General features: G+C 35.4%; 6 protein-coding genes across 9 annotated transcripts; 4 read left to right on the top strand and 2 right to left on the bottom strand.

Annotated features, from left to right (window-relative positions):
- The first annotated feature begins 3,421 nt into the window (after nt 1-3,421).
- On the top strand, nt 3,422-36,899 carry LOC138333863 (serine/threonine-protein phosphatase 6 regulatory ankyrin repeat subunit C-like). Of its 2 annotated transcripts, XM_069282501.1 has the most exons (12): nt 3,422-4,140; nt 20,768-20,886; nt 23,604-23,846; nt 23,973-24,193; nt 24,952-25,383; nt 26,244-26,444; nt 26,809-26,913; nt 27,537-27,680; nt 29,821-29,982; nt 30,443-30,580; nt 31,490-31,503; nt 33,459-36,899. In XM_069282501.1, exons 1-12 carry the CDS (start codon nt 3,830-3,832, stop codon nt 33,460-33,462), a joined length of 2,094 nt encoding a protein of 697 aa, XP_069138602.1. In that variant the 5' UTR covers nt 3,422-3,829; the 3' UTR covers nt 33,463-36,899. The 2 variants fall into 2 exon arrangements, with proteins under 2 accessions (XP_069138602.1, XP_069138601.1); XM_069282500.1 differs by lacking the exon at nt 31,490-31,503 and having other exon boundaries at nt 3,426-4,140.
- A 1,102-nt stretch (nt 36,900-38,001) lies between these two features.
- Nucleotides 38,002-43,715, bottom strand: LOC138332702 (uncharacterized; the record flags this gene model as incomplete). Its single annotated transcript, XM_069280693.1, has 5 exons — nt 38,002-39,328; nt 40,331-42,121; nt 42,411-42,571; nt 42,807-42,918; nt 43,528-43,715. Coding segments are annotated over 5 exons (2,370 nt in total), but the record flags the coding sequence as incomplete, so codon positions are not given.
- A 23,040-nt stretch (nt 43,716-66,755) lies between these two features.
- On the top strand, nt 66,756-72,871 carry LOC138332830 (putative amine oxidase [copper-containing]). Its single transcript, XM_069280788.1, has 2 exons — nt 66,756-68,843; nt 71,395-72,871. Exons 1-2 carry the CDS (start codon nt 66,843-66,845, stop codon nt 71,695-71,697), a joined length of 2,304 nt encoding a protein of 767 aa, XP_069136889.1. The 5' UTR covers nt 66,756-66,842; the 3' UTR covers nt 71,698-72,871.
- Nucleotides 72,872-73,826: 955 nt separating this feature from the next.
- Nucleotides 73,827-90,596, bottom strand: LOC138333864 (ATP-dependent Clp protease ATP-binding subunit ClpX-like). 3 transcript variants are annotated; one of them, XM_069282503.1, is made up of 11 exons: nt 90,444-90,580; nt 89,244-89,362; nt 86,645-86,926; nt 85,759-85,820; nt 84,626-84,815; nt 83,397-83,552; nt 81,326-81,490; nt 79,205-79,452; nt 76,930-77,151; nt 75,907-75,999; nt 73,827-74,013 (listed from the first exon to the last, which is right to left on the bottom strand). In XM_069282503.1, the coding sequence occupies exons 3-11, from the start codon at nt 86,853-86,855 to the stop codon at nt 73,897-73,899; spliced, it is 1,464 nt and encodes a 487-aa protein (XP_069138604.1). In that variant the 5' UTR covers nt 86,856-86,926; nt 89,244-89,362; nt 90,444-90,580; the 3' UTR covers nt 73,827-73,896. The 3 variants fall into 3 exon arrangements, with proteins under 3 accessions (XP_069138604.1, XP_069138603.1, XP_069138605.1); XM_069282502.1 differs by lacking the exon at nt 89,244-89,362 and having other exon boundaries at nt 86,645-86,916; nt 90,444-90,596; XM_069282504.1 differs by lacking the exons at nt 73,827-74,013; nt 75,907-75,999; nt 89,244-89,362 and adding an exon at nt 76,135-76,351 and having other exon boundaries at nt 86,645-86,916; nt 90,444-90,596.
- Nucleotides 90,597-97,402: 6,806 nt separating this feature from the next.
- LOC138333865 (stabilizer of axonemal microtubules 1-like) lies at nt 97,403-120,858 on the top strand. Its single transcript, XM_069282505.1, has 5 exons — nt 97,403-97,567; nt 106,663-106,836; nt 112,605-112,717; nt 116,715-116,801; nt 117,854-120,858. Exons 1-5 carry the CDS (start codon nt 97,530-97,532, stop codon nt 118,849-118,851), a joined length of 1,410 nt encoding a protein of 469 aa, XP_069138606.1. The 5' UTR covers nt 97,403-97,529; the 3' UTR covers nt 118,852-120,858.
- Nucleotides 120,859-132,834: 11,976 nt separating this feature from the next.
- On the top strand, nt 132,835-140,583 carry LOC138333866 (putative amine oxidase [copper-containing]). The gene is made up of 3 exons (XM_069282506.1): nt 132,835-133,222; nt 135,261-137,381; nt 140,249-140,583. The coding sequence occupies exons 2-3, from the start codon at nt 135,270-135,272 to the stop codon at nt 140,549-140,551; spliced, it is 2,415 nt and encodes an 804-aa protein (XP_069138607.1). The 5' UTR covers nt 132,835-133,222; nt 135,261-135,269; the 3' UTR covers nt 140,552-140,583.
- The last annotated feature ends 3,596 nt before the right edge of the window (nt 140,584-144,179 follow it).

Below are 144,179 nucleotides of genomic sequence, written 5' to 3' on the forward strand. Positions count from 1 at the left end.
ATCCCCAGCCGGCTATCAAGTGCGGTATAACGTTTCTTTCCTTTGTATCAAAATCGCGATCATTGACTTCTATGATTTGCAGGTAAACGGTTTTGGCGACAACGCGGACGGTCTATAGGTCATTTTATAGAACACACACCAAAAGGCTCAGGCTATATATTCAGTACTACCTGACATCGTTTCTGTTTGATATCCAATCAATGATATCTATTTGCTTTGAAACTATATTTTTTTCTAATTTTCATAATTTTACATAAACATAACGATCACCTATTTTATTCTTAACATAACGTACATGTATTACTATTGTGGAATCAGCATTGCAATCTAAGCATGTTACACAACTATGGTATCACTGAATGATGTCAAACCTTCGAAAACTTCTAAACGTGAGCAATATGCCGCTGTTATGAGCTTAATTACATATGCTTTATAATTGATATGTTGAATAGGTGAATAATGTTTAAATAGCATTTTAACGAGAACGCATCACTGATATGTAAAAGTTTGTTTTACAAGTGCTATTATTCGCGTGAGTTTTAATTTTGTTGATTTCGAGAGTTGTCCCTAACTGACGAAACTTAAACTTCGCGAAATTGTTCAAAACTCGTGGTTTTATATATTATTTCATATCACCTGAATGAAGCATTCAAATGTTTCAATAGTAATTAAAGAAAACAAGCCACTGCGAACACGCTGCAAGCAATATATCGCGAAAGTTTACGCCCGCCAAATTTGAAAAATATACAGTAACAACGAAATAAAATTTGTGTACTACACATATGATGTTATATTTATTGAATGTTTAGGCCAAATGTAATAATGTAAAAGATATGCTTAAATTATCTAAATATATTGAAAATGTATTTAAAAGGTATCAAAATATCGCCTTTTCATTTCTTATTCCATTTATTTAGTGCTATCAATTTTATTACACAAAAGCTGACAATGAATATTATGCATTTCTCAACCAAAACAATAAAAAATGGATACTGTATTGTTCAAGAGAAACACATGTGACTGAGGCTCAATTGAGCAAATATTATTAAAACCGGAAAATGTTTCTTTGATCTTCTTATGTGTTTTGTATGGACATGTTAAGATATTTTATATGATGTGCAATATGATATATCAAAGTAATATTTATTTCGACGTAACTATTAAAGGTGCTCCACCGCTGAAGAATAGAATTTGTTTCTCTATCAAAAATAGGAGCATACGATTAAGTGGTTTTTTCAGTTGCAAAAGTTACTTACTTTACATTATTATCGTCTTTGGAAAATCTGAGCTTCTTATTTACTTCAAGATAAAAATATCAAATAAATTTAGCTGCTTCCCGAAAAAATTCCATGGCATTATGTCCTATATGGAATGAATTACTTATTGCGCACGCACCAAAAACAAAATCCATTATTTTGTTAAATTAGACATACATAAACGATTAAACATCACTTATGGGACGACTGGTTCGCCCGTTGTCAGTTTAATGTGACCGGGTGGGGTGTGTTGCTTGGTGTCTTTGGCGGCATGCTTCAGTGATATAGCACTACAAAAAGGGTAACAGTTTCACTATACAAGAAGACACAACATGAATATACCGCAGTCTCCCCAAAACACGCACCCCGCACAACATACATGCAACACACCGCATACATGGGAGGCCGTCCTTACATGACCATAGCTGTTAATAGGACGTAAATTAATCAAACAAACAAACAAACAATTGTTTAAATGATGAGTATCATTAATTTATGCTCTGTCGGCGGTGGACCATCTTTAATGTAATATACCACTTACTACTATTTTGTTGTCAACATTGATTAACGGTCTTGAAGTATTTCAATTTGTAAAAAGAACTATCACGTTATCATCACAAATTGAAAATTTAAAAAAAATTGGCGTCGTTCTCTGTGATGTTGCCTCTGATGGCTGATACAACGACAAAATAATTTCCCAGATTAAAAAAAAATCATGTAAGAAATATCCACGGATATAGATTTAATCAGAAGGATTAATTAGACTATACGTTGACTCTTGTGTTGAATGTCAAGTTCGTCCTTTAAGTATAAAACTACATATATGCCAATCACCACAGAAGGAAGAAAACTTTGTTTTGGCTTATTATGACGTCATTCTAACCTACTTGGCTATAGTGCATGGCTGACTGCATTAAGTCACGCTTCAATGGTCATCAGTGTAAGGCGTAATACACAGTGATATATAGCGATAACATTCACACTCATAACCAAATATTCATATCTCTCTTTTTTCTTTCTTTTTTTTTTATTCTTAAATACCATACATTTCCTTCTTTCTTGTTCAAATCGTACTTTCCCATCCAGTTGACGAGCAATTACAATGACCAACGCTACTCTTGCTCCAAAGAGATGAAGCTAAAATTTAAATGAATTGGAACAGATGCTTTTAGATTTACGTCCTATTAACAGAAACAACTAATTGTTCTGCTCTTGTTTTAATAGATAAAAATTACCCTTTTTTGCGGTGTTCGAATGGAGCGTCTTTACATGACCCCCTTTATAAAATGTAATAATGATAGCAATTTAATGATTTTGATCATAACATGTACTTACAATGCGAAAATAACTATTGCGTTCGAGGACGACAAATATTAAAGGAAAATATGAAAACTGCTCTGTAAATATTTCTTATATGATACTATATATAAAATGCAGTTTGGTCTAGAAAACTTTTACAGCCAAACAGGGTTGAAAAATTATCTATCGGCGATACAAAAGACAGACACATTGAGCTGTTTCTATGCCTATATTAAAGGTCCACTACTTTCCAAAACGACAGTAACACGAGATTGATAATTTGTAGAGTCGCAAAAGTGTTTAGCTTACTGTTAATACTATACTTATCATCACCTTTGAAAAGAAATTTAAAAAGAAAAAAATAAATAAAATGTTAATTTTCATTATGCGGGTCGCATTACGCTTCCTGTTGTCGTCCTAAATATTACTGCTAATTGGCTATCACTGCACGTGCTAGACAGCAAAACACGAAATGAATTTTAACATATTTACATTGGTGGCGCAAGAAATTTTGCAATGTTTAGCGTTGTAACCTCATGTTAAATATATTATTAAGAAAATTGTATTTTTTATTTCGGAAAGATAGCGGGCCTTTAAAAGTAATATTAAGCGAATAATAATCATGCTGAAATTAACACTGAACGGAAAAAAAGGAACAAAAACAAAACTGTTATATGAAACAAAAACAAACATTTTATACCAGGCGCAAATATTACGGGCGAGTGTTTACCTGTATTACTAATCACTCAGGTAACATTAAGGCTAGGTTAGCAGATATAGAGTCTCAATACCGTTATATCCTTATATTGCCATATAGACAGCGTATACAATAACGTCTGTGTTTCTGTGTAGGGCAGGCCTTATAAAAGTGTATAAAGAAACGCCTCACGCGGAACAAAAGAACACGATTTAAGCTCCCTCTCTCAACGTAACGAAGGTTGTCACAAGGTATTTACCGAAGCTACGGTTGGGTGGGCAGGATTTTCACCTACAGTCAGTCAATTCGCTAGAACGCTATTAAAGCTTCTATCACCTGTAAGACTACCAGTATATCAAAACAACCGTGTGCAGGCATTGATCGGCTGGCGGAGAGGCTGTCATTTTACCGAGTCAATCTGATGTCGTCTGCTCACCGCACAACAACGCAGAACACAACTCATATCGCCTTCCTAGTTTTTCCTTCAACAGACAGCCTTTAAGGGTTGTCGAACGGTGATTCCTTCACCGTTTTCAACGGCAATTTCACTGGACGTGAAAGAAAACTCGCTGCCATAATGAATTTCAAAAAGTCGAAATTGTACAAGACCATTGTAAATGGTACCCCAGAGGTAGTGATGAAGGCGCTCTGGGACTACCTCAAAAGCGGAAAGGATGTCAATCTAAAGGATGAAACGACAGGAGAATCCTTACTTCATCTTCTTGTGAGGCACGGAGAGAGGTTCTGTACGCCAGAAACCATTCAAGCCATCTATATGTTGGTATGTAAGGATGTAGATATAGATGCCCAGGACCATGCTGGGGAAACTGCTCTCCATATTGTCATGAGAAAGAAAGGAACCTACAGAATTATGATGGCCATCGTCAGGTAAGTCATATAATACAACTAACGAGCTTTAATGCATTTTATTTATAAACATCAAATATGGCGGACTAAGAGTAACGAGTGTTTTCTCCGGTTCTGTTCCGTGTGTATTTCGTGTGGTTGTGTATATATACGCTCAGGTAAAGGGAAGCACAGGTGAAAATATGGATCGCCCAGATAAGCTGATGTACACAGAGAGAAAAAGGAAATGATCGTATACGGTGTCGTCCATGAATAAAACAATTGACATTTACGAACTATTGAGTGAGTGATCAGACATACACATATAATTAAGGCTAGTGTTGTCTCGTTCATATCTCTCGTCTAGAGACAGTTTTCAACAGACGATAACATAAATAACAGCGAAACCGGTCATCCATGACACCTTCGCCATACTTACAATCAGTGAACACAAATAATGTGAGGCTTGATTATGACCTCGGTTTGAAAATTCACTGTGTATTGTGAAATCTAGTCCACATTTATTCCTTTTCCATCCACGAAATCTTTCATTTTGATGAGAGCTGATTTGACATTGGCTTTGAGCTGCCCCTTGCATTAAATAAAATCCGTGGTATGGAGGATTATATGTGACTGGTTGAGGGATGTTTAGTTCTAATATCATACGTATACTGTCTAGTAAACTACGTTTTCAGAATTTTGAAATTAGTTTTACTGCAAGTCTTATCTAGGACTCCTAATTGGTAATCAATTTTTAGATGGTGGAAATTTTGGAGCTGATGAATACCGCTCACTCGTTTGAATTACCCAATTCACGATTCTTTCCATCCTCATCATATCATTATTTAAGCATTACTCTCAATATATTTTTGGATTTATGAAGTCATAGACATAAAAGGAAGGACATTCTTCATAGACGCGAAGTAACATTTAAAAATTCTTTTTGTTTGCACTTTTACATCCACTAACAACGATAGATAGCAAATTACAAAGATAACATTACATGTATACACAATAATAATAAAACATTAACAACTTATGCATTCAGCAAGCCCACTTTCTTAATACAATTCTTTTGGTCTACGGGGAAAAAAAACCTCAAAGATATAAAAAAAATGGAAATGAGTGTAAAATATGAATTGAAATTAATGCAACAAAGCAAAAAACACCCCGACCCCTCTCAGATATAAAAACTCATATATTGATAACATATGCGTCTAAACAATCAGACGAAGGAAATGCATATTTTCGTGATTTCGTATAAAGTTTATGGCTAAGATGAATGGATCACAATGTAAATGTGTCAAAGATGCTGATAATAGTTCCTTATTCTGGTTGGAAACATTGCAGTTGACTCTAATTAAATCCGCACATTACATAGTATTCCCCATTATCACCAAACAGTTAAGTACACTTGTTTTTGCAACTATCATACGATGACAAAATTCCGACATCATACATTCCACGCTTTTCCAAACTACAATGTATAGAATGAAATATAAAAAGTCAAATACTGCAACACAACGGCATTCATTGAGACGCTCGAGTCAGTTATATAGAAAATGTATGGGAAATTAACAAGACTTCCAGTAGACCCCTGAGAGTATACTTTTGACCCCCGAAATCAGATTTCACTCTTGAGAATCACGTGTCTATTTGTCATAGGCTTTGACTCTTCAGATTTCTGAGAAATGATTATATGACTTCTTAATCTGCTCAAAGTCAACTGGATGCCATGTGAATACCAACTGATTATAATGAAATTTTAATCGTTTCCCTATTACCACTTCATCAGTACACCCGTAAATTAACCCACATCAATCTCAACAACCAGCACATGATCTTCTATTCACCATCGTAATTTTCATTTCTACGTCTTCCTGAAACATAATTTGCCATAATATGCCTCTGTGACCCACATTCGTTTGATTAGCACGCCTTTGCCACACAGTTAATCGTTTGTACTTCCGTTTTCGTGTTCATCCCAGTATTCATAACATGAAATTAATTTTGGACCTATTTTCGGTATCATCAGTTTATAAAGCTACTGGTTACGTCATCGACAGAACTATACGGAAATAAAACGAAGCATTAGATAGGTTATTAAAATAATGTTTTTACCTTTTGATTTAAGAGAAATGCATCTCATTGATCGGATTACAAGTCAATGGAAAAGAAACATTGATGCTATCTCTTATATATAGCCATTGTCTAGCGATCACACATGACAATATTGCCTGATATATTAACGCTTTCTAGCCATAAACAACCTTGTATCTTTTCCGTATGGCGACGAAAGGCGTTAACGTAATTCCCGTAATCATAAAATATATTTTACACGATGCATTTTGAATTAATTGGCCACGGATGAGCGATTATATAATGCATGTGGGTACATTTGTACATATAAACCGTCACAGGTGTGCCTGATGGTATAACAATGTCTCGGTTCACGCAACAAAGTATGTTAATTAGTTAACAGAGGTATTCTTTGTTACGCCCTGTTATCCTATACAGATACACTGTACATCAAGGTACCAAGTGTTTGTAGCCAGCCGTCGTTATATCGAAATAACTTACATGCTATAGTACAGGTATAGTACGCGATTTCGCTATCAATATGGTCTAAAGAACTCTAATGGATGGTTTTCTATCTGGTAACAGTGGTTAATGATATTTGCCTTGATTATATTATGTATTATATATATATCAAAATCCTTATCAATAGATGTTTATTTTATTTTTTTTCTTATTTTGATTGGCAATGTAAACCAGGATTCCCAGATATAGACAATCGCCCCCACGGTTTATATTACGGTATGGAACTCACATCGAAAATTGGGGGGGGGGGGGGGGGTATTTATAAAATCAAGATTTTAACCGGTATTCTTTTCAATATCACCATCCGCTGAAGCCAAAGAGAAATCTGATGGCTCTCTACATTATAATAATATGCAAATTAATTGATGATGTAATGTTGTTTTACGCTATCTGATGCGCATTATCGTTGCGCAGGGTAATACATTCTAATAAAGTAACAATTTGAATCGAAAAAACAACTCGTCACAATACAAAAATCAGACAAAAAATGAAAATAACTTTTCGTCTTTAGCATTTTATTTTATTTTAAGTGTACCTTTTAGGGTAGTTAATACATGTAAGCATTGAATTTAGTGGAATGTATTTCTGAAAAAAATACAATCTGTTAATGATTAAAGATGCTCCACCGCCGGTGGTGTTTAATCGTGTATAATATTTATGATTAACACAAACAATAAGATAAAAAAAAATGTGCAAGCGAAACCAGTACTGCATTCCATATACATATAGGACGTAGTGTTCACGGAATTTTTTCGGGATGCAATTAATTATTTTTTAGGTTTTTATCTCACGTAAAATTAGAAGCTGAAACTTTTCAATGGTGGTAATGGTGTAAAGTAAGTAACTTTTGTAACTGAAGAAAAATACTAATTCGTCTGCTTCTGTTTTGCATTGAGAAAAAATGTCATCAGTGGAGCATCTTTAAAGATAGACCATCACATTTACAATGAAACTTATAAGTACCATAAGAAACCAAACAATCAAAAAGATGGCAAATGAGTACTTACATTATGTTAACTTAAACAAAATGTCCTGCTCTGTGCCATCCGATACTGATAATACGTCGAAATTTCTCCAACACAAAGCCATGCTAAAGGTTCTTTCTATATAAAATTATCAAGTATATTACGTAAATATTAATGTTTTCCATTAGCCCAAACTCCAGTTTTAATGTCAACTAAGTTTAAAGTGTAGGTGGGTAATTGTACTACTTTGTAATGACTTCCGGTTTTTATAATCTACTTTGATATGCCTTTTTATACTTACAATAGTAAATTGATATGTGCAGTTATCAAGAAGAGCTTTTGATATATTATTTACCACCATATCTTACCCATATTTTGAGAATTACAATACTTTCAATGCAAAGGACAGGATTTAAAGCGACAAGTACAAATAAGAACTGAAAATGATTTTTGGCAATACAGCAAAAAATAATAATAGTCAGATCATGAAGCCGAGTTGTGGTCTACATTTTATTTTTTTTTGTACATTTTTACGTTATTTAATAATAGTAATTATAAAGTGGTTTCTGCAGGTATGTTTCCATCTAAATATACAAAAAGGCCTAGAGAGCAAGATGTGTACAGTGCACAAATTCAGTGTTGTAACTAATGTTTAAAAGGCATCATACATGTTTGTCTGTCAATTTCAATGATTTTCACCGCGTACATGTAATTCATTTGACCTTATGGTTTTCAATAGATTACTGAAACAAAAATAACATATCAAAAATTTTCCCAAGTTAAAACACATATAACTTCATATGTTCATATAAGAATCCATAATGTGCCACTGTATTTTACTTTCCGGTTTGAGGTTGGTGGTTGATAAGTGGATTTAGCTTAATATCCTTTCAACAACTAATGTCATCTAAGGACATTTCCCAGTATATAGGAGACTGCAATGTATCCGTGCTGTGTCTCCTTGTGATATTGGGACGTTTACCCTTTATATAGTGATATCTCACTGAAACACACTGTCAAAGACATCGACCAACGCATCCCACCCGGTCAAATTATTCTCTTCCAACTGGCAAACTAGTCGTCCCACTCCTTAATACAGCTACTTTTATAGACTATGGTGTGTCGCAATAAGACACAACCCATGCTTACTTCGCATTGTGTGTTAGAAGTAAGAAGTTCAAATTTATCATTTGATCATTCATTTCCCCTATTTAGTCAATTTAATTTTGGATAACATTTTTATATTGGGATGATATTTTATCATCAAATGAAAACGTTATATTACTTACGTTGTATCTTTTATAAAAGGGTTCTTCATCGGGACACATTTTTTACTATTAGTCGATACTGTGTTTAAATTGTTACATAATCCATTGATAGTGTAACGTTTAGATTTCAAATCGCAAGGACTTTTGTATCTAGGGCAAATATATTTTAAAGTTATATGTGTCATAATTTGGCGAAAATTTTGTCTTGTTTTTTTTTCTTCATTAATGTATTGAAAACCATAAAGAAAGGTTTAAAGAATGAAGTTGTGAAAATCATTCGAATGGACAGACAAACATGTGTGATGTCTTATAAACGTTAGTTACAACACAGAAATTATTTACATATGTAAAGTAACATTGTTGTTTTTATGCATTTTGTATGTTAAGATGGAACAATTTCGGCAGAAATCACTTTACAATTACTATTAACACTGTGAAAATGTGAATTGAAATTATAGACTACAAGTTAGCTTCATGATCCGACTGTTATACTCATTTGACTGCGCTGTAGATGTGAATATGATAATATTTACCAAAAATCATTTTCAGCTCTTAGTTGTACTTGTAAAATTAAAACCTTTGCATTGAACGTGTTGTTATTATCAAAATGTTGGTAACTTCAGTGGCGAATTACTAATTAAAAGCTCTTCTTGATTTATGAGTATGAAACATACGGCATATATAGCTTCAACAATGTGTATTCCATAATAGCAACAGCGAGGACACTTTTCAAAAGGACGTTGGTTGTAATGAAATAGTATCGAATACCTTAACGGATCAGTAAAGGGACCTTTGATCGATTTTTGAACAGGTGGACTAAAAACCAACAAGTGATCTCAACTACGCCTCCTTGACATATTTTGTATATGATTTTCTTTAATAGTATGTAAAGGGTCCTTTTGAGATCACTATGGTAAAATCGTACACTTTCTTTACACCCCCCCCCCCCCGACTACCCCCCCCCCCCCCACCGACTACTTGTTTTTTTTTTAAATACATTATAAAAATGTATTTTGTAAATATTTTAATGTAATATCTCTTTTGTATTATTGTTTTGATAAACTTCTATCAAGGATTTATAAGTGGGATCTGCATCCTTGCTTTTACTAAGTTCAAAAATGTTTCCATATTTGGCAAATTCTCCAAAGAAATAATATAGCCCTGTTACATTTCAAACCAGACCAGGTCGGGCGTAGTATACATTGTTATCTCACAGTGTATTTGTCATCGGAGTGGTCTTTGCTTTGATCATGCCTGATCACTCTGTCCAACCGGTAGGTGTATTATGCGCATGAGTGGACAACAATAAATGTCTTCTCCTTCAGCTTCGATTCTTTGATTGAAATGCTTTTTTCCATTCGTTCCCTCTCTATAGGTTATCACAATTGAAGCGAAATGCCCATTGTTACAACAGGTTTTCCGTTTTCCTTTGCCTGACCAACTTCGAGAAACTAATGTGCCGGTAAATGAGGGATGAGTCTGCCCAATATACCATGCCAGTTACACGGGCCTTGTTCGACCTAGAATCTCGCTGTTTACTCCCAAAGGGAATACTTTTCTTGTGTAATATGCGTCATGATGTTCACCCAGTCTTGTGGATTAAAAGGTTTTAGGTCCACTCGTTTTGCTTGCTAGAGTTCACATCTCGAAAATAGTTTACTGCAACGAAAAAAACTATTATTATAGCTATTTCTTTCACTACAGTTATTACTGTATGAATCGACGGTCTATATAGATATAAATGTTTTTGGTCATGTATGTCTGTTGTTCAACATTTTATTGTTTTTACATGTTTGTTTGGTAAGGATGCGGTTCTAAATTTTTGGATATTTGCCATCTCATCTACAAATAATTTGACAAAGCTGAGACAACACACGCATTAGTAAAACCAAAAAAGACATTTGTATATTAAAAAAAGAAACATTATTGCCGACCATTTAAGTCCAGCTCTTCGGAAAATAATAAGAAAACTCATATTAATCATATTACACAGATGCACAGGCCTGCACATTGGGTTTACTTGAAATCATTAATATTTGTTTGATGACTACTTTACCCATATATTCGTAAGCATATGCATATGATGCATTCCATGGCTTATACAATACGGGCACATCTGTTGTCAATGGCATGAAATACAATATAACTTAAACCATACATACATGTAATTAGCAATTGTACCACCAACGGAATTTTCATTGAAACTAAACGGAAATCTATAATCTTGAGGTCATGAAAAGGTAAATGTTGCGACCATGTCTCTCCGTTAGGTATGTAGTGTTTTGCATTAAACATATGACACTTTCTCATAGAATGTAACGTTATAGGACTAGGCAGTGAGCTTAAAATAGGCCGAGGTACAGAGTCTTTAGAATATTAAATCGAGCGATGATTAAGCAAACTTTACACAGAAATTGCAAGTCACAAACCTGCGTTCAACTTGCATCAGATTTCAATGGCGACATTAGGTCAATATACTATTATACAATTTAACGTAAACTGTTTTTTATAAGGCTTTTAATAATAGTTGAAATATTTATCAAATATGAATTGAACAACATTAATTAACCGGTTTTGTATACTTGATGGAAAATATAATGTTAAGGCCAAGTATTGGGCTGTCCTAAATAGCATGTTTAAAAGCCTTGCAAGAAAGAATTGTTGCGATATTACTGGTTTTATATTTAGACAGTGTATATAGCCAACAAACGCCAATACACGAGGAAACAAAATTGCAGAATTGCACCATGTATCATTTCTAAATAACTAGGCCTATTAGAATTAATTGAACAAAACATGTCAAATAACATTTACCATATACACTGTAACCTGATGGACCCCCTCCCACAAATCAACACGTTTACCATATACCCAGGTGAACCTCATCCCGCAAATCAACACATTAACCATAAACCTAGGTAAACCTCCTCCCAGAAATAAACACATTTACCATATACCCAGGTGAACCTCATCCCGCAAATCAACACGTTAACCAAAAACCTAGATGAACCTCCTCCCAGAAATAAACACGTTTACCATATACCTTGGTGAACCTCCTCCCAGAAATCAACACGTTTACGATATTACCTGGTGAACCTTTTCCCACAAATCAACACGTTTACCATATAACCAACCATTCAAGAAAGTGTCATTTCAAATGAACATATATTGCATATCACAGAGTTAGTTCTCTTGTGGGTGGGTATCAATTGTTACGTCATTATTTTGTAAGCGCAATTCATGTCGTTTTCTCCGAAAAAGTATGACGTTACACTCGCAAACATATGACGTCATAATCAATACCAACACGCAAGGGCAGATAACATTGTAATATGCAAATACAAAATACTATAAGTCATATATTTTTTTCCTTTTCCCTTTGAACAATATTCTTTTGACGTATCTCTGTATTAAGGCTTGTCGGTCGGATTGTTGTTTTAACAACTTATTTATGCTCTGGTGATGTACATTTCAACAAATTTGCTTTCGATGTTGGTGTGATTCATATACATGTATATATCAACGGTGTAATCACACCTTTTATTACTCCGGTAAGACTTGGCACCGGTTAACCTACATAACATAGTGCCATCAGTATCATTTGTAAATATATCTGATTTAGCCGTTACCACTGACACCGTACCATGACACCGCCCATAATAGTACGTACCTGCCTGGGGTTCCAAATAGATCTACTATCTATCTCAACTACACGGTACGACCACTCAGCGACGTAATACTATCTCTCGTCAGTTCAGTTTTACCCCGATCACAGCTATTATTTGTTTGAGGTATAAATACGTATGGCTAATCTTTAGTGTAGAAATACGTGGATTCCATTACTGGTTCTAAGCCGCCCTCTGGATATGGAAGTATATCAGAAGAAGAACCTGTTGCAAGCACAATGGTCAAGTAAATGAGCTGTGGACGAAGGTGTATTTGTATTAGTTAGTGATTTGCATAGGTTCAAAAACGTCAATGAACTCAATATCCGCAGCCAAATCATATTTCATATCAAGATACTTTCGCTGTATCCTTTAAAATCTTTGGAATAAAAATTAACGGACTATATCACATCAAAGTATATCTTAACCATGCATTTATTGGAACATAAAGTAATAAAAACTTGACCTATAGTTTTCAATTTTTCATAGCAATTCAGAAATTGATTTTCTTTCCTTTAAACAGGACATATAGATCATATTGTGTAAAAACAAAATATACAATGTGTGGGCTACACTATAGATAGCAATGATATGCAAGTGTAGTTGTTGTCACCTTCATCCATGGTGGCCCGTCTCCTCACCCACTGGCCAAGGAAACCACACTCCTGTGTCATACCTGGCAGTGTGTCATGATTGAACAATCTCTATATCAACATCAACAAATTATTGTCCCGCTGATCACACCGACATTCCCCTCCCCTGTCACGTGTCCCATCATATAGTATTTCCAAATATTTTCATCAACCCCTTTCCGTATAAAACATTGGAAGCCACTGTTGCTAAATAACTCCGAATCGACATCCTATCAAAAGCCCTACATTGAGATTACAACTTAATCTTAATCACCTATATTAGCAGTTGCTATGTGACAACTATTGATTGGTGATTTTGCTCCGAGAGCTCCATTTTTCAAACCACTATTCGTCCTTTCACATCCGAAAACGTTCGCAACTTTTTAAAATATTTCAAAAATATCACATGTAACAAAACCAATCAGAAAACCCCAAATAACCGAGGTTAATAGTTAGATCTGAATTACTCTATAGAGTGTTCATACTTATCAAACAATCCATTTGTATGTAAATCAAAATAATCTTCAATCCATTTATAAGACATTACGATTTCTTCTTCCAATAATGAAATATATTATTTGGATTGGGATGTTTTCTGGTGAAGCAGGATGTCCGATCTGGAACCTCACCCCGCCTATTCAACCATTCTCTAATGAGAGTATTATGGCTTCTCAGATTTCACAAGACTGTTGACTTGTACCAGTCGACACTATCGCCATTTGTCGAGTCCCCGGCGCTCAGTAGGATGTGATTTGTTCTTGTTTGGAAAAGTTTGATTTGTGTAATTTGTGCCATTTTAGATGTTTATCTTTTAAGCTAATTGTTCCCTTTAATAGTGCAGAAAACAAATGAAGAAAATATAACATTTTTACCTACTTTTTCATGTCATGTTTTTTTTTTAATGTTATTCATCATACAGCCTGAGTCTTTGAAAGAATCTGATAAACAATTTGACCTATAAATCATCATTTTTAAAGCTCACAAAAATAGTTTCAAACTTTCTTTTCATAATTAAAAAATAATCCCAATATGATCAGAGCCAGACTATCAATGTTATTAAACAAAAGATAGACTGTCTGTGCATTCTTGATTTGAAAGTATTATACACTGAATGCTTCACCGTCGACAAAGCATAAGCATAAATGCTACTCATCATATGAAGAATAATTTGTGATTAATCGTATATTTATGTCTAATTAACACAAATCATAATATAAAATAATTTATTTTACTCTTTGTGCATGCGCAAATCAGTACTTCATTCCACATAGATTACACTGACATAGATTTTTTCGGGATGCAATTAATTGCTTTAAATATTTTTGATTTGAAGTAAAATTATAAGCTCAAAGTTTTCAATGGTGTAAAGTAAGTAACCAAAGAAAAATACTAATTTGTCTTCTTTTTTTAATAGAGAAAAATAGCATTTATCAGTGATTTGATATCTTAACAATACATTTGTTTACTCATGATAACTAATTATCTGATACTTACAATAATTTACACTAAAATGGAGCGACAAATTGTGTTTACACTTGTACTATATATATAGTGTTGGACGGAAAGACCTTTCCAGTTGGTCTGTGCCTCACTGATCTACAAGCGATAACACATGACATAGCTGTGGTGCGACTGAGTGTCACCTGTACAGGTATCGCATATATACAGGTATGATACCTATAGAGTTACACCACTGTGAACATATGCACAAGGACATTAACCATGGCTTGCGCATTTGCTACTCTTTATGTACATATAGTAAAATAAAATTTGCATATTTATAAAAAAAATGAGTTTTTACGATGACGGAACTGCCTAAACACGGTTTTATTTTTTCATCAACGATAAAATAATATCTTGATTAGTAAGTGACAAAATAATATCTAGAAATCGAGATTGAAAAATAGATGTTTTTCACAATTAACATATTAATGTTGTTTGCTATTTTATTGTATGAGCAGACAGACATACGAACGGACGCAAGCTTATAACTGTATATCAAACATATATCTTATTGTCAAAAATCTGAAACTTAAAAGTCAATACTCAAGGACAGATGTTCCAGGGATGGAATGTTGTGATACCATTGTTTCCAGAGAGTGTCACATTAACATGAACGTCATACTCCCACCGTCAGATATATAGCAATTGTCAGCGTCAATAAATCATCTGTATGCATATCAGATATTTTATGGCATACTGTATTTGGTACTCTCAGAATAAAACGATGGGAAAGTGTCTATTTTTATCACATCCATCTACTCATCAAAAGAATTAATGTTTTCTATATTTGTACAGTTCTATTTCATTCTTTTGAATTTCAGCAGTTTTATTCAGATGGCATTAAACGTTTGTAATAAGCTATAAAAAAATCCTCGAAAGGAAATTTTGCCATTCAAAAAAACAATTATATTTCTAATACGTTTTATCGTGTATGTGAATAAACTGTTTCACCGGATGTGTATAGCGAGGTATTATTAGTATCTTTTTATGCTTTAATATGTTTCACGTTCTGTAAAATACTATTAAATGTATACAAATCATGTTAGAACATCAGGAAATATGTAACGCTTCTTTTAATCATAAGAATCTATGTGTAAGGCAATATCAGGTTTCTGATGGGCGTTTTATACATTTTTTCATATTTGTCATTTTTGCTAATTCAGCAACTTAGAATGTATTGAATCGTTTTTATCACCTGAATAATTCTAACCGGAAGTAACCAGATCTTCGATAGCTGGTATTGTGATATTGAGGCAACTATGGGATAAAGATCAGTCATTTTGAAAGCAAACTGTTTACAGCATAGACAGTGTATTATTTGTTATCAGATCTTGACATTACCCTTTGGTAGCTTGTAGATCCAGTGATTGTACACTATACACAGTATTTGTCATAACTTGTTCGTTCAAAAGCCCTACACAGAACGTTTTGTTGATTTGCCTTGGTTTTTTTCGTATCTATAAATCACATTAAATTTTTTAAACATTAAGGAAATCAAGAGAAAGTCAGACTTGTGTGTATATAAATCAACTGATAAATTTAAAATCACGGAGTATCAGACCATCGGAACACAAGTTCTCTGAAGCTTTGATACCTAATGCATTTTAAACAACAAATGAAGGAAGTTCAAGGAACGCCTCCGTCGCACATTACTCTACCCCAACATGCATATCATTTATTTTGCATGTCCTTAATTTTGTAAGCAGTCAAGATCTTCCTGTATTTTGTTAGCAGTCAAGATCTTCCTGTATTTTGTTAGCAGTCAAGATCTTCCTGTATTTTGTTAGCAGTCAAGATCTTCCTGTATTTTGTTAGCAGTCAAGATCTTCCTGTATTTTGTTAGCAGTCCAGATTTTCTTTTATTTTGTTAACAGTCTGGATTTCCTTTATTTTGTAAACAGTCCCGATATCGTTTATCTTGTGATCAGTCCGGATTGTGCTTTATTTTGTTAGCAGTCTAGATTGTGCTTTATTTTGTTAGCAGTCTAGATTGTCTTTTATTTTGTTAGCAGTCCGGATTGACCTTTATTTTATTAACAGTCCAGAGTGTCCTTTATTTTGTTAGCTAGCCGGATTTTTCTTTATTTTGTTAGCATTCCTGATTTCTTTTATCTTGTTAGCAGTCAAGATATTCCTTTATTTTGTTAGCATTCCAGGTTGTCCTTTATTTTGTTAGCAGTCCATGTTTTCCTTTATTTTGTTAGCAGTTCATGTTTTCCTTTATTTTGTTAGCAGTCCGTGTTTTCCTTTATTTTATTAGCAGTCCGTGTTTTCCTTTACTTTGTTAGCAGTCCGGATTAAGTGAAGCTAAATATACTATCCTGTTTACAAGAGAGCAAGAAAGCAATTAAAATGCATCATCGTTTCGTCAAGAAAAAAACATAAACAGTTTTCTCGTATACACTAATAGGAGAGTCTACTTTACATACAGGTATTCCTTCATTTACACATGGCCGGTGAGGCGTAACTGAGGTTAGAAGCTAGGACAGTCTTACATGAACAAGGTATACATTGATGTTGGAGGCTGTCTGTTTTTATTGACAGCAAACAGCGCCATTGGTTATATAGTCTCTATACACACTCAATATTTCTTTAACCGGATGTCATTAAATCCAATATGTCTGAAGGCTAAAATGGAGGACGCTTTTTTTTGGTAATCTAAATCTCCCATGTAGATGAACTGTACTGCATTAACCTTTATGTGTGATAGAAGAAGGAAGCTGATTATTATGTGTGGGTAGAACCCACATAATAAAGTGTCTTAAACTATATTGAGGGACCTATTGTCCTGTTTACAAGAGAGCAAGAATGTATATAAAGTTACATAATTACTTGGTTAGAACCAGTAGCAAACATTGGGAAAGGAAGGTATCAGAGACTTAAGGTGTAATATGAAAGGGATTAAAATCATCCCCAGTCATAACTGTACATAAGCACCAAACCAGCCGCATTTAATCACAAAAATGAACAAAACAAACAAAAATTAAAAAAAAAAAACACCCCATCCCCACCCCCCAAAAAAACAACAAACAAACAAACAAGAAACAAAACAAACCACAGACAAAAAAAAAGTTTTTTTATTTAATTTGGCCCAAATTTGACCTTTGACCTATGATGGTTATCATCGATTAATCAACTACTAGTTCTATTCTCTGTACAAATTCATTAGCATTTGGAAGTGTCGCCGTACAAATTCATTAACATTTGCAAGTATCTCCGTACAAATTTATTAACATTTGGGAGTGTCTCCGTACAAATAAATTAACATTTGGGAGTGTCTGTGTACATAGTCATTAACATTGCAATTTAATAAGATACTTCGGGTTAAATTGTTCATTGTGTTCGTTTCCGTTTTTGCGCAAACTCCTGCTGATTGTTAAAATAACATTTAATTGGTTTTTTTTCTTCATTTAACTACATTTCAGTTCTAGAGGAACTGGACAGAGGAGAGCATAACAATCTTTGTAAATCGCATTTATTTGCTCCTATACTTCAATTATAAAATTAACAGACATTTTGTTGGTATTACATAACACCTATTTGAAACAGACAAGCCGGTAGATTTTAACACTAATTTTAACATATGTTATTACTGGGCCCAGTTTTATAATTATTCTTTAACTTTAAAGAATTCCTTGACTTAAAATTCTCCATAGGAAAGCATTGCAGAAGCTAAGGAAAATCTTAAATTAATGAGCCTTCCTTAAAATCCGTAACACTTTCCTATTTGAGAATTATTTAAAAGATTCCTTAGATTTAAGGAATGTTCATGAAACTGGGCCCAGAAAGACATCGGCTGCATGATATGATTTTTTGTTATAATTTTTTTTTCTTTTTTTTTGTGCTCAGATATTTGCTTATTACACCTGTATCTAATCTCATTCATATAGTCTCAGGCGTATATAAAACAAGTATTATATTTTCCGTTTTGACTCTTGGATTTTACACATTCATTTTCAATACAATTCTTATACATACATCCCAGCATGCTCTCAACTTATCTCTCTCCTCTCATCCCAACTAACATCTCGTATATGTACATGTATCAACCACCATCTCACCATTTCATTTTAGTCATCCCGTCTCAGCCGCCATATCACTCCACCATCTCGTCTCAACCGCTATCTCACTTCTACCACCATCTCGTCTCTACCGCTATCTCACTTCTACCGCCATCTCACTTCTACCACCATCTCGTCTCAACAGCCTCTCACTTCTACCCTCATATTGGTATTATTCTTATGATCAAAATCGGGTGGTGGGGAGCCGGTGTGAAATCTACCTTAAAAGATATCGGGTAACGCACTCGAATAAATGTGTTTTCTCCGTTTACTCCGGTTTCTCGGTTTCTTCTCATATAATGCCTTGTGATGCTATCCGGACCAACAAGAATTAGGTGCATATAGTAAAATTATAAAAAATAAATGCAATTGACGAAGCTATATATATTAAAACAAAATAAAGAATTGATAATCAAAATTGTTTTTTTTTTCCAAAAACCAAAAACTGGACGTACACAACTATACCCTCTCACAGGAGGGGATCCATTCGACGCACCTCATTCATACCAGGAATTACTGTTATTATCAGTTATATAAAAATCACTACATACACTTTCATACATAACTTATTACACACATTGTCATCATGCATGCATGCTTTCATGTGGCATCATCAGCTTTATTATCAAGCTTAGATGATCTAACCTACTCACCCTCTTCATCATGATTGAACCATACTATAAATATCATTTATTTTAATTAAATACATCTTTTTAATACGTGTATTAATATTAACACATGTATTCTTATTTTATAGAATTAAAACTAATATATAATAATTAAAAGTATAAAATAACACAAGATGTTAGCAATGGCTATATAAGGCGTACCACCAATGCAAGTTCAATATCACAAACATCAATAGCTATGCAAAAGTGTAGTTAGATGTCGTTATACTTCTTCAACTTTACAAGTAGCTCGGCCTGGCTGACAGAGAGAACACAGTCTAAAGTTCACCAATAGTCGTGGCACTTAGTGTAAACTGGTGACGCATTTTTTAAGTGACATGCTGCAAACATCTGATTTTATTATTCATTGCTGCATCATTTATATCTGTCCTGGACACCGCGGGCGTGGTCAATATGCGGTTAGTTGTTTTAGAGAGGTCACTAGTAATACTTTTCCTAATGATCTTAAAAAAACCTTTGTCTGGAATATTGGAATGTCTGAATCTGTTCACGTGATTAGATGTACGAAGGTCAGTCTTGGTGTACGTGACAAAAGAAAGTGCTTCGTCAAACTCTTTCACGCGTGAATCCAATGGTCAGTTGACCATGTGTGGCGGTGGTCAGTAAATGGACATCACATACCTCCACGGACAATGGTCAATTTGAAGTAAAACGTTATTAATACCCAGGTGAATAATGATATATTTCGATCCGATATAATTACTATTTGCCGATAAAGAATGGAATTTAAACAATTTGAAATTGTTTTAATAAGTAAAAGTCACACCATGCCTCAACACAATACACACTACAACTAAAATTGTACATAAATGTTATCACTTAAACCGATTATTATCTTTGACATTATAATATTTATCTATTATGGCCCGGTTGTGAGGGCACCATTGCCTCACACTATTGTCGAGGGCATTATCACATCACGAGACAATACTATTAGGCAATAATGCCCTCTCAACCAGGCCATATCGGGGTTAGTATATAATAACCGTTATCTGTGCATTGGCTCTTTTCATTTGAACAGAAATACTTCAAAGGAAACCGCGCAACGTTATCTCCATTTTCACAACATGTTGTAAAACGTTGTTACATTATATACATTTTCGCATTCATTCTTATTCATAAACGAGACTCAGTTCCATGAAGATCAAAAGTAGGGCCATATAGAACTAATGAAATATCTTCTGCTGAAAAAAAAACCAACCAAGTTTGCTTCCCCGTTCACCCCCGTACACCACAGTCTATCGCGCCAAAAGAAGTATATAAAGAATATCCGTTTATGTTGCAGATGTGGAATAGACACAGCTATCACAAACAATGATGGGAAAACAGCAGAGGAAGTGCTCCTTACAGAGAAACCTGATGGCTGGCAGGAGATGCTACACTGGTACAACAAATACAAGCCAGGTACATTTGTGTGTTTGTCAATGTCGTTAGACTGACTAAAACACAAACGATAACGCCATTTTTTTCATTATCGGCCGATAAAGAAATTTTTTTAACCAATGAAAATGCTCGTTACAAGCGAAATTGAAATATTGAACAATAGCAATGATGGAATTAATCGTAACTATACAATGCAATCTATATCTATGTCATTATGCCATATGTTATTCCGAATATGCATATTACAGAGTTATCTGCACTTGCGGGTACGTATTGATTGTGACGTTATGTGTTTGTGAGCGTAACGTCATACGTTTCGGAGAAAACGACGTGAATTGCGCTCACAAAATAATGACGTAACAATCGATACCTACCCGCAAGGGAGCTAACTCTGTAATATGCAAAGACGAAATAAGGTGTCTGGGTTAAATAAGGAAACACTAGGCCTATGGAAGCTATGGAGAATATAAACATATGAAGCAAATATATCCTAAGAAGAAATCAAACGCCCACACACACATGACAAATAAAATTTAAAAACAAATCAAACGTCCAAATAAATCAAGATAATTTGGTCCTAGTTCTTAATTTTCGAGTATAAATGGAAAACTTCTTATAACAGACTATTAAATATTACAACACTCTTACATTTTTTAAACATTGAATTATTGAAATAATTACATAAGTTAACAAATAATAATTTGGTTATTAAAATAATTAGGTCAGTTAAATGTTAATTAGGGACAATTTTATGGATATTTAAATGTTGATATGTAAAAGGGTTACACGTAAACTAGGACATTCAAGGTAAATATGATCGACACAATGGTTCATTAAAAAGAAATAAAGAAGGTAATCAATCTACAAAGACATTGTATAACGATAGAAATCACTAAAATCCATTTCATTTGTCATGTGAAGCAAAATCAGGAAGATCAAAATACTAATAAACATTTTCTATATTTTCACACTTTATGCGATGTTAATTAATTTTGAATTTCATGACGACCTAAATACTCAAGAATATGTATCATTATGTATGTATCATTCGTACATGTATGTGCAAAGATATTCTTCCGAGCAAAAGGCGAAAAAAAAAGAAAAAAAGTCGCTTCCATCCAATAGACATTATATTTGCTTTAAATAAATCACGGAATTAATTCTATAGACAAAACAGCTAAATTAACTTGATAGCAATGATATATCTCTGTTGTTTATCATGTTTATCAAACTGGATTTAGTTAAGTTCCAAATTTTGAAAAGACGCGAGCTTAAGCGGGTGTCTTTTACAATTTTTTAAAATCAACTAACGAGAGTTTAGATAAATATGATAAACAACGGTCACGCGTTGAAATATAGTGCCTAAATAGAGAGCCAATATTCTGTTATTTTAAAATTCTTTAAATAAGCAACTATCTGGTATACAGTAATTTTAAAAGAAAATGTGCTATGAAAAGTAGTCCGAATTTGAAAGGCAATCGGAATCAAGGGATGTTGGAGTTGACCAATCAGAGACGCGGTGGATGTTTACACACAAGGATATGAAAACATTTATCGTAAAACATGCATATTTATGGAATAAATGATGTTCTCTTTTAAAGCTGCTTTCATCTGAGGACTCGGGTGATTCAAGCGTTTCATCAACAAACAAATGGATTGTTTTCACAGTAAACAACTCCAGCCATTTTACTGACATCAGCGGAATGAGTTTTGGGTGTACAAAAATTATAGTAAAGATTTAAACAAAGGGTGCTCTGTTAGGGCCAGACCAGAGCTGAGACGAGAATGATAGTACAAGTCGCTGGGTAATTTACTCAGTATCCATTTGGGGCTTTATCTGGTAATCTGACATGTGTATCTACCGTAAATCCACGCCTTGATATCCACCCCAGTATACCATACTATAAACGCTTCATTGTAAATTCGGTCTGATGCAAAAGAAAGTATAGGGTATTTGGATTCCATATTAGATAGTATAGGGTAGCGTGTATAAATGATTAAGATTTTACGGAGCTGTGATAAAACACATCTTACCATTGTGTCTGTTATTTAGTCGGAACATCTAATCAGTTAACACAGTATCCATGTTTACTGTCTACAAGTTTTCTATAGTCTTCATTATAATTCGACATCGTCATTAGCATAAGTCAGCATAGCATATTATCATCATTATAAGTCGAAATCGTCCTCAGTGATGGCAGGGCTACATATATGTATATGAATTCTGAAGTACCTTTGCATTTTTGTTTTGTTCCTTTTATCAACATTCAAAGATGCTCCACCGCCGACAAGGCATAAATGATATTCATCACTTGAACAATAATTGGTGTTTAATTGTGTATAAATATGTCTAATAAACACAAAAAATAATATAAAATAATTCATTTCGCCTTTGATGCATGCGCAATCAGTACTTCATTCCATATAGGATTTAGTGCCACGGATTTTTTTCGGGGATGCAACTTATTATTTTCCATATCTTTAACTTCAAGCAAAATTAGAAGTTCAATGGTGGTTTTGGTGTATAATAAGTAACTTTTGTAACTGAAGAAAAATACTAAATCGTCTGCTCCTGTTTTTGATGGTGAAAAAATACCATGTGGCAGCGGTGGAGCATCTTTAACCTAGAGGTTTTTTTTGTTAGTTTTAAATTTTGGGCTTCCCTTTCCTTCGATATGAAATACCTTCTGAATGAAACAGCTGAAACGGTATAAAGTTGCAGTATACTATTGTTATAGGTCTCTGGAGAGCGCTGTCGGTGGAAGAGCCTGATCGAAAACTGGTTGAAAAACTTCTCAAAAACTGGTGTCGACTTACCTGTATAAAAGACGGCAAAGTGACCAGCATCAAGTCTCTTGTAAAGGAGGATGTACGCAAAATCGACCTTCTGCACATGATTGAAGAGTATGAAAACGCCAACGAAATGGCCCTGGCTTTGAACGCTGGCTTTGGATTCATCGTTAAATCATGGATAAAGCAAGGTATTCTAAATAATTACTATGAAATAAAGTGTTTATTTTTACTGCTTTTATCTATGAAAATATTATATACACGAATAAGGAACGTTAAAATCCATTCATTAATCACTCTTTATTTTTGATTGACAGGTACCGACTTAGTGAAATCTGTTGACCCGAACACTTCCGACTACTCATACCAATATAACTACCCAGACTCACCGGAAGTGCCACGCCCTTTGTTGGCGGCAGCATGGGAGACAAACAGCTATGACACTGTCGACGTTCTCATGGATATGAACCCTAACACTAGAGCGTTATACTCGAACGAACCAGATACCGTCAATCCCCCTAAACCGCTCTTCTTTCAGGTGAGAATATGACGTCCATTTCCGTAATCTAACATGTCTCAATGATCATTTTGCACATTTAAAGCCGAAAATAACATCATTTTTTATATAATATTTCTAGTTATGTAATGGGTGTATTTAAGGATTAACTGGAACAGATTATATATGTTATGGTGATTTAAGACAAAAGAGCGCACTCTAAATAAACCGCTGATTATGGTGAAAGTAACCTCAGATATTTGTGTTATATCAAACAAATATTTTCGATAGTTTTTTTAATAAAACGTATATTAAACTTCTGTTTTCTGTATACAACAATTTATTACAAGGTTAAAATATGTACATGATATGATCTGCAATTTGCATAACCATTAAAAAGTAGCAATGACAATGTCGTTGTGGCGAGAATAACTTTTTTGAAATATCAAGCCAAAACTTATGGTGGTAAAAAAACTGCTGCTAAAGCTGTTTCGGGTGAAAAAAATAAACCTTATATTTCACTCTGAAGAAATGTAATGAAATATGACATATCATTATCATATATGTATCAATGCTACAGAACAGAAGTTAAAAAAACGAAATAAATAGCTTAATGAAGTCAAATGAATTTCTAATTACTTAAACATACTTTTTCATTTTTAAACTGTGTTGCAAATGTCCTCAACGTATTGGAGGAGTTAAAACGAAATAAATATTTTGATGCTGTCAAATAAATTCTTGATAACTTAAACATACTTGTTCATTTTTCAATGTTGCAAATGTCTTCTACGTATTGGCAGCTTGTGTGTGGAAATTCCATTCCCGCCGACGACAGAATTCTCCTGAGGATATTCCGAGGATCCGACCTACAAGCCAGAGACAGAGACGGACAAACGATTCTCCACAAAGTTATCGAACATCAAAAACCAGAGAACACTTTCCGTATTTTAATGACTTATGGGGCTGATATCGCGGCACGTGATCGTCAAGGTCGGACGGCACGTGATTTGGCTTTGAAATTGAACCGACCGGAATATAGCACGTGTGTTGATGAACACATAATTAAACTTGTGAAAGACAAAAAATTTGATGATATTGAGAGACTTATTCTGCAAAGTTATGACCAACTTTTGAACGTCACTGATAGTGCAAAACGAACAATGGTAGAAATTGCCAAGAAGTACGGAAATCGTCAAATCTATGAAGTTATTAAATTGTCAGCAGCCATTCAGGTAAGTACAAGTGTAACTCATCATAATTATGTTTGGTAGCAACAACCGGACTTTGTGCGGCCTAAGTAGGATAAGGGGAGGTAACTCTATTTTTAAGCTGAATTCTGTCTAACAGAACCCATCCTCAATACTCCAAGGGTTACTATAACTGACGTTGTATTCATACCTGGACTATCCCATACTGAAACTGCAGGCAGCTCAGGAGAAAAAAATCTGAACTAATTATAGGCCTGCAGATACTTTCTTTGAAAACTACAGAGAGAGCGACGCCCAACTTCAAAGATACACAGTCAACCACAGTGTACCGTTCTACGACTCTTTTGATGTACATCAAAGGACTGAATTACATGTTCTGTTGCCTCCAGATTTACTATGAGATAGTGTCTACGTCAGTAGTAGTAACCCCTGGAGTATCAAGGATGACTAAAAACTAAAATATATCGATTGCCGTTGAAGTAACAATCCGTAATCTGTTTTTAAAGTATTGATCCTGTTGTTCATACACATAAAATTGTTTCTGCTTAAACTTATTTTTTCCTTATTTCTACATAATATAACAAATTTGTTGAATTTGTACTCATAATATTGGGATTATACTGATATGGATTCTACGTTCTAGTAGGGCCATTAAAAATTGTGAATTATTGGAAAAGATCCCGATCATACTGCGACATCATGTATCTAGAAAAACAAAAATTTAATAAAGACAGTTGAAAAATAAAACAAATAATACTCGATGAAAGCGACTTCGATTAAGTCACGGAGTACAACGGAAATATTCACATTTATGAAAATATCTGATGTTTTGGCATAACGATGTTTGTGTTGAAAGATGTGAACGTGATGGAATTTTATCATAGGCATATGTCAGGCGAGTGTTCCAAGCAGTAGCAGAGGACCAAATGGAGGACCTCAAGAAACTGCTATCTTGTAAAAAATATCACAACGTCCGAGACAAGTGTGGAAGGACGCTGCTACATAAAGCAGTTATGAAGAAGAGGTATACGATGGTGAAATTTCTCATTGAGGAATTCCCACAAAACCTCAACGTTGGCGACACGGTAAGAAGGCAGTGTATTTATACAAAAAATCGTATAAATAAATGCTACTTCTTAAAAAAGCAATAGAAACCATTATAACAACGAATTTTCATTCACACAGTTTACGCGGTAAAAGAGAATGGCAAAATTCAAACCTAAATGGTTCGGAAGTGAATGCGTCCCTACTATAATAATATCCCATTTTCTATTGAGAGTATTGGGGCCAGCTCCTGATACTTTAATTGAAACCATATTCTATATCATTTTAAGTATACAAATAATATGTTATAAAGTAAGGATTCAGAAAGAAGTATAAAATACCTGTATTAACCTGTCTCTGTTATTTGACATGTGAAGGATTTTTTACTATCCATTTCACTGACAGATGGACCGTACACCTCTCCACTACGCCTACCTGTTCTGCGACGAAAGCGAGGACACAATCACCGTGATGGTCAACAATGGTGCTAATGCTGAATTCTGCGATGCTGTAAGTTACTGTTGTTGGCTAATTTTGGTCTTTTAGCAGAAGAATTGATATAAACTTGTTTTCCCATCCTAGCTGTACCTATTTGTTTGTGTATGTATATCTCCATTATCTATTTGAATAGAACATTGTAGAACTAATTTTGGTCCAGCCAATTAAGGGAGATTTAAAATAATATATTTTTGAAATAATAATGATTCATAAAAGAAAAAGTTTCCTCTTATTATATTAATTATTTATACTAGAAAAATAAAATCTAAGAAAAATACTTTTTAAATATATAGAACTGTACTTTCAGTTTATTATATTTATTAACAATACTTGAAATACGTTTTAAAATCGTACACTGTTCATTCCTCTTATTATATTAATTAATAATACTAGAGATACATAATCTAAGAAAATACAATGTACTATTTTGCAATAACATACTGTGTTGCTCGAGACCCAGTTGTTTCTGCGTTTTCGTTTCTTTTCCTAAATTACAAACCAAAGTATTTTCAGTATTTTGTATTGAAAGGCTTGTCTATAGACCAAAGTTAGTCTAAATCGCAAATAATCGTAAACATTCGTTAGATTTACGAACATAAGTTGATTCAGATTATAACATGATATGTACTTTACAGTTCGGGATGCGGCCGTCGGATATGACAGCTGCAAAGTGTGGTAGTCAGAAACTCGCTCAGATACAAAAGGACGTGACTGATCTCGAGTTCAACATCTACCTGTCTGAGAAAGACTTCTTAGCGTCATTTTCATCAGCTATCCAGGTGAGTATTGTCGGGGAAACTGATTCTTAATCTCATTCTCATCAGCTATCAAGGTTAGTATTGTCGGGGAGAAAGACTTCTTAACCTTATTCTCATCAGCTATCAAGGATAGCATGGTCGGTGAGATAGACCTCCTAATCTCTTTCTCCTCAGCTATCAAGGTTGGTATTGTCGGGGAGAAAGACTTCATGACGTCATTCTCATTTGCTATCTAGGTTAGTATTATCGGGAGAAAAGACTTGTTAATCTCATTCTCCTCAGCTATCAAGGTTGGTATTGTCGGGGAGAAAGACTTCATGACGTCATTCTCATTTGCTATCTAGGTTAGTATTATCGGGAGAAAAGACTTGTTAGCCTCATTCTCATCAGCTATCAAGGTTAGTGTTGTCGGTGAGATAGACCTCCTAATCTCATTCTCATCAGATATCTAGATTAATATTGTTAGGGAGAAAGATTCTTAGCCTCATTCTCATCAGCTATCAAGGTTAGTGTTGTCGGTGAGATAGACCTCCTAATCTCATTCTCATCAGATATCTAGATTAATATTGTTAGGGAGAAAGATTCTTAGCCTCATTCTCATCAGCTATCAAGGTTAGTGTTGTCGGTGAGATAGACCTCCTAATCTCATTCTCATCAGATATCTAGGTTAATATTGTTAGGAAGAAAGATTCTTAGCCTCATTCTCATCAGCTATCAAGGTTAGTGTTGTCGGTGAGATAGACCTCCTAATCTCATTCTCATCAGATATCTAGGTTAATATTGTTAGGGAGAAAGATTCTTAGCCTCATTCTCATCAGCTATCAAGGCTAGTGTTGTCGGTGAGATAGACCTCCTAATCTCATTCTCAATAGCTGTCTGGGTTAATATTGTTAGGGAGAAAGATTCGTAGCGTCATTCTCATCAGCTATCAAGGTTAGTGTTGTCGGTGAGATAGACCTCCTAATCTCATTCTCAATAGCTGTCTGGGTTAATATTGTTAGGGAAAAAGATTCGTAGCGTCATTCTCATCAGCTATCAAGGTTAGTGTTGTCGGTGAAAAAGACCTCCTAATCTCATTCTCATCAGCTGTCTAGGTTAATATTGTTAGGGAGAAAGATTCTTAGCCTCATTCTCATCAGCTATCAAGGTTAGTGTTGTCGGTGAGATAGACCTCCTAATCTCATTCCCATCAGATATCTAGGTTAATATTGTTAGGGAGAAAGATTCTTAGCGTCATACTCATCAGCTATCAAGGTTAGTGTTGTCGGTGAGATAGACCTCCTAATCTCATTCTCATCAGCTGTCTAGGTTAAAATTGTTAGGGAGAAAGATTCTTAGCCTCATTCTCATCAGCTATCAAGGCTAGTGTTGTCGGTGAGATAGACCTCCTAATCTCATTCTCAATAGCTGTCTGGGTTAATATTGTTAGGGAGAAAGATTCTTAGCCTCATTCTCATCAGCTATCAAGGCTAGTGTTGTCGGTGAGATAGACCTCCTAATCTCATTCTCAATAGCTGTCTGGGTTAATATTGTTAGGGAGAAAGATTCTTAGCCTCATTCTCATCAGCTATCAAGGTTAGTGTTGTCGGTGAGATAGACCTCCTAATCTCATTCTCATCAGCTGTCTGGGTTAATATTGTTAGGGAGAAAGATTCGTAGCGTCATACTCACTATCTTTCTATGTTAGTACTGTCCTTTCTACTAATTGCTCATCACCTCGGGGATATACAGGTGTCCTTAAAAACATGTCCCGAGTTTGACGCTTTATAAAAATGTTTTGATAGACTGAGAAATTTGATCTATTTACCATTAGAAAGTCGGGACATGTTTTTTGGAACACTCTGCATTTTCCGTTCGTAACTCATTCACCCATGAAAATTCATTATGGACTGGCCTAGTCTTTGATTAAGAACAGCCTCAATGTTTATTCGTGGGTGAATGAGTTTTATGACCTTATCTGTATTTAGAGGAATTTGTAATTTTGTGAATAATTACATTTTATTTCATACATTTTATTAAAGAAATCCGTAGAATAACATTGTTATGAAATTTATGTCAGAAATCCATAAAATGATAATGTTCAGAGAAAGAGCATGTAGCAGAATCTAAAGTTTCACTTTTCATAAACATTGAATCTTCACATGTATTTTCCATTCAACAGAAAGGTGACCTGGAGACAGTGAAAAGTCTGGTTTCAGGTCTCCGGGCTTTCGGGGACATGTCGCAGTTCAGCAAGTCTCTGTTCGAATGTATCGACCATAACCAAATAGAAATCGCAAAATTTCTCATCATGGCCGGCTTCAAAACTGACATATATAAACAGGTAATGGGCGACTTCAATTGTAAAGTCTGTCAATCAATATCCTCAACTTCAAATTGTAAATTACTGTAATTATACGTACAAATGAAAATCACTATCAAAATAGCAGTCAGAATGTGTTTAGCTAAAGTTTTTTCATTCATGTTCAATTTCTTAAGCTCATGGATTTCATTGAAGTTAATACTGTTTCTGATAGGTATCGTATTCAGGACACCGATATCTCGAATCAAAAGTGCAGACTAAAGTTAAAACTTAAGTTTTTCTTCATATATATTGTGTGTGCAAAATTTTGATGTAGGTTTGTTTTCAGAAATCGGGGCCAGTATTACTAGTCTGACGCTCAAATGATCGAGCTAAAGAGAAGTACTCTCTAGCTGAGTGGTGCATAACGACTAGTATCAAGAGAGTTACTCTTAGAATTACAGATTTTTTTCCAATCTGTCAAAATGTATTGCTATTTCAGTACACCTCCTGTGACCCCGATGACCCCATGTGTGCAATGATGGAGTGTGGTCATTCGATGACGTCATTGAAAGAGAGGGCAACAGAGAAAAAGTGTGATGACATTGTAACCCTTATCGAAGGCATTTCAAATGGGAAGGTAATTATCATCACTGTAATGTTTTTAGATTCTCTCTGTTTTTCTTAAGGTTGGTTGAGTGCTTATTGACATCTGCTTCTAATTATTGTATTATCCTTCGGTATTTGGTAGGTCTATATATTAAACCTTATATTTCAATATGTGATGAATTGAAGTTTGTTTTTTGATTATCCTGTCTCTGTTCTCTGTTTTATGTTATAGAGATGAACTTTTTAGGAATACTTTTATGATCCCTTATGAGGATTCTTCTAGAGATACATGTATCATTATTTATTTGTATATTTCAAACAACTTTCAAAGACACAAGTATATTGATGTAAAAATAGTCTTCAAGTGTTTTCTTTTGACCGACAAGTTTATTTTTATATATATTATTAATAAATCAAATATTTAATAATATAAACATTTGTATATATGATCTTAAATGAGTGCTCACTATATATGGGATTTTCTGAAACGAGACTAAACGAGAAGTTTTTGTTTAAGTTTAAACTGCGTTAGACCATACAAAGGTTGGTTCACCTAAAACTGTCCAATTAGTTACCTGTAGCTGTCAAATAAGTTCTCAATAAGGATTCCACTTATTGGACATGTGCTAACAAGAAAGTTACAGGTATAACCCAAAGGACAAGTGTGGGTGAGGATTTTCCTCCACAGACTCTATTAACTTATTCCATGTCTTATCATTATTATCGCCAAACTTGTCAAAATTGACAAAATTGTAAGTGATTATGATAGAAATAGTGAAATTTTGAATACATAACATATGGATGATAGGGTCCACATTGTTTTGATCTTGACCCAGTGTCAAGTTGTTTAATATTGGGTTTGATATAGACCAAATATTTTCTCCCTGTTTCAATGTAGCTGCATTTGGACAGCGTTCTACATTTTATTTCTTACATCTAGATTCACCTCCGAGTGTAAGAACTTTTGACCTTCTGTAGATAGCCACGTCACGAATCACCGCCATACTATATACTCGACAGTCACCTTATCACCTTTCTAACAACAATAGTCATCTGTTGCCTGCATCATGTATCGTATATTGTAGTGTTCTTCATCAATGTTCATTCGAGCCTGAGTAGTCACGGAGAAGGGTCTAATAGTAATAGTAGCAATTTAGCGGAAATACATTGACTTATAGCATATCCATTCTAAGATTTCCAATGCATCAAGAAACAAATTTTAACATTTTCCATCATAATAGTGTGGTTAAATTTTGGTGAGTTTAAATTTGATATTTTCCTGTGTTTTATAATTGGCGTTTGAACGAAATGTAAAAAATAAATCTAAAGATGATTTTGTTTCATTGGCCCATTTGCCGCATAGATCCATCAACATTGAAAAACTGACATTATTTGAACAGAAGCCATATTGATACTTCGACATCTCTTTGAAATCTTGGTCTTCAATAGAAGTGATTGATAATCTCTTACATTTATTTATACGTGTTTCCACAAAATAAGTAAATACTTGCACAGTTACCGTTATTGCTTTTCTTCGATACTCCAGGTGTTACTATAACTTTCGTTATATCCACCCCTGAACTATCTCATTGTAAAACTGAAGGCTGTTTTGGAAAAAAAATTTTAAACACCAATCACAGGTCTGCAAAGACTTCCTTTGAGCATTACAGAGAGAGCGACGCCTAACATCAAAGCCACAAAGTCAATCACAGTTTACGGCTCTTTTGATATACATCATAGCATCAATTTACCTGTGTATTCTTCTGTCTTCACTTTCACAATGAGATAGTCCAGGGGTGGACATTACGTCAGTGATAGTAACGCCTGGACTATCGAAGATGACCCGAGAGTAAATGGTTACAAAAGTGATCAACGACCCTTACAGTGTAACATTGTCATTCAATGAAACAAATCTGCATGAGAAGACAACTAAGCCAGTTTCAACTACGTAAAGTTGCTGTCACTATAGCAACCATTGACGCCATACAAATCTTTGTGTGCATGACCATTGGAATTCTGTTCACGTTATTTGAATAATGTATACTTAAACCAAATTTATTATGAATAGCTGATAAAGACATGGAAATATGATAGGTCAATATTCACTTAAATGTTTGAACTGGAATTAAAACGTTTATAGTTTTCGGTGTAACAAAATCGTTAATCATCATGAAATGGATAATGATATCTTTATTATTACATTTTTCAGAGTGAAATATAAAGTTTAATGGTGAAAATATATGTAGTATTTTCACTCAATATTGACCTATCAGAACACAGCATTTACAGTAAAAATATTGTTTTGGCAGGAATGCCATTTTTTAAATATCAAACCAAATGACATCGCGTATCTTTCCTATTATTTTTACGTTTTTAATTACTGAAGAATAAATATGTTGTCATCTTGTCACATTTTCCCTCAAAATCTGTGTCCAATATATAGAACTCATTTCCATTAGTAAGCGGGAGAATTGCGGCCTATTGAAATACATGTACTCGTATCAGTTGCCATAGTTTAGACCTACATTAGAATAGAGACGTGTAAGAAATTTAACAAATAGAATATTCCTTGTGGTTTGATAATTAACAGTTATATTTCATCTCGTTAGGTGGAAACTTTTATATTTTTCAACAGTGCGGACCGATATCAGTTACTCTGTTAAATCTAACAATAGAGATGTAAAAATATAACATATAGGCTATTCATTGTTTGTTGATGATGAACAGTCATAATACATCGAGTGGGGGTAGTTTTGATATTTTTCACAAGTGCAAGTTATATTTCATTTCGTGAGGTTGAACGTTTTATATTTTTCACGAATGCTTTGCACTACAATGTAGATACCACCCCACTCGATAACATATAAATGTCATAAAAGCAATAATATCCTCTATATATCTTTTTGCAGGTAAAATTAGCCCGAGCAGAACCACAAAATGGACTTGGAGAATATGGAATATAAGCGGATGTGACATATGTATTAGAGCGGATATGACGTAAGCTGTTGTACTAACGGTCGGATATGACGTAAGCTGTTGTACTAACGGTCGGTATGACGTAAGCTGTTGTACTAACGGTCGGATATGACGTAAGCTGTTGTACTAACGGTCTATATTCCATGGAGAGTACAGTCAGTGAGAGTGTTGAATCTCAAATCGTGGTTTGTATTGAATACATTCGATGTGGATGACGAAGGACGATGGCATTTGTGACCCAATGATGACAATTTAGATAGCATGCAGCATTCATTGTAAATATTAACACATATCACTGTAATGTCAGCGATGGTATGCCTCTGTGTTCATGTAATGTACGTCGTCATGTGAGTGAAGTAGATGAACTTGTATGTTTAAATATTAAAAAATCAAATTCATCATTATTAAATTGTAATTACACAATGTTCTAGATCCCATGCTATTGTATTTTAATTACAGTCGCAATATATTTTCTTGGATTATTTTATTGTTTTCTTTTTATGTGATCTTTCTTGAAGATCAAAGCATGAAGGCCTTAATATTTTCTTACGCAAGTTGTGATATCACTTTTATAACTGTAATAAAAATTATGTCATGAATAAAGTTATAAATAGCAATTCCTGCTGTTAAATTAGTTACAATGTTAAAATACTCAATGTCTCATCAACGTAATCAAATTATTACTCGTGTTAACTTTGGTGTATAAGTTTTGAATCTCGTCATTTGTTTCCGTTACATTTATCATATACACAGACTCAAACAATGTTGTGAATATTCAAAGTATCAACATTTTCAGGTAAAACTGCCCTATCGAACCAAAATGTGTTCAGCATATTGTTTTAATTATTTCTATTCACAAAACAATGTATGCACCCATTTAATGAAAACACACTTCTTTTTATACTTACATGTAAATCAACACAAAGTAATACAAATTGACTCCATACAGCAATGCAAAGTGACTCAATATTGTAATATAAAGTGACTCAATACAGCAGTACAGAGTGACTCAATATTGTAATACAAAGTGACTCAATACAGCAGTGCAGAGTGACTCAATACAAGTATAAAGTGACTCAATACAGTAGTACAAATGACCCAATACAGAAATAAAAAGTGACTCAATACAGTAATACAAAATGACTCAATACAGCAGTACAGAGTGACTCAATACATTAGTACAAAGTGACTCAATACAGTAATACAAAGTGACTCAATACAGCAGTATAAAGTGACTCAATACAGAAATGCAAAGTGACCCATTCAGTAGTACAAAGTGACTCAATACCGTAGTACAAAATGACTCAATACAGAAATAAAAAGTGACTCAATACAGTACTACAAAGTGGCTCAATACAGAAATATAAAATGACTTTATCAGTAGTAAAAGGTGACTCAATACAGTAGTACAAAGTGACTCAATACAGACATACAAAGTGACTCAATACAGAAATACAAAGTGACTCAATACAGAAATACAAAGTGACTCAATACATTAGTACAAAGTGACTCAATTCAGTAATACAAAATGACTCAATACAGTAGATACAGTAGTGCGAAGTTACTAAATACCAATTGATATCAATTGAGTAAAATAATCTGAGATACCGTATAGTCAGTATTTTTCGACAAGGTCATGACTTCCAGTTTGAACGACAAAATGAACACTATAGAGAAGAAAGTGTTCCAGTCTCACAAATTGATCTACCAGTCTTTTTTCAGTATGTACGTTAGAATTTATTCTATGGAAGGCTGGTAGAATGGTTGCATGTTAAGATATTTATGGGATAAGTCATCTTGTAATATGTTTCTTCTATTTGAAAGCTTGTAGTTCTTTGCAGTATTTATCGTGTAAATATAAACATTGCGTGGTATAGAAAAAAGGTTGTGATATGAATTCATTCATGTTACAATGCCAATGACTGAATCTTTTCAAAAGACATAACAGATATTGGCCTACGTGGTAATTAGTAAAACAATGTACTCCATTTAACACGAATAGAGTTGGTTATGGTGCATTTTTAGCAATGTCGTGATAGCTGTAATTAAGCGATGTAAAGATACTCCTTACCTTGTAACCTTGTATATGTGTAGTATATTGCATTGCGGTGTCGTGTGTCGTGTGAAGAGAGGTGCTACAGATAGTGTTCAGGTGCAAGATAAATAGAATCTTACATGGGTCTGTCAAGTGGACAGGGGATGTCTCAAGCCAAGTGAAAAAATTCGTCTGGTCACCCCAAGCCATGACAAGTGTTGGCGGCCAAAATCTTTTACGAAGGGTGAGATATCCCTGTTCACTCGACAGACCCATGTGTGATTATTTTTCTCCCATATTGTAAAGAGAAAAAATCATTTATTTAGAATTATTTTATAGTGTCGACATCACAGAGACGTCGCAATACAAAAAATCTCCACATGTGTCAATGACGTGTTTGTCAAGCGCGTGTGAGCTGTCTTTTCCCTACTCCTTTCCCTAGCAACGGCGGGATAACCCTGTCAACAAGTATGTGGGAAAAGGACGTTAAGAAAAATCGCAAGATAATAATAGTATCTGCATATTGAATAAAAATGCTTTCATTTCTCTGCTCATTGAATATTCGTCAAATGATTTATGATTTATGTTTGATAGAGGTATTATTGGTAAACTCGAATACTGGTGATATTTTTCTGTATTCGGTTGTAAAGAACGATTCGTAGTTGTAGACATCAACTGTAGATATACAATGGACATTTTTATTGATGGCAAACTGGCCAGCAGATGTCAGTTTAGGGATAGTTGTTATTTGTTTATCAGTGCATCCAGTTGACCCTTGACTTTAAGCAGATTCAGGAGTAAAATCAAAATTTCTCAGAAATCTGAAATGTCAAAACGTATAATAGTCAGACGTGTGCTTAAAAATCAAGAGTCAAATCTGATTTTTGGGAGTCAAAAAGATGCTCTCAGAGGTCTACTGGATGCCTTGTTTAAGATGTTAATGCAATGAGGGATTTCGGGGAATGCTACCAGATACAGACGATGGCATAACTCAGCGGAGATCAACCTTAAGTCTATGCTTGTGTTAACACGTATAGACCCTTATGCTCCTTTTGGGCTAAATAGATCAGTATGACATATATATCTTTAATGAATTGCTTTTTTATTTGTTGTATACAAATATGATTGTTTCACCAGATACATGTTTAATCAAATGTGTTTCATGATGCTCTTAACAAAAATAGAATATACATTATAGTGATATAATGAGAGGATGATGTTGATGTACGAGGGATAGTGTTTATAGCGTATATCTCTGTTACAGTTAATTGTTCATTCAATAGTTTGTCATGAATGAAAAAGACATCATCATATGATCCATTAAAGTCTTCGCCTTAAACTGGATTTTTGTTGTTCATACAGATCGTAATGTCAAACATACCTTTTCTAACATATAAAAACATAAATAGACCTAAATTATAGAGTATATTTTCGAAATTTGGCAGGCCTTTGCTTTGATTACGATAGTTGGTCTGCGAAAAAAAAGCCAGATTGCGAAATCTTAATTCGTTTAAACATTTCCTTTTTTAAGTGGAAAAAAGACATTTTAGCTCCCTTGGGGGTAGGTATCCCTTGTGACGTCATAATTTTGTCGGCACAATTTTCGCCTTTTTTTTCTCCGGAAAGAATGACATTGTGATCGCATACACATGACGTCATAATAAATACCAGGTTGAAAAAATTATGTATAACATAAATTAAGCGTTTGAAAATGCTTACGAAAAGCTCTAAATCAAATGTCATTCACAGCAGAGTAAGCGATCGTCATCTAGGTCAATATACAATCCATATTGGCCAACAAGGAGTACATTTTCTATTGTTTAATTATCACAAATCATGAAAATATTTTACAAAACACATACTCACAATAAAGTTATTAACCAGCATGGTTACGGATATACGAAACGATAGATATAGATGTCTATTTTGTAAAAGCGTTAAGTTACATGTGTTCACAAGTTGTATATGTTTACCGTCAACTAAACATTTATTTAACAAACCATCGTTACCATTACCATGTGATTAACTACGTTTAAGGTTATCAATAGCTGTTGCAATTTCTTTTCTAGTAATAATTGAATCTAACTCATCACATATTACATGATCATTTAAGGATTAACTTGAATAGATTTTTTATGTTATGGAGATATAACACAAAAATCTGAGTGTACTCTCATCATAAACCGCTTCGGTTATCTCCATAACATAAAAAATCTATTCAAATTAATCCTTATAATTCATCTTACTAAAGATAATCTCTTCAACATTTAAAATTCATTTTGGGACTCTTTTGTCTATGAAATTATTACGCCGTCATCTCAGCCAATCAGAAGCGACGTTACAAACGGCGACGCCATTTTTTCCTTTATGGGCTGATAAAGTAAATTTTTAAGCCAATGGAAATGCTCGTAACAAGCAAAATTGAATTATCATTGTCTAACATCATCATCAATATGATTAGCTGTGCAGTCAGTCAACTATTAGCATGGTTAGAGTCACCTTTGTATCGAACATTTTACTGATCGAGCTTAACGGATTTTAGAACATTTCATTTCAATTGATATAATAAATTTGGTCTTTGAAAAACATATGTCATTATATTACACATATAGTTATTGTAAAAACCTACAGAAATCTTCCCGTGTGTTTTTCATTTCTTTCCAACCAGTATCTCACCAGTCCAACATCAATAGAAAGCCTACCGGCTTGTTAAGATATATATTATAAGATTCTTTCATATGTGGATATGAAGGATAGAGATATTCTACCCGAGGGTCACAAAATGTAGTAAAACCCGAGGCTTGCCGAGGCTTTTGCAACATTATGTGTTCCCGAGGGTAGAATATCCCTATCCTTCATATCCACTTATGAAAGAGTATTTTTCTTTCATACCTCGACGTTTTATTGCAATTTTACAACTATAATATCCCGCCATTTTGAAATAAATTCGAAGAAATCAACGACTGGAAGTCAATTTTCCATACATGAAAAATTACGTGATATTTTCAACACAAATTCTGTTGTTTGCATCTTTTATAGTAAAACCAGTTAAATTTGTGATTTTTTTTTAAAATTTTACCGGGGAAATAAGAGATTTTGTTGACGCCGTGACGTCACTAGGCTTAATTGCAGCCATGCAATACAGCCTCAGGCGACATGAGTGTATTGCCCTAGACCAGCCAGTATTACACCCGTAGGTATGAAAGAATACTATTTACATTGATGGTTAAAAAATACAATGTGTGATTGCATATAAAAAGTTACTGGTACCTCACAGGTATATACACTATTTGTAGCTGTCCTAGTATAGGTAGAGATTTCCTGACTTGGTTCTTCCAGTCATATCAACCACGATCGCTGTCGCACACGAATTGTTCTAATCGGCGGCACGAACCAACTGCTCACATCACATGTAAATCGTGCAGACTTCGTGCGCACACCTCATGTCATTTTACGTTGCGCGATGGTACAACAGCACATTGTCCAGCGTTTAACCAAAATTTTACATCATTCTGACGTAAAAAGAGCATTCAGTTAACACATTTTGCCCCACGGCTGTCACACATGTACATATCTGTACAATAACGTATGTACATGATTCCCGAAACGTGATTGTTTTTGCACGGGGAACTCCGTGTAATGTGTTCACACTATATCTGTTCCGTTTCTAAGGTTACGTCCGACTTTTCTGTGGTGTCGCTTGCTAGCGGGGATTTTAAAGTCCAGCGTTTTGGATTAACGTTATAAATTTCTTGTCTTCGAAAGGCCCTAGGAAGGGAAAGAACGCATACAACACTTCATTACAAATCATATCGATTAGAATGATAGTAACCTTTCTACTGTTTGTTTTATACTTAAGCATCGATGTCACCAAATTGTTTTATCACTTCGAGGTATAAAAACAATTTGTTTGCAAACTGTGAGAATATGCTACGCGGATGTTTTCATCACCATATGAAATTAAAAGATAGTGACATCAATGCCTCTTATTATATTAAGACTATTTATTAAAAACAAAATACGGTTTAATGAGCGATTCCAATGGTTTTTCAAATCGATACGTAACGTCAATATTTCTATTGTGACGTCACGATAACGTTTGATTTTCGCGCCATTTTCGATTTTTTGTCATAGTACAAAAAAAATAAATAAAATGAAAGCCAGATTTAATAATAAAACAAAGAAAAATTAATTACAGGTCGATGGAACAAAATATAATATTGGTATAGCATTTTCTAATACTCAGTCAGGAAAGGAGTAAAACAAAGGTAATACTGATTGACCAAGTGCACGCTTTCGCACAGATAAAGTTCTAATCTAGATACACTACTACGAGTAATATTCTATGAAAGAAAAGTATAAGAGACTTGCCAGAAGATTTATATATCTACACATATTGATAGACAAATCTTAAAGAGAAGGTTACCATCTGGACTCATAGGAAAATATTAACAATATAACATTACAAATTGCATATAGGGCTTATCACTAACTTGTGTTCGCCATACTAAGGCAGCTGAACGTAAATAAGGTCAGGGTGACCTAATTTTGCCAGTTCAGCATGACATGTTCTAGATAGCCAATATATCTTCAGGTCAATTTGACCTGAAATTCTTGATCTGAATTTACCTAAAGACTTTATGCCTGTGTATACAGACGGAATTTACAATTGTCCTTCTACGATATGTTAGAAGTAAGTCAGTGAATTCAACATATTAAACAACTAAGAAAACGAAATGAAAGTATTAGTGGTAAACTCAAGTGACTTACTTTTGCTTTCTATAGTAGAGTATGAAGGCTATGATCGCCATCAGGACCAAAGCTCCCAGCACCCCACCTACTATTGCAGGCCAATACTCCATTGGATCTTGAGATACGGTAGGGTCCAGTCCTGCTGTAGTTGTTGAGGGTTTTGTAGGCTCCAATAAAGGTGTTACATATCTAATATCAACCCCATCGTTACTGTTCGTACTCTGTTCTGTGGTTTTCGTACTTTGTTCTGTGGTTTTTGTTCCAGCCCCATCGTTACTGTTCGTACTCTGTTCTGTGGTTTTCGTACTTTGTTCTGTGGTTTTTGTTCCAGCCCCATTGTTACTGTTCGTACTTTGTTCTGTGGTCTGTGTTCCAGCCTCATTGTTACTGTTCGTACTCTGTTCTGTGGTCTGTGTTCCAGCCCCATTGTTACTGTTCGTACTCTGTTCTGTGGTCTGTGTTCCAGCCTCATTGTTACTGTTCGTACTTTGTTCTGTGGTCTTTGTTCCAGCCTCATTGTTACTGTACGTATTTTGCTCTGTGGTCCGTGTTCCAGCCTCATTGTTACTGTTCGTACTTTGTTCTATGGTCTGTGTTCCAACTTCATTGTTACTGTTCGTACTTTTTTCTATGATCTGTATTCCAGCCCCATTGTTACTGTTCGTACTTTGTTCTGTGGTCTGTGTTCCAGCCCCAATGTGACTGTTCGTACTTTGTTCTGTGTTTTTTGTTCCAGCCTCATTGTTGCTGTTCGTACTTAATTCTGTGGTCTTTGTTCCAGCCTCATTGTTACTGTTCGTACTTTGTTCTGTGGTCTGTGTTCCAGCCTCATTGTTACTGTTCGTACTTTGTTCTGTGGTCTGTGTTCCAGCCTCATTGTTACTGTTCGTACTTTGTTCTGTGGTCTGTGTTCCAGCCTCATTGTTACTGTTCGTACTTTGTTCTGTGGTCTGTGTTCTACCCCCAATGTGATTGTTCGTAGTTTGCTCTGTGGTCTGTGTTCCAGCCTCATTGTTGCTGTTCGTATTTTGTTCTGTGGTCTTCGTTCCAGCCCAAATGTTACTGTTTGTACTTAGTTCTGTAGCCTTAATTTGGTTCTTGCTAGAACTTGGGTTTGTGTTGGTAGTATGTATACCATTCCCTGTATTATCAACAACATAGACAACTGTGCTGGAGTCTATTCCTATTGTATCAGTATTCTGTTGTGTAGAACTAATTTCTGTAATTTCAGTAGAAATGAGTTTTGTTTGTGACATTACTTTGGTGGTTGTTTCTTGAAAATCTACGTCTGTTGTTGACTTTTCTGGGTTCGATGTTGTTTTCATTGTGATTGCCGATAACTCCCCCGGCATTGTAGTGAATGGTGGTTGGGGTGGTTGTGTGATGGTATCACTGGTTGTAAAGAACATACTCTGAGTACCGAATACATCCACGACTGAATTGGTGGCATGGAGTGAAGCCCCGTTTGACATAGTTGGAGTGACAGTATCTTGACCTTGTGGTGTATTTCCATCTGTCACACCTGTATTATTACTATTTACCACAGTATCATTTCCACACAGATCGACTGGACTTCTGCTGCTATTTTCGTTTCCAGAAGTTAGATGTTTCCGAGTAAATCCGCAGCGCTTTTCCGTCGTTGCTCTCATAGGTGTTGTGGCTTGTAACAGCCAGTCTGTGACTCCGGTAAGCACAGGAGTAGTTGGGCTGTCAGGACAGTGTTGGCTATCCGGGTAAGTCAAACAGTCTATAGCGCAGTTCTGTCCGTAATATGACGGATCACAGCCATACCGGAACACCATCCGCAGTCTGTAAAATAGTTCTTTATACACAATACCTACGTTTGCATGTATATTTATCTATGTGACAACTCGTATTTTTAACATTGCAAAAGTAGTAGAGAATATCACAGCTCTAACGCACAAATATGTTACAGTTTAGAAATTTAAAACTTGTGAAAAATGTTATTTGTGTCTTTCATGGAAAGCATTAAATACAAATTATACTCTGATCGTCGGGATGTATAGTGTATATACTGGGGTGATAGAGAGGTATTATTGGAATAACTGGAATTTTAGGGAGGTATCAGTATACTTACTCTGATGGATCATGTGATCGCATTCCCATTTCATGCATGTAGATAAAATCAAGAGACGGTCCCTCATGCTCGAAGTTAAACAGGAACATGTCGATAAGTGTCAATGAAGAACCATTGTTATCATCGATATCGTACACGTCAACTGTTATATTGACCTGTCCCTGAAATATAATAATATCGTATACATCAACTGTTATATTAACCTGTCCCTAAAATATGTTAATATCGTAAACGTCAATTTTTATATTAACCTGTTCCTAAAATATGTCAATAACGTACAAGCCAAATGTTATATTGACCTCGCTTTAAATTTATATTAATATCGTGCACATCAACTGTCAAATTAATCCGTTTGCGGACGACGTCCATATGCACGTGATACAAATATTTACTTACCGGCCATCTGCGGAAAGTAAAGGTCAAAGGATTGGTCACTCCTTCCAATGACGTCGGAAAGAAAACGGCTTTAGCGTTATCTATGGGATGTTCTGATGGTCTGCTGGGGACACTGTAACAACATAAAAACATAAGTAATTTACATGTCTATTCAAATTAAGATACAGAAGTTAAGGCAAAAAATCTTAAGTTAAGGAGCCTTCTAACGTCGAGGTCGGGAGCCTTCCTAAAGCTTTCTTATAGAGAATTTTAAGTTAAGGAATTCCTAAAATTCAAGGAATGTTCGTGAGACTGGGACCTGGCGTCAAGAAACTTATGAACTTGCAAGACACTGCATACACGACACGAGAGGCCGTCCATAGGACGTAAATATGATAACCAAACCAACCATTTTAAAGCATTTTTCCCAATATATATTTTGGGTCGATGAAGTCTCAAAAATCGGAAGGATATTCTTCATTGACGCGAAGTGGGTATTTATTACGCATACATGTTTGTGCATTTACTTATTTTTACGTTAATATTCAGTTGCCTAAGTTAAATTTGGCCAAAGACTGTGCCGGTTTCTAAAAGTCCCCGTGAAAATGTTTCTCGTGTATGACGTCATAATATTCGACATACAATTCTTTAACACAATGGAAAATAACCTCAAACTTCTCACCAATGAAAATGAGTGTAACAAAATAAATCAAATGATTATGTTGCACAAGGTATCACTCACCTGTCTATGCCTTTCAGCGAAACTTCAAATATCAAATCACAGGAATCCAGACATCCCGTCTCTGTCCGAGGGCCATCACAACATTGGCCGGTGAAATTTAGGTTCTGGGGATTGATGAATCCCAAAAAGCCGACATAAAACTGCCCTTTAGGTGATGCTAGATGTACCTGAAAGATTTCAATCGGTGAACATTAGGCGAGACTAGATAACCCTAAAGATTGTAATCGATGAACATAGGCGAAAAAAGCTCAGCTCTCTTGGGAATCACGAGCTCGTCTGTCTTTCTAGTCTGGTTTCAAATAAACTGGCTAAAAGCACTGATTACATTATATATGAGGTCGCCACTACTTACTCCATGTGTTTGTATTGTTATTTTTGTTTGTTTATTATTTTGTTTGCTTGTTTTGTTTGTTTCTTTTTTTGTAATATCCCATTGTAGAACTCTTCACAGTTGGAGGTACAATTTTAAAAGCAGCTCGTTCATGTCGTACTCAAAGCATGACGCGTTGTTTATTTCATGTCACACAAACACAAACAGAATATATAATGGATGATCTCATAAAGCAGAAATATCACCCGGCAAAGCCCTGATACCCATTAAAACCACTCTAGAATGACCTCTCACCGTCAGGAGATGTTTTAGTCAGCTCGGCGTTACTAAGGCTGATCAGGGACGTGGTACCTTATCATGCCCGCTCCCACCGGGCACTCCCGTATAATTCGGTCCAAACCAATCACAGGAATGGGACTCATCAATGATAGGACTTTACACCACGATTCTACACAACCAGGGTAGGTGACATAGTGGATTGAGGAATGTCAAAAATGCACTGACTCAGTTTGAAATTCAGAAAGAATATTCGCTGTTACTTTTTGTTTATACATATATATTGTTTTGTAAATGCAAAAAAAAAAAAAAAAAAAAAAAAATCCGGTCTGGCCAAGACACGATCTCTTGTCTAAAAACAATATTTCTTAGGTCTTCTACTCCGTATGTCCGCTGTTATATCATGCAAACAGTTTGGAAAATGATTCTGTGTACGTTCGGTAGTCGGTGTTCCTGTTTGGCGGTTTTCCATTTTTTAATCTGATTAAAATACAGATCCTTATTATCACTACGTTGATAAGAGGATCTGACAACATCCCATTAGGAGTCACGTTCTGGTGACCTTTGGAAATGGCCAATCAAATTGCTGCTGCAAGAATTTTGACTCGGGACGAAGTAGTTTGAGAAAGCTGTCAGAATTATATTCGTGTATATAGTCATCTCGCCAAAACAGCACAACAAAGCTAAATGTATATGTATACTGGGACGAAAATAAGTTATCAATTGACATAACATTGTGTAGAAAATGCCTTTGATCTGAAGCACACGTTGGAAAAAGGTCATCCGAACATGACCCCTTATGGGATGTTGTCAGATGCTCTATTGAACGGAGTGGTTATAAGGATCTGAATTTTAATCAGATTGTACATTTTTCTGCTTTTTTTTCAATTCTGTCTCTAACGTGATATTTTGCTCGGAAAGTCATGTCATGTCCTTTTCGCATGTAGAACAGAACACTTGTTTGTCGTGTTAATTTGTTAATTGACAATGCGCGTTCGTTCCAATGATATAAGCTGCCGAATGTTAACGGGCGTTTTTCCTAAATTAACCCTGTTTTTGTTTGATAAATTCAAACATTTTTTGTTCATCTTTTTTTTTCTCTAGATTTTGGTTTCAGATCTAATCTGCAATATTTATTTACTACTTCTTTTCAAGTGTCCATTTTATGAAACCAGCACTGGAAAACTACATTTTGAACACATGGCGTTTCGTGCTTGCCAAACGACGAAGTGGTTGTTTCGTCGATGAAGATTCCCTATTTGCTTTATTTCTCTAGGGTGAATCTACCATATTCGTGAATTAAATATTTTATATCACACACATTCTTCAGCAATGCCAAGATGCCGGTGGCTTTTGCCTGCCTGATGGTTGCTGTCACTACTGTTGAACTCCAAAATTAAACATTATATTCCTTTTACACATTTTTGTCGACGATAACTGGACACTGTTTTTTCATTAATGTTGTTGTTGTTGTAGAATTCACTGGTAAAAGAGTCATTAGATCAGGTGTCGAATTAACGAGCGTTGCGTCCCTTAGCTCACATTTCCAGAGAACAAAAGTTTCAGTTACCAACCAAAAAACCCGAAAGCACCGATTGTAATAATTTTTAGGTCAAAAAAGTGATTTTGTATATTTAGAATTTATCATATCTGGTTGCAACGATCCAGTCTTTTTTACCGTAAATGCTACTGAGCTGTTTCTGAAACAAGCATGTTAATTGATGTGGAATATATATGTGGAAGTGACCTGCCAATAGCACTAACACAACTGACCTAACAATTCCATAACCATACACCAACCTACTCGTGTGTTTCAGTTTGTTTGTCAATATACGTGCTTGTTTCACAAAATGAACTACCTCTGCTGGTTTCAATTTGATAACACTTGATCATTTTCGGTATGATAAAACATGTGTCGATCATTGCAACCAGAAAAATATACGAAATCGCACTTTTTGTCCCCAAATTTGTCTGGGAGAAGTTAATACATTGCTCGGGATTTCAGTTGAAATTATGGCAACCAATTTAATCTGTATTGGTTTAATGTGTATTGATTTCATTAAACATTAAATATTTAGGCAAGCATTAGAAATGTTCACCATTTTTTCCAATCACTATTAAATATCTCTAAATTTGACTTCCCTCATAACATAAAATGAATCTTGCCAGCATCTACTTCTATAAATGAGGAATGTAGCGTTTAACAAAAAGTATAATTTCGTTTTCAATCCTGTTATATATTCATTTGTGGATGAACAATAAAAAAAAACATTGTTTCTTTATTGATAGAGAAATTTAATGTAACTGTATGAAATGAAATTTGTAATAAACCATCTACTCTAATACAAACAAATGTACTTACCAGACAAGTGAAATAAATCAGAACACAGCTCGAGTACTGTCCTAGTTTCAGCAGTTGCATTTTACGTTCCGTAAAAGAATAAATCCGTTAACAATAGATGTCTACTATGAATAAATCCGTAAAAATAGATGTGTTCTATTTATAAATCCGTAAACAATAGATGTCTACTATGTATAAATCCGTAAACAATAGATGTCTTCTACGTATGAATCTGTAATCAATAGATGTCTAGTATGTACTATGTATAAATCCGTAAAACAATAGATGTCTAGTATGTATAAATCCAAAAACAATAAATGTCCAACATATATAAATCCGTAAACAATAGATGTCTACTATTTATAAATCCGTAAACAATAGATGTCTTCTACGTATGAATCCGTAATCAATAGATGTCTAGTATGTACTATGTATAAATCCGTAAAACAATAGATGTCTGCTATGTATAAATCCGTAAACAATAGATGTCTTCTACGTATGAATCCGTAATCAATAGATGTCTAGTATGTACTATGTATAAATCCGTAAAACAATAGATGTCTAGTATGTATAGATCCAAAAACAATAGATGTCCAACATATATAAATCCGTAAACAATAGATGTCCAGTATAAGGTTGTTGTGACCAGGTCTACAGGGTTTAAGACCGATGAGGGATATTTTAGGGTAGGGGGGATCTTTATTACGAGGATAAACAAACTGACTGATAGCGAAACCTACCCGATAACTAGAGCGCTCTTGGCTCCTGGGAACAGCGGCATGTGCCCAAGCTAGCCTCGTATTCCTTTCCTGAAGTGTTCTAATTATAAAAGTGTGCTGTTTTCCCAAATTGTCCGGCTAATTATCCCATTGGTTGATATACGTAGTGTGTGAACGTATAAAAGGTAGTCAGACTTTTGTATTGGTTGGTGAGTAAGGCACTGGTTATTTTAGTTACAACAGTGAAATGCGTCTAGTTTTCAAGATTCAAGAGTCAAGAGTCAAGAAGTTTTATTTAGAGTCGCATACATGAGGAACATAATAACATTAGCACTGTAGTGCTATTCTTGCGACAAACATATGTAAAAATATCACAGTACAAACAGGTAATATATATATAGACAGACAACAATTCAACCATAACAAGCATGCAATAGATACATGATATTTAGTTGGAAACAGCTATCACAGTTTAGCAGAAATAAGAAAATTTAATTTAAAGGTAATAACTTAATAATTACACTTGTATGTCACACGAATGTTACACAAAATAGGTTAAGACACTGAAGTGTAATGTACATAAATGCTAATATAGCAAAGCGTAAAAATTTACAGGATATACACTAACATAGTGTGAATCAAAAATAGATATTGAAGTCATAGGTAGAAAACAATAAGCTAAAATAAGGTTTATAAAAGTAATGATCTTTGAAAAGGTTTGAAATATCACAGGTTGTATGGTATAATTTCAAGCAGGTAGATTCCAAAGGGGAACAACTCATCCTATATGGTGTGTACAGATGGTACAGGAGCAGATCTGTGTATGCAATTGTAGTTTTCAGCTAGCCGACATTCATTTGGCAGACTGTTCCACACCTGAGAAGCAGCGAAACGAAAAGATTGTCCTGTCTAAGATTATAAAAAACTTCTTTCTTCTCAACAAGATTTTGTAAAATATGAGGAGAAATATCATTTAAAATTTTAAAAACCTCAGAGGCCATATCTTTCATACGCTTTACATGTAAAAAACCAAGTTTGTGCCTCCTTACAATATCGAAGACTGGGGAAACATAGTCATTGTCAATAAAACGAAGTGCTCTCTCCTGGACTTTTTCCATTTCTATTAGTATTTGTCATTGTACAAAAGTGCCAGGCAAGTGGACAATAGTTAAAATTTGAAAGTATAAAAGACTTAAAAATGGTAATTTTCCTCTTCTTTGTAAGATTATTTCCAAGTCTTTTTAGAATAGCAAGTTGTTTGGCAGCATTTCTACAGAGTCGAGATATGTGTCCATCAATTTAAGAACAAAGTCAATATCTACACCTAAAAGTTTTACAGTATCTTCACACATAACCTCTAGGCCATCGATGTTAAAAAAATTTAATCGAATTTTTTGTCTTCTTTCCAAAACATATAGCCATATTCTTGTTCAGTAATGTATGTGTGGAGAATATCAGTAAACAGGACTTGTTCCGTGTGGAAATAATCACGAGACTTTAAAGATGCTACACCGCTGACAAAGAGTTATTTCCCATCTAAAAAAGAAGACGAGGTATTTTTCTTCGGTTGTAAAATTTACTTTCATTACACCATTACCACCATTTTAAAAAGGGAAAAATACCACGAAATCAATATGAATATTGATACAATAAAAATAAGCTTTGTTAGTATTTCACTGTTGTTTATAAGTGAAAATATTTATTTGCAGAGGTTTTTACCTTTCACAACTTCACAGAGGTTCAGCCGTGAAACTGTCCTGTTTTCTTTAATGCCTTGCATATGAATGTTGTTCAGTTGATTCGGCATCAATCCGAAGTGGTAAACATATCAAATTTAAATCTAAATTTGACAATAGATGAAAAGAATAGTTTCATTAAGAATGAAAACATCCAGAACCAATATCAATCAAATTAAGAAAAATTATTGATCTCTTTTTTACAATTTAACATGACGTTTTGACACAACATAATTCAACATAGTCGTTATTTTCAATGAAAAATGCTTACTTTTCATGATTTTCTTTCCATTGTCTTTCGTGTTGGCTCCTCAAATGAGCGACAGACTTTTGATCTGAAGTAAATAAGAAAATATTCTTTTATTTGAACATTGAAATCCAAAATAATGTAAATCGCCGTCAACCACATCGATAGTAAGGATTTATTGAATTGAACAATTTACCGGTAATAGGTTTTAATATCTAATCACAGGAATTATCTGAATAAATAATAACTGTATATGTAGTGAACATAATGAAGCTGCATTAAGATTTGAGTTATAGTGATCATGCGGTATCCACAAATGTGTAATTTCTATTATCACAATGTGATTGAAATACATATCCTTATTATCACTACGTTTGATAAGAGGAGGATCTGACAACATCCCATTAGGGGTCACATCCAGATGACCTTTGGAAATAGCCAATAAAATTGCTGTCTTTATAATCCTGAAAGTGAATTTCAGGGGACAAAACAGTTTCAAAAAGTTGTCAGAATCATTCCGTGTTGATAGTCATCTCGTCCAAAGAGCACAACAAAGCTAAATGTATATGTATACTGGGGCGAAATGTCGTTTACAGTTGATGTAGCAGCGTGTATAGAAAATACATTTGATCTGAAGTACAGGGTCCAGTTTCATGAACATTTCTTAACGTTACAAAATTCCTTAACTTAAAATTATCCATTACAGAAGTTAACGAAAACCCCTTAAGTTAAGGAACATTCCTTAAAATATGTAATGCTTACCTATGGAGCCAAGGAATTCCTTAAAGGTAAGGAATATTCATGAAACTGGGCCCAGGTAGTATAAAGGTCATATGAACATGACCCCTTATGGGATGTTGTCAGATCCACTATTGAACGGAGTGGTTATAAGGATCTGTTTTTTAATCAGATTTGTATAAAACAGACACTAGTGCTTGGATAAGGTTAGTCGTATTTTTGGTGGAAATTATATCACTTTCTGAAGTAGAAAGTATCAATACAAATTATCTTTCAATTCCATATCCTTAAATTTTGATTTATAAATTTCATTTTCCCAATTGGTTTCGTTGGCTGTCTGCTTTCAGTACTTCTTCAAGGGTATTTAGGTCCTCCATAAACTCAACTCTGCTGGGTTATTCCATTACTCCCATGGAGGTGCTCTACTTCCTACTGATGTAGGCTAGTATTTTCCTCATCCCGAGATTCAGTAACACAAACAAACACATGGATTTCTTCTGATATTCTAAATAAAGAAAAGTGACAGTTAATTACAATACACTTACTGTCAAAGTGTTTCTGGAAGCAAAAAAAAACAATTTCATTATAACATGTGTTCGCAGAAGAAAAAAAAGACATATTGGACCCATTGGTATTAATACATACAAGGAATATTTCGGTGAAATTATTACACATTTAGATATCATAAAACTTGAAATACATGAAATGTCTCATTTTCTTGTGATAAAGGGAATGGGTTTACCCTTGGATCATGAAGTCTACGCCTGATATTTGGAATGGACTGCCTTGCGGATGATCTATCAGATTGCGGTGATCTTGGAGATGGCGACCTTGATTTCTGTGTCCCACGCTGATGAGACCCTGGTCTTGGTGATTATCTTGGTATTCTCGTCATTTGTGGGATAGACGGCTTTTCTGATTTAGCGGAAGGTGATGTCCAGCTTAACAATTGAAAAATAGTCATAGCATTAACATTTTTCAACCGAAGTAGACAAATGAGGTATCAAAATGATCATAATATAACAAAAAATTCATATCGGGACCACTTAATTCAATATATGTAGTAATTTCTCCGCAGGAAATGAAAAAATAGGATTTTAAGCTCAAAAATGATAATTTTTTAGCAATTTCTTCATATTTGGCTTGACGCAGCTATAATTGTTTCCCAACAAGAAACTATTATTCGTAATCAGTTATTTGACCTCTTATCAATTAGTAAAACAATAAAATATATATAGAGATACAAAAAAGAATTATTGTTATACCATCATTAAAGTTTACAAAACATCACCGGGTGCGTATACTGGGTATATGCTATTTTTCTAACTCCAAACCGCTGACACTTCAGTTTCCTGGTGTATTATAAGTTCCTTAAATAAGTTTGACTACTGGCGATTTATAAGTAGGAAACATGAATGTAAAGTTGACAGAATATCTAGGGAGGACAAGTCACAGTTTCTTTTATTTCCTATGCATATTATAAGCAAAATGTTAGATGGTTACCACAATGTCACATATTTCTTTCACTGGTTCTCAATTATAACCATTATCATTGTGCGTGCTTTCCCACCTCACTGCACTATCCTCTGACGTGACTCGGCATGTCTGGTAGCTGGTACATGCAGTCCAAATCAGTGTAATCGAGATATCAGTATCCAATTCGTCGAAAGTCAGAGCGTCGTCTTCGATGTCGATGAGCTGAGGTGACACTACAATACCAGTGGTGATCTAGCCTGTCATCTTTCATGGCCCATTCATGTTAGTGAAATTCGAGATGGCGGCCATCTTGATGACGTCATAGCCGGAGCTTATACAATGTTAACATTGTTTGGTTTTTTTTTTTGTTGGTGTTGTTTTTACTGATTGATAACAGGTCAAATAACTGATAAGAAATAATAGTTTGCTGTTGGCATACATTTTTTGCTGCGTCAAGCCAAATATGAAAAATTTGCTAAAAAATTACCATTTTTGAGCTTAAAATCCGATTTTTTCATTTCCTACGTAGAAATAAACTACATATATTGGATTATATGGTCCTGATATGTATTTGTTGTTCTATTGTGGTCATTTTGATGCCTCATTTGTCTTCTTCGGTTGAAAAATGTCAATGTTATGACTATTTTTCAATCTTTAGTGAAATTCGAGATGGCGGCCATCTTGATGCCATCATATCCGGAAGTTCATCCCAGTTTATACAATGTTACATCTCAATTTCGTTATCAGTGGGTCATAAGGCTTCAGAAAAAAACATTGGTTCGTTGGTTCGTTAAGTTGTGTGTGTGTGTGGGGGGGGGGGGGGGGGGGGGTGCACGTAGATCCCGGCCTATATATTCTGGAGCTATTGTGTTACAATGTATCCGTAATCGTCTGTAACAGGAGAGGAGCGGCAGGACCTGGATTCGAACAAGTGACCTCCGAACACTACTGTAGCCTCAAAAAATGATTTTATTCAAGAATAGTCATTACATACATATTATACATGTAATACTTGCCGTCTACCCTACTGAAAGGCTATATGGTCAGCATTTGATTGATATTAATCCTAATTAATATGCATTTTGATATCATATTTCAGATCATGGCAATCAAAATTCCTGTACAAGACTATAGCGGGACATATTTGATATTTAAAAAAAAATTCAAACAGAAACATATAAACATATATATGTGTTTCTGATTCAAACACCAGACGAAAAACCGGAACAAATTACTCTTATGCAGTTAAAGGAAGAAAGCGGTTATACCCAGAAAGAGAGGCAGAGGTATAACTTTTATTTTGGATATCGGGAGCGCAACAGACGGACCCTCTAATTTGGTTAAAAATAAAACCCGACATAGTTAATTAATTATTTTACGTTTTTGTCAATAACTACATGTACTATTGGGGCCCTACCAGAAGTCATGAAGGATCAGTAGTCGTGGTTTGGGAAAATTTAATTGTTTTCATATCATGAAATACAATATTTCCACACAAACAAAACAACACCTTCATGAAGTATTCGTCAGCAGCTCCAGACATTAAATCTGGAGGCACAGTAGAATATGCACACAATCACGACTACTGTTCCGTCAAGACTACTGATTGGGTCCCAGTAAGGAATGGAATAATTAACGCAATTCTCTTTTTTTAGATAATTTTGTGTTTTAATCAAGTTATTCTATATCGATTGTCCTCCTTACCTGCATGCTACAGAACGGAAATTCACACAATTCGTTCTGTATTCAACTTTTTGTGGATATGTTTTTAAATGTGTGGAATGCTTCGATTTTTAACCGAGAATAAAGATAAAGTTTTAGGAGCGTATCAGTAAATAATGATTTCAATTATTTCAGAAGGTATAAGCCGTTTTCACCCACTGGTTTCTTCTTGCAAAATGAACAAAATACTCAGGTTATGTTAGAAATACAGGATAGAGGGGAATGTATTTGGAAATTTACGTGACACACGTCAATCATGTCATTTTACGCCGGATAGTTTGCAACATAAAGGTCAACGGAACGGATTAAAAGTACTGACGACGATTATCAACCTGAAATCTTCCGTTTGTCGTCCATAGTTACAACATCACAACCTATCCGACTGGAATAAGTCAGGAAGATTGCTGATATATATAACGAACAATACAGGCTAAAGTACTGATCCTTGGGTTACTCCTGATGTTACTTGTGTCTAGTTTCCACCCCGTATAACTTTTAGCGGATGCATTCAATTTGTTCTTTATGACTGCTTTTGATTTGATGTATAGTGAATTCTGAATACAATGCCACTATAATTTGCAATGCAAGTAAAAGGATTATTTTTCAGAGATTTTGTGTATAAACGTTTTCTGATTCAGTTTTAAAATGCAAATGATGTGGATGCACGGGAGTCTATGGTAGCTACGCGCCTGCGGTACCCTGGTGATCCAGCTAGGATTTCCTACGGGAAGAGCTCGGACTAAGATCCGGCTAGGATTTCCCACGGGAAGGGCTCGGGGGAGGTTCCGGCTAGGATTTTCCGCGGGAAGAGCTCGGGTAAGATCCGGCTAGGATTTCCCACAGGAAGGGCTCGGGTAAGATCCGGCTAGGATTTCCCACGGGAAGGGCTCAGGGAAGATCCGGCTAGAGTTTCCCACGGGAAGGACTCGGATAAGACCGGCTAGCATTCCCTACGGTAAAAGACACTTTTCATATCGACACAAGTCACTCAAAAATTCATTACAGAATAATCCTCGCGACACTGGCTCTAGTATCATGTCCTGATATCGGTTATTAGTTTAAAGATGAGCGGACGGATAACTGTTTAGTAGAGAGAAATGTATCAATAATTAGGTAGAAACACAGGCGAATATTATAATTGTAGTGCTTGTTTAATGAACTGGAAAGTTGGTGTCTATGCGAAGTGACAACCAAAACAGAATTGGTTCCCTGCCGTCAATTCACTATATAGCTAGATACTACAATAAATGGATTACATTTTGTTTAGGTAGCCAATGACAGTAGAGACTTTGCTGTGCTGTGTATTTTTACATCGTCAGAATAAATAAATTATATATATATATCAAGTTAATATACCAGTCATACATGTAAGGTGTTTTGATTATTTTAGTTTTTTGTTTTATCAAAAGCCAGTGTCATGTAAGGAAGTGCCAGGTTTGATGATGAAGGAAAACCGGATTACAAGGAGAAAAATCACCGACCAGCAATCTGCTGTGTGGATCTTCAATCGTGACTGGGGAGTCACAATGCCCTTTTTTTATCTGTTTTAAATGACTACGTAAGTATATAAGGAATTATAGGAATTAGTATTAACTCCTAGATGTCGATGGCTGTCAACGAAATCAACCGCACAGGACTGAATATTCGAGATAACATTCTTAATGTTTTGTTCTATAACTTGAGGGAATTTAGAGCGCAGAGAAGAGAAGTGTCATCAGCGAAAGGTTTAGAAGTTTATCTAAATTATCAGTTATATCGTTACTATATAGAATGAATAAGAGAGGACCTAGGACAGACCCCTGGGGCACCCCTGCCTTCGCAATTTTAATATTAGATTAAGCATTCCCCAGACATACTTGATGCGATCTATCATTTTAAATATAATTAGTTAACCATATCAATATTTCCCTCGATAAACCATAACTAGTTAATTTGGCTTCAAATCCACTGTGTCACTCTCTGTCGAACGCCTTCGAAATATCATAAAACACTAAACGGGCTGGTTGTCCTTTTTTTCCAAATTATCACATATATTTTGAAAAATCTTTATAAGTTGCAGTGTATAATTTCAGTATGGTAATATGTTATCTGCAATATTAGGACAGGTGTTTCATTGATTTATTGATGGGGCTTGATGAGGTTTGTCAGATTTTTTTCTCTTGAATATGTTTTTTTAACATAAATTCTCATCTTTAAGATGTGTTGTCACCATTTAAGAAAATGCCACCGGTTCTGAATGCTTTGAGAATATTCGACATGTCGCCGTCGCGCGAAAATAATTCTGGACCTTGACCACACGCTAAGATTGTGATCACAAGTAAAAGAAACTATAGTGTAGTGTAAAACGTACTACTATAGTATTACTGTGGTTTCGAGATTATTTCTCGTGAAGAGAAGAAAAGAATCGCGCTATTCGTTTTTGCTTTGTTTGAAAGTGGAAAGGGGATGCAACCCTTTAAAGAGGTGTCATTTTTTGTCTAAGAGAGAGAGAGAGAGAGAGAGAGAGAGATAGAGAGAGAGAGGGAGAGAGAACCGCGTAGAGATGTGCTTCTTCTCAGACTAATGGCGGATTATATAAAACCATTATCTACCTAGCACTTATCTTCAAGGCTTTCTGGTGTACTCTATAGTGACCATCCATGTGTAAATCAGCAAAACACGCCTCATTAATATAAAATGGTTAGTTATTAACTGTACAGGGAATACCTGATTATCGATAAAACCTGCAAGCCACGTACGTATTAATTGTGACGGAGAATGGTTATTGAGCTATCGATCGATGTAACTCGGAGAATCACCAAAACTTTCTGTCAATCATGTACCAAGTATTATCCCAATCTCGTCCAGCCTTTCCTGTGGTTGTTTGGTGACCATCTAGACGAGAGCGCTCTATGATAGACATCATATCAATCAAGTTCCATCGACCGGGTGTTCGGAAATACTTTGTTACACTACATATTCCTTAAGTATGGAAACAAGATCAGAAAGATCTTTCTTACACACCGGAGCGTTACCCTAATGTGAGTAATGAGATTTCGAATCCGATAAGAAGAGTCCGACTCGAAATAGCACAGCGTAAAAAATGATGCTTTTAAAATGTTTGTGGACTAGTGATATGGCGATGTGGGGTTCAATTACTGATTAACTACGGACAGATGGCTATAAATATAAACCAGACACAATGGCGTGTACCTGTTTCTAATGCATCAGATAGAGAAATGATGTAACCAGTCGAATTGGAACAAGCCTGTTATAAGGTTCTCATGATTACAACGAAGGGACTATGTTGTGAGAAAGTTCCAGGTGGGAAGATACTTGGTGGAGAATACAGTTATCAACAACACATACTGAGGTAAGACGTACTACAGACACAACACATACTGAGGTAAGACATACTACAGACACAACACATACTGAGGTAAGACGTACTACAGACACAACACATACTGAGGTAAGACGTACTACAGACAACACATACTGAGGTAAGACGTACTACAGACACAACACATACTGAGGTAAGACGTACTACAGACAACACATACTGAGGTAAGACGTACTACAGACACAACACATACTGAGGTAAGACGTACTACAGACACAACACATACTGAGGTAAGACGTACTACAGACACAACACATACTGAGGTAAGACGTACTACAGACACAACACATACTGAGGTAAGACGTACTACAGACACAACACATACTGAGGTAAGACGTACTACAGACACAACACATACTGAGGTAAGACGTACTACAGACACAACACATACTGAGGTAAGACGTACTACAGACAACACATACTGAGGTAAGACGTACTACAGACACAACACATACTGAGGTAAGACGTACTACAGACACAACACATACTGAGGTAAGACGTACTACAGACACAACACATACTGAGGTAAGACGTACTACAGACACAACACATACTGAGGTAAGACGTACTACAGACACAACACATACTGAGGTAAGACGTACTACAGACACAACACATACTGAGGTAAGACGTACTACAGACAACACATACTGAGGTAAGACGTACTACAGACAACACATACTGAGGTAAGACGTACTACAGACAACACATACTGAGGTAAGACGTACTACAGACACAACACATACTGAGGTAAGACGTACTACAGACAACACATACTGAGGTAAGACGTACTACAGACACAACACATACTGAGGTAAGACGTACTACAGACACAACACATACTGAGGTAAGACGTACTACAGACACAACACATACTGAGGTAAGACGTACTACAGACACAACACATACTGAGGTAAGACGTACTACAGACACAACACATACTGAGGTAAGACGTACTACAGACACAACACATACTGAGGTAAGACGTACTACAGACACAACACATACTGAGGTAAGACGTACTACAGACACAACACATACTGAGGTAAGACGTACTACAGACACAACACATACTGATGGTAAGACGTACTACAGACAACACATACTGAGGTAAGACGTACTACAGACAACACATACTGAGGTAAGACGTACTACAGACAACACATACTGAGGTAAGACGTACTACAGACACAACACATACTGAGGTAAGACGTACTACAGACAACACATACTGAGGTAAGACGTACTACAGACACAACACATACTGAGGTAAGACGTACTACAGACAACACATACTGAGGTAAGACGTACTACAGACACAACACATACTGAGGTAAGACGTACTACAGACAACACATACTGAGGTAAACGACGTACTACAGACAACACATACTGAGGTAAGACGTACTACAGACACAATACATACTGAGGTAAAGACACTACAGACACAACACATACTGAGGTAAGACGTACTACAGACACAACACATACTGAGGTAAGACGTACTACAGACAACACATACTGAGGTAAGACGTACTACAGACACAACACATACTGAGGTAAGACGTACTACAGACACAACACATACTGAGGTAAGACGTACTACAGACAACACATACTGAGGTAAGACGTACTACAGACACAACACATACTGAGGTAAGACGTACTACAGACAACACATACTGAGGTAAGACGTACTACAGACAACACATACTGAGGTAAGACGTACTACAGACAACACATACTGAGGTAAGACGTACTACAGACACAACACATACTGAGGTAAGACGTACTACAGACACAACACATACTGAGGTAAGACGTACTACAGAACTACAACAGACAACACATACTGAGGTAAGACGTACTACAGACAACACATACTGAGTAAGACTACTAGAGAAGACAACACAACTGAGGTAAGACGTACTACAGACAACACATACTGAGGTAAGACGTACTACAGACACAACACATACTGAGGTAAGACGTACTACAGACAACACATACTGAGGTAAGACGTACTACAGACACAACACATACTGAGGTAAGACGTACTACAAGACACAACACATACTGAGGTAAGACGTACTACAGACAACACATACTGAGGTAAGACGTACTACAGACACAACACATACTGAGGTAAGACGTACTACAGACACAACACATACTGAGGTAAGACGTACTACAGACAACACATACTGAGGTAAGACGTACTACAGACAACACATACTGAGGTAAGACGTACTACAGACACAACACATACTGAGGTAAGACGTACTACAGACACAACACATACTGAGGTAAGACGTACTACAGACACAACACATACTGAGGTAAGACGTACTACAGACACAACACATACTGAGGTAAGACGTACTACAGACAACACATACTGAGGTAAGACGTACTACAGACACAACACATACTGAGGTAAGACGTACTACAGACACAACACATACTGAGGTAAGACGTACTACAGACACAACACATACTGAGGTAAGACGTACTACAGACACAACACATACTGAGGTAAGACGTACTACAGACAACACATACTGAGGTAAGACGTACTACAGACAACACATACTGAGGTAAGACGTACTACAGACAACACATACTGAGGTAAAGACGTACTACAGACAACAACACATACTAGGTAAGACGTACTACAGACACAACACATACTGAGGTAAGACGTACTACAGACAACACATACTGAGGTAGAACGTACTACACAACAATACTGAGGTAAGACGTACTACAGACAACACATACTGAGGTAAGACGTACTACAGACAACACATACTGAGTAAGACGTACTACAGACACAACACATACTGAGGTAAGACGTACTACAGACAAACACATACTGAGGTAAGACGTACTACAGACACAACACATACTGAGGTAAGACGTACTACAGACACAACACATACTGAGGTAAGACGTACTACAGACAACACATACTGAGGTAAGACGTACTACAGACACAACACATACTGAGGTAAGACGTACTACAGACAACACATACTGAGGTAAGACGTACTACAGACAACACATACTGAGGTAAGACGTACTACAGACAACACATACTGAGGTAAGACGTACTACAGACAACACATACTGAGGTAAGACGTACTACAGACAAACACATACTAGTAAGACGTATACTGAGGTAAGACGTACTACAGACAACACATACTGAGGTAAGACGTACTACAGACACAACACATACTGAGGTAAGACGTACTACAGACACAACACATACTGAGGTAAGACGTACTACAGACACAACACATACTGAGGTAAGACGTACTACAGACACAACACATACTGAGGTAAGACGTACTACAGACACAACACATACTGAGGTAAGACGTACTACAGACACAACACATACTGAGGTAAGACGTACTACAGACACAACACATACTGAGGTAAGACGTACTACAGACAACACATACTGAGTAAGACGTACTACAGACAACACATACTGAGGTAAGACGTACTACAGACAACACATACTGAGGTAAGACGTACTACAGACACAACACATACTGAGGTAAGACGTACTACAGACACAACACATACTGAGGTAAGACGTACTACAGACACAACACATACTGAGGTAAGACGTACTACAGACACAACACATACTGAGGTAAGACGTACTACAGACAACACATACTGAGGTAAGACGTACTACAGACAACACATACTGAGGTAAGACGTACTACAGACAACACATACTGAGGTAAGACGTACTACAGACAACACATACTGAGGTAAGACGTACTACAGACAACATATACTGAGGTAAGACGTACTACAGACACAACACATACTGAGGTAAGACGTACTACAGACACAACACATACTGAGGTAAGACGTACTACAGACAACACATACTGATGTAAGACGTACTACAGACAACACATACTGAGGTAAGACGTACTACAGACAACACATACTGAGGTAAGACGTACTACAGACAACACATACTGAGGTAAGACGTACTACAGACACAACACATACTGAGGTAAGACGTACTACAGACACAACACATACTGAGGTAAGACGTACTACAGACACAACACATACTGAGGTAAGACGTACTACAGACAACACATACTGAGGTAAGACGTACTGAGTAAGAGTACTACAGACAACACATACTGAGGTAAGACGTACTACAGACAACACATACTGAGGTAAGACGTACTACAGACACAACACATACTGAGGTAAAGACGTACTACAGTAAGACACTACAGACAACACATACTGAGGTAAGACGTACTACAGACACAACACATACTGAGGTAAGACGTACTACAGACAACACATACTGAGGTAAGACGTACTACAGACACAACACATACTGAGTAAGACGTACTACAGACACAAACTACTAAGACATACACATACTGAGGTAAGACGTACTACAGACAACAACATACTGAGGTAAGACGACAACACATATGAGAAGACGTACTACAACAACACATACTGAGGTAAGAAGACGTACTAAGACAGACAACACATACTGAGGTAAGACGTACTACAGACAACACATACTGAGGTAGACGTACTACAGATACAACACATACTGAGGTAAGACGTACTACAGACAACACATACTGAGGTAAGACGTACTACAGACAACACATACTGAGTAACGTACTACAGACAACACATACTGAGGTAAGACGTACTACAGACTCAGACAACACATACTGAGGTAAGACGTACTACAGACACAACACATACTGAGGTATACAGAAACATACGAGTAAGACGTACTACAGACACAACATACTGAGGTAAGACGTACTACAGACAACACATACTGAGGTAAGACGTACTACAGACAACACATACTGAGGTAAGACGTACTACAGACACAACACATACTGAGGTAAGACGTACTACAGACAACACATACTGAGGTAAGACGTACTACAGACACAACACATACTGAGGTAAGACGTACTACAGACAACACATACTGATGTAAGACGTACTACAGACACAACACATACTGATGTAAGACGTACTACAGACAACACATACTGAGGTAAGACGTACTACAGACACAACACATACTGAGGTAAGAGACGTACTACAGACACACAACACATACTGAGGTAAGACGTACTACAGACAACACATACTGAGGTAAGACGTACTACAGACAACACATATACTGAGGTAAGACGTACTACAGACACAACACATACTGAGGTAAGACGTACTACAGACACAACACATACTGAGGTAAGACATACTACAGACACAACACATACTGAGGTAAGACGTACTACAGACAACACATACTGAGGTAAGACGTACTACAGACAACACATACTGAGGTAAGACGTACTACAGACACAACACATACTGAGGTAAGACGTACTACAGACACAACACATACTGAGGTAAGACGTACTACAGACACAACACATACTGAGGTAAGACGTACTACAGACACAACACATACTGAGGTAAGACGTACTACAGACACAACACATACATACTGAGGTAAGACGTACTACAGACAACACATACTGAGGTAAGACGTACTACAGACACAAACACATACTGAGGTAAGACGTACTACAGACACAACACATACTGAGGTAAGACGTACTACACACACAACACATACTGAGGTAAGACGTACTACAGACAACACATACTGAGGTAAGACGTACTACAGACAACACATACTGAGTAAGACGTACTACAGACACAACACATACTGAGGTAAGACGTACTACAGACAACACATACTGAGGTAAGACGTACTACAGACAACACATACTGAGGTAAGACGTACTACAGACACAACACATACTGAGGTAAGACGTACTACAGACAACACATACTGAGGTAAGACGTACTACAGACACAACACATACTGAGGTAAGACGTACTACAGACACAACACATACTGAGGTAAGACGTACTACAGACAACACATACTGATGTAAGACGTACTACAGACACAACACATACTGAGGTAAGACGTACTACAGACAACACATACTGAGGTAAGACGTACTACAGACACAACACATACTGAGGTAAGACGTACTACAGACAACACATACTGAGGTAAGACGTACTACAGACAACACATACTGAGGTAAGACGTACTACAGACAACACATACTGAGGTAAGACGTACTACAGACAACACATACTGAGGTAAGACATACTACAGACACAACACATACTGAGGTAAGACGTACTACAGACAACACATACTGAGGTAAGACGTACTACAGACAACACAATACTGAGGTAAGACGTACTACAGACAACACATACTGAGGTAAGACGTACTACAGACAACACATACTGAGGTAAGACGTACTACAGACAACACATACTGAGTAACAGTACTACAGACACACATACTGAGGTAAGACGTACTACAGAGACAACACATACTGAGGTAAGACGTACTACAGACTACAGACAACACATACTGAGGTAAGACGTACTACAGACACAACACATACTGAGGTAAGACGTACTACAGACACAACACATACTGAGGTAAGACGTACTACAGACACAACACATACTGAGGTAAGACGTACTACAGACACAACACATACTGAGGTAAGACGTACTACAGACACAACACATACTGAGGTAAGACGTACTACAGACAACACATACTAAGAGTACTACAGACAAAATACTGAGTAAGAGTACTACAGACACAACACATACTGAGGTAAGACGTACTACAGACAACACATACTGTAAGACGTACTACAGACAACACATACTGAGAGTACTACAGACAACATACTGAGGTAAAGACGTACTACAGACAATATATACTGAGGTAAGACTACTACAGACACAACACATACTGAGGTAAGACGTACTACAGGACAAACACATACTGAGGTAAGACGTACTACAGACAACACATACTGAGGTTAGATTTACTACAGACAACACATACTGAGGTAAGACGTACTACAGACACAACACATACTGAGGTTAGATTTACTACAGTCACAGAAATGGAAAAGATATGATATGTATACTTATTCAAACAGAGATAGAAGCAATATGATAATATATAAATTATAGAAATAGGGACAATGTAATTGTGTACTTAATATATATTTTAGAGACAGATAAAATATGATTGTATATTTATGTATAGATAGAGACGATATGTGTGTATATATCTATAGAATTAGAGTAAATGTCATGGTTACCTCATAACCCCAACAAAATAAAAAATATATTCCTTATATTTACAGTTTTTCACGTAAATGAATATTATTCATTCTCGCGACATTCGAAAATTTTCTATCAAAATACCCATATTTTGTTCTCTCCCGTGATCGTCAACACATTCGATGAAACAGCTGATTGAAATCAAGTCATTTATATGTTCCCACCAAAAGTGGGTTCATGACGACCCCACGTTGTTACGTCAGCGACTATATTCCCGTAACAATAGAATCGCCGCACATGTTGTACTATCATTATACACTGATAATGATAATACTAGAAAGCATGGTTATTGAGTCCATGTCAGTGCAAACTACAGTTTGCAAAGAAAGAAACGAAATGATTGCATATTTTTAGAAATAGAGACAATGTAATTGTATACAGTGTATTTATAGAGATAGAGACAATATGGCTATACGATATAGTTACATATTTAGAGAAATACAGATAATGTGATTGCATATTTTTAGAGAACGAAATAATATTATTTCATATTTTACATGTATACAGTCGCTATGGAAACCGAGCTAATGATGACAAATATACAGCTGTCGCGACCCCAAAGGGCGGCCTGTCGCTGTGAGACCAGTAATGAGGTTAGTATCGAAAACGATGGGATCACCTCGGAGATTTCCGGTGTAACGTTGAAAATGGACCTCCGTTGAAAATTGACCTCGGATCAGTTTTCAACGTTGAAAACGGACCCCGCATGCCGTTGAAAATTGACAGTGTCTAGGGTCAATTCTCAACGGCAGGTCTGTTGAAAAATGACCGTTGAAAAATGACCTTGGCAAACTATCAACGGATGGTCTGTTGAAATATGATCCTAGTACATTCACATATATAACTGTTGCACAAACATAATTCTCGAATTCTGTTATCGCCATTCCTAATATAAGCGACCCTTCTGTGCTGGTATTTAAATTACGTAATCACCTCGATTTGAATTGAAATTTGGTATTGTTATCATCGTAACAAATACCTCATTTAAATATTTTAGGTGCTTGTATGTTTATTATGGAGAATACGGCACTACAAAACTTTCATTTTTTTTCTATAGTCATTTTGTTCGTCCGTGTAGATAATGTTAATTTAATTGTTCTCAGACTGAGGAATTGCTATATAACACTGAGGTAACGTAGTAAATAAAAAGGAATTGTTGTTATCAACTGCATGCAAAGTTTGTACTATGTGGTGTTCACTTCCGAGTACCAGTGGATAGTGTTACAAAACTATAATTATGGGATATTATTAATTTGTTTCTTAATGATTTTTTTATGATTATATTTTCCCTGCAATACAAGAATGCATGTATTATATATCTACGTATGGATCAGTTATGTTGTGTTCTGCGTATGGTTGTGTTGTTCTGTTGTTTTGTGGTTGTGTGTTGTTTTGTTGTGTGTGATGTTGTGTTGTGTGTGTGTTGTTGTGTGTTGTTTTGTTGTTGTGTGATGTTGTGTTGTGTGGTGTTGTGTTGTTGTTATGTGTGGTTGTGTCATGTTATTGTGTTGTGTGTCATTGGTGTGTTGTTGTGTTGTGTGTTGTTGTGTGCTGTGTGGCTGTGTTTTGTGTTGTGTTTGTTGTTCCGTGTTTGTGTAATGTGTTGTTCCGTGATGTTTTTGTGATGTGTTGTTGCGTTATGTTTTTGTGTATGTGTTGTTGTATGTGTTTGTGTTGTTGTTTGTTGTTGTTGTTGTGTGTTGTGTTGTGTGTGTGTTGTGTTGTATGATGTTTTGTTGTGATGTTGTGTTGTGTTGTGTAATGTTGTCTTGTGTGTGTTTTGTGTGTGTTTAGTGTGATGCGTTGTTGTGTTGTGTGATGTTGTGTTGTGTGATGATATGTATGGTTGTTTGATGTTGTATTGTGTGATATTGTGTTATTTTGTTGTGTTTTGTTGTGGTGATGTGATGTGTTGTTGTGTGGTGTTGTGTAGTGTTGTTGTATTGTGTAGTGTTGTTTTGTTGTTAGTGTGTTGCTGTGCTGTGTAATGTTGTGTGGTTTCGTGGTGTTGTGGTGTCGTGTTGTGTTGTTTTATAAAAACGAGTTCTTGTGGGGTCACTTTTCAACGGGGTCTAGTTTCAACGGGTCGGTGTAAAAAGTGCACTGAAAATTCAGTTTTCAACGGTTTTCGTGGTCATTTTTCAACGTTGAAAAATGACCCGAGGTCAGTTTTCAACGGGGGTCCATTTTCAACGTTACACCGGCAATCTCCGCAAAACATATTTCCGAAGATTGCCGAAAATTCCTCCGAGATGTTGCGTTTGTCTATATTTTATGTAGATCAGTACATAAGTAATTCTGGTAAAGACAAATATCATCAAATTCTAAATTAACAAAGCACAACCAATGCATGGGTTTAAGTCAAAGTTGAAGAGGTCATGAGGTTGCAAAACCTATATTTAGACCGAAAATCAGGTAAAAGCATGTGTGTAACGTTGCATTTAATAACATCGTCTCATGTGAAAATTCATTGTAATTCAAAACTATAGTATGACATTTTTATGAATATATATATATTATTTGTTTTAAGTTTGCATTTCAAACATTACAATAAGTAAGCTATTTCATTTGAAGTATACAGTGAATACTTAAACATAGCTAATTACTACTTTATGAAGAAAAAAACCATGAACTGGATTATCTCATAGTAACCTGAAAGCTCAAGAGAGAAAAAACTTACCAATCACAGGCCCGCAGATACTTCATTTGAAGATTGTAATTAGAGCAACTGTCGACTTCAAAGCTATGCAGTCAACCACAGTGTATCGTTATTTGATTCTTTTGATGTATACCGTACATATCAAAGAACAACATTCGGCTGAAATTACCTGTGTCTTATGTTGCCTTCAGTTTTACTATGATATAATCTAAGGGTTGATATAACGTCAGTGATAGTAAACCATGGAGTATTGAGGATTTATTTGGCTGTGATCAGAAATCTGCATTTTGACTCTAGATCTATTTATGTTTTAGATTGTGGATAAGGAGCGACAGCGCGTGGTTCTGTTCCAGAGGTGTTTTGGTGTGTCAGTCGTATTAAACATCGTCTTACTGGTCACTCTGGCTTATCTGATGATCGCCGTGCTGCGGCACGAAACGACCAGTATTACAGACATTTGTACAATGGAGGATTTAAGTTCTGCTGATCCACAACCTGGCGATATAGATAGTGCCTTTCACGACCTTACGATACAAGAGATTCACAAAGTCATCCGATACGTGTACTCTCACGCTGACATATTCGATGTTCGTCCTTCTATTTATTCCAATCTTTCGTCATCATTTATCTATTCAATAGAACTTCTAACTCCATCAAAAGATGACGTCATTCGTTATATGTCGCAATCAGGGAGTAGACCGATCCGCGAGGCTCGAGTCATTATATTTAATGCCCAGCACCGAGTGGTTAATGAGTATTCTATAGGCCCGTTAAATCATTCTATATCCGCCATGTCGAGCCGTAAAACCTATATGACAAATTCCGTAGCCTTCAGACTGAGGCAAGTGACATTCTCTGAACTATGGGCTTTACATACCGCCATAATGGAATATACGTCATTGCATGACGTCATGAGACAAAGTTTCGGTGCCACTTTATATAACTGTATTGATACAAATAATACCAAACGATGTGCAAATATGTATAAACTGTATGTTCCTGTAATATATTCCAAAAAGAGAAAGTTGTGGGTTCAGTTTTATTTCGAGTTGGAGTTCTACACAGTACATCCGATAGACTTACAGCTTCTTATAAATGTTGACATTAACTCTACTAAATGGACGATAGAAAAAGTCTGGTGTGATCAAAAACTGTTCAATACATATGAAGAATTCATACATAGCTACAGAAATGGAACATTATCGAAAAGAAGACAACTTTTTCCAGACTCTAAAACGAACCTTCAAAGACCGCACGGATCTTTGTGTCTTCCGAACACCTCCTGGAGTGAGGGCACGAAACGGCCGCCCGTTCAGTTAGAACCGGACGGTCACCGGTACCTTGTGATGGGCCAGACGATTAAATATTTACAGTGGAATTTTCATTGGATAAATTCCTTAAGGAAAGGACCTACTCTGTTTGATATACGATATGGTAACGAGAAGATTGCACATGAAATGGGTCTGCAGGACATTGTAGTCTTATACACCGGAAATAATCCAGCAATGTCTCGCGCTTCTTTCGCGGATGGATTTACTGGGTTAGGTAGTAAATCGGTCGGTTTAGTTCCCGGTGTGGATTGTCCAGGTCATGCGACCTTCCTTAATGTTACCATAGCAACTGAAGAATTTCAGGCTGGTGGAATCCTGCCGAATGCCATATGCTTGTTCGAGCACAATCTTGGTCGACCTTTACGGCGACATTATTCGACGATTGAAGCGGAGGGAGGGGTATTCTACGGTGGATTAGTGGCTCATGCTTTCATCTTTCGAACAATTTATGTCATCAGTAATTACGACTATATACTAGATTATATGTTCTATGAGAACGGAGCCGTGAAAATCAAAATGTACCCGACAGGCTATGTTCTTACCGCATTTAATCACCCTTCTGAACGTCATTATGGATTCAAAGTGGGAACAGAATCTACTGCGCCAATGCATCTCCATCTTTTCAATTTCAAACTAGACATTGACATATTAGGAACAAAGAATAGATACGAAACCTTAGATATTGGGGTTGAACAGTTCGAATACCCAAATTTAGAGGATCGGGGCTTTGATAAAAGTTACAGATATAAATTTGAACGCAGTCTCAAAAATACAGAACGAGAGGCAGCTTTCAAATTCAACTTTTCTCAACCGAAATACCATATTGTTTATAATGATGAAACGAAAAATGCTTTCAATGAACGTAGAGGATATAGAATACAGGCCTCCGGATTCGCCAATCAACTGCTGCCTCAAGACGTCGGTTTCGAGAGTGCTATTCCTTGGTCACGATACCAGATGGCTGTAACTAAGCATAAAGACACCGAGGAATCTAGCGGCTCCGCTCATACCACACTCGACGCAGGTGAACCTGTGGTCAACTTTCAATCGTTTGTTAATGACGATGAAAACATTGTTGATGAGGTAAGTCACAACAAAACCATATTTAAGAATGTGTTTTCTCTTACCCCCAGACAGGGATATCCGCAATTTTACCGATGTGAGATTTTTCTAAGACAAGCTACGCGGGATCTTGCAAGAATCATTCACCTTTTTTTGGGCGAGACAGGAAATATCAACCCTTGGGATAAGATTCCCCAGCTGTCAAACACACCGCAAAGCATGTGTTTCTTACCACTCGACTGTCCAGAGATTCTCTTGTCTCACTCCAAAAAGGGTGAATTATTTTATTAAACTTGTGCTTGCATGTCTAAATCATTGTAAAGTTTTTTCTCTATACAAACCAGAAACAAAGGATGTTTGTCGACTCTAAAGTAAAATTATTCGCAAAAGTTAATACTGTAGCTTTTGGGGCTGTGTACAGTAAATTTTGACAATTTATGAAAATAGGCACATGCCTTGGGAATCTAAATACATGTATCGCCATTTATTTAACTGTAGAAATACACGTACAAAGCATATTTTATATAATTGATCAACATTTGCAATTACAATATGATATTTTGATAATGATTTGGACATTTTCTGCGCTAATTCATACATGTGAATACCATGCGTGGTAACTACAAAAATTGCATGAAAATTTGCAACATATCAGAATCTTTAGCCTAAAATTACAGAAAATCGAAGTCAAGTTGCTGACCTTAAATTGAGGATTTCTAGCACAATAGCAAAATAAGCTAATTTATTTTTATCCTACAGATTTAAACAAAACATAATAGTGCCTGAATCCGCGCCAAGGATTTTGCTATAGCATTTCCGGTCGAGACGCACTTCCGGAGGAGCCCAAAATTGTAATATCCCATTTGAGTTACACCTTATGTTTATTAAAAAATGAAACTTTAATCAAACCCTCAACGTTGAATGTACCTTTTTAAAAAATATGTTTGATTTTTAATTTTTTAAAATGCGACCCAATCTACTGTAGACTTCAACCTTTGTGAACGAGTGTAGATTTAAGCACTTCACTTCATTCGTAGTCTGCCAATGTGATCAATCTTCATTTAAAAACAAAATCAGATTTTGACGTTTGATAGGAAAAGAACAGAAACGCATACAAGCTATCAAGATAAATGCCACATGCAATTTTTCAACGACAAAATTCAATCAAGAAACAATGACGATGTTTTACCGATAATAAAAGTATTAGGGAAAATATCGGTATTGTTGTCGGAAAGACAATCTTGGGTCTGTAAGGTTCAAGATTGTGATCTCATGTATTATGTTGGTCCATGCCACTACAACATGAGGTCTTCTAACAACAGTTAATCGGTATGACAAAATCGATTCCTATTTATACAAATTACATTTCCATACATCATTGTATGGATCCGCTAGCTTATGATTGGACAGCACCCGTTATCACTATTCCAGCGTTTTCGGTGTATGAACCGAAGTCTTACAATGGCGACCAACCTCATTGCCACGAATTACATCCGTTATTAGACTTCATTTAATAAGTCAATATCAGATCTGATTTCCCCATGATCATCATTTTATTTTTTACTTTTCCACATTGTGTGTTGACAACATCTAAAGATTCTACATGCCTATTTGTACCGTATGTGAAATCAAAGTACTGCAAGTACTGAATTTCTAAAAACTGTGTGTTTTTATGAGTTTGAGCTTTACAATTTGGCAATGGCGTGAAAATTGAATTTTTTCAATACGTGTAATATTGGTAAAATAAATTAGTAGACTAAAAAACATCTTTATATAGAAATGAATGAGCAACATTATGACATGTTTTTTTTCATACCGGGTGACCTCCATGTCAAAGATTTGTTATGAATTAAATGACATGTATTGTCATTTAAGGGATTACCTTTATATCGAAGTTTTGTAGCAATAATTTTCGCACACCTTTATAATGTATATAAATATAGTGTTCGTATATAATGCTTGTAAAAGAAAGTAGTGAATCAGTATTTGCTATTTCTTACCACTCAGCAACGAAATTAGGCCAAGGGTGTATACTGGAATCAGTTTATCCGTCGGTCAAGACTAACACGATCTTTGCTCGGAACATGCTAATAAAAATAGTCTACGCACTCATATATATGGAACGCCATAGCTGTCTTGTATGGTTCAAATATACTATAAGAATTTGTGTTTTAATTATATCATATGGTTTTATAATTATATGATTTGATCTTATCAATATATGGTATCATTTCATCAACATTTGATTTAATTTGACCAAAATACCATTTGCTTCCACCATTATTTTATTTTCATTTGTTAGGTAATTATTTTCTTGCATCATTATATCAATCGATTTCATTATTATTTGGTTTGGTGTCCGGCCGGGTCCCGACCAAAAAGACTTAAAACCACATCAGAAGTACATCATAAGCCTAATCAGAAGATGTTGTGACCAACGCATTAGGATTGGAAACGGCATGACTGACCTGATACCATATTTAACCTCATCAACAGTCTTATTCCTATACCGATGTACATTTTATCATGCTGTAGCGAAGACATAATGAATGGAATACTATTTTTGTTTCAGGATCTTGTTGTCTGGTTGACATTGGGCACCCATCACATTCCGAAAGCGGAGGATATACCAAACACAGCCACCACAAGTAGTGATTTATCGATACTGCTCACACCATTCAATTTTTTCAACGAAGACCCGTCCATGTCGTCTGCTGACGGCGTCTACATAACTCCGAAATCCGCATTCCAGCCAAAAGAGGGCCTAAATATACAAAGTAATTTCGTTGGTAAAACAAATTCGTGTCTACCAAAGCTATTCAGCTTCGATCAGCTAAAGAAAGACGGGACTTCTATATTCTTCCCATACTCATGATCAATCTAATTAAAATCAGATTTGGAATTCCACTACGATACTGTACGCAACGCTCCAATACAAGATCTAACAACTCCCCATTCAGGGTCACATCAGTATGACCCCAGTGGTGAGCCAATCAGCGTGTCGACTATGAAATCTTCGATGTGGTGGAATCTTTCGGAAGTATAAACGGCTACTAGTGCGTCTCGAGAAGTTCCGATTCTAGGCAAGAGGTCATGCTGAGGTGACCCTGAACGGGGCGTTGTTGGATCCTGTATTTGAGCGTAACGTAAAGCATCGTAGTGGAGCGGAATTACAAGCCTGATTTTAATTAGATTGACTCATGATAAGATTGCTTCATCTGTGTGTATCCATGCCATACTGACAATCCACCAGTTATCTGCGCACAAACGTTTACAAACATAACTTCTAGGACTCGTGTCACAAAATCTTGTATGAAATGACCACTCATCATGATCCATTATGGCTTAGCGATCTTAGAACTAACGCGAACAATTCTATTCTTGAAAGGGTCCAAAATCTTATGCTAAGAGACTTACTTGGTCTTCTAGTCTAGCAATAAGATATGAGTTCATAAGTATAATATTTCATTTTAAATTTATCATCAAGATACCTGTGATGTTAATACTTGTAAACAATATGTTAATCCAACCACTTTTCTAGGTTATAAATACATGTACATTTTAGGATAAATGCCTTACTGAAAGAAACAATTTTCTTAAAGATACTGTATAATTCCTGAACATGATTTAACGTTTTTATTGTTTATCAGATTCATTTTAAAACAAGTGTGTGTGAGGTATGCAGGCGTGTTCTTCACAGATTGGGAGTGTATATATAACGCTAACTGTATGATAGAGTGTCATTTCATGTGTTAAATTGACAGGTGCCAGTATATTATACAAGTTTGGAATTTAATTTATGGCATGAAAATCACACGTTTAGTCCAAATGTGTTTCTTTTGGTTTTCTAATCAAAGGCGCAAAAGTTGTTACCTGAAACAGCTAGATAACACTTATTTTCATTTAGTTCTTTTGCTTTCTGTGAAAAAAGTAAACTATCTATGTAACGTTGGTTCAGGTAAACCAGTGCCATTATACAAATCGCCCAGTGATTTTGTCTAGTTTTATATTAGCTTTAGTATTAACTAAGCCTTTTTATCACATTTTTATTAATTTCAACTAGGTTTGAAAGATTTTTTTTGCTGTGTGAATCTGCAAATTTTATTTCATAACTCGATAGAATTTTAAAAATAAACCATTGACATCCATGCCGATAATTAATTTTCTAGAATACTTGATAAAATAAAATAAGTAGGATTCCGTTGGTTTTCCAGGGGATTATTTTTCGAAATCAATACGCAATCTCTATGTTTCTATTGTGAGAATCATGATAACATCAGGTTTCACGCCATTTTCGAATTTTGATTCATAGTGGCATGAAAAAAAATATGTGGCCAATCAGAAAGCCAGATTTAGTTTGAAAACAAAGAAAAAATAAGTGTTGTAATGTAATGTTAATCGTTTTGGTATTAGTATATATGCTTTGTGAAAAAAACCTTACCGATACTAAGACCACTGCTTCATGTCTTTAAACTAAAGCGTGAAAAAAAGATTGATATAACATTAATATGTTTGTAAAATTATTGTATATTTTTAACATTTCAAAGTAAATTGATGTACATGTATCAATGTATATGACGTGAAGTCACTTTAATAAAGAGGTACTGTTACTAGGCCAAACTGGTGAAAGATGTCTGTCATGGTGTTGAAGTTCGTTACAATTTTCATCATGATATTAACAGACTCTAGTCAGTGTCTTGTGTTTGGAAGATATACATTATGTACGTGTGTATCGAACGGACTATGTATGGTTCGGGTGATTTGCCCCCAAATCCGTAAAATTTTCAAAACAGTTATTTAGTATTTAAATTGCTGAATTCGACATATTTGATTTATTTGTTTCTAGTACACCCCTGATTTAATTGTAATGATAATTTTCTGATTTTTCAGCTTCAATTACCATGCTAACCACTCGAAATATGCATAAATTTTGATATTGATGTAATTTTGACAATTTTGGCCATTTTTTGCTAAGTTTTTGTCTAAGAAACCAAAGAGCGCATCTTTGAAAAAACTTTATATTTTTAGATTTATTGATAAAATCACATACAATAGTTTAACAGAGACTTCAGTTTTAGGAGCTAGTAAAATAGTTTGGGGGTTGGCAGCCCTGGACTACTTCCTTTGTGATAATTACTCTCTTGATGTTTGATCTAGGCACTTCAAACAGCGCTTCCTCCAACAGGTTCTCCTGAAATAAAATAATATATAAGAAACTAGAGGCTCAATGGGCATAAACGGTCATCTAAATATTAATGCAGCCTATTTGACCTATGTGACCGTGAATGATGGTCAAGTCCACTCCTGAAATAAAATAATACATAAGAAACAAGAGGCCTAATGGATCTTAATGGTCATCTGACCTATCTGTAGCCTATTTGACCCATGTGACTGTGAATGATGGTCAAGGTCATTCATATGCAAAAAACGTGATAGCCCCTTTCATCCCAGAATACTAGTCCCTTCTAGTTTCCTCTCGAAAAAAATCGTACGTTTACTGGGATCCGGAGAAGACGTTACAAATATCTGACGTCATACATAAAAGGGACGGGCGACGTTAAAGGTGTTAGCCAATTTAACTCCTGTGACCATGAATGAAGGCCGAGGATATCCATATGAACATACATAGTAACCCTTCTTCCACGCTTGTTCCATGTCTAATCTCAGGTTTCTAGGGATATAAATCATTGGCAAGTCGTTTAAAGATCTAAGCATTTTTAACCCCCGTGACTTTGAATGATAGTCAATGTCATTCTTGGTAGTACTTCATCCAAGCATACTACAAACACAATATAAATACACTGGGTCTTTCGATTATTAAGGGAAGTCATTTGAATAAAAAGTTTACGCACGGCGGACGGCGCACGACCACGGATGAAGCATGGTGACATACTGTAAACTAACTTTCTTGCGCGGCCATTAAATTTCGCGATTTCATATTCAAAATACGTTGCGGAGATCACATGTTGTGGAATGAAAATAAATTAAAATATATGTTTAATATATATTTAGTATTGTTTTTTTTTATTTATTTGCAAAGATAAATTTTCGCAAATTCATTTTGATCACGAAATCCTCGAGAGTAAATCGCACGCGAAAGAAAGGTGATTTACAGTATAGGTCATCCTGACCATTCGGGTCAGATGACCTATAAAAAGGAATAAGGAAAAAAGGAAATAGTCCTCAGACCTCGAAATCATCTGATATGCTGGTCATACTTACCAAAGAAAGACTCCAACCTCGAGGTCAAACTTTCTTTTGATAGGCTAGCCATACTTACCAACAAAAGACTCCGACCTCGAGCTCCAACTTTCTTTTGATAGGCTGACCATACTTACCAACAAAGCCCTCAGACCTCGAGCTCCAACTTTCTTTTGATAGGCTAGCCATACTTACCAACAAAAGACTCAGACCTCGAGCTCCAACTTTCTTCTGATAGGCTAGCCATACTTACCAACAAAGCCCTCAGACCTCGAGCTCCAACTTTCTTTTGATAGGCTAGCCATACTTACCAACAAAAGACTCAGACCTTGAGCTCCAACTTTCTTCCGATAGGCTGGCCACACTTACCAACAAAGCCCTCAGACCTCGAGCTCCAAATCTTCTGATAGGCTAGCCACACTTACCAACAACGCCCTCAGACCTCGAGCTCCAACTTTCTTTTGATAGGCTGGCCACACTTACCAACAACGACCCTCAGACCTCGAGCTCCAACTTTCTTTTGATAGGCTGGCCACACTTACCAACAAAGACTCAGACCTCAGAGCTCGAAATCATCTGATAGGCTAGCCACACTTACCAACAACGCCCTCAGACCTCGAGCTCCAACTTCTTTTAAGCTGGCCACACTTACCAACAACGCCCTCAGACCTCGAGCTCCAACTTTCTTCCGATAGGCTGGCCACACTTACCAACAACACCCTCAGACCTCGAGCTCCAACTTTCTTTTGATAGGCTAGCCATACTTACCAACAACGCCCTCAGACCTCGAGCTCCAACTTTCTCTGATAGGCTAGCCATACTTACCAACAACGCCCTCAGACCTCGAGCTCCAACTTTCTTCCGATAGGCTGGCCATACTTACCAACAAAGCCCTCAGACCTCGAGCTCCAACTTTCTTCTGATAGGCCGAGTCCGCAATGGCGTGCAAAGCGTCTGGTGTGAGAACCAGCTGACACTGATAAAGATACATCACAAACGAAATTCAAATAACAGTACTTTTTGTGTTTCTATTGTCATTTTTAAACATATATCGCACATTAAAAGACACTGAAATCTCACATAACTTTCCGTTTTCTGACACATGCATTGGATTGTTGCCTGACCTTGGAGATCTTGGCGCACAACCAAGAATGATCTGTCTGTCAATAGAAAGGATCTTAGCCATTCACTTGTTTCCTTTGTCCTTTGAATTATTTATAAATTTTGCATTGCAGCATGCACACAATAAAATGGTCAAACTCAATACAGCCAACAGATGATTGAATTTGTTCCAAAATGGATATGAAGAACTGCTGACAAAACAAACCCTACAACAAGAATGTTTACAATCGGACAGACCACAGATGAAAAGTGATTTGAATAGCTAGCCAACAATCTTATAAAGGTGGATCAAAAACATGGATATATATGAATGCATGTGTGATAAGCTATAACTAGAATGATTTAATAGTTAAAGATGCTCCACCGCTGGCAAATGGTATTTTTTCACTATCAAAAACAGGAACAGACAGTTTAGTATTTTCTTCAGTTACAAAAGTTATTTACTTTACACCATTACCACCATTGAAAAGTTTGAGCTTCTAATTTTACTTCAAGTTAAAAATATGAAACATAATAAATTGCATCCCGAAAAAATTCCGTGGCACTATATTCCATATGACATGAAGTACTGATTGCGCATGCACCAAAGGCGGAATAAATTATTTCATTTTATTTTTGTGTTAATTAGGCATATATATATACACGATTAAATACCAATCATTGTTCAAATGATGAATACCATTTATGCTCTGTCGGAGGTGGAGCATCTTTAATGTTATGACTAATTAATATTTGTAATATATTCTTTGTACAAAAGAAAGTTTGCAAATCCATATTAGCTTACATTTTCTGTCCTAAATCTAGCAATAAACTGCTTGGCTATGGCATTTTTTGGCTCTGTCAGAATTTTCACAAGCATTTCTGTAGAAAGTCCATGAAACGGCACCAGTATAGGCATACGACCACAAAATTCAGGGATCATTCCAAACTTGACAATGTGCTCAGGCTCTACGTGGGACAACTGACAGTCCGTCTCTTCATTCAATAGTTGTCCAAAACCATACACCTACGCAAAAATGATATTTTAACAATATAAGGATTGGAATCATTTCAAGTCATATAGAGGGTTTTTGTTCTTTTTCTTTCTTTAATTCATGAAGGTAATACTTAAGATTGAGATTTCTTGTTCTCTTACTTTCTTTAATTCATGAAGGTCATACTTAAGATTTGTTTTCTTGCTCTCTTACTTTTTTTAATTCATGAAGGTCATACTTAGATTTTAGATAGGTTTATCAAGGTATAATATTCTAGTCCTGAATGTTATGATGTGTGACGTGACATACAATGTATATAGAAGACAGAAATAATTGGATAATTTCATGTCATTTTTATCAATCACCAAAATTGCATTCATATTGAGTTAAATACACTACTGTACATTGCTTATAATAAATTACAGATAAAAGTAGGCATATGTTATCAGAATACTCCTTGGGTTCTTATCAACCGATGGGACTAATTCACGTACCGTGTGCCTGATTATGTTTCTGTAGAACTAGTATCGCGGGATATAATCTTTGAGGTCATTCCATCACAATAGAAACAATGGGTACAATCATTCATCACAATAGAAACAATGTCCTACAATGCTTTCCATCACCAATAGAAACCATATCACCGAAACGTCATCCATCACCAATAGAAACAATAGTCCCGTACAACGTCATTCCATCACCAATAGAAACAATAGTCCCATACAACGTCATTCCATCACCAATAGAAACAATAGTCCCATACAACGTCATTCCATCACCAATAGAAACAATAGTCCCATACAACGTCATTCCATCACCAATAGAAACAATGGTCCCGTACAACCTCATTCCATCACCAATAGAAACAATGGTCCCGTACAACTTCATTCCATCAACAATAGAAACAATGGTCCCGTCCACGTACAACTCTCCATCACAATAGAAACAATGGTCCCTACAACTTCATTCCATCAACAATAGAAACAATGGTCCCGTACAACTTCATTCCATCAACAATAGAAACAATGGTCCCGTACAACCTCATTCCATCACCAATAGAAACAATGGTCCCATACAACTTCATTCCATCACCAATAGAAACAATAGTCCCATACAACTTCATTCCATCACCAATAGAAACAATAGTCCCGTACAACGTCATTCCATCACCAATAGAAACAATAGTCCCATACAACCTCATTCCATCACCAATAGAAACAATAGTCCCATACAACCTCATTCCATCACCAATAGAAACAATGGTCCCGTACAACCTCATTCCATCACCAATAGAAACAATGGTCCCATACAACTTCATTCCATCAACAATAGAAACAATAGTCCCGTACAACGTCATTCCATCACCAATAGAAACAATAGTCCCATACAACTTCATTCCATCACCAATAGAAACAATAGTCCCATACAACGTCATTCCATCACCAATAGAAACAATAGTCCCATACAACGTCATTCCATCACCAATAGAAACAATAGTCCCATACAACGTCATTCCATCACCAATAGAAACAATAGTCCCATACAACTTCATTCCATCACCAATAGAAACAATGGTCCCATACAACCTCATTCCATCACCAATAGAAACAATGGTCCCATACAACCTCATTCCATCACAATAGAAACAATGGTCCCGTACAACTTCATTCCATCACCAATAGAAACAATGGTCCCATACAACTTCATTCCATCACAATAGAAACAACAGTCCCATACAATCACAATAGAAACAAAGTCCCATACAACTCATTCCATCACAATAGAAACAACAGTCCCATACAACTCATCCATCACCAATAGAAAAACAATAGTCCCATACAACGTCATTCCATCACCAATAGAAACAATGCCCGTACAACTTCATTCCATCAAACCAATAGAAACAATGGTCCCATACAACCTCATTCCATCACCAATAGAAACAACAGTCCCATACAACGTCATTCCATCACCAATAGAAACAACAGTCCCATACAACGTCATTCCATCACCAATAGAAACCATAGTCCCTAAAAAAATATCATCAGGTGTTAGTGGTACGTGAATTAGTCCCATTGTAATCACCTTCTGGCCTCTGCTGTTCTCTATGATTTTTTCCAGACCATTGAAAGCTCCGGATCCCACAAACAGGATGTCAGTGGTATCAATCTCTTTGTAGGAAGAAGGCATTGACCTTTTGTCAGGAACTCTGACCTTTGTACCCTCTAGGATCTTGAGTAGTCTCTGCTGAACTCCCTCTCCGCCAACATCTCTGTCAGAATTTGGAGATGTGGTTTTCTTAAGCTTATCGATTTCATCAAGGAAGATTATCCCTGTAGCAAACAAATGTTTATTTTCTACAGTCCTGATATACTGTATTGGCCAAAATTGTAGCTGTAACTCATATAGTATTGGATACAATGCTGATGTTAGAGGCATCACATAAACCATGGGATGGGGGAGTTTAGGGACCGCAGAATCAAACCAAAAATAGATTCCTGGAAATCCCCTTTTGGGCACAAGATTTCATAGAGAGGTGAATGTTTCGGAGCCTGCTGATTGGGTATTCAGGGCGCATCAGTTTCAAATGTTTAATGTATGGGTAGGGCACTACATGTAGATATAAAATATGTAAAGAAATTTTAAAATTCTGTCAAGTGTGTGTCTGACAGGGGGAGGTAATCAATATTGGAATTTCATGAATATTTTGGTCAATTTTTGGTGCGGAATTCAACATAAGATGGAACCCCCCACATAAAAGTTTAGCAAGATGGTAGATCTTTATTTCTTTTTATTCACAGGTATGCCAGATGCCATTCTTCAAAATTAGTGACAGGTGACCAGACTTGAAAACTCCATTTAACCTGGACAGCGGCAAACGTTAATATATCATATATAGCGAAATCATTTGGTTCTGCGGTCTCTATATGCAACTCCATCTCTTCTCCACAAAAAGGGGAGGGTCTCTTATAGGGAAGGGGCGCTAATTACGGCTAATTAAGTGGAAATGCATGACATTATGGCTAACCCCCTTATTATTTAATCAAGATAATATGCAATCCCTGATATGTTTATTTTTTTTTAATAGATAAATTTGTATTTGCCATCCCCCGATCAACAAAAACAACAGATGCTCATAAATGACTCATACACACAGGACTACAATGTATGTATATGTACAGGTTTTTTTTATCCCAAATCCATCACAATTACTAATTTGTAGTAATATAAATGCTACCTGGCCATTTGTCTGATGAAGGTGACAGTTTATACACATGGTACTGGTCATTGAAACCTTACACATGAATGTAAGTGGGTTAGGGTTTAGTTATTTTAACGTCCTATTAACAGCCAGGGTCATGGAAGGATGTGCCTAGTTTGTTGGTAGAGGAAAGTTCATGGAGAAAAACTATGGACCAGCGGTCAGCATCTGGCAACTGCCCCACATGGGATTCGAACTCGCGACCCCAGAGGAATTTTAAGTAATAATGTTTAACATATCATTACATACATAAAACAACTGTGCATTTTAACAATATTTAGCTGAGCTTGCATTAATCCTAATTTTAAAAGTTATAGTGGCCGAGTTGTAAAGTGACAGATTTATGACAAACATCTCATCATACAGCGATATAATTATGGATACCGTATTCGACCCAATAAGCGCCCAGGGCGCTTAAAAAATTGATAAAAATGAAAAGGTGCTAATAAGTCAAAATTATTGCAAATCTATACAGTAACAGTTTTATGTAGTTTTGGTCCTTATTTATGCCTGGGCAATTGCAACTGAGGCCTCAAAAAGGGGGAGGGGCGCTTATTGGGACATGGGCGCTTATTGGGTCGAATAAGGTACTATCATTATAGTCTATTATAGGATCGATGAAAATATATCATCTTAACTCTTGTTTAATATATACCATATTCGCCATAATTGTTAACAATTCATTTGCATTTTAACCTTTGAGACTTGTTATTATGTCATGATTCATAATGTTCATGTAATATGGGATACAATGCTGGTGTTAGAGGCATCACATGTTGTAAAACATATTGTTAAATCCATGGGATGGGGGTGTTTATACAACTTCAACTCTTCTCCAGAAAAGGTGAGGAGTGCTTATAGGGGGAAGGCCGCTAATTATGGTGAATATGGTATGTGACATTGACCTATAACCCTGTGTGACCTATAACCCTGTGTGACCTTACCTCGTTGACATTTCTCTATGTCATTATTGGCGTTACTTAGAAGTCCAGATAACAAGGACTCCACATCCTCTCCTACATATCCAGATATCGTCAGGGAGGTACAGTCGCCGACGTAAAAGGGAACATCTAGAAACTTAGCCACAGCATTAGCTAGTAAAGTTTTACCTGAAAAAAATACATTTGCTCATATTTGCTACTTTGTATTTGCATATACAGAGCTGTCTGCCCTTGTGGATAGGTATTGATTGTGATGCCATGTGTTTACGAGCGTAACATCATTTTTTCTCACAAAACGACGTGAATGGAGTTCACAAAATAATGATGTCACAATAGATGCCTATCCTAAGGGAGGAACCTCTATAGTATGCAAAGATAGATTATATGCTAATATTGATTTGAGAGTTCAAGATATTTTACATTTAGTTTTAGAAATATGACTGCACAAGAAGGGAATAATATATATTTAAAGGACCGACTGACTGTTGCAAGGATCAAACCTTGAACCACTAACCAGATTGTGCCATCTATCAATAACATGCAGACAAGTTACCATACTGCATTTCTATATTGTTTAGTAATTATACCTTTACCAACAAAATAGGAATTATTTATCTGAATAGTTTAAAAGCAACAAAAAAACCACCAATATTTAACACAAACAAGGACATAGTCATTCAGATCCCCCGCCAATGGAGATATCAAAGCTGAAGTAAGTTTGATTGTGGAGACTTATGTGTATGAAAAAAAACAGGAAAAAGGAAGTTGAGCTAAAGAAAGATGGTGTATAATTCAAGTAGAGCGGGGCTGCAATTGTTGAATCAGGTATACAGCCTTGACATTTATATTAGACTATATACACAAAGATGGGTGGAGTTTTGCAAAGTAACATTTACCATTTACCATGATATTTTCAGCAATGTTTCCATGGTAACGGAAAAAGTGCAAAAAATGAAAACCTAAAAATAGCAAAAGGTACAACTAGACCATAAAAAGAATGTGTCTATGAAGTTTCGTGGAAATATCTCTGCTGGTTTTAGAGTTATGCTCCGGAAATGAACCTGCTACAAAAATATGATATTTTCAGCAATGTTTCTATGGTTACAGAAAAAAGCACGAAAAGTGAAAACCTAAAAATAGCAAAAGGCACTACTAGACTATAAGAACAATGTATCTATGAAGTTTCATGGAAATATCTCTGCTGGTTTTAGAGTTGTGCTCCGGAAACGATTCTTACGCAAAAATCTGCCATTTTCAGCAATGTTTCCATGGTTACAGAAAAAAGTACAAAAAGTGAAAACCTTAAAATAGCAAAAGGCACTACTAAACCATAAGACTAATGTGCCTATGGAGTTCCGTGCATATATCTCAACCGGTTTTCCAGTTATGCTGCGGAAACGAACCTGGTACAAAAATATGATATTTTCAGCAATGTTTCCATGGTTACGAAAAAAGTGCAAAAAATGAAAACCTAAAAATAGCAAAAGGCACTACTAGACCATAAGAACAATGTGTCTATGAAGTTTCGTGGAAATATCTCTTCTGGTTTTAGAGTTATGCTCCGGAAATTATTCCATGGTTACGGAAAAAATGCAGACATTGAAAACCTAAAAATAGCAAAAGGCACTACTAGACCATAAGACCAATGTGTGTATTAAGTTTCGTGGAAATATTTCGACTGGTTTTAGAGTTATGCTCCGGAAACCATTCGTACGGACGGACGGAACCCATTTGTATATCCCCCGCCAACTTCGTTGGGCGGGGGATAAAAATGCTAAAAAATTTTGTGAAATGCATAGTTTTCCAACATCAAATATTTTTAAAAAGAAACATTGTTGCCCTTCTTCAAGAGTGTGAGCAATCCCTCAAACCTACTTGCTAGCTCCAAAATTTTATATATGCCCTGTTTAGTTTTTAAATACATATATTGAATCTAATAATAGTTCCAGAACAAGCGCATAGTTTGGAAACCACCATATCGAATTCGTGCAGGAGCACGCACTGACATTCAGGATGACATATTTCTTGTCGCCCTAGTACCTACACATATTTGCTATACATGGCTATACTGTACCTGATCCTGTTGGGCCAAGCAATAAAATATTACTCTTTTCTAAGATGGTATTCTTTTCAAACTTTGGACTGTCAGCCTCCAACAAATGTTGTAAATGGTTAGGGACCATAGAAGTTAAGGAGCCAGTCTGTCTCAGCAGTGACATGTGGGGATGGTCTGAAAAAAACAAATATACGCACTTATAACTCAACATATATTTTTACTCTGCTTATAAAAATTTTGTGTAACCTTGTCAGTTACCAAATTTCATTTTATTTCACCGGCAGGGTCAAGGTCACAGAGCTAAAAAAATAGATAAATATATTTCACCGGCAGGGTCAAGGTCACAGAGCTAAAAAAATAGATAAATATACAGCAGTAACATTTTTACTATTTGATTTATACATTCATACTTAAATTAAAATTGATCCTTATACTTTACCATAGATATGTAATAAGAAAATATGTCAAGGTCACATGCTCACAGAGGTCAAAAAAGTCAAAAATGAAAATTTTTAATCTTTTGTCAGAAGATTCAAGAATAATGTGGTGTAGTATATTATTCATGGGATGATAACCACTAAATGCATTACTACTGCTTTATACCATAGCACAGCTTTGAAGGTGAATTAACAAAATTGAAATAAATGGGTTCTACTGGTGAGAAAATCAATGTAAATGGGGAAAAATGACTATCTACTGCAATCCTTTCTGCTTAATATTGATATCATTTAAGCATTGAACGTCTTTCAGTTGGCATTCATAGCCAATATGAATGGCAACTTGACAGAGGCAAATTCCATGAAGCGCACTAGCGCTTCATTTTGGATTTGCGTCAGTCCAGTTGGCATTCATTTTGGCTATGAATGCCAACTGAAAGATGTTCAATGCTTATATTTACATTTGGTTACAATTTTATGTTGACACATCAAGGGATTTTGCATCTTTAATGAATCAATCATTCGTTATCGTCAAGGATGGAACAGCCATTTGAACCGCCATTTTCCGTGATCGCTGGCACGACAATTGTGACAACACAATTATAATGACGTAGTAAAAAGCAATTGAAGTTCATAGTCTATATGACTGCAAACTGCATTTGGTAAGGTTACCTAGTGGGACTGCATTGGAAATTTGAATATACTGATTTACAACTGATATTCAAATTAACTAAGAGCACAAATACAATAATGATACCTATACTGTTAGCTTTGTCTGCTGCAGGCGATACAAAATCCAAAGACACTTACTTGAAGGATAGGCTGAGGAGGGTGGCTGCCGTTTGTACAATGAAAGATGGGCCGGGGTTGGCTCTGCTCTGTATATATCTTTCTGCTGCTGGTTGTGCTGAATTCTTCGGTAATGGTAGTAAACAGCGGAAGAAAGAACTTTTTTTGCTCTCTCTTGCCCAACCACATGTTCTTCAAGGAAACTGAATATCTAGAACAGGCAGAAAATAACTGAAATTCAAAGTTTTAGATATGTCTGCAAATTCTTCAGGCCTTAAATAAGCAGAGATTGGAAATACATGCAAGCTTCTTGGGGTACAATATCACCCTCCCTGTGATTGATTGAGTGACATCATAATCATAACTATAAAATAGATCTAAGGGTGGATATAATGTCAGTGATAGTAACCCCTGGAGTAGCAATGATGGGACAACCCATGCCTATTTTTAACCTATAAAACAAGTAGACAAAAACTTTTGTAACTTTCGTAAAACTGCCAAGATTCAAAATGTGAAGAAGTAAAATTATTATTCTGAATTGTATTTAAAAATGTTTTGTGTATACCCAAGGAATATTTTCAAAACTTTATCTCTATGGCAAAAATGTTACAATGCAGATCTAGATGGTATGGGAAATCATCATACCGGACGGACAGACAGAAAGACGGACAGACAAACTGATTACTATAGGGCAGCTGCATCTTGACACAGGTCCTAATAAACTGTTAAAAACAGTAGTTCCGTATTCTACCCAATAAACGCCCTTACAAAATTGTAGCAAATAAGGGGGCGCTTCATAGAAACAAATTTGGACTAGCCTTTCATAAAATTATTCTACAAAGTAAGTCATAAATCAATTGACCAAATAATCAGTTAAGAAACCAACACAGTTTTTATATTTTCAGTCTGTATTTAATTCTAAGTAAGTGAAATTGAAGCCTTAAAAAAATGGCTGAGGGCATTTATATGGATGGGGGCGCTCACTGAGACGAATATGGTATATAGTCATGACCAATATGAATGTAATTTGAGTGTCCTCAGCAACAGTTCCTTAGAGCTTCCTGCTACCTCAAGTCAAAGCTTTGACTGTTCCCTTTATACCTACCAATGCAAACATAGATTGAACATATCAATTCAAACATTTTAGCTCTTACCTCCTTAGGGCTTGGCACATCATAATGTACCTCACGACTCTTTGATATCTTGTCTAGACCACCTGTCAATAAAATGATTTCAATTGGCGTGAAATGTGAAATGCACACATGTAAAGCTTGTAGTTAATTTTTCATTGTTTGCATGCATATACTTCATATAGCATCAGACTGGTTAATTTTTTTTCTCTCCTATACTCCCATTGAAAAATTCTTGTTTGTTAACTTTTGTAAGAATGTGCCAATCAGCATCATACAGTTTTCAAACCAAATAAGGTAAGAAAAAAAAACCAACAGGTTCATGGGACTTAAGGATGGCCAGATTTCTGATACAAAATGAACCAAAGACATATAAACAGTATACATTGCACCCATCAGGCTCTTGAAATCAATCAGGCCTATTGATATAGTGCCAAAATGGCCCAAATGAGACGAAAGATCTAAAAATTAAACATGAGAGCCCAGAGGGATCTTGGAGCCTACCAAAGAATGATCACTGTCTGAAACTTGAAAGATGGATCTTTTCTCTGCTTTTCAAAATTAAGTTCTTTCTGGGAAATAGCATTAACAAGAATTGTTATTGTCGACGCAATAATATGCTGATGTAGTGATCAAACAAAACCGTTCACACTATTATTGCGTCGACAGTAACGGAGGGATGAATGGATGAAAGGATGAAAAGAAGAACAGAGGGAAGTATGGACAAAGGACAACAGACAAAGGTGATTTGAATAGCCCACCATCTGATGTTGGTGGGCTAAAAATACATAAAGGATTTTTTCAACATCAATGTGTTTTCCCTATATAATTTAAACTAAATGTGAACGCCTCTCTACGGTGAAATCTGAGACCCGAGGGTGATGAAATTCACCATTCATGAAGTTTATACCTTTATGAAGAAGGGCATCATGTTCCATATACTCAAACTTTTGGTCCAAGGCTGATTTGTTAAGTTTGGATATTCCCTTTGAACGCTTTTTGGAGTATAGTACATTGCTTGCTAGTCCAAATCTTCTAGACAAGCCATTGAGATATTTCCTCTGAGACCATGTTGCAGAAATATTGTTGCAGTTGGTCACCAACCCCGTTCTGACAGCCATTCCTCGTCGCTGACTCTGCAGCTCCTACTGGCTTTTTCTGCTTCCTCTTTATAGATCCATTCTGAAACACCAGATATCAAAGGAACATTGGACAAATATCAAACTTTTTGGCATCTTAAGTGGTTAAAATTGGTTGAGCTTCACCTCAGTCCGGACTTCTTTTTCTTTCTCGCCTGTCTAACATAATCTCATTTGTAATATGATGTACCATATTCCTCCTAATAATTGCCCCCATCCCTATAAGCGCCCCTCCCTTTTTTTAGGATTCAATTTCACTTACTGAAAATATGAGATTTTTTCTTACAGATTTCTTTTGCAAATTGATTTATGGCTTACTTTGTAGAATAATTTCATGAAAGGCAAGTCAAAAATTGTGACCATTTTTTAGCGCCCCCTGAATTGCTTCAATTTTTTAAGTGCCCTGGGGAATTATTGTGTCAAATACAGTACATGAATAATAATTTGTCATATAGAAAGACACTATCATAAAATTATCTATCCTACTGGTAATTTGTTTAAAATATACAAGACCTATCTCTGCTTTGAGCTTTGGTCAGTTCTCAATATTGATGTTGTATATATACAAGAGATCCCAGAGGGATCTTGGCGCCCACCAAAGAATGATTTATGTCTGACAATGGAAAGAGGATCTTTTCCCTGCTTTTCAAACTTTTTCAAACACACTACATATAAAATTTGAGACAGATCGCTATAGTACTTTCTAAGAAAAAGTGGTAACAAACTTCAACAATGAAATCTAAGATGGCGGCCGGTTGGCCATCTTTTTTACCGATCAGTCCCAAAAAGCATTATGTAGCAGTCCTTAAAGGTACTATGCACAACTAGGGTACAAGGGGAAACTATGCTTGGAATTTGAGAAAGATCCCTTCAGTACTTTCTGAGAAATAGCGATAACAAACTTTAACTATCAAAATCCAAGATGGCCGTCGGTCGGTCATCTTGTTCACCGATCGGTCCCAAAATGCAATATGCACAACTAGGGTTCTAGGGGAACCTACATATGAAATTTGAGAAAGATCCCTTCAGTACTTTTTTAGAAATAGCGGTAGCAAACTTAAACTATCAAAATCCAAGATGGCCGCCTGTCGGCCATTTTGTTCACCGATCGGTCCCAAAATGCAACATACTTAACTAGGGCCCTAGGGAACCTATATATGAAATTTGAGAAAGATCTCTTCAGTATTTTTTTGAGAAATAGCGGTAACAAACTTAAACTATCAAAATCCAAGATGGCCGCCTGTCGGCCATCTTGTTGACTGATCGGTCCCAAAATGCAATATGCACAACTAGGGTCCTAGGTGAACCTACATATGAAATTTGAGAAAGATCCCTTCAGGTCTTTTTGAGAAATAGCGGTAACAAACTTTTAACTATCAAAATCCAAGATGGCCGCCTGTCGGCCATCTTGTTGACTGATCGGTCCCAAAATGCAATATGCACAACTAGGGTCCTGGGGGAACCTGTATATGAAATTTGAGAAAGATCCCTTCAGCACTTTTTGAGAAATAGCGGTAACAACCTTTAACTATCAAAATCCAAGATGGCCGCCTGTCGGCCATCTTGTTGACCAATTGGTCCCGAAATGCAATATGCACAACTAGGGTCCTAGGGGAACCTACATATGAAATTTGAGAAAGATCCCTTCAGCACTTTTTGAGAAATAGCGGTAACAAACTTTAACTATCAAAATCCAAGATGGCCGCCTGTCGGCCATCTTGTTGACTGATCGGTCCCAAAATGCAATATGCACAACTAGGGTCCTGGGGGAACCTGTATATGAAATTTGAGAAAGATCCCTTCAGCACTTTTTGAGAAATAGCGGTAACAACGTTTAACTATCAAAATCCAAGATGGCCGCCTGTCGGCCATCTTGTTGACCGATTGGTCCCGAAATGCAATATGCACAACTAGGGTCCTAGGGGAACCTACATATGAAATTTGAGAAAGATCCCTTCAGCACTTTTTGAGAAATAGCGGTAACAAACTTTAACTATCAAAATCCAAGATGGCCGCCTGTCGGCCATCTTGTTGACTGATCGGTCGCAAAATGCAATATGCACAACTAGGGTCCTAGGGGAACCTACATATGAAATTTGAGAAAGATCCCTTCAGTACTTTCTGAGAAATAGCGGTAACAAGAATTGTTAACGGACGGACGGACGGACGGACGGACGGACGGACGGACGGACGGACGGACGGAAGGACGGGACGGACGGACGGAAGGACGGACGGACGGACCACGGAAGAAAGGCGATTTGAATAGCCCACCATCTGATGATGGTTGTATATATAAAATATCAAAGAAACACAATTTAACAAAGCATGACAATTTATTGACTCGTGCCCTATCCGGGCCTCAAACTCACGATCTACGACACCCAATCGCCTAGCCAAACATACATGCGCCTTCTACCACTGCGCTACATGTAAGACACTTGTATACATGTACAGATGTACGTCACAAAGAATAAATATTGTCTGGTTTTCTGTTTGGAATGAAATGTCATTTCAGACGATATATTTTTTTCATTTCAACGATTCATATCATACTATTTAAAAACTTCTGTTTAAATGTCTAAAAAAAGACATATAGCACATGACCTTAAACGTCACATCAACAGTTTTGGATCAAAAGTCTTTCTGCATTGTTAAATTTTCCTAAATATTTGTTTTATTTTCATTTTATCTTTGAATTTTTCTGATCTCTACATTAGTGGATTTTTATAAAATTAATTTGTATGTTCAGCTCATTATATTTTCCAGTGTTTAATTTTTTAGATATTATTATTTTTGTGCACAGCTCAAAGCTGACACCTTCCTTTCCTTGTTATACTAAACATGGCGATGAAGATGTTAGAAAACATGCTTTCTCAAAAGAATAAGTGACGAGAAACTATGCAAATATCATGAGCTAAAAGAGTAGAAAATATCCCATTAGTATGCCAAATTTGGTAAAAATTCATTTGACAAGATACTGTACACAAAAATGTACTTTTATTAGTTATTCACAACAATATCCATTTTGTGATGAGAGGAATTCCATGCAGGCTTGCAACAATATCCATTTTGTGACGAGAGGAATTCCATGCAGGCTTGCCATGATAATGACGTGACGTAGATTCTATATTCTTTTAACCCTTTGATCGGAATACGGTTTGGCACTCACTTAGAGGATTCCTGTGGCACTCAAAGGGTTAAAAGAGTATAGAATCTACATGTACTTAAAAGTAGTAAGCCAAAGGGAAATGCCTATAAACCGGAGGTCCCCCCGCCTGTCAACAAAGACAAAGGAGTTTCTAATCTCTATGTATATCTGACCAGACGAACCCAACGGATTTGTATTCTGAAATGTCTACAAAAACGGGTCAACTCGGGGAAATCGGGTTAGTTGGCAATAGGCTTACTGCAAATGTAAGTTGTAACACAACGTCAACTTATCAGTGGCTATTTCTGATAATAACTCATCTAGATCTACACACGCAAACGTTTTCATTATAAGATTTGTAAATATTACGTATACATTTGTATATGAACTATAATTGTTACAGTAGGCTGATGGCTACTTACATATCACTGTTTACAGTTGTATTCAAAACTCGTATGTCCCAGCAACTTGATTGGAACTCTACTCATTAAAAAAAGCCGAGAGGCTCCGAAAGCAACAATTGTTATAAGGTGAAGGTCATAACTAGGGCGCAGAATATCATCCACCTAAAGGCGATTACAGGATAATTTATCGGTTATATTAACCTGAATTAGTGTTACACATAGACTTGCACAAGTCAATATGGTACATGAACGTAGCATAAGGATAAACTATAATTATTCACATAATTTTGATTAAAAAAATCAGAGAAATTGATTGATATGTACAAAATGAACCGAGATTGAGAATTTTAAAAGTTGGGAAATGGTATAAACTATGTCTAGAACACAAATTTAGTAAATGTAGTTGTCAGTTATTTGGTAGTTTCTGCGATGTGAAATGAAACAAATCCAAGAGTTACTTCCATTGTGTCATTTTTATGTTTAAAACAGTACCACGTACACACACAAAGCTTAAAATGGCAAAATATGCATGGATATTGTCGTAAAAATCATGTGATAACCATAAAGATGAAATTTTATCTGCGTATTCACTACATTAATTCTGAAGTAAATCATTCTAAAAATAAATATGGAGAAATCAAGGATTTACAAGTGAGAAATTAAAGTGTTCAATGGCATTAATTGCTGATTTTTGTTTTGTAGTTTCAATATAAGTCAAATTAAATTTGAAATATTCCGATATTTCTCTATGCTCACTGTTTTTACTTGGGTGTGCCAATCTGGGTACCCGCACCTGGTTGATATCAGGTGCGTTCAAGACCTGTATCCAAGGATGCTATTTATGGAAACACGTGCAGAAAGAATTCCAAACATAGACCAACAGACAGATAATAGGCTCTATTTGTAAGCATCTAAGTGTCAGATTGATACAAAAATTGGAATTATATTGTAATCTGACACTTAGATGCTTAAAAATAAGAAAAATGTGTGCCAATCTGGGTTACATGACGTAATTATAAAATTAACTTTAATTCGCAAAATGAATCCAAAATTTTATCTTTGAATCATCTTCATCAAATTACGCCAAAATATGACCAAACAGCTATATTTACACTTACTAGGCTTGTTCACTATACGCAAATATTAGCCAATTTTGTTTACCATAAATGCATGGTATCATTGAACTTTGAACTTGTGTAATGTTATATGTAACGTAAAGGGGCTACTTTTTTTAAGAAACACATGGCTTTGTTTACATTTTGACGCAACATTACGTGTATATTGTTGTTTTTCTCGTTGAAAAAAATTTAAACAAAACATATATGTTTTATATTTATATATGATACAAACATTTTTTAAATTAACAATTGTATAAAGAATAAACGGGGAAAACTACCCCGACCGGGGCGACGTGCAGTGCTTTCATTTTTGTTAAAAACGATGGATGTCAAATGTAAACATTACCTCTGTGTCGGTGTTCGCCCTACGGCTACGATCGAGTCTTTGGGGTGGACGGGCGTGAGACCCTCTGACAGAGGTCAGTTATAAACATATCTTCTTGTCTTTGTTCATTGAGAATATAATCATATGTTCTCAAAATATGAGAATTTCGACCCAATTTATACAGCATGCTTTTAAAGTTCAAGTTGATCGAAAACCTTAATTATGTCTAGACAATGATATGACGAACAAAGTGATCTGTCTGGCTACAGTGTATCTCTAATAATCACAGCGTATTCCAATTTCCCTAACCAACATTCCCCTGAAACAAGCAAGAAGGGGAGATAATTTGAAAAGAATATATATGCTGTTAATAAAATTGTTATTATTACGAACAATACAAATCATTTCTGAATTATCTTAGCACTAAGTGTACTTATTTTGATAGATAAATCATGACAGGAGCTTCAAAATATCATTATTTCCTGCATATTACATCATAACGTTGTTTTAAGAATGAAGTTACAAGCAAACAGCATAAGCAATATTGACGGTCCCGTCTTATATCTGCTTCTGTTATGTGCTACTCCGGTGAGTGTGCTAAGTGCAAGCAACATTCTATGGTGTGCTCTGGAGATGGCAACGAGAGCTGGTGGCTGCACTCAATGTTCCTGAGTTTAAACCCGTTCCACCATCTGCAGATGACACCAAAAGATCAGACATTAGTTTATTTCTTAAGTATAATTTCTTAAAATACTCTGGTGTTACTTTTTGCAAGGAGGTCAAGCACAAGTCCAACCAACTTGGCACAGAGGACAATTATCAATGACAACATTAGTACAAACTCACAGTTAGGAAAAGTAATCCTAATTACCAGAACATCAACAGGAGAATGTAAGAAAGCCAAAGTCTTGGCGAGGTCAGCTACAGTAGATCCCAATGAAGGGGAGACAATCCACCTCAGAAACACCTGTATAGATAGCAAGACAGATTAGATGCCATAATAAAATACATTTATTCTAAATTCACAAAAAATATGTACAATACAGTGACAATTTAGTAAAGAATTAAAAAACTCAAAATCATAATGAAATTATTCTTATTTCATTTCTTAAAACTATGATGAATGAGTGAGAGAATGAAAGAAAATGGGTTTGAAATATATTCGAAAAACATACAATAAAGATATTAATTGATTATTTGTAAAAAAAAAATGAAAGCTAACAAAAATATGGAAAGATGGATAAAGATTGATTGACTAATTATAAATATGAAGTTTGAATGCAAGTGTGAAAATGAGTTAAATTGTATGTATAGGAGTAATTATATGTTAATATAAACTATAAAGATGAAATAGTATCTAAATGGAAAAAGAAAATAAGAAATTAAAGTCTTATCTATTAAAGGGGAGATAATGTTATAAATGATTGGATTATCTCCACTGGATTAATGTTATAGAGACGGACGGGTTGTCTCCCTTTAAACGTACAATTGCAAAACACAGTCAATGAAAGGAAGCCTTCTGAAAATAATCCACTACTAAGATGTTAAAACGAACCAAATATAATAAGTACAAGTGGTCAAGAGGGCCTGTACAGCGCATCTGGTTAACTCAATAACTACAACTATCACTCATTTCATATCAAATATAAACATTAATCTGAAAATATAATAATATCACGTTTGTAATTTTAATAGTTAATGTTGGGATTTATATATGGCAAAATTAGCCCTTTTAGCCTCAGCTACTCCACAGGGACCTGACACGGAAAATAATATATATATGTATACTGTTCGTTAGAATTTTTCGTGCCAGGTCCCTGTGAGCTACCCTCTGGGAGCTAGTCCCAGATAGCTGTAAGTCTATATCGTTACGCGCGAGTTCACGCGGATCTGAAAATCAGTTGCAGTTAAATGAATTTGGATTCGCCAGAGTGCCGTAGACCATTTTTATACGTTGAATAGGTCTATATCGAAAGTCGTAAAATTCGTATTTATGATACAGCGTAAAGAATAAAATTGACCTTTTCTATTTAAACACCAAAACGTGTATATTAACTGTAACTAATTCTCATATCCCTGCGCATGAGGTATAATTAAGTTAATTACCGATATTGAAACTTCAATTTTTATGCATGGTATACAAAAATGCAAGTCAGTTGTCAATTTTATATGTCTGCTTTGCATTTCAGCACACAAGGGAAACGATCCCTCAATTATGATTTTGATAAATCAACTGGATTTGATGGATCCATGTGGATGAAAGGGTTAATACATGTAATTAATAATACGGGAAGTGAAAATGAATATTACACACTTTAATATGTGGATATGAAGGATAGGGATATTCTACCCGAGGGTCACAAAATGTAGTAAAACCCGAGGCTTGCCATTTTAAAAACCGCGACTGCAAGTCAATTCTCCATGCATGAAAATTGTGTGATAATTTCAACGCAATTTCCGCTGTTAGAAGTAAACCCAGCTAAGTTTCTGAGAAAAAAATGAGACCAGCCAGTATATCACACCTGTAGGTATGAGAGAAAAATATTTCCTGGATGTTATCGTATGTAGTTTGTAAAATGTTATTTATAATAGGAATACAAACATGGGCGTATTTTTCAGTAAATAATTTACACATATGATTACCAGACTGAACGTCTCTAAATCACAGGGATCTGATCAGAATTAGTTACAGTTTACATACTTTAGGGGTCTAGACGATTTTTACTCTAGACCCCTAAAACGTCAAAAATGGTCTATGGGCACTCTGATGGGTTCATAATTATATAAAGTGTAACTAATCATCACATCCCTGTGTTCTAAATAACAACTGCCAGTCAGTATTTTGTATAAGATCATTAATTTTTTGGCAATCAACATTTTTATGACACCAGATAGAACATATAAACACATTTCCATAATCATCATCATTGATGGACGGCATCACGACAAAAAAGAAGAAAATCACCATGTTACAAATGTTTGAGAGAAAAAAGGGGATGGGAGTGGGGTGGGAGACAGAGCGAATCATTATTCCACGGGTCTCCTAAAATAGTAAAAAAAAAACCAATGTAATTGATTGTTCCAAACGCGTAACAATTACTAGTTAGAATGACCTTGAACACACATAAGATATACATGTAACAGTGGCGTAGGAAGATGAAACGTAATGGGGAGCAAAAGTCTTTAGTATTTTGACGAAATGGCATAAATCAGCCACCGTAGTTTTACAATGTATTTTGATGAATTTGCGAGCGATTTTGGTGTTTTGGGGTCCGGGGGTCTCCCCCGAAAAAAATTATAACGATTTAGAATGGGTTAGATGAGTTTTACGGTGTATTTTGATGAATGTGCGAGCGCCTTAGGCGCGAGATTTTGTTGTTTGGGGGGGTTCGGGGGTCTTCCCCGTGAAAAGAATATATGATTTAGAATGGCTGAGATGAGTTTTATAATGTATTTAGATGATAATAAAGCGTTCTTAACACGGTATTTTTTCGATTTAAAGTTACCTACATTTAGAAATGATGACTGTCGTCATACCATTACGCAACCCTGCTCGATCTGAACATATCGGATTCACACAATAGGCACATTGTTGTATAACTCAGAAAAATATTGAATTAAGTGTCTTGCGGTGGCCGAGTGGTCAAGATGTCCCGACATCTCTGGGATGCAAGTTCGAATCCCATGTTGGGCAGTTGCCAGGTACTGACCGCTGGTCGGTGATTTTTCTCCGAGTACTACGGCTTTCCTCCACCAACAAACCTGGCACGTCCTTACATGACCTTGGCTGTTAGTAGGACGTTAAAATAATAAAACCAAATAATTTGCTTGCTTAGACATATAAACAAACTAATCATTAAAGAGACATTTTTGAAATAGTATAATCCCTTGATGGACACAATAGTTCGTGTGTATTGAATTTTTATTATTAAAGGCCCACTACCTTTCCGGGGAAAGTTCAAAGGTTTCTAAAAATCATGAATAACATAAGAAATTATAAATCGTTGACCAAAGATGAGGTTACAACATGAAGCTTGTGCAAGATATCTCGCGTAATATATGATAACAGTTGGGTTTCATTTTGATGTTTTGTAATCAACTACCGCGCGGCATCTCGGACGACGACGTTAAACATAAGACGACCCGCGTTATGAAAATGAACATTTTATTTATTTGAAGTCAACTATTCGGAAGACAATGGTAAGCACAGGGACCTGGCACGAAAATTTTTAACCAATAGTATACATATAGTATATTATAGTATAATATACTATATGTATATTATTGGTTAAAAATTTTCGTGCCAGGTCCCTGTGATGGTAAGTGTAGTATTAACGGTAAGTTAACAACTTTTGCGACTCTATAAAATTATCGATCTCGTTTTACATTCCCATTTTCAAAATTAAATCGGAAAGTTTATAACGAGCCTTCGGAAACGCAGCGGAAAATTTTCTAAAATGAAGTACGAAAAAAGTGCAGGAGGACCTTTTTTCGTTCAGAAGTGCATTTTTAGAACATTTCACTCGGCGAAAATAGGGGGGGGGGGCCAAAAAGACATGTTTACCCCCCCCCCCCCCCCCCTCCCCCGTCCTGCCCCATGCACCCTTGCTGTAACTTGCTTACCATTCTTTTAAGAAAAACTTTACGGACGTGTTCGAAACACACGTGTAACATAAATCCAGCATCCGCCATGACGTTAATTATGATAATAAAATTTTGCAGAAAGAAAACTCCATCTTTTACACGTCGTGTTATACTGCAATATTGTATTTAAATATAAGTATCAGCTTTATAAAGTAATTATTAGTTATTCATATTGAACATGAAATAATTGTGATACTGTATATGTCATATTGAACCCACTGCGTGAATCTAGAATCTGATGAGCAGAAACAGCTGCGATTTTAAACACATTGGCTTAGAGATATATAATTAGTTACAGTGTGTAACAGTTTGGACCCGCCCGGGTTTCCATAGACCATATTTGACGTGAAAGGAATCTAGATAAAAAATCGGTAAACATCATACTCTACATAGTACTATATACAAACTGTACGCATATTGTAGTCCGCTGAACCTGGCTTTATTAAAAAAATAAAGAACAAAAGAGCAAAATTAAATAAAAAAAAGTATAATAATATAGTCAGGTTTGGCGGACAATATAATTAGTACAACATACCGATTATAACATAGTATATATGTATAGAGGTCATTATGTAGGGAAATAAATGTTTCAATTTAATGTAAATTATTATGTTGCGCTAACTAAACGTATTCATAATCATTATGGAAGCTGAGAAAGGCCATTCCGATATCTCTTTTATAAAGCTAACAAATATCAAATTACTAATATAATTCACACAATCTTATAAGATTTCTAAGCAATTCTACCTACAATTTAAACAACTCGTGTTTGTGTATACGTTAAGCGCTGTACAGCTGTACGCTTGGCGCGAGACAGGTGAGCGCGAGATACACAGGGAGCGACTTCGTACAGGTAAGGCACTTTCAGGTCTCCGTAGAATCGAACGGTTGCTATACGCCATATTGTGTATACAGGTCGGACAGTCTTGACAACGTTGCGGTGTTATACGGAATAGGTGTCTTTTTCTTCATCTCCCAACACTCTGGACATAATTTACAATCGCCCACAGGTATAGGATGAAAGGAAAGTGCATCTGCGAGATATGCAATTGCGGGTAAGTTCATTATAACAGGTATAAATTCGTTAACATGTTATAATTCCCATGTTGCTAATATTGTCGATCGACTCGTTGTTGTTGGGGAAATATTATAGGCCACTGGCCAAATTAACCGTAGACATATCCACTCAACCCTTACGTTGTTAGAAGTTTAATTGAATTGATGGGAACACTTATATGTCGATTTAATTTGATAATTATCTAGCTACCGTGACCAATGGTCAGCCGTGGACAAAGAGTCCTAAATCACTGATTTTATCATGATTATACACGTTAGGTATTGATTGTCCAACAGGTTTCGGTGACATAAAGTAAATTATGATTATCGCTGTCCGTATGTCGATGATTTTGATATAATGATCACGTCGCCAAGGGCATCGATAATGACGTTCAGAGTTAATTTAACGAGAACCCAACCTTATATTTTAATTTCTTGCTCACTATAAGTTTTAACCCCTCCTCCCCATCCCCCAAGAACATCCCATCCCCCAAGAACATACTGCGTACAAAATGATCAATATTTATAAGTATATGAATATGAAACTCTGTTGTTCTTTGTTACATATTTTATATATTTTGTTGTATTTTCCCTGGTCGTTTAGGTGTTTTTTAAACGGATTTTTTCACTCTTTAAATGTCCCATTGTTTCAAAATAGTTGGACCATAATTAAATAAACTCCTTACCACAATAGGAACAAGTACCCCTTTGTCCTTCCTTTAAAAATTACGCACTAGAAAATTTAAACAATACTGATATGGGATGTCGGTTCATACCCTGACATGGGATGTCAGTTCATACCCTGACATTGGATGTCATTTCATACCCTTAATACGGTGATTTTAAAATGCAGTGGGCAAAGTGATTTATATTGTAAACTATTACATTTTTATTAACTTATACAAAATTGCCTAAAACAATTCTTATACAAATTAAAAAAAAAAAAATTTGAATTCAGAATTTTCTTATCACATGAATGAACTTTTATGAAATTTTACATTTTGTTTTCTATTTGATCTTCAAAAATAAGTTTTCAATTATTCAGGATATAATATTTATGAGATCCAATAAGTAGAACTTTAGATTTCACTTTTTCTCTAATCTTTTAGTTAGAAAATTCTAAAATAGTTAGAAAATTCTACAAGTTATTATTTTGATGGATAGCTTTTAACATTGATGTCTTTTTGCCTCTTATAAAAGTCCTACTTGCTTATAAGGAATTATTTCATTTTATTTCAAATCATATCATGAATGAATGCCAGTATAAACACCTTCTTGACTAATGTTAACTTCCTTAGCGATATTCTCACAGATGAAAGAACATCAGTAACTCGCAGACAATGGTTTAGTCGTAAACTAATTGGTGCTGGTCACGGAAAGGTTTGAAGGTAATGGGCCGAGACATTAATAATTCATAACAGATATAGCACATGCCTAAGTACTATCATTGTATATAGTAATCAAGGGAGGTAACAATGCTTGTCTTAACACAGTCCTCAACACAACAGCTGAGTAAAAGGAAAATGTTGAGAGTTCAAAATAAAAAAGGTATATAGAAAGTTTATTTTTACACATCTTATAATGTCCTGTCAATATAGTAATTATACAGTAATTACCAAATAATTTAATATGGGAAAATGGATAAAGTGTCAATTAACAACTATTGTTTTAATTACTGGTATCTTAGTGAGTTCCGGTTGTGATTTGACAATTTAAGAACTTTAAATTGATATCAAGATGATACTATTTTATGGTTCAGATTAACATGCTTATTTTCCATTTAATTACATGTTATCAGGCAGAAATTTAAAAAAAGTATCACTACAGTTACATAGGAATTAACCTACCATATTTGACCCAATAAGCGCCCCTCACCATTTTTGAGACCTTTAATTCAATTGCCCAGCCACAAATAAAGACCAAAGCTACACAAAACTGTATAGATTTGCATTCATTTTGTCTAAGTAGCACTTTTTCAATTTTGTAAATGCCATGGGCGCTTATATTGGGTCAAATACGGTATAGTAAATGTATAGCTGTTAGTACAAGTGTATGTAACTACACCATTTTGATTATAATTTTTCATTTCATATTTTTTGTCTTATTTTTTTTCATTGTTTTTCTTCTCACTTTGCCACTATTGGAGAGAACTTTAGACTTTGCCTGTTGTTTGTCAATAAAATTTGATGAAATGAAATATACACCATGTTGTTTCCACCATTAGCCCCTCTAACAAGTTTGGGTAAAGTAACATTTCAACTTTTGCTTTAATCCATCTACAAGGAATGAACAGTATGACCAATATCATCAGGCTTACATTTGTATAAACTCTGCTGACTATTATTCCTCTGCCTGCAGATGTAAAAGGGTGCATTTTTACACATATATTACAATACTGTTTTATAATCTCTATATCATACACCTTTCAAAAATATTCCAGAAAAAAAATCCTCTTGTTGCATGGAAGTTCATAATTATGCCTAGATTTTTTGCATGATGCTAGAAACATTAATATGATGATTCTTTCATGATTTCTATTTCCTTTTTGTTTCAAGTCATTTGACCCAAAGGTTAAGGGTGACCTATGAAGGGCAAGGGTGATCGACCTATAGTCATAATGCTGAATTCGTCCATCGTCTGACGTACATAAACTTCTCATTCTAATGACTTCTTCTGAACAAATGAAAGGCCAAGCTAGGGTACTCAATTATTGGGCTTGTAGATTGTTTGGATGAAAGCTATCAAGTTTGTTCAAGGTCAAAGGGGTCAAAAGGCTCAAATCTTTAAACAATTTGAATTCTAGTGAATAACAAAGAGGTCTAGAGACCTGCCATTGGGCCTAATTATTTAGAATTTAGAGTCAAATTACTATTATTAGTTCCATTTAAGGCCTCTTGTTATATTCATGAAAATATCCGATTCTTTATTGCGCATGCACCAAAGGCAAAATAAATCATTTTATTTTATTTTATTGTGTTAATAAGACAGATATATCTTTCAATAGCTACAATGTTTATGAAACCCTTTTGAGCTGAAAATTTCATAAAATAAAATAAATAAGGGGAGGTAATTTTACTGCAGTCTAAAACTATGATAACTTTTAAGGGGTTGTTCAATATGTTGTCACTGGTGACTATAGTGTGAGCTAATAAGTTTGTTATCGTTAGCTTACATGCAAGATTTATCATATCATTTTGTATTAAATCATTATTTGTAATCTTATTTTAAATCCAATTATGAAATTAGTCTTATCTGAGACTGTGTTCATATGAAGTTCAGCTGTAACACGTATAGTAATGGAGTACGTATAATCGATGATATTGCATGCTCAGTGTGCATTCAGTTTAAATCATATTGCAGGTTTTTTTCAGTGATATTCAGACATATCTCTTTCATTCAAATACATGAAGCAATCCAACTGCGAAATTATCCATTTGTAATTAAAGTTATTGAATTGTAATCATCACAATTAATGATGCATGGTTATTACTTAAATCTGTAATGTATTTTTTTCAAGATCTGTATGTGATATTCAAAATATGCTGTAGACTATCATTTTGATATCTTGGGAATTGTGAAAGACTCAAAATTTAGATTTTTTATTTCCAGAAATAAGATAATTTATTTTTATAGATATCCCATGACTGTATTTGCTGTAGTTAACGCCCCTCCCCTTTTCTGGAGAAGAAGTTGAAGAATGTGTATTACAATAACCCCTTCCCATGGATTTAACGATGTTTTACAACATGTGATGCCTCGAACATCAGCGTTGAATCCAATAATAAATGAAACTGTGAGTCTTGCGTACAGAAAGGACAAAACATTATTATTTTTTTATCGACCAAAACTTACATTGGTTCACTATAATAAGCGCCCCTTTCGTTACAATTTTTTAGCTCGCCTATTCGAAGAATAATTTGTTTTAAAGAAAATCCTATTAATGTTATTCAGAAATAAGATGATTTGTGTTTAAAGAAAATTCCTTTTTCAAAATTTCTGATTTATCTCATTTTGATGGCAGACGACATTTTGAGGTGATTTTTCTCTCTCCAATTTTGTGATACATACACATAATACAACAATTGTTTATAAGTACATGTAATAGACTAACTATCTGCCATATAGTATTCCTTTACAAAACTATGGTCATACTTATCTATTTGAATAACTTTACACTATTCAAATATCCTTTCACTCTGTAAACTTAGAAGAATTTTAAATGTTTTGTATCGAATGCAAGAGTGAGATGTCCTTTTTGTTCGTCACGTTGCCAAGAGTTGGTATATACTAAATGGTAATAATATATTGATTTTGTGAACTATTCCATTGACATATCCCTGATCCTAACTCAACTTGCTAAAGAAATCCTGTGAAAGGCCTGTAATCTGCTTTATAATATACCAAATCATTTTGTTATGGGTTCTACCTAACAGAATACATCAGAATTCTTTTTCACCATCATTGAGATTGATAGTCCAATTTGAATATACTCAGTATTACAATAAGGTATTGAGTGAACTCTGTAATGGATTTCTATGCCGTGATCCTATGTCTGCATACTGAATAAAGTATGATAATCGGTCTAGAAGTATATGCCGGTCTAGGAGTGTACACATATCTATTTACATTAAAATTGATAGGCTAACCTTGATATAATATACAGACATTCATTCTGTATAATAAATACACAGAAACCATATTACCATCCATAGTTACTGAAAGAGTTCGTAACAGTGGAGTATTTTAATTTTGTAGGATAATTTCATTCTGAAATCTATCTAACATACGGGTGATGTACATAGATCATTAAAAGTTTTTTAATTAAACAAAGGGCCATTAGTTTTAAAGTGTAGCCAGTATAATGTAATTAACTGTGTTGAGAGTTATAGACAGCTGTTTTGTGCCACAAACTGAAATGATAATTTGGCAGGTTTTAGAGAAAAACCTTCAATACATTTTAATAATTGATTATGGAAGCCTCTTAGGGTTACATTGGGAAAAAAATCATGTCGTTGTAATGACTTAGTATGTCGTAATAACGACATAGTATCTCGTTATAACGACTTTGTTATGTCATTACACCGACTTAGTTTCTTGTTATAGCGACTTAACTATGTCGTTTTAATGACTTAGTATGTCATAATAACAACTTAGCTATGTTGTTATAACATTGACATAGGTAAGTCATAATTATGACATACAAATATACTAATAAAAGTATTGATTATGGAATTAGCTAATAGCTAAGTTGTTATTATGAGAAACTAAGTTGTTATTACGACATAAGACGTAAGTCGTTATAACGAGAAACTAAGTCGTTATAACGACAAAGGTAAGTTGTTATTAGGAGATACTAAGTCGTTATTACGAGATATTAAGTTTATAACGATATACTTAAGTCGGTATTACGACATAATAAAGTCGATTTCAATGTCGTTAATACGACATACTAAGTCTTTATAGTATTTTTTTTCAACGTGACCCTAACAGACTTCCACAATGGATTTTATTATATGGCTGTGTGTTTTGCTTGCTCCTGATTGGCTGAAACTACACTTTACCGTGACGTCAAATATCTATTGTGACGTCATCATCATTCAGCGATATGTGACAGAGAGCAGCATGTGACTCTGCAAATATGTGTGTACATTTTTGTCAGATTTTTCAAATAATAAGTAAAATGTAATTACATGTTGTTTTCTCTATTTTATTGATATTATCAGTCTTCATTTTTCTCTTTGAAATTATTCAACAGGACTATTGGGTATCGGGGAGAAGGGCTACTCAATATCTTGAAGAGGAAAAAAGTGTACATAATTAAGTCACAGTCAAATGGTTAACATCATGCAAATGCCATATAATAAAACAGATATTGACCTGTTTTCAGATGGATACAGTGATTTATCAACCCTCGAAAGTGATAAACCCTCGGCCTTTGGCCTCGCGTAATATCACCTCCTCGAGTTGATAAATCACTGTATCCATCTGAAAACAGGTTGATATTTGTATAATATTGTTGTAGATATTATTTTTCTCATTGTCAATATGTGCATCAATCATAAATAAATTTGTAGTCTGTAGATGAAGTTGTACAGGGACCTGGGACCTGTTCACTCTTTCACCCCTGAAAACTCATAATGAATCATTCCAGCATTTGAGTTGGAAGAATGTGAATGAGTAGAAAAGGTCACATGATGACTGTAGATGATTAAAACTTAATTTCTTTAACATCGGAGTTCAACCTACTGGAAGCTAGGATTTAAGAGATATTGAAGTGGAGTGTATTTTTGTTTTAGAAAATTTATGAAATTAGTATGAGCATGAATTGTTTCAGCTTGATTTTTGATATCAATATAGTAGACACCATTTTATGTACTTTATGTATTTTATGAATTCTGGAAATTGCTCACTTATATTTCCTTGGCAAAAACATACTTATATGGACATTTTGAAAATCTTACTGTTAGCTATTATTCACGTAATTATTGTTTTTCACTGCCTTGAACAGCCTTTTGCAGATATCCATTTTCACCCTGACAAAATGACCATCTGTGATTTCTGTTTTGGATTGAACATGTTCCTGATGATAATATATCGTTCTCCCACCATTCACTGTTTTGTCACCGGTTTCAGCCGTGGTAGATTTCTCTGTCAACCCCTAGGATATGACAGATTGTACGCACTAACCTTTTGAACCTGCAACATGACTTCCTTCATGTGGTGTGACCGTGGCGTGCAATGTCGACTACATCATCAATATTGATGTGTAGACGATAGAACCTTGTTCATGTTGTAGTGAAAATGTTTCTTTTAAGGCTATTATCTCTTCTTTTTCTTTTGTATATGGAAGAAAAAAATCTATTCCCTACCTTTGAGAGTGTGACAACAATATTAAAACCTTTGGGGAGATTCCTGAATGTCCAACCCTCGGCAAGCCTCGTATTGGACGTTCATGAATTACCCCTCGGGTTGTGGTTTTGTTGTCACACTCTCTAGTTAGGGAAATTAAAATTCTATTATCCTTCCCACAGAACGGTTACCGACAAAGTCATTATTTTCTATAAATGTTCAAACGTTTTTACAATAAATATATAACAGATTAATCTGAACCATCCTGCCGACAATTTTCAATATATTTCATAAATTGTTAGCGTCTCAATGCTTCTCAAAATTTTGCTATATTGATTTGTCACAATGTTTTTAATATTCTGTCGTTGTATATGACAGAGTTATCTCCCTTGTGGATTGGTATCTGTTCTGACGTCATCACTTTGTGAATCACGTTATTTTCTCCAAAAAGATGGTGTTATACTCATGCAAACAGGGGGTATCAATAATACCTCCCTGCAATAGCAAATAATTCTGTAATATTCAAATACAAAATATACCACAGACTCGTCCAGAGGGATTTTGACACCCAGCATTGAATGTTTGTGCACATTAATAATACACACAATGCATATACATGTAAGATATTGACATATTTTTGTAAGTAATCTGTCAATCACAAAGTTTCTATAAATAAAGTCCCATAAAGATTATGATATGATATGCATACCGTGTTCGACCCAGTAAATGTCCAGGGTGCTAAAAAGATTGAAGTAAATGAGGGGGCGCTCAATAGAAACAAGTTTGGGCTAGCCTAACCTTTCATAATATTCTACAAAGTAAACCATTTCAATTTCAAAAAGATATCAGAAAGGAAACCAACACAGTTTTTGTATTTTCAATCTGGATTTACATGAAGTAAGTAAAGTTGAAGTCTAAAAAGGGGGAGGGTTGCTTTTAATCATAAGCTGTTTATGGCACATTAAACAGTAAATAAAACCTGTCACCTGAGCTAGGCGATACTAACCTGGACACTGGGTCATAATGTGGTCAATAAAAAACTCTAAAACACATACATGTGTAGTATGCATACCTGATATATGTGTACCTGTAATTAAGATCACAAGATTGGAACTATAAATGAACCTAAATACATTGTATGGTCAAGTCTAATCTGCTCCTAATTATACACATTTAACACACAATGGCCGATACACAAAGACCAGCCCTAGCTTAGATTTAAAGTTAGTCAACCTACGGAAGATTAGAAGTGCCAGGGCATACCTACATTGTAAATGTACATAGTAACGTACAGAAGTACACAGAAAGGGGACGTGGTGTGTCGGATTGGTACAACTTTTTCTCGGACTTACGTTAAATATGGATTCAAAGTTACCACCTTTGGATGAAGGGTATATTTTTTCGATTCTACATCTTGTGAAAAGCATTAATGTGCAACAAAATTGGTTTTGTTTAAGTAATAGAGAGATTTATATATACACCTTAAAGTAGAGCAACAGTGGTGAAATACGAAGTACAAATGTCTTTTTAAGAAATGGTGAAACCGTTAACTTGTTTAGTCGTGCTTTGGAATTGGAAATATGATTTTTGAAAATAGTGAAAATGCATATTTATAATATGTACCTGGTATGTGGAAGATTCTGAAGGATCATATTGTTTGTAAAGAAGGAATGAAGAGAAGCTTATATATTTATAGCATGAGTAGATAGAAAAGTGACCATTGGTGTGCAAATAGTGGAATCCTCTTAATGTCATGTTGTATTTGTCTGAAAATATGATATTAAAAGGAATATGACATTATAGAGTGCAATCCTCTTAGTATCATGTACCATTTGCCTAAAAAACATAATATTAAGATCAATATGACATTAATATGACCATTGATGTGCAAATACAGTTGAATCCTCTTAATATCATGTACCATTTGTCTGGAAATTTATGATATTAAAAGGAATATGACATTAAAATGACAATTGATGTGTTAATATATTATACAGTGCAATCCTCTTTGTATCATGTACGTACCATTTGTCTTGGAAAATGTGATATTAAAAGAAATGTGATATTAACAGTAATTCTTAGTTTTGTATGTTGGTCGGTACAGATATGAAAATATGATATGAATGTAAGCATCGATGATGCATATATGTTAGAAGAACGAATGAGATTTCAAATCATACATAGTTTTATGAGACAACAAATCATTTGCGATCACGAGAATTATTTTATTTTTATGACGTTTCAGGCGACATAGATGTCCTCACAATGCCAATAAAGTCATCAACAAGACACATGGGCCGTGTAACCTGACAGAATACACCAATGTATACAAACAACATCCCCTCGTACCTCGCGAGAACTTCAAACCCGCCAACGAGGCGATGAGAGGAGGAGCATTCGAGGATGCCACAACACAGAGGTAAGCCACTATGTATAATTTATGACAATATTATTCCTGATTTAAGACACACATGTAGTGGTAAGACACTAACCTAAATGACCAATACTGCCCCCACCCCTTTTTTTGACAGATGAACTATAATTATACAGTAATTTTGAATCAATAATTAGCAAAACGTCTTAACATTATCAAATAACAACCCCAACTTAAGTCCTTTTTCGAATTCCTTCAGATACGCGCCTGATCAGACTCTAAATTCTCCAAAAATGGCATGGGGGAAATCATAAATAGGACAAATCTATTCAAAAATGGCGGTACAGGATTGACAGATTCCCTACAGTCTCCCATAGTGAAAGGCAATATAAACTTGTTTACTGTTTCTGATTTTCGTCCATCAGCGTCTCCATACCGACCATCCAATTAGGCAATAATATTGCAGTAAACATTATCCAATCACTGTGTCTGTTATGAACCTCTGTGGACTTAAAAGTCATAAAATATTTATATCTGACGGCGTTCACTCAAATGATGCATTTATTGATAGATATCGACCTGTCCATCTGTTCGCCAGCAAAGTCATCCAATTGTGATTTTTTTTGTCAAAAGAAGCGTCAGAGCAATCAATACCCAGTGTCTATATATCAATAATGTTTTGACCTTTTGTAGCTGAACATGTCATACTTTTTCAATCAAGGATAGCCTGTTGTCAGTGTAAATTGGTCACAGATAGCAGGCACGAAGAATTACCTCCGCTCGATAAATCGCTGAAAAGGCCAATGAATAATTCATAATTACTTATAATAGTGGTACCAAGCAGTACCTGAGGTATATCTAAAATGAGGATGATATATTTCTACTTCTAAAAGAATTTATTTTAGTTTAGTCTTCAAATAAAGTTTTGATCCCAAACACTTAAATTTACTAAGTGTTTCTGATGGTCATTTAAGTTGAATTAAAATGCATATATATTCAAACCATTTCATTCAGAGGGTCTATAGAGGCTGAAAATTTGTAAAAGAGACATTTAGATTGTATTGTTTAAATTAAGATAAGAATCAAACCCAGATTTCACAATTGAATATGATTTCATTTTGGAATCTGTATTGCAGTACTAGAATGTCTTGTTTCCCTTGATATGTATGTCCGTTACCAAAGACAAAGTACATGTACACTGTATTCTCTCGTTATACCATTAACTAGTTTAGACATAATTAACACCTATCTGAAGTACTTCTTCTCGGTTTTAAGTGGGACTGTTGCCAGGTATTTACTGGAGGTCAAAGTTGTTTTTTCTCTGTGGAATATTGACTCCCACTGAAAATAAAAACTTCCTCGTTCTTTATGTATATTCAACCTACACATCAAAGAGAAACATATCTAGGTTATTATAACAGAAATATAATTTCTTATTATCTTTGAGATTTCGTTGCTTTGATATTTGCTGATTGCATCCCTAAGGCCTTAATCTATTGGACATGCATATATACACGCGTGGGCTAGGCCTGAAGTGACCACCAGCTTGCTGGACATTAATTATTAAGTTGTTGATCATAAACAATGGTGAGGATCTATGGAGACAAACTCGCCCTGAACCATCACAGAATGCAGCAGTTTCTCAAAGCTCATTATTCATTCATGGATACCTGAGGTTGATCATACAACTGTGAGTGTCTATACGGGGTGTTACCGGTGAAATAGGACATTCACACGCCAAAAACATTCTCCTGCATCAAAAAAGACTGCATGTCAATTTTTAATCACGTTGAATCTGCAATCATCGTTTTATTGACATTGATCGGCATTGTAGAAACCATCACAAGAAAGAGGAAGGAATAGGGCCACATTGTGCTTGTGAAGTGGTCAGTTTCCCCCTTGTGGGGCCCCAGGTGCAACAACCTCAGATCTGAAATAATTGTATTACTTATATACCTGTATGTCTATTCATTACTATAACCTCCGTACTGGACAGAGTCGAGATCTACATTCTGTGACCTGGCAACTGTGTAGGAACTAACAGCTTTCTCACAAAATGTCTTTAAACGATGGAAGAATGGATGATACCGAGAGAAGATATCAAGATTCTCTCCGATCGGGAATTAGAGATTTTGATGGTTTTGATACCAAACTTGAAGAGCAAAGCCGGACAAGAAATGGCGACAGAAATAATGGATCGCCCAAAAACAAAAGTTCCTTGATAAATTCTGATTCCAAACCAGACATTCCTCAGAGAGGTATGCAAGGTCAGAAGGGGAAATTCCAGTCCGTTAAGGCGCCATACCGGGTGGACAGCCCCAAATATCAGGGATCTGATGATGGATACCACAGTGCCAAGGAAGAAGCAGGGTTGTCGCCACGAGGAAACGGAAACAAAAGGCAAAATGGACGACAACAGAAGGGAGAAGTGTATAAAACATCGCCGTACTTCATGGAGGAAGTGAATCTAAGCTCTTATAAAAGAGAGGGCGTTGCTGGTACTCCAAGACAACAGGGCCAGGGAAGAAAATTCCAGCCAACATCGCTCAAAAGTGATGCTGGTCCTCAGGAGTCTAACAGCAGGGGTAACAAGACATCGGGATACCAAGCATCTTGGGAGACGTCGCGCAGCATGCCCCAACTAGGGGGAGGTAAGGCTCGGCAGGGGGAGAGACCAGAGGACCAGGGAAAGGGAGCCCCATTTTATACAGATGACAGTCAAGTCAGACCAAGATCCCAGGAGAAAACATTTGTGAAAGGTCACCAAGGCAAAAAGATTCAATGGCAGGATATCAGTAATAGCTCCCCATACTGTTACTGGGACCAGCAAAGCTCGAAAGCAGACATACCTAAACTTTGGTCGCCGGGGGCACTGAACGGCAATGGAAAGGATAGTCTCAATGGAAAAGAAATGACTGGAAATGAAAGAAAAGCCTGGAATAAGAGCCAGTATAACTCTCCGAGAGAAAAACCATCTCTTCAGCAAATCCTGGATACGTGTGATCGCGGGACGCAGACAAGCATCATTGCCGTGGACGATGAGGACTGGCCACAAGAGAGTAACAGTGAGGACATTCAGAGTTCAAACCAACAAAATAATTTCCAAAATGATCGACAGAATCGTTCTACAAACGGGAAGGTCACCAGTATGTTTGCACCTAATGATGTTTTTGGTGTACGGTCTGAGGGCCTTCGTGCCTAAGGGCAGGACAGGATTTATCTATAGCATAATGTGATAGGAGTTGGAACGATATCATGGATACAGGCTAAGTGTTTTAAAACACAAGTGGCTGTAATCTAACTGTGATGGAAGTGTACATAATGATACAGAGATTTAACAACACCCATATAAAACTCTGGAGAACACTTATTGACCTTGTATGAACCTGGAGAAATAAGCATAACTTTGTACAGGGAGCAGGTCAATCTGTATGAAAATTCTATAAGTCAGTTATTTTGGATTGTGGAGAACACTTATTGAACTTGTAGGAACCTGGAGACATAAGCATAACTTTGTTCAGGGAGCAGGTCAATCTCTATGAAAATTCTATAAGTCAGTTATTTTGGATTGTGGATAACACTTATTGACCTTGTATGAACCTGGAGAAACAAGCATAACTATGAACAGGGAGCAGGTCAATCTCCTCTTAGTGTTTTTTGACTGTGGAAGATACATAATGTGTTTGTGACATTTCACCTTAATACTTTTATTTCTTGTGTTTTTACCTGTTGTGATATAAATGTTGTGTTTCGTGAAGTAAGAAATTGTAAAATTTCGTTGTGCAGCTATAATTCATTCAGTTTTTAAGACGACTACAGTTAATACATACTGCGTACATTGTATTTGTTAGCATGATAACATTGCGGAGTCATTACATTATTAGTTATATGTCATATAACTAGGCTATAGTGTTTGAGTCGTTTTAGTTTAAAAGGAGAGAAATACAGGCCTAAGATTTAAATCTACATAAAAGTATTTACCGTATTCGCTATAATTAGCGCCCCTACCCCTATAAGCACTCCTCACCTTTTCTGGAGAAGAGTTGAAGTTGTATAAACACCCCCGTCCCATGGATTTAACAATGTTTTACAACATGTTATGCCTCTAACATCAGCAATGTATCCTATATCACATGAACTTGCAAGTCTTTTACATGTGAATCACAACATAATAATGCATCTCAAAGGATAAAAGGCATATGCATGTTAACTGTAACAGATTAATGCGTCTTGAGTCCAGAAAGTGGTACAACTTACTTTTTGGTTCATTAATATGCGTCCCCCTTGTTACAATTATTTAGATGCCCTGGGTGCTAATTACGGCGAATACGGTACCTCATAGTCTTATAGATATGTGTACCAGTGGCCATGAATATTCATTGATTGGGTGTCTCAGTGTTACTTTTAATGACTTTTAATTGATTCATCATATAATCATCCTACACAAACCTTTTTTTAATTACCTCTAATTAAAGACATTTTGATAGACATTAACTAGTGTTTAATTAATATACACTCTATCAATCAGATGATAAACCAATTCCTTATAAAAGAACCTACCAAAATTGGCTGCCATTGTTTACTAAGGTTTATTAAATACATATTTTTAGATTTGACATCAAACCCTTCTTTGAAAATAACGAAAAGCTGATTTCTTACATCTATCAAAGTAAATGTTAAATTATCCTTATTACCGATCAATTCTTGTATCTTATATTTTTATGTCACATTTATTCAGATTATTCAGACTTTCCTTCTGATGTAGTCGATAATTTTTTCTTTCTTTATATTCACTTATAGCCATCTTTAATTGGTAAATACAGGAATATATATGTATAGTTGTTAATAAAGTGTTTATATTTTCTAATCAAAATCTAGTGTTTTTAATTCATAACATAGCTACAACATCAGAAAACACTCAATGTTCATGAGGATGTATTAAAAAAAATTAACTCTTAATTCATGACAAAAACACCTCTTTTCATGAGTACATTTACATGCCTTAACCCAACTTATTTTTGTGACGACGTAATTTCATGTTTTGCGATTTGACCATCATTTGTAGTCATGCATGGTTCTGTAGAACCAAAAGTCAGACAAACTTTCGCGGCAATTGATATTCATAATAATCCTTAGCCGATGAATCACACAAAATTTAGTATTTTAAGTATCATATATTAGATAATGAGTTTGTTATACCGCCCGCAACAAGGTTAGGGTATACAAGAATCAGGTTGTCTGTCTGTCTGCTGTCTGTCTGTCTGTCTGTAAACACAACTTTGTTTGGCGAACTTCTCCTGAACTACTATACAGATTTTGATAAAATTTGGTACACAGAACCCTGAAATAAAGGGGAGTTGAGTAAACTATTATAGGGTTCTACAATGTCCCCTATTAATGGAGTTATTAACAAATTTGTGTAGCAGGGGGTATTATTTGGCCACTGTGGCGGCAGTTGTATAGTTTATTTTAACTAAACCCAAACAGAGAAAGCTTTTGAATTTTGATTTGTGTACTGTATACCAACTGTCCTTCACAGCTACTATATTTCGTGATTTTCTTCAAATATTGCAATGTGTATTTGAAATAAAATTGAATGGAATCACATTTGAATTTAATTATGCAAGAACTGTAGAAGATATCATTTCACAGAGATATTTAACTCTGCGAATTTACTTTGATAGCGAAATTTACGAAAATGAATAATCACATGCGAAAGAAAGTTGTTTTACCGTAAATGTATTTATAGAGATGAGAAATAACATAATTCAAAGTGATCATGTAGCCATTGTGTTGATTTGATCCCTTTTCAGAAAAGACTATGTCAAACATCCGATAGAAAAGCCATTTGTCCATGTCCAGGATCAGTACAAGAAGCCAGATGGAGTTATGGACAATGTTACCTCCTATAAAAAAGATTATAACGGTAAGTGTTGTAGATGGATGTAGGGTACTCAGTATACGTGGATATTTTTGCGAGTGCTTAATTTCGTGGTTTGCATGCATTTATAACAGATAGCATTTGGTTAAATGGGACACCAAATGCTATCTCTCATACATTGATCTTTCGGGGTGTTCTTATTTTCGCGATAGATACACTTTAAGAATTTTAACAACGAAATATTACATGTAGGGGAAACTTTTGGGATTTAAAAGCCTTCTTTGCGTAATTATAATGTAAATTTCAATGTTTACATTTTTTTTGCATACAAATTAAACATTCACAAAACTAATGATAAACAGAGGGCAGGTCACTTGCCTATACATGTGTACAATTTTTAGAACATATAAATAGTTCTGTATGTAGAAGATAGTGTCCAGATACCATTTAAAAGATTGTAGATACCATACCATAATCCTAAATATTAAATGGACTAAATATCACACGGTCAAGTCAAAGCTTCATAAGATAGTAAAGATATACATGTATTACATATTATTAAACACCTTAAAAGATTATCTATATTGTATACACAGTGACACACAGTTATAACAAACCCCTGGGGACCAACAGAATCACTTCTTAATAAACAGAGTTCATTTTACACATTACAAATATCTGTAGGAACCATGAGTGAAAATTACGATCATAATGTTATAAATATGACTTCGTTATAAACGTGTTTTACTGTAGGCGTTTATTGTCCTTCCAGGATTTAAGTAATAATGAGGGTTATTAATGGATATATTAGGTTTAATAGGTGGAGAAAAGCCAAAGTACCTGGAGAAAAAAAACCACCACCTAGTGGCAGCTACCATACGTCGGTTTTGAACTGACAACCCGATATGCATCTTTACCACTGCCACTATGGCGTCTTATGTATTGAATGCATTGATACCTTGTACATACCAATTAAAATCTGTATGAATTTTATATTTATATACCTGGTCCATTACATTAGAATCAGTTTCAAAGTTTATTGTTAGATTTACCTATACATGTACCCGAATAGAAGGCTATACCTGGGCAAGACTTATACATAATGTAGCTGTAAATATCTCATTTGACATGTAGACCTACACATACATATATATACAAAGGGAACATATTCATCCCAGAGCAAATATTATCCCTGGTTGCCTAGCCACATAAAGGTCTGGGCTTACCTTCCCGATATTTTAAATATTGATCCTGGCAATAGGGAGTTTCACCAATTCTTTATAGATCTTGTAAGGGAATTGTTAGCGCAGACAAAAGTTCTCTAGACTACCGCGGCTAGCAGTGTCATCTACTCATACAAAATTACAATGAGAGTATAAGAAAACAAACGGCTCTTCTGATAAGATTGATCTGTTATATACAATATATATAAGGAGGTGCCCAGGTCCATTCTACCTGCCTGAGATAACAATCATTTTGAACATTAATGCAATTACTTTCTTACAGGCACGTTGGCATTTCGATCTAAACTACCGTATACCTGTGCGTCATGTAACATAGAATATATGAAAAATATTCTCTTGGGATTTTAAATATTTCCAATTACATGTAAGATACACAGTTGGTAGACTGTAGATAAAAATGTATTTATGTTGTGTACATGTATAGGTGCTAGCTGATCACAGTCAAGTTATGACACTTCAAATTATCTGCCCCATACGAAGGTCAGGTAAATGTACAGGTAGAATTCCCTTTGTAATGAACACTTGACAACAAGTTCGCACACACCCGCCATAAAAACTGAAAAATTGTTGTCCCACCTGTACATATGAAAGTCGGCATTTTAAGAACGACAATTCTCTGTGAAGTATTTTTCACTTAATACTGTACAACCTAGCTTACATCTAAACTCTGAGCTGTAATGTCTTAAAGATCCTCTCCTTTGTATACCCAAGGTATTAAACCTGCATAATATTGATGTTGGGTATCATAATGTACAGTTGAAGGCAACCTACCTATACATATAAACCGGTCAAAACTAACTACTGACCACTGTGGTCAAGTAGTAAGGATGTCCGATAGCTTACTATTACTATTTCCCTATCACTAGGTTCTATATTTAAGTCCTCCATTTTGTCATGTACTTTTTACTAGCTATGGTTTTTCTCTGGAAACTCTTGGTTGTTTTCACCATACAATTTTCCTTTCAACATCCATAACCCTTTAAGTTATCAAAAGATGAATCCAAACCAAACCAAATTCCAGTAGAAATATTGATTCTTAGCTATATCTCTAAGTATTGATTGTTGTGGAGCAAGGCCTGAAGTCATATGGAACATCGAACATGATGTCACATTGATAGTATTATCAGTAAACAAACAGGTTTTGATCAGTTGGATGATAATTAAAAATGATATACATTGTACTTAAATATTATTATGAATCTAATATGTCACATGGACATATTGCATCAGATGGACTTATATATAGAATATTCATAATCAATAATATTTATGATAACAAATACACACATATTTATTCAACTATATCTAATGAAGTAGTTTTTGTTAAGAATCTATATTGGTCAATCTGTTTGCCTGAAGTCTATATATTTACATGGGAAGTAGGGTGTTTGTTTTCTATACTACATGTCAATATGGTAAGTGGGGGGGGGGGTTGTTTGTGTGACAATTGTAGGGTACATGTGTATTGGCTGGAGGGGGCTAATCAGTGTAGTAAATACACACAGCACAACAAACTCAAGTTGTTTACATGTTGCTAAGGCGTGTGCATTACAGCTGGAATCTATATCAGGGGGAACAACTCTTACAAACTACACAGTGTCCCTATAATGTCAAGCATATACCTGTACTGTATAGTGCAATGAATATGGATGAATAGGTCTGAAGCTAAAAAGACAAACATGTCCAAACGATGATGCATGTATTAGATTAAATCAATGTTAATTCATCTTAATTCATTCCAGAGAGGAAAATGCTGGAATGAATTCTTCTGCTTCAAATATGTTTATATATATATATTGGCCTTGAAAATGTGTAAAGATCTTTAACAACAAAAATATATTGTATGAGAAAATTTATTTATTTATAAGTTACGATCGCTCAAGCAGAACATAACTCTATATGTTAATGTAATCAACCTAGTAACAAAATGATATTGCACACAATAAAATGCACCTATCAATTAATTTGCATATTTTACAGAAATAAAGAAATTTATGGTATTCCTATTTTCAGTCTGCATTTTGATAAAAGAGTTTAATTTTGCTAGATAATCAAGCAAACTTGAGGCTACAAAAAGTACGTGTTACAGGCCAGTCCAGGTGCTAATTGCGATGAGGGCACATATTTAGTAATGTACAGTATATTTTATACAGTAAACTCTATACATAATGATATAGTTTAATATGAGATACTTTCTATGACAAAAAAGGACATAAAAGTTTTTTTTCTTCTATCGTTATATATATAGTCAGCTCAATATTATTAAATGTAGTGGTCGATCATTGTACTGTTAGAAGATGTTTTAGGACTTAATTACTCCAACCGTTCACCGATTTGTCACCCATTTTAGCTGTGGGAGGTTAAATTCTCCGTCAACCCCTAGGGTATGACAGATTGCACATGCTAACCTTTTGAACCTGAAGACAATTGCGTGACGTCATGACTTCGTGCGGTGTATCAATATTGACGTGCAGATGACGGAACCATGTTCATATCATGGTGAAAATGCTTCTTTTTAGGCTATTATCTCTTCTTTTTCTTTTGTGTATGGAAAAAAAATGACATATTCCCTATCTATGAGGTTGTGACAACAAAATCACAACCCTCAGGGGAATTCCTGAATGTCCAAAGCTGGACAAATTAGCCTCAGGTTGGACGTTCGTGAATTACCCCTCGGGTTGTGATGTTGTTGTCACACCCTCTAGGTAGGGAAAGATTCTAACATTAATTTAGTGCCAAGATCAGGTTCATTACAACTCTGTCACTGTTTAGTTCTTATCTTTTCTCATCTATTCCAGAGAAGAGAGGGCAACCCGCAAGACCTGTGAAACTTGATGGACATAGACAAGTGGCTGGAAGATTTGAAGGGGAGCCAACATATAAATGTAAGATCACTAAATCATGCTTGGACAACATATCAAAATGACTCAAAGTTCTGTTAAAGTTTTTTATTTTATTTTACTTCAAATATGATGTATAACAGTTGCTGAAAAAAATCTTTTTGAATGAAGATGTGTTGTACAATTTTCATGCTAATAGTTTAGCATCCTCGAAACTCCAGGGGTTCTGATCACTTACAATCTCTACACCCCTGGTCTATCTCAAAGTGAAACTGATTTGGAAGCTCAAGGAAGAAAATCTGAACCAATCACACAGGCCTGAAAAGATTTTCTTTGAAGACTACAGACAGAGTGACACCCAACTTCAAAACCACACAGTCAACCATAGTGTACCGTTTTACGTAGGGCTCTTTTGATGTACAATGTTCATCACAGGACTTAAATACCTGTTCTGTTGCCTCCAGTTTTACTATGTGATAGTCCAGGGGTGTTGAGATCGTAAGTGATCGGAACCCCTGGAGTATTGAGGATGATAGGGATTTAGGGACAGTGGAGGTAGCGACAATCCCACATACAAGATAATCAGAATAGTTTGAACAACATCAAGTATTTGAAAATATTTGCAAACATATTTCCTATCATTTTCTATTTCAATGACTTAATAGTCATACTGTATTAGACCCAATATGTGCCCAGTACGCTTGAAACATTGAAATAAATAAGGGGGCGCTTAATAGAATAATTTTGGACTAGCCTTTCATAAAATCACTGTACAAAATAACCAATAAATCATTTTGTAAAAGAAATCATGAAAGAAATCTATAGCTTTCGTATTTTTAGCCTGAATTTAATTCAAGGTAAATGAAAGTGAGACCTAAAAAAGATGGAGGGGCTCTTATAGGGATGGGGGCGCTTATTGGGTAGAATATGGTATTACAGTCAAGGATGAACTTGAACTTTTAAAACTACAAAAATGTGATAGATTGGATTTATTCAGTTTAAACATTTTTTCTTGGAAGGATCCTAATTTAAAAATATTCATCAAAGAAAGTTTGAACGGAAACATCAGTAATCAAACTGCATATTCTATTTTGTAGCTGACTACAAGAAGTGGGATATGTCCGGCCGTGTAGGTCCAGCCACTAATGTTGATGCCTGGGTGCCCCCTAATGCCAAGTTTGAGGGTGAGAGTACCATGCACCATGACTATATGCAGCATGCACAGCCTAGACGTCCTCTCATCAAACCTGCCGAGGCCACGCGTATGTCTGATCAGCCATTCTTCGACAAAACAGACTACCGAGACTCCTACGTCAAGCACCCAATGGAGAAGCAGTTTGTACGTCCCGCAGAGATCTACAAAGGCCCACAGGCCCCGTTTGATGGACAGACAACCTTCAAACAAGACTTCCTAGGTCGTCTAGGGGAGAAGACGCAGAGCTTCAAGCCTGAAGGAGTAGCATTCCAATCCGGTGCACCATTAGAAGACAACACAACAAACCGCAACGACTATAAGAAATGGCCAACACAGCGCCCCTATTACCATGCCCCAGATATTTACAAGGCTCCTGAGGGAAAGATGGAGACCAACACAACTCATAATTCTACCTACAGACAATTCCCCATCCAGAGGAGCCTAGCCAAGCGTCCAGATTCTGCCAACAAGGCAAGGAGTGCTGCATTCGATGGTAGCACCAGCTATATGAACGACTACATTAAGTGGGAGATGGGACAGAAGAATATGCCAATAGTTCGTAACGACTACCACCCGACTGAGGCACCTTTTGAGGGAATGTCCACACACAAGGCCCACTATATCCCTCACCCTCAACAGCCAATGAGGAGCTTCAAGCCCGACAACACCGCTCTGCAGAGCAACGCCAAATTTGAAGATGGCACCATGTATCGCACTGATTACACACCCAAACAAGTAGGAATCTGTCCGGCAATTTCTATCGATGGCCCTACGTCAAGTTTCAAATTTTCTAACATCGACAATAGAGGACATCGTGTGTATCGACCCGTCATGGAAACCATCACTCCCTTAAATGGTGCCCGGCAAACTCCCAACAAGCTAACGATGTCAGTGGCCTAAGGGGAGATAATCAGACTTTAGCCCAAACTAGCAATCTAATTATACTGTCTGTGATATGTTAATTAGACATCATTATATTGTTGTCACATGATGTGACAGGTACAGTATCTTCCACAAAAAACATAGAATGTATACATTTCACACTTACAATTTTTCAACAGCAATAGCACAAGTATAGGTATGTAAAGTTCTAGGCTTTTATTCTGAGAACTCCGAGACAGAATTGCATTCAGCATATTAAGATTATACTGTAAGTGCTTGCAATGTATATTTTCTTGTGATTTGTGAATATTTCTGTTATTTATTTATTATTACAGAAACAAGATAACAGTGTACCTAATTGTCTTGTTATGTTTCATTTGAAATATAGCAGGAATGAATATAGATTATTTTGTTATGGAATTATACTATTATGTGTATAACATTCTGTATACTGTTGTGTATTAATTTGTACAAATTATGTACGAGAATTTTAACAGGATATTTCTATTACAAAAAAATATTTTTGCTTGAAGTTATAGGACTTTGAAACTATTTTACATAACATTTTTTTGTAGCATATCTTCCGTTCAGTGAGGAGGCCGAACAATTCAGTGTCATTATCATTTACATGTACCTGTGCTATTATGTGTAATTACATGCTTTAATGCATTATCTTTTGTTTGATACTGCGAGGCCAAAGATCAGAATTTATCTTATTTTTGTTTATAAAAGACCAAATCTGGTACATTTTTAATGCTGAACATGCCATGTTTTACCTGTATAATTAATTTAATGAACTGTTCTGTGCGAGGTTAAGTTTAAATAAAAACTGCTGAATTCTGGAGAAAAAAATACAAATTTTTACTCATAAACTATGAATTTATGAGTTTTAAATATACTATACCTATCTTATACAGGATTCTGTGATATTTCCTCCGTCCATTATTTTACAACACAATGCCATTTTTTGGTAATTGTTTTATATGTGATGTCCAAAATGTCCATATATTCTCCAGAAAAATGAAATTTGATTATGTTTACATCACAAGATATTTGATTTCATATTCTTTGTGCCTTTTTTAATTGAAATACATGTTAGACTCCTTTTTTAAAGTAAAAACCGTTATTTATGTTATTTTAACGTCACAAAACACAAAATTTGTTTCATTATTGATTTTTTTTTTTTTATAACTGCACATTTTTTTATGAAAGTGCTACCTAATGTTTAAAACAACACTATAACCAACATTCTCCCATGGAGTGTAAGCCGTTTATATATGTCCTGATCTTCACTTGTTGTCTTTAGTTATGGAGTAGATGTTATGATTTAGCGAAACTTCACGTATTATATAGCTTTCGTTAGTGTACAGCTTTAGTTATAACTGGGTATTTATTTCTTAGGAATTCTTATCTGTGATATTTATGTACAATTTTCGTTCTTAAGCATTGGGTATTGACCTCAGGCTACTCTTATAATTACAAGGGGTAGGTTGTCCTTGGTCAGGGACTATAGACAGGCGAGTTGATCATTTCGTTATGAAATATGAGAGTTACTTCCCTTTTTTACTCTTTATTGAGTATAGCAATACCGCGACAGGGAGTGGGGACCTGGACAGATCGACACATATACATCAAAATATGTATACAAATGTAGTGGCATTCAGGTGGAAATTGTACATAGTCCCTGTGCCTTTTGTAAGTGAAAGAAACAAACTGGAGCTCTTTAAAATTGAAGGTGTTAAAATTACCAAGGGCATGCTACTTTAATGTCATAGCCATCATGAAACATTATTGTGAATGTGTGTGTTCCCATTATTTTCCAATATTAAGTCATATTGACCTACATGTTAAAGAAATTAAACAATTGGGTATAATTAGATGGCATTTAAAGGGATGTAAATAACTGCTTGTGACTTCATTCCAACATTCCAAGAAACTATATATATATGTACAAATTAACATATTTCACTTCATTGGTATAACCATTTAAACTGGAAAATTTAATAAATACCTGCCTAATAGAGATTTGTTGTTTGTGTATTTCTTTCAGTGTCATACAGGCTTAACTAAGTCCAAAGCAGAGCTGACAATTCTCGCGTTTATGGTGGAGGAATTTGTCCCCAATATGGATATACTCATGCCAAAGTTGTACGGAAGACTGTTAGGGTCATATTGAAAGAAGAAAAAAATACCTCTGTCAAAATTTGTTTTTCCAGTTCATATCATATCATATTCACCAGCACAAAGGCCCAAAATTGTATAATAATGACCTATCTACATGTATGTCAGAATATCGTAATAATGACAGCTATGTCAGTATATCGTAATAATGACAGCTATGTCAGTATATCGTAATAATGACAGCTATGTCAGAATATCGTAATAATGACAGCTATGTCAGTATATCGTAATAATGACAGCTATGTCAGTATATCGTAATAATGACAGCTATGTCAGTATATCGTAATAATGACTTGGTTATGTCAGTATATCGTAATAATGACTTGGTTATGTCAGTATATCGTAATAATGACTTGGTTATCTCAGTATATCGTAATAATGACTTGGTTATGTCAGTATATCGTAATAATGACTTGGTTATGTCAGTATATCGTAATAATGACTTGGTTATGTCAGTATATCGTAATAATGACTTGGTTATCTCAGTATATCGTAATAATGACAGCTATGTCAGAATATCGTAATAATGACAGCTACATGTATGTCAGAATATCGTAATAATGACAGCTACATGTATGTCAGAATATCGTAATAATGACCTAGCTATGTCAGTATATCGTAATAATGACCTAGCTTTGACAGTATTTAAGCATTAAACTATCTTCCTTTGGCATCTATGGTCTATATAGATGCCAGAGCTTTGCAGACAATCCTCATAATGCGCGCTAGCATTTACATTGTTTAAGCTAGGACCAGGAAAACCATTTATCTACGATGATTTAATCCACAAGAATTAAGGAACAGCCATTTTGACGGTGATCAGTTGACGTCACCACGTCATAATGGTCACGTTTTGGGTTTCAGTTATTCCGTCATATACTTCACTTTGCCTTGGTTAGTTTATATAGTAGAAGTGACATGGGAATGTAAATATGTCGCCATAATGACCTAGGTATGGCATCATATCGTAATAATGACCTAGCTATGTCAGTCAGTACTAGTATCGTAATAATGACCTAGTTATGTCAGTATATCGTAATAATGACCTAGCTATGTCAGTACATCGTAATAATGACCTAGCTATGTCAGTACATCGTAATAATGACCTAGCTATGTCAGTATATCGTAATAATGACCTAGCTATGTCAGTATATCGTAATAAGGACCTAGCTATGTCAGTATATCGTAATAATGACTTAGCTATGTTAGTATATCGTAATAATGACCTAGTTATGTCAGTATATCGTAATAATGACCTAGCAATGTCATATCGTAATAATGACTTAGCTATGTCAGTATATCGTAATAATGACCTAGCTATGTCAGTATATCGTAATAATGACTTAGCTATGTCAGTATATCGTAATAATGACCTAGCTATGTCAGTATATCGTAATAATGACCTAGCTATGTCAGTATATCGTAATAATGACCAGCTATGTCAGTATATCGTAATAATGACTTAGTATGTCATATATCGTAATAATGACTTAGCTATGTCAGTATATCGTAATAATGACCTAGCTATGTCAGTATATCGTAATAATGACCTAGCTATGTCAGTATATCGTAATAATGACCTAGCTATGTCAGTATATCGTAATAATGACCTAGCTATGTCAGTATATCGTAATAATGACCTAGCTATGTCAGTATATCGTAATAATGACCTAGCTATGTCAGTATATCGTAATAATGACCTAGCTATGTCAGTATCGTAATAGACCTAGTTATCGTAATAATGACCTAGCTATGTCAGTATATCGTAATAATGACCTAGCTATGTCAGTATATCGTAATAATGACCTAGCTATGTCAGTATATCGTAATAATGACCTAGCTATGTCAGTATATCGTAATAATGACCTAGCTATGTCAGTACATCGTAATAATGACCTAGCTATGTCAGTATATCGTAATAATGACCTAGCTATGTCAGTATATCGTAATAATGACCTAGCTATGTCAGTATATCGTAATAATGACCTAGCTATGTCAGTATATCGTAATAATGACCTAGCTATGTCAGTATATCGTAATAATGACCTAGCTATGTCAGTATATCGTAATAATGACCTAGCTATGTCAGTATATCGTAATAATGACCTAGTTATGTCAGTATATCGTAATAATGACCTAGCTATGTCAGTATATCGTAATAATGACCTAGCTATGTCAGTATATCGTAATAATGACTTAGCTATGTCAGTATATCGTAATAATGACCTAGCTATGTCAGTATATCGTAATAATGACCTAGCTATGTCAGTATATCGTAATAATGACCTAGCTATGTCAGTATATCGTAATAATGACCTAGCTATGTCAGTATATCGTAATAATGACCTAGCTATGTCAGTATATCGTAATAATGACCTAGTTATGTCAGTATATCGTAATAATGACCTAGCTATGTCAGTATATCGTAATAATGACCTAGCTATGTCAGTATATCGTAATAATGACCTAGCTATGTCAGTATATCGTAATAATGACCTAGTTATGTCAGTATATCGTAATAATGACCTAGTTATGTCAGTATATCGTAATAATGACCTAGTTATGTCAGTATATCGTAATAATGACCTAGCTATGTCAGTATATCGTAATAATGACCTAGCTATGTCAGTATATGTGTAATAATGACCTAGCTATGTCAGTATATCGTAATAATGACCTAGCTATGTCAGTATATCGTAATAATGACCTAGCTATGTCAGTATATCGTAATAATGACCTAGCTATGTCAGTATATCGTAATAATAACCTAGCTATGTCAGTATATCGTAATAATGACCTAGCTATGTCAGTATATCGTAATAATGACCTAGCTATGTCAGTATATCGTAATAATGACCTAGCTATGTCAGTATATAGTAATAATGACCTAGCTATGTCAGTATATATCGTAATAATGACCTAGCTATGTCAGTATATCGTAATAATGACCTAGCTATGTCAGTATATCGTAATAATGACCTAGCTATGTCAGTATATCGTAATAATGACCTAGCTATGTCAGTATATCGTAATAATGACTAGCTATGTCAGTATATCGTAATAATGACCTAGCTCATGTCAGTATATCGTAATAATGACCTAGCTATGTCAGTATATATCGTAATAATGACCTAGTTATGTCAGTATATCGTAATAATGACCTAGCTATGTCAGTATATCGTAATAATGACCTAGCTATGTCAGTATATCGTAATAATGACCTAGCTATGTCAGTATATCGTAATAATGACCTAGCTATGTCAGTATATCGTAATAATGACCTAGCTATGTCAGTATATCGTAATAATGACCTAGCTATGTCAGTATATCGTAATAATGACCTAGCTATGTCAGTATATCGTAATAATGACCTAGCTATGTCAGTATATCGTAATAATGACCTAGCTATGTCAGTATATCGTAATAATGACCTAGCTATGTCAGTATATCGTAATAATGACCTAGCTATGTCAGTATATCGTAATAATGACCTAGCTATGTCAGTATATCGTAATAATGACCTAGCTATGTCAGTATATCGTAATAATGACCTAGCTATGTCAGTATATCGTAATAATGACCTTAGCTATGTCAGTATATCGTAATAATGACCTAGCTATGTCAGTATATCGTAATAATGACCTAGCTATGTCAGTATATCGTAATAATGACCTAGCTATGTCAGTATATCGTAATAATGACCTAGCTATGTCAGTATATAGTAATAATGACCTAGCTATGTCACAGTATATCGTAATAATGACCTAGCTATGTCAGTATATCGTAAGAATGACTAGCTAGTCAGTATATGTCAAAGAATGACCTAGCTATGTCAGTATATCGTAATAATGACCAAGCTATGTCAGTATATCGTAATAATGACCTAGCTATGTCAGTATATCGTAATAATGACCTAGCTTATGTCAGTATATCGTAATAATGACCTAGCTATGTCAGTATATCGTAATAATGACCTAGCTATGTTGTATAATCGTAAGAATGACTAGCTCCAGTATATCTGTTAATAATGAACCTAGCTATGTCAGTATATCGTAATAATGACCTAGCTATGTCAGTATATCGATCGTAATAATGACCTAGCTATGTCAGTATATCGTAATAATGACCTAGCTATGTCAGTATATCGTAATAATGACCTAGCTATGTCAGTATATGTAATAATGCTAGCTATGTCAGTACATATAAAATAATGACCTAGCTAATGTCAGTATATCGTATATAATGAACTAGCTATGTCAGTATATCGTAATAATGACCTATGTAGCTATGTCAGTTATCGTAATAATGACCTAGCTATGTCAGTATATCGTAATAATGACCTAGCTATGTCAGTATATCGTAATAATGACCTAGCTATGTCAGTATATCGTAATAATGACCTAGCTATGTCAGTATATAGTAATAATGACCTAGCTATGTCAGTATATCGTAATAATGACCTAGCTATGTCAGTATATCGTAATAATGACCTAGCTATTATGTCAGTATATAGTAATAATGACCTAGCTATGTCAGTACATCGTAATAATGACCTAGCTATGTCAGTATATAGTAAGAATGACCTAGCTATGTCACTATGTATCGTAATAATGACCTAGCTATGTCAGTATATCGTAAGAATGGACCTAGCTATGTCAGTATATTGTAATAATGACCTAGCTATGTCAGTATATCGTAATAATGACATAGCTATGTCAGTATTATCGTATGTCAGTATAATGTGAATAATGACCTATCTATGTCAGTATATCTGTATTTAGTAATAATGACTTAGCTATGTAAGTATATAGTAGTAATGATAGTATGTCAGTATATCGTAATAATGACCTAGCTATGTCAGTATATGCTAAGTTCAGTAGTAATATGACCTAGCTATGTCAGTATATCGTAATAAATGACCTAGCTATGTCAGTATATCGTAATAATGACCTAGCTATGTCAGTATATCGTAATAATGACCTAGCTATGTTCAGTATATCGTAAAAATAATGACCCTAGCTATGTCAGTATATCGTAATAATGACCTAGCTATTGACTCCTAGTATGTCAGTATATCGTAATAATGACCTAGCTATGTCAGTACAATCGTAATAATGACTAGCTATGTCAGTATATCGTATATAATGACTCTAGCGATGTCAGTATATCCGTAGACCTAGCTAAGTCAGTATATCGTAATAATGACCTAGCTATGATAGTACATTGTAAGTATGACATTAGCTATGTCAGTATATCGTAATAATGACCTAGCTAAGTCAGTATATCGTAATAATGACCTAGCTATGTCAGTATATCGTGAATAATGACCTAGCTATGTCAGTATATCGTAATAATGACCTAGCTATGTCAGTATATCGTAATAATGACCTTGCTATGTCAGTATATCGTAATAATGACCTAGCTTATGGTCAGTAAATGAGTAATAATGACCTAGCTATGTCAGTATGTTGTAATACATGAACAAGCTATGTCAGTATATCGTAAAAATAACTCCTTAGCTATGGTCAGTATATCGTAATAATGACCAAGCTATGTCAGTATATCGTAATAATGACCTAGTTATGTCAGTATATCGTAATAATGACCTAGCTATGTCCGATCAGTATATCGTAATAATAACCTAGCTATGTCAGTATATCGTAATAATGACTCTAGCTATGTCAATATATCGTAATAATGATCTAGCTATGTCAGTATATCGTAATAAGGACCTAGCTATGTCAGTATATCGTAATAATGACCTAGCTATGTCAGTATATCGTAATAATGACCTAGCTATGCTGTCAGAATAGCTATTCGTATTTGTAATAATGTACCTAGCTATGTCAGTTATCGTAATAATGACCTAAGCTCTATGTGTCAGTTTATCGTAATAATGACCTAAGCTATTGTCAGTAGTATAGTAGAAATGACCTAGCTATGTCCAGTATATAGTAATAATGACCTAGCTATGTCAGTATATCATAATAACTCCCTTAGCTATGTCAGTATATCGTAATAATGACCTAGCTATGATCAGTATATTGTAATAATGACCTGCTATGTCAGTATATCGTAATAATGACCTAGTTATGTCAGTTATATCGTAATTAATGACCTAGCCTATGTCAGTATATTGTAATAATGACTTGCAATTATCTCAGTATATCGTAATAATGACCTAGTTATGTCAGTACATCGTAATAATGACCTAGTTATGTCATTATATCGTAATAAATGACTTGCTTATGTCAGTAATATCGTAATAATGACCTAGCTATGTCAGTTTATCGTAATAATGACCTAGCCTATGTCAGTATATCGTAAATAATGACTTGATTATCTCAGAATATCGTAATAATGACCTGCTATGTCAGTATATTGTAATAATGACCTAGCTAATGTCAGTATATCGTAAATAATGACCTAGCTATGTCAGTATATCGTAATAATGACCTAGCTATGTCAGTATATTGTAATAATGACTATGATTATCTCAGTAGCTATTCGTAATAATAACCTAGCTATGTCAGTATATCGTAATAATAGCTACCTATCTAATAATGTCATGTGTATATTGTAATAAATGACTAATGACCTAGCTAGCTATGATTATCAGTATATCGTAATAATGCACCTAGCTAATTGATACTTAGGCTCTGGCGTACTAATACATGTACCTTCATCAGAGTTCAAGAGGTTAAGAAAAACTGGGTTTTACGTCAGTGTGAGAATTCACCTAAGAATAGGCACTGGTTGTCATATTTGACATGCATAGGTACATCTTAATGTAACATACCTTGGTGTTATAGCATAGTCAATGGTGCACGTTAGCGCGATAAACTAGAACATCCAATGTATGTTACATACCAATACATGTCAAAAATATGACAACCAATGCTTAACTTAATGCTAGTCGATACTTCAGTGCCCGTTATAACGTAGGGCCTTCCTAGCAAAGAAATACAATTGTACTGTACCAATCATATCCTTATGATATTCGAAGATTGCCGAATTCTTTTCGTTCGTGATATTGAAATATCTGTCCTAAAAACGCTCAAAATGACTCAAATGACATGCAAAGTGTACTTTTAAGTCATATATTATCATGTTCATATAACGTTTAAACGATAAATTTCAATACCGGTTAAGGTTTTTTTTTATTCTATATTCAGTATTAATCTTAATATTCAAATACATCGAGTTTTGGGTACTTACATTCCAGCCACATTGTCTGCATGTCATTTATCGTCAATGTACTTGGCGTTTCCTATTTTTGGGCGAAACCTAGCATTTTTCTGTCCCTCTGAAGGTCCCACTTTGCTTAAAGTTTATGGAGTAAATGCCGCCTTTAATCTCCCGGTTTCGTTTTGTACGTTCCTGCTTCTTATCCAAAACACAAATAGCTTGTCCATTTTAATAGCCGCCGGGGAAGGCAGTCAAACCTCTGTAATACTAATTATAAGGTACGCCATAACTGAATAGGAGCTGTACTCCGGGGGTACCGTATATTAGACTATGGAGGCGGAGGGTCTAAATCTATCGCATTAACCCCTATCACCACAATACAAAGCAACACCTCCGTCACCCTTATTCTTACATGACCACAATGTCATGTAAAGTGTGAATTAACTGATGTAATTGAATTATTAGATAAATAGTTATGTACGTGATTCAAATGTGACTTATGTCAGTCTAAAAAAATAATTCTTTTTTCGGTATGATGTAAATAATAACCTAGTATTTCAATATCGCTTGCTTTGTCTTTACGGAGCAATGATATTGCATTTCATATTTCAATGTAAGTAAATAATTGGTGTATGTCCAGTATTATATATCCTAAAAGTAATGACTTATGTAATGTCAGAAAAATATAAAATAATTTATTTTGCCGTTGGATTAGCTGAATTCAGTAATAATTCAGCTATAGGATAATACAGTAGCTCCATATCGTATACAGAACCTAGGGATGAATATATCACTATATATACATAAATTACAAAAATCTTTTAAAGGAAACGCGTATAATACGACTCTATTAATGCTTCTGTTGTAATCCAAGATTAAATCTGTTATATGTTCCCCGATTTATCAACACTTTTCCTGATTTCTAATCTCTGTTTTACTATGGTACCAATTCCAAAAAGCGACCAAACACTTATAGAATATAGGCCTAACTGTTACCCCCTTCGGGGCCCCACTCACCTTATAGAGACGAAGGGAAATCGGTTTATGTGGTTTTGGTAGATCATTCGCAAATCATAGTTGTTGTCATAGCTCGAATTCGTTTCCATATAATATTCTCAGCAATTCACAACATTTCTTAGTTTAAATAATCTCCTTATTCACTTCGAATCAGCAGTTGATTCTAAGCCGGCGAGCTTTCACTGCAAAGCTCGCTCCATTGCGGTAAACAACTTTTATTTCCGGACATGCGCAAAGTAGCATTTTTAAGATTTGGAGGCGTTAACTTTTGACTTTCTGTCGGACCGCGCATAAGTCTAAAATAAAATTTTGTATATTTATATCTTTGGACCTCTTAACTTTCTAGACTTGTAATTTGGGGAAAGTTCGTAACTTTTTAGGGCTATTACACAATATCTTGTCATTGTTTGTTTTACGGACCCTGAAAGATACGGATTATGCGGCTTTAACTGTATATAAATGTTGGCTTTCGTTTGTTCTGTTTTTCGTCTGGTGTTTGAACTTTCGGAGTTCAAAGATATCCGGCTTTTGTCTCTTACAAAAATGTTGATGGCCACGATCCTAAATATGATATGAAAATGCACATTAATTAGGATTAGTTTCACAAAAATGCTGATCAGGTAGCTCATTCGATAGAACATCGGCTAGTATTACATATAAGTATGTACAAATTGACTCTTGTTGCATAAAATTATTTTTGGAAACAAAAACAAACGAACATCAAAAAGCAAACAAACAACCTCAAACAAACAACCTCCTCCCCCCTCCTCCCCCCTCCCCCCACCACCACCACCAAAAAAAACCCCAACAAAAACATTTGGCTAGTGTTGGGAAGTCCAGGGTTCGAATCATTGTCTGGCTGCTATATTTTCTCCTCTACTGTTACGAATAAACATTTAAGCAAAATTACTCGGGGATATAGATATTACCTTGTTCTGTCTTCTCCAGAAGAACATGAATCTCCTTTTCTGAGTGTCTACTTCGCTCTTTGTGTTATTACAGCCCATGGTTCTCTCTAGCTTTCGTGAGTCGCAAGACATATACATATGCATGGCCTAGGTCGTGGCAGGCGGAAAGTAACTGTAAACCAGAATTGATGGAAAATGATGTCATAAACTAACCATAACCTTTATTTTTCAGTAGACGGATACAGTTCTTAGACATGGTCATTATTTGATATTCAGGTCTGTTCATAAAATGTGATATAAATGGCCCATTTGACAAATATGTCATTGTGAAATAAAATCGAATTAGACATGATATTAAAGTTGTATGGTCTATAACTTTCGCTCTTTTGGTCATAGTGAAAACTGTTTAGGTGTTATGCATATTTTTCTCCGTCTGCCTGAGGTTTAAACTTTCTAATTTTACCACTTTTTATAAAGTTGCAGCACTGGAAGTATATTTAATTATAAAAGTAAAAAATCTTTTTAACGTGTACACGTGAAAAATAGGCTCGAAAGATGCCGAATCATTCCGAACTCCTCCGAACATCGTCGCGACAATCTCGAAGTAAAACGAGAGTTGTGAAACCAAGAGAAAATATCAACAATTTTCCATAAACAAAATATGTGGTCGACCTCATCAGACTCTATCTACAAAGAAAATAATGCTCGCACATTACAATATTTGATACACACAACATTTTACGATAATGTGTAAATTGGATGTTTCAAATACTCAATCTGTGGACATATACTAGCATGATTTGCTCATATAGGCCAGGAGAAAAACGTAAACAAACACATGTGTGCTTACGCTAGTTACCTGGCTCACCACGTGCAGGTCGTGTCGAACGTCAGTCACGTGATACGATTAGGAATCCGACAAAACCCGAAGTCACTGAACATGGCGGTGATTGAAGGCGCTTTATTCAAAACCAGGAATATATGATTCCTAGATTTCGGCTCTCTTATAGGCCGACATATGCTTTTGGGGAGCTAAATCATCAAGTTACATGTCAATGTTTAAATATCAAATGTTTAAGTTACATATCATTACAGTGAAATTAGCAGCAATACAACTTTAAGTCTCTGATGATAAATCAAACTTCATCATTAGAAAGAAAAGTGTGTATAAATAAAAAGGCATTTTAGTGGGGGGTTTTTCTGTTTTTTTTTAATATCGAACAAAGTCGAAGACTGCTAAAGTTTCCAGTAAAATTGCGTGATTGTATGTTGCTATGGTAACTGAGTATCATAGCAGTTCCATAGTATCATCACAGATCTTGAATGATTGAATTTCATAATAGTACTGTAAGTCACACACAATGTACACGTTATCAAGATTGTGATAGTGGTATATTATTGCGTGGCCTTTTCATTAAAAAAGTGTAACAATAACCGATATAGATGAATTAACGAAAATGATTATTTAAACAAAATATGTCATCAGAAAATGAAAATATAACTGCGTATCATTGAGAAGTTATTTGGTATTGTGACAATTCTATATTTTATATGAAATTGTCCTGATACGGCGCGTTCCATTCGAGATACAGCAAATTTTGTATCGATATAACTTATATGAATCCGCAAATGGAACGCACCTTAGTAAGTTGTAAGTAACGTGCGCGCGCGTGTTTCCCCCATCATGGTGTATTGGCACAGTCCACCGGTGAATGCAGTCACGCGTAAACGCTGAAGTAGCTCTGAGATATGCTCTCTTCCAAAACCACCAAGAAACTTCCTGGCCAGACGTGATATGCTAAATTACCAAAATGATGTGTTTCAAACACTTTGTATAGTTTTGAAGTTGTTTCCGAATATGTTGTGAATAATAATTGATATAACAGTTGTAGATTTCATCAACAGCTCGGTAATAATTTTGCAAGATATTATTGGTTAAAAAGCTTGTTAGTGACCTAATACAGAAAAATATAAGGGTCTATTATAGACCCAATATTTTTCCGTATTAGGTCACATCATACTGTGTAAAAAATTTATCCCAGTGTCTGCATGTTTTGTTATATATATCTCACTGAATCCTGCTACCAAAGACACCAAAGACACCAAAGAACACGCCCAATCCGGTCAAACTATACTGACAACGGGCAAATCAGTCGTCACACTCAATTAAACTAAGATACCATGGTGACCGGTACATTTAAAAAATAAAAGATCCCATGTTCCTACATCACTTAGCTAGTAGCAGAAGTGAAGTTGAATGATTAACTTATCAGAAATGATTCCACGATGTAAAGCCATACGGGAATATATCAACTGAAATAATAAACGTGCATTTGCTCAGCAAACTCTGCAATTTTAATGCCTAGAAAGAATCATATTTAACTTTTAATGATGAGGGAGTAAGACATATTTGCGCAGCCATTTTTTTCTGACCATAATATTAAATGGATTAAATACATTTTTTTATTCAAATAAAACGCACGCTAAAACTGCATCATTTTAGCCCCTAGTTTTAGATGATTTATATCATTATACACAAAATTTATAGGAGAATACGATAAACTTTGATCTCGCGGAGTTATATATCGTCTGCTTGAGGGACTGACTAAAAACCATCTCAGATTACCGGTGACGGAACGCACAGGTGCCGGACGGTAATAGATCATAACCTTTCTAAGTAATAGTGTAACTCTAACAACGCCAATAAGATGTGATAATCCGGCTGTGTGTTGTTTTATTACTGATCCAACACCATAACGGCTACAGACAGATTGATAACACATGCCATATTATACTGTTTTAATATTGAATTTGATATACACCATCTTATACACAAAGATCCACTCAGAAACTGCCCTTCCGCTACCTCTCCGTTTAAAAACATTTACAGCGTAGTCTGTTGTCTTGTTAAAAAACACATGTAGCGTTTATCAATTTTGCAATTTCCTGTAACCCATATTTTTAATTTTCTGAAATATATATCTTCCAAATCGACAGAAAACAGTCTATGTAACATATAGACAATGCCGCTGGAAACACATTTGTAACAGAAGGGGATTATCGGCGCTGTGACAATTCTAAAGGCACTTAAAAAGGTAAGTCATTTCAGCAAAGAATTTGTCATCATACTGTAGTGTAATTTTGAGTATACTTTTGTAGTATTTTTGCTTGAATTTTAATGAGAATGTTTTCATTTGAAATAATATTATTAGTTTACCCAGGACACGACATGGTTCCTAATGTAAATTATTATGGTCACAGATAATCGTTTATCGTCACTTTCAAATGAATAGCACAGTATACATTTGCCAAACATTTTCTTTTGTTCTTGATAAGAGATATTCAGCATTATTTAATAAAAGACACTATTTATACCCATTAATCATGGATAATAATTCATTTGACGTGTAAATGTTGATATTGAATTATGGAATAGGACAATTTTCTTTTAATCATTTTCAAAATATCCTACATTCATTTTTACGAAATTTTACTTTTAAGTCTTTTTGGTTTGGAGATACACTTTAATAATAATTAATAAGGAGATTTAATTCTAATATGGCTTCGTAGTTCTTCAGTTCTTCAAAGGTTAATTACCGAGATGTGTTTGGGAATTTGGCTTCATGCTGTTCATCCCTATTCACATGCTGCTTTCAATTCAGTATGAACAAACATAATGCTAAATACATGGATGTATAACTCTCATTCAATTAAAATATCTGTTTTCAATAATATTCCACGAGTAAATTTTCAAAATTAACGTCTTGAAGTGTGCAGGTATCATTTAATCTTTTCCCATTTTTTAATGCCTTTATCTGTACCTAGATTGTGCACGCACAACGATTTCCTCATGGAGAGGAAACGTCTGGTTTTTACATTATGAAGAAAGACATCTAACTCTCCCTAATGATTACCAGATACATGTTTGATATCATCTTCAAAAGAATTTAGTAGCACATCCATTTTTTTTACATATTCATTATACACTTTTTACCCATTCAAACTCTTATTTTATAAATATGTTCAAACCACGTCTAAACAAATCTGTTATTATGTAAACAAATATGATTAAATTAACAAATATTATTAAATAAACAAATATGTAATTAAATAAACAAATTAAATAAACAAACATGTAATCAACTACACAAATGTGTAATTAAATAAACAAATATGTAATTAAATACACACATAAGTTTTTAACTAAACAAATATGTAATTAAATAAACATATTTCAAACATAAAAAATCATTGAAATAAAAACAAAAAACAAAAAAACTAATTTCGATTTTTCAATCAAATGTATATTAATATACTCTTTATATTTCGACACATCTGAGATGGCTGTTAAACGGTAAAAACTCTAAGTGTTCGAAAATTGAGTTGCGTCGAGTTATCGTTTGGGTGGACCCCCTATTCGATACGCTATGTGATGATAAACGGTCGTATTTATTACTTTACACACAGATAAAAGTCGGATGATTTTTCTGTAATCTCACATTTTACCCTCCCCCATGCTCTTCTCCTAGCCTCGTCTTCGTCCCTCGAGATTACATCCCGCTCTCACGAGGTTCTGTACCCATCACAATCTGTTTATACGTGTTTTATAGTAGACGTGTATCCGTGCTGTTTATTTTTCACTGAGATATTACCAACGATTATTACGCTCAAGATTTAATATAAGTAAACAATTAGAAAAAATCATGTGTTGACATGCAGAAGGCCACCTACCGTGGCGACCTCTGTCGCTCAAGTTTATAAATTAGAAGCTCGGACGAAATTAGCATGCTTTAAATAGAAACTGAAATTAGTGGCACGTCAATCTGCATTTTAACACATCAACGTAAAAGTTTACGACTGCATATATCATTACCAGCATGCTATAAAATGTTTTTACGTCTATCACCGATAATGGTTTTATACGCTGCTTACGCAGCTGCATTCTTTTTGTTTGAAAGTGGGTTAACGTTTTGTTTTTGATTTTTGATTCTTACCAGGTAAGCGTCTTTATCAACATTACAAAAATAATTTTAAAATGAAATTAATCAAACATTTAAACGGTGATTGCATTACTTTCAAGTTTTATTTCAAGTTCCCATGGTAATACTTTCAAAATTTTGATTTTTGTTTTAGAACGAGGCAATGGAACGAATTGAGAAGCACGTGGTATCCATGGAGAAAACATTGGACTCCGCCAGAAGATGGCGCTCTTTTTCAGTCTGTTTGTTGATTGTGATTATATTTCTAATGGCGACCATTGCGACAACCATAGTGTATTATGAATTGATCATGCGGCCCAAAAAACTTGCCAGCCACGCCGGTGTTCAGGAAACATCTGATATGGAAGATGAGCCGACGGTTCCATCATTATTTCGTGATTTAACTAAACAAGAATTGAAAAGATTGAAGGAGTACTTGTATAAACAGCGCATTTTTAACTTAAATAACAACGAACCCGTCACTTTAAGTTCAAGTTTCTTGTTTTTGTCCGAATTACACCTTCCAAATAAATCGCACGCATTGGAAACTTTAAATGATCACCACAAAGCGCCACCTAGGGAGGCAAAAGTTGTGTTTTTCAGGGGAGATAAGAACATTCCTGTAGTCGAAGAATACGTTATTGGACCACTGTCGAACATTACGTATCATCGCTTACTTGTGTCAAAGCACTACCAAAGGCCGGCGCCATTTCTTTTCAGACCGAACAGCAAAGCAGAATATCAGGAGGTACAGAGACTTTTAGTTGATGTTGACAACGTCCTCAAACACGTTTTACTTGAAAGTTATGACGCGCGATTTTTCAATTGCGACCGGAAGTGTTTAGTTATGCATCGGTGGACAGCTGTTTCGCCAGCCGTGTCGGGTAGTGACGTACGTAAAGTGTGGTATTGGGCACATCACTCCACTGAATATTATATTTTCAATCCTATAGATTTCTTCATTCTTTTTAACTTGGATGGAAATGATCCCAGCCTTTTCCACGTGGAGAGTATTTGGTACAATGGTCAGACGTTCGATAAAGCTGAATATTTAGCAGATGCTTATACAGCAGGAACTATCAGGAAATCAGTCATGATGTTTCCCAAAGATAAACCAATCTCAACTCTCAACTTAAGAGGTGACCGATTTCCAGAGAAGAACCTGCGTAGTCCTCGACAGGTTGAGCCGGACGGTAAACGTTACAGCCGGAAGGACAGACATGTTACCTATATGGGATGGGAGTTTGATTTCCGGATGTCCACCATGACTGGTCCGCAGCTTTTTGATATCAAACACATGGGACATCGAATTGTGTACGAACTGAGTCTGCAGGAAATTGCCTCATTTCACTCGGGATACAAACCATGGAACCGTTACTCGGACATGATGTATAGCAACGTTTTATTGGGCTATCATGCACGCGACCTGGTTCCGGGGTCAGACTGCCCTTCATCTGCTTCTTATATCAGCGCTACCCATTGGACTGAACATCACAATGACCCTGTCACTTATGAACGTGCTTTCTGTCTGTTTGAGCAGAGTACTGGCGTGCCACTCAGGCGACACCATGCTTATGATAAAATGTCTGGCCGGTTTTACGGCTCCCTGGAGGATATTGTTCTGGTTCTGAGAGCAATTATTACAGTGTTCAACCAAGACTGTATTGTGGATTTTATTTTCCACCAAAATGGTGCTTTAGAAGTTAAAACATCGCTAACCGGTTATATGTTAGCAATGCTACACTCGCCCCCCGAAGGAAGATATGGATTCCAACTTCGAGAGAGACTTATCGGGACACTCAGTCAACACGCATTTAATTTCAAAGTCGACTTTGATATTCATGGGACTAAAAACCGATATGAGACATTGCAGTTTGAGCCACATTCGATAAATAACAACGATTGGTCAGTGGAAAAGAATGCAAGATACGAGCAGATTAAGTTTACCAGAAATTCAAAAATGACAGAACTTCATACTTTATATCGTGAAAACACCAGCGTCCCATTGTACCACATATTCTACAATAAAGACTATAAAACCACATACAACGATCCAAGAGCCTATCGTTTACAAATCGACGGCGGATTAACACACCTACTATCACGTGGTATGGGGAACGAGCCGTCGATATCGTGGGCACGCCATCAGATGGCGGTGACTCGCCGGAAAGACGACGAAGGACAAAGTAGTTCTATTTACGCAACATGGGATAGAAAGGAACCTATAGTTAATTTTCAAAGTTTCCTCGACGATAATGAAAGTATTGTTGATACGGTAAGTTATCTTTAGTTATGGAGATTTTTTGACAAAAATTAGTGTGTGATTGTATGCTATTTCACATGTTTTGTCATCCTCGATACTCCAGGGGTTCCGATCACTTACGATCTCTACACTCCTGGACTATCTCATAGAGTAAATCTTAAGACAGCTCAGAGTAACAAATTTTAACCAATCACAGGCTTGCAAAAATGTTCTCTGAATACTACAGAGAGAGCCTCTGAATACGACAGAGAGAGCGACAACTTACTTCAAAGCCACACAGCCAACCACAGTGTACCGTTATATGGCTCTTTTTATCATATAACTAAAATACCTGTTCTATTGCCTCCAGTTTTACTATGAGATAGTCCAGGGGTGAAGAGATCGTAAGTGATCAGAATTCCTGGAGTATCGAGGATGTTGCTTAGTAAGTTATTTTTGGAAATATGACATATTCGTCGTAAGAAATAGTGAGATAGGTTCTAATTGTGAATGGGTTAATTACCACAACCAATACAAAAATCCTTCCCTTATAATGGAATCATTACAACTATTTCTGTGTTCAGATTGGTAAATGTTCCTGTTTAACCGCTTCGTATTACTGATGTGGAGCTTGGATTTTGAATATTTCCAATGTCATGCTGTTTTACATACTCGATACTCTAGGGGTTACGATTAATGTCGTTCGGTATATCCACCCCTCATAGTAAAACTGGAGGCAACAGAACAGAACATATGATTTAGTCCTTTGATGTACATCAAAAGAGCTATATAACGGTACACTGTGGTTGACTGTGTTGCGTCGCTCTCTCTCTCTCTCTTTCTCTGTACATAGTCTTCTAAAGAAGGCATGCGATTGGTCAGAGTTTTTTCTTCTGTACTGTCTTTAGTTTTACTACGCGATAGTCCAGGATGGATGTAATGACAGTGAAAGTAACTTCTGAAGTATCGAGGAAGGCTAGTTATGGCACAGCATTTTCAAGAAATCAAGGACATATTCTTAAAACTGTTTGAAAGCTGACCGGTTTGTAGTGGTTAGTTACAATGGTGTTGTCAAGTTATAAGTAAGTCCCGTCACCATCTTTAGGTGGACAATTTAATCGTCATTTCTTACGTGGTTCGTAAACATTGCTTGTTATCACTTTTTTCAGGAGCTTTAGTTGATCTTTCTCAAATGTCATAAGCAGGTTTCTCTTAGACCCTAGTTGTGGATATTGCATTGTCAGATCGATACAAGATGGTCGACAGGAAGTCATCTTTTGATTTTGGTAGTTGATGTTCATAACCACTTTTTCTCTGAAGGGATCTTTCATTGTAATGTCACATATATGTTCCCTTTGGTCCCTAGATATCCATATTAACATGGCTGACGGCCATCTTTGGTATTGACAATGGCAATTTTTTACCTTGATATCTCTGAATGTACGTTTTCATATGTAGTATTTAATACGTCCATTATGGATTAACAATAATACCTCTTTATTTACAAATACTTTATTTTGTTATGGAAAAGACATATATCCACCTTTAATATTTCAAACAAATTTTTGACTGTTTATATGTAGAGTGCCCATGTTTTCAAAGGTTCTATTGGAAAAGTAAAAACAGAAAAATCAGAGAAAAATGAATGATGAAGATCTATGAATGGTGTTCGTCACGTTAACTGTGAGATTTCTTGTTTGATATTTAGTTAGATGGCTTTGTTTGTGAATAGCCTGTCTTTTTAAAACAATACAGAATATTATAGAATTTGGGAAGATGATTTGTCTCGCTCCTTAAATTATCTTATCATATTGATGGATTCAGAATTGTGTGGTTTAAGTATGTCTCTAAAATGCATAATGTCATACATTTGTCATTTTTGTCAACACTATCGTACCTCACGGATTTTGATGGTCCATTCAAAGACTCGCTTACATGGTGGGTTTTCTCTGTCGATATTAAGGGAGTTAAGTTATGTAAATTACAAATGATGAATACAATGTATATGACTGGTGTTTTATCTGAAAGTCAGACATTTCACTGGCAGTTACCGAGGCGAGGACTCTCTATCTATTAAATGTGTCTGGGGAAAATGGTAACTTGTGACAAAGTTTTTTTTTGGAATTTTTCATTTGTAATTTCAAAACACATCAGTAATAAAAAGTTTTGAATAGAAGTATTCACCGATCTGAACTTACAACGATAGACTAGCATCTTACATTGGAAGTGACCAATAACGTTTTTCTTGACACAATCCTAAAACCAGGTAGATCGTTGGGGAGGTAAATCACCGTCGGTTCAGTGGTTACTATCACTGACGTTATATCTATCTCAAAGTATAACTAGAGGCAGTTCAGGAGATGAACATCAAAGGATCAAATTACCTGTGTCTTCCAATGCCTCCAGTTTTACTATGGGATAGTCTAGGGTGGTTATAACGTCAGTAATAGTAACCCCTGGAGTATCGACGATGGTGGTATATATGCTGACATTTTATCTTACTGTTGTCGATCTCACTTTTATAGTTGAATGAAATAGAATTATACATTGAACCATCTAAACATAAGTTTTACTAAATTTCAAATACATATTTCAATCATTTACTACTGAAGAGTTTGTGGTATTTTCAAGCTTGATTCGGACATGTCAATTGATTCAGCATTGGTTGGTCGTTATTACAATTTTTCTCCATAAAAATATTATTTTCTAATATAATGAAGCTTCTACAGGCAAATGAAATATGATGATACTTTACTTAGTGTTGAAACTAAAATGGTCATTGAAAAGTTTGGTCACTATCATTGTATTATTGACAAGTTGTATTATTATTGTATTATTTATTTATTTATTTATTTATTTATTATTTATTTATTTATTTATTCAAACCTTCATCTTTACAGGATTTGGTCGCCTGGATAACACTAGGACTTCACCATCTACCACAAATGGAAGATATCCCGCTTATTTCATCTATAGGCAAGCGGCCATCTTTCTTTTTGACGCCATTCAACTTCCATGACTCCGATCCTTCTATGGCGTCAAGGGATGCAGTGCGCATGTCATATGATGGTATTTCCGGATCTCAACTAAATGTGAAAGTTGAAAATTATGGAATCTCGAAAGAATATATATGCGCTTCTGAATATCAAAGAGAAAATACTAAAACGTATTCTAATATATCTTCGTTATTTGAACAAACTTAACTTATTTTCCCAAAATTTCCAAATAAAGTAATATATTATTAATTTTGTTTTGGCATTGCTATTCTTTATCTGGTGTTCTTGAAGAGTTCTTGGAAAGAATTTCACAAAAAAATCATACTTCGGCTATTATTAGTATGAAATGACTACGTAATTTGTTTTTCGAATGCACTCTACAAAAAAATCCAAATGATCGCGCTATATAATGACCTTTATTAAAACCAAGCATAAATGTTAAGCACATTTTCTTCTGAAACGCAAGCATAGAAATTAAACACGTTCTCTTTTAGAAAGCAAGCAAAACTATTATACATATTCTTCTCTAAAACCCAATTATAAATATCTTGTACATACTCTTCCAAAACGTAAGCATAAATATTATAGATGACTTCAGTTGAAACCGAATATGTCTCTTCCATAGCAAGCTCGTTTGACTTGATTTATATATATGACAAACACGTTATGATTGAAAATGGCCGTTTATTACAACGACGGATACATATCACTATGTATAAAACAATCTATTTCATTTTATGTGTGAAATTACGCAATACGAAACGTAAATCTTCAAAGTTTTGTGCAAAACTAATAAACAAGTCAATGATGGAAGTAAAAAAAACCGCCAGTAGTAATATTGTATTGGTAATGATTAAGTGAATACAATTATTGGAAACAACACAAAATATTATACATATTTACTGCTGAAACGCAAGCATTATTACCTTAAACTTAGGTACTCGTATTAGACTAATCTAACAACAAACATATTACACTCTGTTCTTAAAGTTATATGTGCCGTAACGAGGCGAAGATTTTGACATGTTATTTTTTCTTCACTTATCTATTGAAAACCATAAAGTTTGATGAATAAAGCTGTGAAAATCATTCAAATGACTTCAGATGTGTGATAAACGTTAGTGGCAACACATAAATTATGCACTTTTAAAACTGTTGTTTTATACCTTATGTGTGTTTATATGGAAAGTTCCCTGCAGAAATCACTTTACAATGACTAATAACGCTATAAAAATGTTAAATGAAATTGTAGATCACGATTTGGCTTCATGGTCCGACCGTATGAACTCATTTCACTTCACTACAGATGTTAATATAATGATTTTTGGCAGTACTGCCAAAAAACATTTTCAGCTCTTATATGTATTATTAAAATTAAAACATAAGCATTGAAAATACTGTAATTCTCAAAATGTTGGTAACTTTTGATAATAAATTATAACAATTAAAAGCTCATCTTAATTCGTGAGAATGAAAAATACTTCACATATAACTTTAAACACAAACATGAATATTGTATGCAGAAGATGCCGCATGTAATATATAAGACATTTCCCTCCGTTCCTACTAAATCGAGGTATCACAATTCAATGTTAAGACAGTACTGTTATGTGATACTGTTGAACATATGCTTTTCCATCAAAAAGGTTATTTGATACTCCTGTTTTCAAACTGTTTACAATTTTACACTACAGGGTTTTAAGTTGATGAAACACAAACTAAGTAAACGCCTGTGGTAAAATAGGTCTATTACTACGAGTTATCCTTCTTTTTAAAGCACTAACACTATTTCTCATTCGCGATGATCAATGGCGACAACCAGACGTCATAACCATATTACCAAAAGTTTAGATATGTTCTAGAGAACATAAAATTTTCACTTTACCATAATTCACATCATCTGTACAAAAGATCACACGTTCTCTTATCCCGGACAGGGATATCCACAATTTTACCGGTGTGAGAATTTTTTATCTCGTCCTAGGGTAAAGACAAGCTACACAAGATCTTTGCACATGAGAAAAAGAATAATCCATCCTCTTTAGGGTGAAGCAGGAGATTTCAACCCTCGGATTAAGATTCGTACGCTGTCAAACACTCGACAAAACCTCTTATCCCTCGGGTTGAGATACTCCTGACTCACCCCTTCAAATCACCCGCACGGGTACACGGAGGTTAGATACATATGTTACCAAAGCGTAACCGTCCCTGCTTTTCTTTGTATAGTAGATAATCCCGGTAACTATCATTAACAATAACGTCTGCGATTAAGGTAAACAATCCTTGTCGAATAATCATAATCTTGACGTGATCAATGAAATAAAAAAAAAATTGATAATCATTGAAGAGTAATTAGTTTTTAACAGACTTATTGTTATTATCATTATTATGGTATATTCTCCTTTATAGTTTCTGTCTCCTGGTTTAGGAAAACAAACACACGTTTCATGGTAATGTTCCTTACGTAGTATTAGATTACCCTTTCTGTTAAAAACGCTCTACCACCAAAATAGCATTTACGATATTTATCATTTTAACTACTAACAATTTGTATTTACTCATGTAATTATATGTCTAACTAACACACAAATAATATACATTAACTTTTGCTTTTGGTGGATGCACAATCGGTACTTCATTCCATATAGTACATACAAATGTAGTATCATGAACTTTTTTCGGGACGCAATTCATTATTTTCAATACATGTATTTTGTATCTTGAAATAAAATAAGAAGCTGAACTTTTCAATGGCGGTAATGATGTGAAGTAAGCAACTTTTGTAACTGAAGGAAAATACTAATTCATCTGCTTCTGTTTTTGATAGAGAAAAATACTGCATTCGTCAGCGGTGTAGCATCTTTTTTTTGTTCTGCTTCCTGGCCAAGCTGACTTTGTGTTTGATATCGTAGTCAGGATAACTTAGTAACAAAGGAACTAGCTCTGTAATATACAAAGGGTACATAAGTAATACACACGACACATTGTATATAGGCTGTTTATTTGTTTTAAAATACAAATATCAATTGTTTGATCAGTATTAAATATTTCACATATATAAATTTTGATGATATTTACACTATACACAATATACAATCTGGACATGACTAAAACTGTAAACTGTACGAAATAGAAAGTGCCTTTTATCATCTGTTTTACAGTCAAATAGCATACTTATGGTATGGAGTGATGGGTTGTGGCAATTTTCGTTTTAATGATGAATTCAGGAGACAATATAACAACTTAAGCTAGTTCGAATATGAAATGAATATTAAAAAACTATTGACACAATTTATGCACAATGTCAAATGCAAGATAAAAATAGTAAACATTGTACTATGGGACATCTTCGGTTCATTAAACTGATTAAGTAAAAGATAGCCGTTGTAAAATAAGATATAATAGTAAGCAAATAGATAAAATAGACGAGTATGAGATTCCACATAAAATCCACTGTAGTGTTATAGATGTATTAGGCCTACTAATCACAATACCACCATAGGTTACTCGTTATAGGAGAAGACACTGGCATAAGTTAGTGACAGCCAATGGTTCATGGCCTCGGAGACTCTACTATATCGTACCCTGTCAGCCTCGCGACCATCCGGTCAGAGCGGTCGAGAGTTAGTGGTCTAAATGTCAGACATAGTAACCACTTGGCCACTACGATCAAGAGGTAGAGAATTAGTGTTCAAAATATCAGATATAGTAACAACTTGGCCACCACGATCAAGAGGCAGAGCATTAGTGGTCAAATATCAGATATAGTAACGACTTAGCCACCACGATCGATCAAGAGGTGGAGAATTAGTGGTCAAAATATCAGATATAGTAA

This window comes from Argopecten irradians, chromosome 10, assembly GCF_041381155.1.
Source record: "Argopecten irradians isolate NY chromosome 10, Ai_NY, whole genome shotgun sequence".
Classification (NCBI taxonomy): domain Eukaryota; kingdom Metazoa; phylum Mollusca; class Bivalvia; order Pectinida; family Pectinidae; genus Argopecten; species Argopecten irradians.

Excerpts from the sequence above, each read along its gene's own strand:
- LOC138333863 (XM_069282500.1), top strand. The coding sequence starts at position 3,830 with ATGAATTTCAAAAAGTCGAAATTGTACAAGACCATTGTAAATGGTACC. Across the intron at positions 26,914-27,536 it reads ATGCTGAATTCTGCGATGCT|TTCGGGATGCGGCCGTCGGA; the intron begins GTAAGTTACTGT and ends TGTACTTTACAG. Across the intron at positions 30,581-33,458 it reads AAGGCATTTCAAATGGGAAG|GTAAAATTAGCCCGAGCAGA; the intron begins GTAATTATCATC and ends ATCTTTTTGCAG.
- LOC138332830 (XM_069280788.1), top strand. The coding sequence starts at position 66,843 with ATGATCGCCGTGCTGCGGCACGAAACGACCAGTATTACAGACATTTGT. Across the intron at positions 68,844-71,394 it reads ATGAAAACATTGTTGATGAG|GATCTTGTTGTCTGGTTGAC; the intron begins GTAAGTCACAAC and ends TTTTTGTTTCAG.
- LOC138333864 (XM_069282502.1), bottom strand. The coding sequence starts at position 86,855 with ATGGCTGTCAGAACGGGGTTGGTGACCAACTGCAACAATATTTCTGCA. Across the intron at positions 79,453-81,325 it reads CATAGAGAAATGTCAACGAG|GGATAATCTTCCTTGATGAA; the intron begins GTAAGGTCACAC and ends TGTTTGCTACAG. Across the intron at positions 76,000-76,929 it reads CTAGATTTAGGACAGAAAAT|TGTCAGCTGGTTCTCACACC; the intron begins GTAAGCTAATAT and ends TATCTTTATCAG.
- LOC138333865 (XM_069282505.1), top strand. The coding sequence starts at position 97,530 with ATGAAAGGAAAGTGCATCTGCGAGATATGCAATTGCGG. Across the intron at positions 112,718-116,714 it reads CTATAAAAAAGATTATAACG|AGAAGAGAGGGCAACCCGCA; the intron begins GTAAGTGTTGTA and ends CATCTATTCCAG. Across the intron at positions 116,802-117,853 it reads AGGGGAGCCAACATATAAAT|CTGACTACAAGAAGTGGGAT; the intron begins GTAAGATCACTA and ends TCTATTTTGTAG.
- LOC138333866 (XM_069282506.1), top strand. The coding sequence starts at position 135,270 with ATGGAACGAATTGAGAAGCACGTGGTATCCATGGAGAAAACATTGGAC. Across the intron at positions 137,382-140,248 it reads ATGAAAGTATTGTTGATACG|GATTTGGTCGCCTGGATAAC; the intron begins GTAAGTTATCTT and ends TCATCTTTACAG.